Below are 123,630 nucleotides of genomic sequence, written 5' to 3' on the forward strand. Positions count from 1 at the left end.
ACACATAAGGAGAATTTTTTAAGAGGGAAGAGACACAATTTTTTTCTGTTTGAAATATATATAGCATTCAAGTGATTTTAATTACATGCATGTGGCATTGTGGCTCTCTTAACCCTTGTGCGACCTTTGGGACATTTTTGTCTTTTCTATTTTTGTTTTTCGATCATTTTGTCTGTGTTAATGCCAACGGCATACATTTTGCCAAAGTTGTGTATTTTTGGGGAATTTTGATATTTCAACCTCAGTTCCTATTATACATCTATAATACACTGTGTACACAAATTAGTTACAAAAATGTCCCCATTGAAACCCATTAAAACTGCAATATTTGATCCCAGTGCCATTAAAGCATAAAATCGTGAATTCTATGATATTATGCTTTCAATCCGGAGCCCTGGCTTCACAATTTACATTTGTAATATTTTCCACCAGATGGCGCCATTTTTCTCATGTTTAGCCTATGGAGCAAATACATGCTTTTCCCCTATTTTCTGTTTGCTGTATTATAGAGCACTGCAGGACAATTGAATAAATGATGCAGCTAAAATTGTGTGGGTGTGATGGTATGGATGTCAGAGTGTGTTTTGTATGAGTGTATTGAGAAATGTGTGTGTGTGTGTGTGTGTGTGTGTGTGTGTGTAAAAAACAACAGTGGCATTATGTAAACAAACTGGCATTCAAAGGGTTAAAATCCTGAAAATGAATGAATATTTGGTAGTTATGATCAGGACTGATGTTGGTTAAAAAAAACTAATTGAAAGTGGAAAATAATATTAATATATAATATTATTATGGCAATTTTTACGCAGACATTTTTGTCCTCTAAGGACCTTTGAGTAACTTTTTTAAATTGACGCACAAGGGTTAATAGTGGCTCTCTATGTGACTCAAAGTCATCTGAGTAATATCATCCATTAAAAGGGACTATTTCTATTGTTGTATGCGAAGGGCTTCTGTAAGTTTGGAAAATCCTCATGTGTTACTCATCTGTATTTAGAAGAGAATACAGGATACAAAAGGGAAACAGAAAGTGGATGTTAATGAAGCCACAGGCTCATGTGAGTTTATGTGAGACAGAGGTTTATAAATATACTAACATTAATAACAGTACAGGAAATGCTAGTGCCATAAACATCTATTAGATAAAATAATATTTTTCATTTGGTAAATTATACAATAACTGCTAAATGCTCACATATCTGTGTCTACCCTTTAGAGAAGGCTTAGTAATCCACAAATAATTATCACATTCAGAGTCATCAATGCTTTATTGGCATGATTGTTAATGTAAACAATACTGCATAAGCATATGAATTATAGTACAGGCAATTATAGAAAATAATAAATAATGTGAAGTAGCCTAAATAAAGAAATGAAGGAAATGAAGGGGAGAAGAAAACAAAGGGACAAGGTAAAAATTTTAATAATAATAATAATAATAATAATAATAATAGTAAAAAAAAAATCAAATAAAAAAAAATTGACAAATAAATAATAAATAAATTAAAAATACAAATAAATACACAAACTATTATGTAAAAATAAACTAGTCAACAAAGCTGAAATATCTTGTTACTTTCAATGCAACTATTTATAAGTCCTTTCGCTCATCTCATTTTATTATTCATGAGGACCGCCCGCTCTCAGCCAATGAGCGCGTCACAATTTGCATCGAAGCGCCTCACACGTTCACGCCTCTGTGCGTGCACACACAAACTGTCAGATTACCGGCTATGAATCACGGGCGTAAGCTGTCTGATACCTGAAGTTTTACAGACACCGGACACACAGTCCGATCCACGGACGACCAACATGAGCGAGAGATTTATGGTCGTGCCGGTGGCTCACGGCGATGAGAGCGCATGTGGAGACGGAGCGGACGAGGACTCTGTGTTTGACGCCGCCGGTGATTGTGAAGGAGAACACGCGGAGTGGCGGAGATCGGTGCCCATCCTCCGGTACAACAGAGAACCCAACAGATACGGTGAGACGGGTTTGCCTCAGTACGGACAGGGTAGTCACTACGGTTAACACTGCGAACAACGCGACGCGTCAAACTAGAACGCTCCCGAAGCGCAGGCTTGACTTGCAGTCCGCTATATGTGTTGATTATAACAGAAGCGCTCGCGCAACTGTGCAGCGTTTCCCGCGCAACAGTTAACTGTAATTTTGGCGCGAAGTGTCAACAAGGTGAACAGTGAGTGAAATGAAGATTCACAGTCTATTTGGCATTAATAAATGAGGTAGGTTACACACAAACTGACTTTTTTCGAAAGATATATGTATTAAAAAACAATTAAGCTAATTGAAGAGTTTCATATATGGAGTATTATTTATTTTAGGCATATGTTTTTAGGTACATTTCCCTGAGGGGGTTTAACTCCCCATGGCCGTTAGTTTCGCTGCTGTTCAATAACACACACATACATGTTCATTTAAACATGTTCTGTCATGAATAAATGACAGCTGAGAGTGTTTCAGACAAAATATCCTACGCATTTGCTCTTCATTTATAGTTTGTAATCTGGTAATTTAACATTTAGCATAAACTGTAATTGTATATTACTATTGCTCAAACATTTATCTATCTCAGCGATGTTTAAAAAAATAAAATACAAAAAAATTGGCACAAATCTGTCAAAGCAAGAAAAGTAAGAAATAAGAAAGGCTTCAAAACAGAGTGGCTCAAAGCCGCTTATGCGCATCCTGAATGCAGAATGATGCACATTTAAAAGCGCTTTTAAAACTGCTAGATTGCAACAAACAAACAAAAAATACTCTCTGAGAAGTGTTTTCTCTTACTGACATGGCACTATAGTAATAACATGATTTTTGGACATGAAAATAAATTTTTTTTTTTTGGCCATGGTACTATGGTAATGGCATTTTTATTTTATTTTTTAAATATAGTACCATGTTTAGTACCATGGTAAGTAATACCATGTTTTTTGGGTATAGTTCCTATGTTGTTACCAGGTTTTTTTGTAATACCGTGATTTTTGCCCACGGTACTACAGTAATACCATGTTTTTTTTGGACATGGAACTATAGTTATACCATATTTTTATATGTTACCATAATTTTACCATAGTAATAACAGTAATACCATGTTTTTTGGTCATGGCTCTATAAGTAAATACCATATTTTAGATGTTACTATAGTAATACCATGTTTTTTGGCCATGGTACTATAGTAATACCATATTTTTATATGTTACCATAATTTTACCATAGTAATATCAGTAATACCTTGTTTTTTGGTCATGGCATTATATGTTAATACCATATTTTAGATGTTACTATAGTAATACCATGTTTTTTTGGCCATGGTACTATAGTAATACCATATTTTTTAGATGTTATCATAATTTTACCATAGTAATATCAGTAATACCATGTTTTTTGGTCATGGCACTATGTTAATACCATATATTTAGATGTTACAGTAGTAATACCATGTTTTTTGGCCATGGTGCTATGTTAATACCATATTTTTAGATGTTATCATCATTTTACCATAGTAATAACAGTAATACCATGTTTTTTGGTCATGGCTCTATATGTAAATTCCATATTTTAGATGTTACTGTAGTAATCTAATGTTTTTTTTGCCATGGTACTATAGTAATACCATATTTTTATATGTTACCATAATTTTACCATAGTAATATCAGTAATACCATGCTTTTTGGTCATGGCATTATATGTTAATACCATATATTTAGATGTTACAGTAGTAATCCAATGTTTTTTGGCCATGGCACTAGGTTAATACCATATTTGTAGATGTTACCATAATTTTACCATAGTAATAACAGTAATACCATGTTTTTTGGCCATGGCTCTATATGTAAATACCATATTTTAGATGTTACTATAGTAATCTAATGTTTTTTGCCCATGGTACTATAGTAATACCATATTTTTATGTTACCATAATTTTACCAGAGTAATATCAGTAATACCATGTTTTTTGGTCATGGCATTATATGTTAATACCATTTTTTAGATGTTACTATAGTAATCCAATGTTTTTTGGACATGGCACTATGTTAATACCATATTTTTAGATGTTATCATAACTTTACCATTGTAATAACTACAGCCCTACCGATATGTGATTTTTGAGACCGATACCGATACTTGAATGATCAGTACTGTATGTTTAGTATCAGTCAAATGCTGACCATTAAAACAAAGAATAAATAAAAATAAAATAAATAGCTAAATAAATATCAGTACTGTTTAGTATCAGTCAAATGCTGACTATATTAATATTGCCAGTCAGTTAGGGGCAGGTTGTATCACAAGAAGCATTTACACCTGCCGAGTCAAGAGATAACAGCGGCAGCGGTGTTACACCGTATTCTGCTATACAAGTTCAGGGGAAACTTTCAACGGTGGAAAACCAGACTTTTAAATATAACATTTTATAAATGCAACGACCGGAATTGTTTGGTTGAAGGGGGTACCAAACTGTGAATCTTAAACAAAACAGTTTGGTGAATACATGTTTACTAATTAGCTTCCACTCAGCTGACAAGCAATGAAAGTAGCTACGTGGTTAGCTAGTTAGCTATAAGCTCGTTGCCACGATGAGTAAAAGATGGACCAGCATTGCGTCTCACCAACTAGGTAACAACGTAGCGTGAAATCAACACTCAACAGACAAAATCCACCACCGCATCGTTGTCTGCTGAGCTGCAGAAAGATGCTCTGATGTTTACCTTTCAATCTGCTACATTACTGACTGCACTGACAAACTATAGCTGACTAACAGCAAACAGATGTGATAAACATGAGTGACATGGTTGTCAGGGACAGGGTTAATGTTATATTGGTTATATTGAAAATGGAAAATGATGGGGTCATTGTTTATTAACTTTCCAGTATGTATTTCACAAACTAATTAGCAGCTTACCGAGAAGACACTGGTTAACTCCGCACCGCTTAACTCCGCCCTGTCTGCAGAGCCACGGTCAGCTCAGCTCTGTAAACAATGGAGTCGGAGCGTGCTCTGCTGGACAAACTACATTATGACACCAATTCTAAAGCATTGTTTTCTGCATTATATGTTCTGAAAAAAATTTTCATATCTGCACATATCGGTAAACATATACGCCGATACGATATATCGGTGAAAGGCTTATATCGGACGGGCATTAGTAATAACAGTAATACCATGTTTTTTGGTCATGGCTCTGTATGCAAATACCATATTTTTATATGTTACCATAATTTTACCATAGCAATACCAGTAATACCTTGTTTTTTTGGTCATGGCTCTATATGTAAATACCATATTTTTAGATCTTACTATAGTAATACCGTAATGTTTGGCTATGGATCTATAGTTATACCATATGTTTGGACGTTACCATCAATATCATGTTTTTGGGGCCATGGCACTATGTTAATACCATATTGTTGCCATTGTGTTACCATAGTAATACCAGTAATACCATGTTTTTTCGGGCATGAAAAAACATAAATAGTTTAATAAAATATCATTAAAACAATTTAAACAGAAATATTCACTTGTATGGTCAAATCAGGCACACCTGTGGGAGGGTTTGGTTTAGTTTAATATAAAACAAAATATACACTTTCAGAAATAATTCAGAATTCTTTATGATTCACATTCATTTTATAGCCTTTTGATTGTCCTGACTGAAATGAGAGCAAAGCCATACTAGGTGATAGGCTAGTGTTTTATGGATAAATGAAGTCAGTTTGTTGTTACATGACTGCCTAATTTCAGGGGCTTGTGTAGACGTGTCTTGGGACACTTTTCATGCTCAGCTGTCTTCATGAATTACCATGACACATCTGTTTGTTAGCTGGGCTAGAACTCTAGCAACCTACATCTGAAAATACAAAAGCAATGATTTACATGAGCCATTCTGTTTTTATGGCTTTAAAGGTGTTTATTTGTGCACTGAATCATATTTACAGTTCAGTAGTTTATGCAGTAAACGTCTGAGTTTATTTAAAGATGTCCACATCAATGTATTTGGAAGGAAGCAGTATAGCCACTTTAATGTGTTTTACGGATACTATCTCTCTCTATCTGGTGTCATATTTGATCTTTGATAGGTATGAAAGCTTCCAATAAGTTCCTCATTATATTTAACACTGTTAACGAAGGCCTCTTAAAACCAAAGTGTTGACGTCAGCTCCGGTCACAGTCTAAAGAAGTCTGAAGTAGGCTATGAATTTAATTTAAAGGAAATTTAACGGTAAAACTTTAAATGAAAGTTAATCTAATACAAAGCAAAATTGAAGCTCACCGTCTTGTTTCAAAGTTTTTCTAGGTGTTAATCATGTCAAGATTTCTTGTAATGTACTCACAAAAGCTTTTATCGCAGCTTGAAAAGCATTAACAGTTGATTTGAGAGCATAGGTTGGTCTATAGAAACATTAGTGTCATTTGTTGGCATGTAAAGCACCTTGCTGTTGGAGAAGTGCAAATGGGAGTCGTCTTCCAGATGGCTGGGCTGGGAGCGTTGGATTGGGTTACACACTCATTACGGGAGTCAAGAATATCACTATTCATATGTGGCGATGCTGTCATAGCCCTTACTACCAGATTTAGAACAATACAAAGGCGTTTAATATTAAGGCCATATAAAGCCTGTTTATACTTCTGCGTTGAACCTACGCGGTTACTGCATAACTTCTCCAAAAATGTTACTATGTGGTGTTGCAAATACGCAGACCACAGCAGCTGTAATCGGTCAAGTCATTTTTATTTTATTTTCACAACACACATCGTTTCAGTGCAACTTAACAGATAATGGAAGTGGTAATATTTGTAATGTTTTAGAGTCATTATTGTACAGTTTGATAAAACCGTGATTTTAAAATTGTCTTATAAATAAATAATGTTTATATTTGGTCCAGAACAGAATGAGAATATCTTCCAAGATGATGAAAATATATCACAAGGAGCTTCGCATTTCCTCCAACCACAACCTATTTATCATATCACTAGGGCTGGATGTCAATACAGATTTCCCAATTTGATTCCGATTTCGATTCAATTAAATTAGATTTCAAATGGGTATATTTCAGTTATAAGGTCACTTTTACGTACATATTAAATAAATACTCTCCCAGTTAATAGTGTTAATTATACAGGGGACCTTCTAACTAGGTACATTATGAAAATATTAATTGTACTAATTATATTTTATTCGTTTTTCATTGTTTTTCATAATTTTTCTTAGCTTTTTAAAATTGAACAAATCAATGTATTTAATCAATAAATATGATATTATATTGCATATACTATATTTTGTTAAATGTTTATTGTTTAATTGCATAATTTGTACTATCTACAAGTATTTACATTGTTTTTTTTTGTGGATTTTCTCCCAATTTGGAATGCCCAATTCCCAATGTGCTTTTAAGTCGTGTAGTGATTCGCCTCAATCCGGGTGGCGGAGGACGAATCCCAGTTGCCAGTCTGACTTAACAAAAGAGGAACACATAAGCAAATCATCTTAAGGAGACAGTGGTATGAAAATGTGCCATATTACAAAGTTTCACTAGCATCAGAATAGTAGTATTCAAAACAGATTAAAGTGCAACAAGAATTTTTTTTAGTGACTGGTTAAGTGCTCATGGAAAAGATGTGTTTTTAGCCGTTTTTTTGAAGACTGAAAGTGAGTCAGCTTCACGGATGGAGTTGGGAAGGTCGTTCCACCAACGTGGTACGATGAAGCCGAAAGTCCGGGAAAGTGTGTTTGTACAACAAGGCGATGTTCCTTAGCCGACCGCTGGCTTCTAGTGGGCGCATAGCTCTGCAGAAATTATTTTAGGTATGCTGGAGCAGACCCAGGTGACTGTTCTGTATGCCAGCATCGGAGCCTTGAATTTGATACGTGCATCAACCGGCAGCCAGTGAAGAGAGACAAGGAGTGGTGTAACATGCACTCTCTTTGGTTGATTAAAGACCAGACATGCTGCTGCATTCTGGATCATTTGCAGGGGTCTAATTGCACATGCAGGGAGGCCTGCATTGAGAGCGTTACAGTAGTCCAGACTAGTTATGACAAGTGACTGATCAAGAAGTTGTGTGGCATGTTCAGAGAGGAAGGGTCTTATTTTCCTGATGTTGTAGAGTGTAAATCTACATGATTGTGCTTTCTTTGAGATGTGGTCTGTGAAATTTAGATTGTTATCGATGGTTACCCCTAGATTTCTGACCGTTTTGGAAGGCGTCACTCTAGTTGAACCCAGCTGCACGGTGATGTTGTGTTCAACAGCAGGGTTGGCTGGAAAGACAAGGAGTTCGGTCTTGGCTGGGTTAAGTAGAGATTCGAGCAGTCACTGTGGTGCCGTTGGGCTGGAAAGACAAGTAGAGCTGCATGTGATCGGCGTAGCAGTGGTAAGAGAAACCATGTGCCTGAATGATGGGTCCTAGTGGTGTTGTGTATATAGAGAAGAAAAGTGGCCCAAGCACTGAACCCTGAGGTACCCCAGTAAGTAGCTAATGTGGCTTTGACACCTCACCTCTCCAGGCTACCTTGAAAGACCTTCCTGAGAGATAGGACTTAAACCAGTCAAGCACAGATCCTGTGATGCCCAGCGAAGAGAGGGTAGAGAGTAAGATCTGATGGTTGACTGTGTCAAAGGCTGCAGAAAAGTCCAGCAGAATCAGGACGGATGATCTGGATTCAGATTTCGCCTGTCTCAGCGACTCAGTGACAGACAGCAGGGCAGTCTCGGTGGAGTATCCACTTTTGAAGCCTGACTGATTGTCATCCAGCAGCTTGTTTTGTGAGAGACTGGTTGAGATTTGATTGAAAACTGCCCTTTCAAGTGTTTTCGCCATGAATGGGATGAGAGAGACTGGTCTGTATTGTTCTGCTTGTGTGGGGTTAAGTGCAAGTTTTTTCAGCAGCGGGGTTACTCGAGCCTGCTTAAATGTAGTGGGAAAAATGCCTGTAAGTTGAGATGTGTTAATTATGTGTGTGAGTGCAGGTAGGATGGATGGAGAGATGGCCTGGAGAAGGTGGGAAGGAATGGGGTCAAGGGGACAGGTTGAAGAGGAGGAGTTTAGAGACCTCAGTGTCAGTCAGAGGAGAGAAGATAGAGAAAGAAGAGTTGCATACAGGAGACAGGTGTTTGACAGGGTGTGGTGCTGAGAATGTATTGCTGATGTCTGTAACCTTATTAGTAAAAAATGTGACAAAGACATCTGATGTCAGAGAGGTGTCAGGCGATCGAGGGGGAGGGCAGAGAAGTGTGTTGAATGTTCTAAACAAGCTGCGGGTGTCTGTGGTGCTGTTGATCTTGTTCTGGTAATAGGAAGTTTTTGCAGATTTAATGTTATCTGAAAAAGTTGCAAGCAGAGACTGATACTTACCTAGATCTGCTGGATCTTTAGATTTCTGCCATCTCCTCTCAGCTGTTTTCGCGAAGGTCCTCAGAGAGCCAGGGGCTGGGTGATGGAGTACGTGCTGGCCTTGAGGAGAGAGGACAGATGCTGTCTAGACAGGTTGTTAAAATAGAGCTTAGTGTGTCTGTGGCAGTGTTTACATCCAGCTACACGACATGGCTGTGTTTTTAAAAAATTCTTGCTATTTAGAAATATTAGGTTATATATTCACACTGTGACTTTGAATGTGTCACTCAACTGATATAGATGTAATGTTAAAAATTCTGTGTCGGGGCCTGGGTAGCTCAGTATGTAAACACACTGACTATCACAACCGTAGTCACAGGTTCGAATCCAGGGCGTGCTGAGTGACTCCAGTCAGGCTTCCTAAGCAACCAATTGGCCCGGTTGCTAGGGAGGGTAGAGTCACATGGGGTAACCTCCTCGTGGTCGCTATAATGTGGTTCTTGCTCTCGGTGGGGCTTGTGGTGAGTTGTGAGAGGATGCCGTGGGGGGGGGTTTGAATAATTTTGATTATATATCAGTGCATAGCACACTATTTCAGAACAGTCTGAAGATCTGTACCACATTTGGTGGATTTAGCTTGAAAGCTCTTGGAGGTTTTAGTGTTAGAAATTTTTAGTTAGAAGTAGGGCTGCGATAATTATCATTAATGGAACTCATCAACAATGAATTTCATTATCGATTAGTTGGATATTTGCAGTAAGCACGGAGAAACTCCATCAGTGACGTCACTTCACAGCCAAGTGAAAAAAGTGTTTAATGATGAAACTCGTTTGAAAAACAGCAGAGATAAGTTGAAGCGGACAAAACACGACCCAAGTTGTCCAGCGCACAGGAGCACTTTATAAACACTTCGAAGAAGATCATAATAAACATACAGTTTAATGTGGAGCAGTTGCTGCGTCAGGTGCGTTGACAGAGTGCTTGTGCTGTTTGAAGCGCGAGAGTTGTTTCAATCAAACTGATCGCAATGGAGAAAGGGATCGCTGCGCATTTTCGCAATTTCAGTTTCAATGTAATTAATTTTGCAGCATTCATGGATATCAGACTGAAGTCTCAGCAGTCAGGGTGTGCTGGTTTTTTAAAGTGTTTTCTCCTGCTCATGTAAGCGCATGTAATACAGTGAAGCACCAGGATGAGCCTTTTCAGCTCAAGAGTGAATTTGCACTGCGTTTACAGATGATTGTACTATATTAAACTGTATATAATGTATAATAATTATAAGGGTCCTGATATTTGAAAGTTATCCTGATAATGCCACATGTGATGTCTGATTTCACCAGTAAATTTATACTATGGCAAACATTATTTTACTGGATAAGCATACACAATTTTTTAAAAAGAATAGTTTAGAGGCATGTAATCAGTGAAAATGCTATTTTAAAAACTATAATATTAAAATACTTAAATGTATGTAATCTGACAGTGTACAAGCATATGTATCTAACATAATTATGTATTTTTCAGCTGGGCAGAATTATTAATATTTCTATTCTCGTGTCACTATCGCCCTCTGTTGGGCTGATTTTTTTTTTTTTGTTCCACTCCATCCCCGATGGATCATTTTACTCTTAATGATGAGCATTTTTTTTTATTTTCTCCCCAGTTTGGAATGCCCAATTCCCAATGTTCTCTAAGTCCTCGTGGTGGCGTAATGACTCGCCTCAATCCAGGTGGCGGAGGACGAATCTCAGTTGCCTCCGCGTCTGAGACCATCAATCCGCGCATCTTATCATGTGGCTTGTTGAGTGCGTTACTGCGGAGATGTAGTGCGTGTGGCATCCACGCACAACTCACTACGTGCCCCACCGAGAGCAAACCACATTATAGCGACCACGAAGAGGTTACCCGGCAAATTTGGTTGCTTAGGAGACCTGGCTGGAGTCACTCAGCACGCCCTGGATTTGAACTTGTGACTCCAGGGGTGGTAGTCAGCGTCAGTACTCGCTGAGCTACCCATGCCTCTGATGAGCACTTTCTGTTAAGTTTTACAAGTAAAGGAACTGTTTAGCATATATGCTGAAAGTAATAATAATAATAAATTCAAACATAACTTTTCATGATTCAGGCTTTGTTCAAAGTTTTGTGAGAGTATAGAATCGTGAATTCAATAATGTAAATCAAACCAAATCCTTATGCCCTTTATCAGATCAGTTAAAAAAAAAATGTATATTTTAATACAATTCAGGAAATAAAATATTTTTTTTTTATCTGATTAATCGATTAATCACAGACATAATCAAAGATTTGTCGATTATAATCGTTAGTTGCAGCCCTAGTTACCCTAAAAACAGTGTAACCATAACTATCAGGTTTTCATTTTGGAGCCTATTGCAGTTTATTGGAAACAATCTTAATTGCAACCAGATGACAATAATTTCGGCTCGTCCCATGGATTGCAACAACAAACAAATAATATTGCATTGACAGTTCTGCACTTACAAAGAAAGTCTATGGGGCAAATGTACAAATGTACACATTTTTAAATGCACAATTTGAAAGCATTTCTGGAAATTTTCCTTTAAGCTGTAGATAAAAGTACACTGAAATGGTTTCACAGGATATATGACACCGTACACTTTTAGTAAACATCCCGTGATGTTTTAGAGGAGTGATAGTGCGAAGTTAACAGAACTCTACAGAGAAGTTGTTTTATTTTCATTTTCTCACACCACACGTCTGTTCCTTGTGAGGTAATATAAGATGAGTGCTTTACTGTATCTGCTCTGTGGGCGTCATATCTTGACCCTGAGAGGTCACCTGAAGTTCATGGTGAATCTGAAAGTCTTGGATGGACAAGAATGCGCAAACGAAGGTGGTCAATATCTGCTGTTAAAGCATCATGACCTCTGTGTTTCCACCATGCTGTAGTCTGATCCCGGTGGCTGGAGGTCATGTGTTGGAGGGTGGTCTTCAGTTAGGGTCAGGAAGGTTGAAAAAGAGGAGGAGTTTTTATTTAGGGCATTTCTCCATCAGGATACTGTGAACAGCTGACTCAAGCAAGCCGTCCTTAACACCTATATATTTGTGTTGGGTGTTTGTGTACATGTACTTAACAACAGCAGGGAGGGAATCTGTTTCCAGTTACCAAAACTGTGGCACTGCAGGGCTCCAGATAAATCTTAGGAGCCATTGGCTCCTAAAGTGAAACATTAAGGAGTCAAATGGCTGTTTTTAGTCGCCAAATCACAGAATTGCTCGATTAAATTACTGTTCAGAAACAAGATAGAAAGCCGAAGAAAAGTCAGCTGATAATCCATTAATCTGAGGTTTAATAAAGAGTATATATAGTTGAGAAGAGAAGTTTGCATCCCCTTTTGTCTCATAAATGTTCACATTGTGCAATCACGTAAATGCAATCATTATTTTTGGTAGCATTTACGACCATTTTAGTCGCAGTCTAGAGCCCTACACTATATGCATGTCATCCAGTTTGTTTGTGTGCCTTTGTGCAACAATTGTAATTGTAGCATCAATGAGCCATTTGTAATTTTACAGTTGAAAATATCTCAAAGGTCCATAGTTTGAACATTTTGTTGTACATCATACATCTCTGGAAATGTAAGTTCTGAACTAAATTTTTTTTGTTTAATTTTGTTATTACTAGCTATTAGGGATGCACCGATGTATCGGCCTGTGATATTTATTGGCCAATTATTGACAAAATTAAAACCATCGGCAAATCAGTTTTATATGAAAAACTGATGGTTAATTTATAATTCGTTAGTAACACACTAGTGTTGTCAAAAGAACCAGTACTTCGGTACCAAGTCGATAATAAAATAAAAAAGATGTAATGATACCAGTGTTTCTGCAGTACCGGTAGTACCGAGCACCGTCTCTGTTCGGTACCAGCGCGCAGTATGACTGACACACTGCAGCATTAAAATGCTCACAGGCTTAATTTGAACGCATGCTCTGTTACTTCTTTTACACTGTAATGGACAATTAATCCAAATGATATGTCCTAGTGTGATTTATTAAATTGCTGAAGGCTGCAATCTTAGTGTGGATGAGCTGCATACTTAAAAATGAATGTATAAATCTGACTGCTCATACTTTGGAAACTCCACAGACATTGAGAATCATTCACGTTGTACGAGATGACAGAGCAGAGCACTAATCTACTATGAACCACGCAGCACATGTAAACTATATATTTATATAATTAAATCACAGCATTTGCACTTTAATCTCAACTCATCTTTATTTATATAGCATTTAAAACAACAGAGTTGACCGAAGTGCTTCACAGTAATAACATTTAAAAACAAAACATTTAAAAATGACCACATACACAAACATCAGAAGTCTAAAATACAAACACTCCAAAACTGTGTCCTACATTTTGTCAGACTCAAAGGCCAGTGTAAAGAGATGAGATTTCAGACATGACTTAAAAGTCTTCAATGATCACACTGGGCCATGTTGCGAACCGTTTATCCAGAAAAGTGAAGCTTCCAGCAAAAAATACACGTCATAATAAAAGCACGATTCAAAATAAAAGCAAGATGCTTGAAATTGAATAAATTGAATAAAAAATGGAATACAAATATATTACAACTGTATAATAAAATGTAATATTCTCTGTAATAATAATAGTAATAATAATAACTATAATCAATTTATCACAAGCAAGACAGCTGTTGAATAAAAGTTTGGCAAAAAATAAATAAATGCAATGACATGTTAAAAAGTTAAATTTTCACTTATTAAAAGTTTTAAAAATTAATTGAATAGACACCATTTTGATGATTAAATTAAACTTTAAAACAAGTTCTGGAAAATAATAATTCTTAAACTATAATTCTTAAAATAATTATTAAAAATAACTAAACTTATGTGTTTAATAGCACATGATCATATTAGCATATTTTTGTTGTGGTATCGAAATTGGTATAGAGAACCTTGAAATTTCACTAGTATCGGTACCGACTACTGAAATTTTGGTACCGTGACAACACTATAAAACACTTTGAATTCAAATGCACAATCCAGAAATAATGATAGCCACAGAATGTAGAAGGGTTGGGACTTATAAGAGCATGTGATATTTAATTTATAATCATTCTTGTTCTCACTTTAATGAGGAAAAACCGTCATTACAGACGCGATAGTTGTGAAAGCGGCACTTTCCTATACATGCTGAGGTAAAACCATCCAAAACACTTTTAAACCAGCATACTTTTTCTTCTGAGATATTCACGATTAATTGAGTTAAGATTGAAATCACAATATGGTCTTGCACGATTACAAAAGCTTGAAAGGCTGCGTTTAAAAATAGACTGCAAACAGTGCTTCAATCAGCATTGTGTAAGCAAGTGGCGCCCTCTAGCGGTCTGGACAGCATTATCCATTGCAACACTATAGAACTTATTAAAAAGGCATTTTGTTCCTTTGGTAACTTTTTATTTTTCCATGATGTGGTTGACATTTCCATGGAGTTGCTCAACATACTGTATGCATAATATGAATTTGTGATGTTCTATTATATACAATACAAACATGTAAAATGTGAATTTTGTTGTTTTGAAATGCAAAAACAGAAGTGCAAACGTGTTTTATAAGTACAAAATAACTTTATTTCACACCACTCAACACATCATGCTGTGATATTTAGTTATTCTTAAATATATATATATATATATATATATATATATATATATATATATATATATATATATATATGTATATATATATTTATCTTTTTATCTTCTATTTATCTTTCATTGTGGCTCTCTTTAAAACGTTGGCCTGTCATGTACTCAACAGATCCAGTGTTCAATGGAAATTACTTATTATTAGCTTTTGAAAAAGCTTTTGTACCTCTTTGTACATTTTTAAAACATAATTCATGAGTAAAACTGTGATCGTATGACAAAATAAGGCTAGTGGCAAAATATTGGTATCGGTTAGGGTTGCCATGTGGGGGGGTAATATCACTGCCCCTTACCACATGCTCCACAGTTTTAGCAATAAATGCTAAATAATGTTAGGGTCAGGAATAATGAGTTATTAATAATAAAAATTATATATCCTTTCTTTCCTGACCCATGACTTCTAAAGTAAAATGCATCTTTTATATATAAAAACAATATTTACATTTTTCGATTATTTATCTTTATTTTGGTTGGTGTTATCTTCCTTCACTTGAACTTCATGTCTTTATGACTCAGTGATTGTATTCATACATTGTTCGATCTGTGTAATTCTGTGTATCTTACTGAACATGTATATAGAAAAAAATCCACAGTTTTAGCACAATGTGTGGACTTTTCAGACGGTCCCTTACCCAAAATTTCCAACTTATATCAATGTTAAATAGTGATCTGGAACGATTTCACCATGACGCCATCTGACCAGCTTAAATACGGATGCACCATTTCATCTTTAAATATGGGACGATCCTGTTTTTATGGGAGGGGTGGCAACCCTAGTCTTGGTATTGGTCAATAGTTTTTGGTAAAATTGGTATCGGTAAAATGTTCATATTAGTATATCCCTACTAGCTGTTGTTTGTAAACCTTGGTGAACTGTATAGTGAATATTTTTGTATCCTATATATTTTTTTTGTGATTAAGGGTATCACATCTTTAGAGTAGAACATTAAAAGTACAGCACCAAAGTAACTACAACTAGGGTACTACAAATTAGGACTGCTCGATAATGGCAAAAATCATAATCACGATTATTTTGGTCAATATTGAGATCATGATTATTTAACATGATTAGTCATTGACTTTGGAAACATCATGCACTGAACTTTAAAAAAAACAAACTTGTCTTTTTAACAGTGGATTTCCTTGAACTTGAAATGTAAACTGCACTGGGTAGGGGAGGAGGCTATTGTCATATGATAATTATTTTATGTTAAGTATGGTAGTCAAATAAAGGAAAGCCTCCATTGCCATAATTTTTTTGTTTTTTTGGTTGTTTTTGATTTTCTCCCCAATTTGGAATGCCCAATTCCCAATGTGCTCTAAGTCCTCGTGGTGGCGTAGTGACTCGCCTCAATCTGGGTGGCGGAGGACGAATCTCAGTTGCCTCCGCGTCTGAGACCTTCAATCCGAGCATCTTATCACGTGGCTTGTTGAGTGCGTTACCGTGGAGATATAGCGCGTGTGGTGGCTTCACGCTATTCTCCGCGGCATCCACGCACAACTCACCATGCGCTCCACCAAGAGCGAGAACCACATTATAGCGACCACGAGGAGGTTACCACATGTGACTCTACCCTCCCTAGCAACTGGGCCAATTTGGTTGCTTGGGAAGCCTGACTGGAGTCACTCAGCACGCCCTGGATTCGAACTCGCGACTCCAGGTGTGGTAGTCAACATCAATACTCGCTGAGCTACCCAGACCCCCCCTCCATCGCCATCATTTACAGCAGGGATGCTCATAGTTCTGTGGAAAGAGATATACGTTTTCATCATGTTATTGTAGCAAGATCTACCATGTACAATAAAGGCTATACATTATCACAATAGCAACATTTCAGTAGTCTGTAGTGAAATTTGACGATTCTCAATACCAGCTTCAAAACCACAACAAATAACAACACTAACTAATATGATAATTATGGAAGAATGATTTCAAATTCTTAAGTAATTAAATAACAATAAAAAACAGCAATAAATAGAAATAGATTAAAAATAACAGAACAAATGAAGAACATTTTTTCAACAGCTTGAAAAGTTTTTAACAGCAGTATCAAGTATTCAATAAACATTCAGAATGAAATGCAGCACAAAAGTTGGCTTACATTTATATTTTCAAGTCCGACATTTTAATACAAATCCGCTTTATTCTCCGCTGTTTACGTTCACTTTAGACATCATTCTCTGTGTTTACATCAATACCTCACCAAGACGGGCATTTTGGCAGAATTTTGAAATGTATTTGACCGTTCAGGTGCGCATTAGCGTGAGCATTTTTGGAGCACAAGCGCATGTTCAGCACACACACATACACCGCCTGTCAATCAAACAGGGTGCAGCTGTTAATAGATCGCTAGCGAATTATAAAGTTATGTGCTCTGGATTATTTTCAACAGCACAATAAGAATATGAACTTTGTAATAAGTGACACAGGCCTACCCTGTCACAAATATAGCTGGTTATTTTTTTTAATCGGTCTGCTTGTCCGGTCGGGCAAGTAAAATTCTCTTTCATTTGCCCCTTTAAAAATCTACTTGTCCTGGACAAGCGTTAATGTCGAGCCCTGATTAAATATTGTATTCAACATTCTCTGATAACAATTTTTTCTTCTTCAGGATAGCTCCTAAAGTAAATGTACATTGTTTTAAAGGAGTTTTAGATATTATTTTGGGAAACAAGCCAAAAAAGACTAATCATAAATGTATTTTGTTCCAGCGTATATTATAATGGGCTAAGACTACACTCTTTCACCTTTATGTTCACTTTGATCCATCTTTAACTCACAAAAAACAAACGTTCTCTTCTTAATAGAGCTGCGTATCTCAGATTTTCTACATGATAAGATACACACAGTGAATGTGACATATATTATGATTCACTACGTCGCGAGGCATCATGTTATAATCTAGCAGCAGCAAACGCACGTGAGTGACGAGCGTCCCCGTGCAGAGTGTCCATCAGCCGGGAGAAGATTCAATCTCTTCCCCGGTCACTTCACACATCTCATAGACTGCACAGAGAAATGCCAGTTTCGGAGTTTATTTTTATAACCCTCTTCCTTCTTATTTGAACTTTAATAAAGGATGCTTTAAAGATATAGCACCGGGGCGTTTCATTGCGAAACTGAATGCGGCACAATAATCATTTTATCTTGATTATCTTGTTTTCGTAATCGTTGGAAGCCAAAATCGTAATTGAAAATAAAATTTGATTAATCGACCAGCTCTACTACAATAACTACAAATAGGAATACAGACAATAAAGCTCATATAGTCCAGATATAATTTGATACTACAGTCGATTATGAACACACACTAGCAACCAATAACACTCATTGATCTCTAGTGATTTTATCGCTGTAGCTTTAGTAGGTAGCTGCTGTATAGACAGTAGAGAGCATGGCAACTCACTAGGTTTGCTCTTTTTACCTCTCTGAGTGTTATGCATGTTTTTCCATGACTTGTTTGGAAACATGCGTTAAACCCACCGCTATAGTCCAATCACTGCATGTGTCATCTCAACCAATCTGTGTTGATTTTCCGGTGAGTGGCTATCCAAGACTGGAATGAGGTTCCTCTTCCTGTTCATTATACCCACTGTAGGGAGTTTCCATTCTTATCATCCCTATGTTAAATAAAAATAATCCCATACTGCTAAAATAATGTCTTTTTTTTTAATTGCAGTAAATAATATTGTTCAATTGAAAACAGCTGATATGGAATATGATCATATTGAAGTCAAATATTCTTATTTATTGTATGTGGGTAATAATTTATGCAGTTATGACACATTTTATATGTCTGATGGTAGTTTTAATTTTTAAGTACTTAAATTCTTAGGCTTTAGAAGTGTTAAACATGAGGATGTATATTTATCAACCTGTTACATGTCTGTCATAATCACACAGGCTCATTGAACCAAGTTTAAACTAGTTTGCCGATATTTCAGAAAAGAACCCACATAGTTTCTTCACTGTAAACCAAAGATATTCCTTTATAATAACTTTTATTAACATTAACAGACAATATTACTTTCTATAAAGCTTAAAAGATTATAAAAACTGCAGTAATGCCTATTTCCGCTATTGAAATCTGCTACTCAAAAGAACCCAGAAGCGCGGTTCCCTGCAGTGTGACGTCAGAGTAATTTCATGTCTATGGGACTGCCGCGTTATGCTAAGCTTGTAGGCTCCACTTGGTATAAGGCTTCTGGTGCTGTGGTGTGTGCGTCAGTGTAATGACTCCGGGCGGACACTTTACAAAGGTTCCACCCTTTACACCAGTGTTTATGCTGTATTAACGGTAAATGCTTTAATCACGATTAAGAAAAATGAACGCGTTAACGTTTTAAATTAATTGCATGCGTTATTCTGTAATTCTGACAGCCCTAATTATATTATATTATATATTTAGAAATATTTTATAATCGTGACAGCAGTAGCTCTGAAATCTCATATTCAAATATTCTGCATAAATAAAAACATCGCACCAGGTTAGATGTCAAAGATACCAAGTTAGTTGTTGTATTTGTCGCAGGGACTAAAAACAAAATGTTTTTCAATTCGGTTCGTCCTGAGCAAAAATGCTATTTTTTCGTTGCGGTTCAAAAGTTCCGCAGCCTCCTTTCCAAATGGTTAATAACATTATTTTAAAGTGACAGTACTCGACACTAAGGGGTGGGTGAAATACCAATTGCAGTGTTGCCAGATCTCACAAGAGAAGCAAGCATCTGGTCTGGAAAAATAAGCTCAAAATAAGACACTTGCATCAAAATAAACAACAAATTAGCAAATTTGTATCAAGCATACACTTAATTAATAGTTATAGGTGCAATATGTCAGTTTTTCATGTAAGATTCGCCTTTTTTTTGGCCAATGTTTGAATGGCTTGTAACGCAACTTAAAAAATGAGCCCTTCCCGGACTTCCTAGGTTGCCTATTAAAGCCTGTAGAGTGATTTTCATGCGAAGGGAGCGGATCGCTTTTGCCGGGAAAATCCAAAGGATGTGACGTTTATGCGCGCTCCCGAGAACCTTGCTTCAGTGCTTCTCTTCTGCTATTCAACAGCAACAGACAGTCTGTAACACTAGGTAATGTTATCTTAGAGATGAAATCCAGCAAACATCCGGCTCCCAGCACAACACCGACTCCTACACAAACTCGGAGTAAGCCAAAAAAACATTTATCTACTGAATCCCGTCTGGCTAAGTGGGAACGTGATCCTGGTCGAGTGAAAAATAGAGTGAACATTGGCAGGGCATTTGATTACTGGAGGGACCTTCGTTCAGTTTTGGGGATCAAAACTGACCCTGAATTGGCGTTCTTCTTATTGGACAGGTAAACTTACAGAACTGCAAAGCATGTGACATATAGTGCCATGAGGATTGATCTGTGTCATTTTAGCTAAACTACAATAACACATGAAATGAATGCTAGACAATGTTCAAGATAATGCAAAAAGCTCCATTCATTAGTGTAACGTAACTTGGTTATACAGAAAATATAAACAATCTATTATTATAAAACAATAGTGCATCGAAATATCAACATGACAGTTGTGATGGAATCACATCAATACTGAATTGTGTCAACATATTTATAATGTACAGTCTATTTTATAAACAGCTACTGTCATCATCCACCAAATTTAGCTAACAGCTATTGATAAAGCTGGCTAGCTAGCTAACGCCGACATAGGCTATCGTATAAATGCAGTCCATGTATCATGTAAAGAAAAGTGATTACTTCAAACTACAGTCTCGCATAGTCAGACCTATATCCACACTTTATATGAGCCCTGTTCCAGCACTGGAGAGTCAAATATAATATACAGTCTCAAAGTTTGTATTAAAGCAATCATAACTGTGTAATTTTAATTATGCTACCTCATCTGTCAGCATGATATCGGTGAATCACGTTCAGTCTCTTTGTACATTATGTCATTGTTTTGATCGATGCTCGTGTCCCTATGGAGTGTGTGCACGAGCACGAGCAACAGGTAGCTGGCTGCAGTTCACTTAACGGTCACAGGTGTCAGTAATAACAAGGGTTTCTGAATCTTACATACTGCACCTTTAAGTAAAATTTTAATTAAAGATCTGCTTCTGAGTCAAAACCTGGCAGCATCAAATCTGTATTCATGCATCATATCAAACAATAATTCAGTGAAGACTTGGAAACATTTGAGAAAAGTACTTTTTACATCTAATAATGTTTTCCTTGTGTTTGAATTAGCTGTGCATGTACATTACTGTGCAAAAGTCTTAGGCACATAAGATGTTTCACAAAATCATTTGTCTTAAGATGGTTAGTTATATTCAGCTTTAGTGTGTCAATAGGAAATATAAATGTTAGACTCCCAAATATTACTTTTGCAAATAGAATAGAAGAACAGGGAGCCCTGCAACAGATGTAATTTCCCCCACAGAGCCCCCCACTGAACATTGTGTCAGTCTGAGATTACATGAAGAGACAGAAGCAATTGAGACAGACTAAATAGATAGAAGAACTGTGGTGAATTCTCTAAGAAGCTTGGAACATCCTATCTGCCAACAACCAAGAAAAACTGTGTCCAGGTGTATCTAGGAGAATTGCTGCTGTTTTAAATGTTTACTGTACTTTGTACTGTACAAAGTTAATTGATCAATTAAAACTATTTATGGCATTATTTTTGAAGACATCCTCACTATGCAACATTTATCACAAGTGCCTAAAACTTTTTCACAGTACTGTATATGTAATATTTATACATAGTTGTTAAAAAGGTCTTCATTCACAGAATACGACATCCACAACGGACAATTAGGCAAAGAAATGTGTGATGCAGCAGTTTCCTTCAGGTTCAAAGCATGGTTAACTTTTTTGGGCAACATGAAGTGATGTAGTTCCAAAAATATACTGTGATAAACCCTTTGGCCTTTAATTTCATTAAAAAAATATCAGAACAAAATTAACCGGTTACAACCGGTTTCCAGCATTTAAAAATAACGTTTTCACTCTGGAACAATTGAAAATCACTTTGTTCTGGTTTTCGCGTTCTGCTAAAAATGTTGCTCATTTTCGGTATTCGTTTCATTCCTTGAATCGTTTCTAGTCCCCGGTTTGTCGCAACTGATTTGGTCAAATTTGAATTTGCTGATGTCCAATATGAGATTTGAGAGCTATGGCGGAGAGGAAGATTTTCACTGAATAACTACTTAAATATCGGCCCGTTCATTATAGTTATCATGTGTCTTCAGAAGACTTGGAATATAGTGAATAAGCCATACTATTTTTGTGGTTCTTTGTTTTTGTCATTTTTGGCTTCAGTACTCATTCAGTTTCATTGTATGAAAGCAGAATGAACATTCTGCAAAACTTCTCTTTTGTTCCACAAAATATCGAGAGTCTGTTTGGAATGACATGGGGTGAGTTAAAAGATAGAATTGACATTTTAGGGGGAACTATTCCTTTAAATGTTCCCCTTTCTTTAAAATAGTCAATGACTCTGTAGCCACACTAAGAACGGATTTTTTGGCTGAATTCGTGTCAGTCTTATTAAATTTAAAGTGATAAACTCTCACAATAATGGAGATAAACTAAGCCACTGGGGCTTTTGGCCTTCAGATTTTCTCCACTTCCCTTTGTCTCATTTCAGAAAATATCTCACACTCACCAGGATCAAACGACATTCTTAGATAATGTAGAATTCTCTAGATATGTGGCTTATGCCGCAGAAGACCAAAAAAAGTGTCACTTGATCTTGTCGTGTGTGACGGACAGCTGAAGGAGAATCGGGCATTAGCTCTGACATTTGAGAAGGACAGTCTGTCAACACCTGCTTACAGCGGATCTGTTTCAGTGAATGAACCTCTGTTAATTTCCACCTGTTGACTGTGAAGTAATTTATAGTAATTATTTTATACGTGCCGTTTGGATTGCTGTAAATTCTTCCCGTGTCACAGATGTCAGTGTTACAGTTCAGACAGTTCTCTCTGGTATCTGCTTTGAGATCCTTGACACATTTCCACCCCTGTACACGTCAGGTCCTTTTTAGAAACAGAGACATACATCACATTGGGGGTGGAAATCTGTTGTAAGAGACGTGCAGTCTGTGAACTAATTTTGTTGGTGATTCAGATTAAACTAGCGATAGACTAGATCATTTATCATCTTGTCTATTAGTTCTCCTTTGGTTTCAGCAATGTTGTGTAAAAACATGGACTAAAATGGCTCAGGACTTAAAGTAGGACAAATGAGACCATTTTTGGTCCATCAAGTCCATCATGGAAATATTACGGCAGGTCTGAAGAATCTTTGTATAAAATCATGTAAACAAGTGGAAAGTTGGGTTATGTAGATGTTACAGTGCCAGGAAATGAGTTCTCACTCCACAGTGTTGTTTCGTTAGCATGTTGGGTTTAAAATAATTACTCATGAAGCACAGAATCTCATACAGATTTGCTTTTGTTTTGAAAGAGAACAAATTGCTTTACTGTAGAACATCACAAGGTGGCAGCACTTTCCTGACTGATTGATGTTTTTGTTACGTAACAGAACTTTAAATACCCAACACATTGTCTTTCAGCTGTTATATTGGACAGTAATTGTAGCAAATGCCCTTTTGGAGCTTTGTAAGGAATAATACTCTGTTTATGTGTTCACACAAAATGTGCCCTTGTATACTTTGGACTATATCTCAAACATTAGTGTTAGCAGTCTAGATCCTGAGGACCTACATTACTCCACCAGAAAAAATTAAAAAACGATTTTATTTAAAATGGCAACTGCTCTCACACCTCAAATAATTGGGATTGATGGCAGCATGTTATTGCATTTTAGTTGATCGGTTCAGATCTTGTCTGGTTTTGATTGAACCAGTGAAACGAAGAACGCATTCTGTGTGAACACCCTCAAATCCATACATCGTTGAACGCTTTGTCTGTCTAGGACTGAAAGTCACTGTGTACAGTGCTGACATAAGTTTCCGTCACCCTCAAACCAATCAATCTACAAGGTACCACCATAACAAACCACAAAATTAAAAATAAGCCACATTTTTGCACAATCGTGTATAATTGTTTGCACACTTGCGACTTATAGGCCGTTAAAAAGAAACGTTGTCCAAGATGATAAAAATTAGAAATCTTTTAAAAATCTACTTTGAAACTCATGTAGTAAGTACTTGAAAAAATGTAATATTTGTGTCCATGTTTGTTTCATACATTTTTGAAAAACAAAAATAGCATTTTCAAGACTTAAAATTTTTTATGTGGTAACCTTGATTCCACATGATTGTACAACTAAAAAAAAAAAAAATAATAATATATATATATATGTGTGTTTACTTTGTGAATATATATTATAATTATTATTTAAATTTTTTATTATATATATATATATATGTTTACTTTGTGAATATATATTATTATTATTATTTTTTTATATCAATATATATCAAGTTTTCTTAAGGTTCCTAAGAAACTCCATTTGACCAGAAAAACCTGTGCTTTGTCATAAAAGTGTCAAAATATCTAATATTATTTTTTACATTTTACATACAGGGTCTAAAGGGGTCCTGTCTGTTTGATGTTTTTTCTTCTTTTGTCGCATGACAACAGAATAAGCTACCTGTATTTTGGTTACACCACGCGACTTCAGTTTGGTTGTCAGTTTTTCAATATTAATAATTTTCTAAAACAAAATTGTTTTGTTAAATAATAATGAAAGATTATTCCAAACTACTTATGCCGGCTTGTCTTCGGACGGTTACACCCAGAAAAAATATCAAAATGACTTTGAACTCAGATATTGAAAACATGTTCATAGTAGAGGTATGTTCATGTAATTGATTTGTGTGAACTGCATTTTTAATGTATATTTGAATTACTCAATAGCTTGGTTTCCATTAAAATGTTTAGCATTTTTTAAAGGATTAATTCACACAAAAATGTAAATTCAGTCATTGTTTACTCACCCCTGTGTTGTTATAACTCTATATGACTTTCTTTCTTTTTCTGAACACAAAGGGAGAAATTGTGAAATAATATTGTTTATGTCAGTGATGTCATACAATGGCAGTTTATGGTGACCACCTCTTCAAGCTTCAAAAGAACACAAAAGTATAATTCAGAAGTCTAATAAATTATTCCATGAGACTCATGATTGTTATGAAAGTATACGATAAGATCCGGTGAGAAACAAACTGAAATATAATGTATTATTTAGTGAAAATGTTGACCGATCGTTGATCTCCTGTGTGTGTTCATGAGTCTGCACGAGCGCAGTAGTTCTGCAGCACGTGTGAGATGGGGCGTTCAAGCGAAAACTCAATTTGTTTAGCTTCAGCAGGACCACCAGCGATATTAACAACAGAAAACACAACATAGCTGCACACAAACCAGAGAACAGAACTTACAAACATGTCCTGAAGAGTTTGTAGTGGAAGAATTGATGCATTTCTATGTCCAGCCTTATTTGTTTGAACCAGAGACCTCAATCAAAAAGTGATGGAGGAGGGTGAAGGTAGCTACCAGTACCGCTGCTCCCTATTCTCATATTACGCAGTCTGCGTAGGGCACTAACTCCCTAGGGGGGCACCATCTTACCTGAGGGGGTTACCAGCAACTCCACTGGCTGTCGCACATTATATGTTATTCAAGGACACGAAAGCAGTGGCAGAGCAAAGACAGTCAGCTTTTTATTTTCTTTTTTTTTATTTGACTAAAGAAAATACAAATCGTTGTGTGTTTCCATCCACTACGTCATGCGGGTAATCTTGATGGAGCAGCTGTACCTCGGTTTATAAAATGCCACCATATTAGACGACGCAGAGTAAGTGTAATTTCGGACATAATGACGATTGAAATGGCTGCATTTCCCAAACGCTGCCAGACTCTGCATACATGGGAGCGCCTGCTCTCAAAACTGCTCTGGCAGATTGTGAGTACTCACTTTAAAGACCAGCTGTGGATTTTTTTAAATTTTTTTTTTAAATATTATATATAAATTTTCTCCCCTTTTCTCCCCAATTTGGCATGCCCAATTTCCACTGCTTACTAGGTCCTCGTGGTGGCGCGGTTACTCGCCTCAATCCGGGTGGTGGAGGACTAGTCTCAGTTGCCTCTGCTTCTGAAATAGTCAATCCACGCATCTTATCACGTGGCTCGTTGTTCATGACACCGCGGATACTCACAGCATGTGGAGGCTCATGCTACTCGCCGCGATCCACACACAACTTACCACGCCCCCATTGAGAGGGAGAACCACTAATTGCGACCACGAGGAGGTTACCCCATGTGACTCTGCCCTCCCTAGCAACCGGGCCAATTTGGTTGCTTAGGAGATCTGGCTGGAGTCACTCAGCACACCCTGGATTCAAACTCGTGACTCCAGGGCTGGTAGTCAGCGTCAATACTCGCTGAGCTACCCAGGCCCCCCAAAGACCAGCTGGATTAAACACTTCCGAATGTCAGGGGCTATGTTCGAAGAATAGTGTGTTATGGTCTGACCTTTCATTGGGCCGGTCACATCAAGCAATCGCACACTCATAACACAATCGTTTTGAGAATAATAATAATAATAATAATTCGCATATCAAGCGTTTCCATTCAGGATTTCTTATGCGCATGTTTTATGATCAATCAATGCTCACTTCCAAGTACTCTGGAACATATGCCCTTCTTTGTCCGATACCTCATCAAGTACCTGTTCAGACAGTTGTTGTGACCCACAGTTGACCTTTTTGACCCCTCTAACATCAAACCAAACTCATTCACCATTTCTCTCCTTTGTATTGTGCTTTAGTGATTGTGTTATCCTGTACAATTTATTATTAGTTTATTTATTTATTAATTGTTGCGTCATCAAGCTTTTAAGTGCTGTCCAACATTTAAAGTGCAGGATATGAGAGCAGACAAAACAATACCAGCTGAATACATGAACACTGTTGGAAGTCTAGTTTCGCTTTGAATTTTTGAAAACTGTGTCTGATTTTACCTTCCAGAATATTGACTGTATTTGGGTTTCCCAAAAGCAAGTTGGTTTCATGTGGTCAGTAAGTATGTGTCATTCATAGACAAAGATAATTGCCGCCTCTTTTCTTTGAATTGCTTAGTACATGTATATTGGCATTTTGCAGTTGTCTGTTCCCACAAATGCAATTGTCCTGTCCTAGTTGCACATAATCATGCTTGAGCTAAATACTGTATGCTTGACTTCATTAGATGATTTTTAGCGAGATGCCCACAATAGAACTAGATGTACACTGTGATTTTGTCAGTACTGTCATGCACAAAATCCTCCAGCATTTTCAGTACTCTGGATAACGTGTTATGAAATTTCTAGGAAAAGATAATAACAAAAGGTGTTCTTGTTTTTGTTTGGTATGTGTCTCGGGTTTTAGCCCCAGATATCCGTTTCAGTTTGGACTTGCTTGGGCCTGTAAGAAAAAACATAAATAGGAACACAAAGCAAAGTCCTTCATAATTGGAAATTCCTCAAGTCTTATGGAGATAACGAAAAAATACTCTTTCACCTTTTGGTTTGTGTTATGTATTTAGCCTCTTTGCTCGTTTAGCTGAAATGGAACAACTGTAGGTACACAAAACATAACCACAGGGAACATAAAGCCCACTTTAATAAAAGCTTTACTGTTAAAAATGCAATTAATGATTTTTGGTGGCTTTTAGAAGGCTGTAAGTCCTGTGACATACGCAAGTACATGAATGCAAACATTAAATACGCACGCTTGTCGTGCATTGTTGCTTACCGATATGTGTCAGACTGCAATTCGTACCACAACACAATTATACATTTCATCTTCAGTGTTTCTGAAAAAGTTAAACTAGCGACATGTTTGTAGCTAGCTTACGGAGCCCTTTAGAGGACGGCGAGGGAATTTATTTTCTGGAATAGACGATGGATAATTTATGTGACAAGTCCCACCCCTAAAAAAACTTGCCTTTAGGAAAATTAACCATGGTTGCACTATAGTGTAACTGCAGTAACCATGAGTGTAGTAACCATTTTTTTGTAAGAACCATGGATTCTAAATGTACCACAAATTAACCATGGTGTTGCTATAGTAACCATGTTTTTACTCTGTTTGTTTTTTTTAGGTGATTCTCATGAAATATGTCAAGAAAATGTCCTGGTCATATTTAACCCCAAATCAAAACAAAGTAAATTATTAAATTAAACAGTATCTTATCTTGCATAAAGAAAGGAAGCCAACATTTAGTACCATACAAATATTTTGTTGCATTGTGACATTATTTTCAGGACACTTATGTACTGTAGGGGTGGGTAAAAATATTGATTTCCCAATGCATAGCGATCTTCATTTGAATGATCTCGATATCGATATTCTTCAATTCCAGGATCGATCTTTTACTCTATTCGCAAGTCTCCACTACAATGAGAGGAAATCACTTGCATTTGCAACCAAATTCGCGCAATGTGACTAAAATGTATATATTTGGCATCTGGCTGGTAAATGTTTAGATTTCACTCAGCAGTAATTGTGTAGGATAGTGTAGGGCTGCAACTAACGATTATTTTGATAATCGACTAATCTAAAGATTATTAGAACGATTATTCGACTATTCGGGCGATTATTGCAACGATTAATCATTCGCTCTAAACCGACTATTCAGCTTGTGCCCCGACTTAAAAGGTTGTATTAAACGTGCTTGCTAACAATAAAGAGGACAAAATCATATTTTAAAAATACCTCTAAATGACATTCACTGAATTAAAGGGAAAAAATAATTTATATTAAGTTTAATTCAGTAACAAATTCACTGCAATAAATCCTATTATTATCAAGTGTTTTTGTCTTGTTTTCCATTTAAAATTGTCTAAAAATCCTTAAAACAAGATACATTTACTTGAGAAGCAACATATAAGATATATTTAGACTTGCTTTAAGAGAATGTATCTTAAATATAAGTGTATTTTGTATATAAGTGTATTTTTTTCACTTGGTTATACTTCTGCGAGTGCAGTAAAAACAAAATATACATATATTCAAGATCTATTCTCTAAAAGCAAGTCTAAATATCTTATATGCTGCTTCTCAGGTGAATGCATCTTTTTTTTAAAGTATTTATAGATATTTTAAAATATTAGCATTTTTAATATTATATTAAACATTCTCAGATAACAATTTTTTTCTTCTGCAGTATAGCTGCCAATGTAAATGTACGTTGTTTTAAAGGAGTTTTAGATATTTATATTGGAAAACAAGCCAAAACAAAAACAAATCAAAAACGTATTTTGTTGCCGTGTATAATGGGGCGAAGACTACCCCCTCTCACCTTTCTGTTCACTTCAATCCATCTTTAACTCACAAAAAAACAAACTCTCCCTTATTACTAAAGCTGCGTTTTGCCAATTTTCTTAACGATAAGAAATGCACAGTGACATATATTATGATTCAATAAGTTGCCATCGCGTTATAATCTAGCTGCATTAAGCGTGTGCGCTCGAGGGACGGGTGCCGTTTCAATCTCTCCCCCTTAGATCGGGACACTTCGCGCAACTCATAGAAGAGGCGCTGACCGCACAGAGAAATGACCGTTTCCTTATTATTTGAACTTTAATCAAGCTATAACACATTATAACTGCATTAAAGATGTAACGCCGGGGTGTTTCCTTTAAAGACGCTCGACACGCAAGTTTTGCTTAAGCTGAGCGTCAGCTCCGGCTCTGCATATTCCACAACAAGAGTGCTTCTGTATTTACTTATTTGGTGTTTTTGCATTATAATTCCCTCATACTTTGCGATCTACATCAGCTGAAGCTGTTTGGAAAGTTTAGAGTGCGTCTGGACTGTGAGATGTGTTTTCTTCCTCTCCTCAGTCAGGCGCGAGCTGCAGTGCTGCTCTTGTGTGCAGTCATTAGAGTTTCATATGATGTTACGTTAAGATCAAACGACTATTCGACTATTGTCGACGTTGTTGATAACGTCGACTAATCGTTTCAGCCCTAGTATAGTGGTGTATTCAGCAGTGAGATCCTTTCTCTGCGTGTTCAGAGTAAAAGTTGTTCCGTGTAATGTGTGTCCAAAGATGAGATCCACGCAACCATGTCATTTAATACTGTCTCTTTTAATACTCTTTCTGTTCTCTACAGTCAGTTGTTGATCATAAACAACAACAAATAAACATTTAATTCTAATCATGCATAGCACGGATGAGATAAAGCCATTTGAGTTCTCTCTCATTAACATGTGCTCATTTACAGACGCTTTTTACAGAAATGCTGATTTTCTTAAAGAGACAGTACAGGTTTTTTTGGCATTTGTTCAACAAATAAAATACTTGTAAAAAGTCAAATTGTGCAATTAAATAAAAAACATTTAACAAACAATAATATAGGAACTCTAATATCATATTTATTGATTTAATTCATGGATTTGTTGTTTTGCTGTAATGTGTTCAGATGTTTTACTTTGACTTTACCTATTGTTTTTGATGATGATTGTCATTACTGTAAAACATCATTGTTTTTTTTTTATTATGCAAGGATTTTTTAAATTAAAATCATCGAAAATGAAAGGCAGCTGCAAGATAGTGCTACTATAATGGAAATGTACTTTGCAATTTAAATAATGTACTTTTTTTTTTTTTTTTACATTGGAGTAGCTTTTTTGTGTCGGAGTAACGAGCATTGGGTGGTAAAAATGTGCTTAAATTTTATGAAAATAATGAGACCATGTAAAAAATCCTAATAGCCCTAAAACTAGGCTTCATTTTCTATATGCACAATATAATGACTTATTTGTTTCTTTTGATTTTGGAGTTAAAAATAGGACCAGGAAATTTTCTTGACAGGTTTATTACTATAGTTTTGGGTTTTTCTGTATTATTATTATTATTATTATTATTATTATTATAGTTTTACTATGAAAATCATATTTGCTGTATTTAAACCATGGTTAATTTTTGCAAGGGGTTTGATAAAGCTACTGTGTGGGATCACATGCCCCTGACTGTCACTGTAATGCAAAAACACACATTAAGTATGTACAACAGGATGGTATGCTTGCTATATCTCGGCCAAGCATTCACATCTGTGTTTGCAAACTTGCGTTAAGTATGTCTATTTTTCTGTCTGTCTGTTACCAACTGCTGTAATCATAACGAATGATGAGCTATAATTCCACAAAGCAAACCATCAATATGTCCCAGAATACTGTGTTTTTGGTACATATTTTTTTTTTTCTCTGACCTGGTCGGTTTGACCGGCGAGTCCTCCAGTGGGATTATGGGGTGGAAAGGGATGTTTTTGAGTCTCTCTGCTCTGAGCACTGCAGTGTAATTGAATCTGAAGTGCTCAACTCCCAGAACACACTGCACATAAGTGCAGATTTTGTGTGTGTTACCTCACGACTGCAGTTTCAGATAAACCTGATGCCTCCGGGTCTTCTTTGGTTGAATGAATGTTTCACATGTCATGTTGACTATGCATGAAGGTAGTGGAATAAATCATGTTACTGATATCATCACTGATATCTCTTCTAGTCTTTTATGGCTCAAAACACCATTTAACTTCAACATGTAATTTATCCTGCACATTTGCTCTACAGACATGATTGATTTCTCAAATCATGCAGCTTATGAAGAAGGGATTTAAGCCATATCTAGAGACTTTTGATTTGGACCAGTAAGCAATCACCCAAAACACCCCAGCAACCATCCAGAACATGCTATCAACCACTTAGGTTTGTTGTCATGTGATTATCTACTACCTTTGTGGTATCAGCATTGGTGCTTCCCTTTTTAACAAGCCATATTTACAAAAAACGTCAATGCATTAAGCCACATTCAGATAAGCCTGTCGTTAACACCACTGATTGTATGTTGGGTTAACCTTTAGCTGTGTATGTTAAGCCAGATTGCATTTTTATTGGTCAGATATTGCTCTTTCGTAGCTTAGCAGGTGATATAATGGATTTCTCAGTAGTGTTTCAGGGATTCGTCTCAGATAATTCACCTACGATTCTTTAGTAGAAATAAAAATGGAAACAAATGAGTCAATTCTTTACTTAGTGACATTTTAGAGCTAAAACTTGAATGTGGACAGCATAGTTTAGATTATTATTTTTGGAAGAATTTGATGAGAGTTCATACTGAGATCTCTGACTTTTGATTGCAGACTTTGGTATGAAATCTGAGCACATTGTGAGACATTTCTGATCTTTTCTGAAACTCTAAAGGAGACACGTGAGAACTGGGATTTTTATTTTTTTCCTGAGAAACATCTGAGAAGTTGGAGGCTTCAGCTAAAGTCTTCGTTTGCTCTCCATTTAATCTCATTGCTGTTTTGGAGAAACATTTGCTGTCCTCTCATTTTCTTTCCTGCAAGTAGTTTTAATATACTTAAAGCTACACCTTCAGCATTTTAAGCACATGTTTTTCTCTCTCAAGAAAATGGGCATGTCTGGTTTTCATGAAGCGTAGTAAGAATGCTACCAGTGTTCCCTGCTTCCAAGAATCATCTTTCCAAAAATGGCACCTCTGTTGCATAACAAAATTGAAGTATGTCACTGAAGAGCGGTTTTAGGAAAAAGGAAAACTCTTGTTTCTGTTTAATTAGCTGCCGCAGCTGGTCTTAGCTGGTTTAACCCTCCTATTGCATTCGGATCATTTTTGCCCTGGTAGATAATAATTTTTAATTACCACATAGTTTTTTGTACGGGAACCAAACTTGGAGACTTTGTCAAGACTATCAAAAAACCCATAATATATATATATTATTTTTATTTTTATTTTTTATTTTTTTTAGATTTTTATTGTTTTAGAGATATACAGTTGCAAGAAAAAGTATGTGAACCCTTTGTAATTATCTGGTTTTCTGTATGAATTGATCAAATGTGATCTCATCTTCATCAAAGTCACAAGTATAGACAAACACAATGTGCTTAAGCTAACAACACACAAACAATTACAATCTTTCATGACTTTATTGATCACATTAAACCCATTAAACATTCACAGTGCCACACGATTGGCTGAATCCCCTCTAAACCCCTCTTAAAACTAGCAAACAGACCAGCCTGACTAGACTTTGAGACCAGCTAACGTTATTTTAGGCTTTAAAACAAGCAGGGTTGTTACAGTGGAATAGTCTGATTTGACTACGTTTTCATCTGTGTCACACACTTATTCCCCTCTTCAACCATTTCATAATCTTTAACTCCATCTAAAGTTCACACAAGTGAATCTAGAACTTTCCATGTGTGTTTGTACTCCGCTGAACTGCATGTCAATGGTCACAGAGACAAAACAGCTCATGACTCGTGCAACACGTCAACAGTTGCAGAGATGCACTACCAAGAAAGATCCAATGTCACGTCTGGCATTGTTTGTCTGAAATGAGCACTCCTTGAAATAAATTACCCTGTCTGTAACCACAGAGCTATGCCGTTTGGCTGCTTTGATTATAGACTGCAGTATTCTTGGCCTTATATTTGCATTTTGCACATGAGCGAGTGCAAGTACAGGTGCACTTTTCCATCAGGTGTCAGGACGAGCACATCTGCGAGGGCTAAAATGCGTTAGAGCGCCACCTACATTTCAGATCGGCATTTTGTGACAGAAGGTGATTGAGGAAATATTCTTTTTTTCTATTACTTGCTGCATTCTAGTGGAATAAAATAAGACTTTTTGGAGGAAGATAGGGTGAACAGAACCAAAATAACATGTTTACATCCATATATATATATATATATATATATATATATATATATATATATATATATATATATATATATATATATATATGGATGAGGTACAGGGGGTGGATTGAGGTCCCGGGTCACTAAAGACCCAAGGTATGCATTAAAGGGTTAATATGCAGAATTAAGTGCAGCTATTCATAGGTTGACTTCCAGAAGATTGTAAACACTGACTCTGTGGCAATTTCAACATTGCTCTGTTTGTTTGTATGTCAACTTCTGATTTATCCAATGGAGTGAGTTTGGAGCGGGACTATATATTTGTTGACCAATGAAGGACTGTGGAAGTGTTTGGGAAATCTGTTGTTATTTTTGCAATTCCTTTTGGTGCTGCTGGTGGGCGTACATACTACAACTCCCCTTTAAAATCAACATTAAACGGTGTTCGCAACCCATTTTTCATCTGAAATGTGACATATATATATATATATATATATATATATATATATATATATATATATATTTGATATTCATTGAGAAAGATTGATTGGATCATGAAAAGTGACATGAATGTTGGTGTGGATGAGTTGAAAAATAAGAGTGTTTTGTTACGCAAGTCGAAAACAAAAGTTGTTTCAGAGGCGGAGCTAGTTTTTACATTTTTAATTAATGATTATGAAGACACGTGCACTGATAAATCTTTCACAGTAAACCAGGAATGTGTATTAAAGTCAATGGTCCATTTTTATTTTATGTTGACTTCAATTATTGACATTTATTTTCTTTAAAGGTATATTTCACCCAAAATTGAAAATCCTGTCTTTATTTACTCACCCTCATACCGTTTCAAACCTGTATGAGTTTATTTCTGCTGTTGAACACAAAAGGAGACAATAGGCAGAACGTTTGCCTCAGTCACTATTAACTTTCACTGTATGGGGGAAAAATTAAGCAATGAAAGTGAATGATGACTGAGGCCATTAATCCCTTGCATTCTAAACTAGTTTCCTTAATAAGACAAAATTAGAAACAGCTGTGTTCTTCTCTAACTATATAACAGAATCTGTTCCAGAACTACAGTACACGGAACTGACTGGAAAGACTCTCTTAATCAATAGCTTTCTTTATCTTGCATCTTGTTGTGTCTGTGGAGGTTCATACTGCCAGAGGCAAAGAGGAGGAGACGTTAACTCCTGTGTGCATCGAGGACGGCCTATGGGTGGAGTTGGCTGCTTCCTTATTTGGAGGAAGGCTGGTCACATGACCAACCCGGTGTCCAAGAGATAGGAGCACAGCTGAGAACTTCGTACCACAACTCAAACAAGGCACCACAGAAGGAGAGCCACACAGACAGACGGAGGTCTGTTTGAGATAAAAGGAGAAATAGACGCTCTCACTGAGAGGTGCATGGTGAGAAAATGCCCACCAACTTCACTGTAGTCCCTGTGAATGATGGCAGAAAGTCCTCTCAGGAAGATATTGATGAAAACAACGTCTTGAGGGAAGAGGATGAAGAAACTGTAGGTGAGCTGAACCCTCGGGGAATTTTCTGGAATCTGGTGTGTGTATACAAACACAGCACTGCTGGATGTGTAACATGCTGCTTCGGGTTAACCAAACGAGTCACTGTACGGAGTTGGTCTATATCTATTTTTTACTCTTTTCACACGTGTTGTGATAGTAGTGGGTTTGGTTTTGTGCTTTATATTGGTTGTTTGTTCATTTAACACTTCTGTCAGTGTCTCAACATTGGATCTCAACACTGAATCTAGTGAATAACTAGGATTGGGAATCGTAAGGAATTTTACGATTCCGGTTCCAGTAACGATTCCAGTCATTCTTTTATAATTATTTAGAAATGAGAAATGCAATTCTTATTGCATTTACTACCCTCTGCTCTCTGTTATCAAATAATGAGATCATTTCAGATTTGTACAGAGCGGATATAACCAATCAGAAATAAATGTAATACAGTTCTTGTAAAAAGTGTGTTTGCAGACTTTTTAGAGACATAAATACAATCCACTAACAGATCCTTACTTTTATTTCAAATAAAGAAATCTAAACCAACATGAAATGTGATGGCATATTTCATTAATTCAATTATTATTTTATTAAATTCCTCTTATTACAACAAAACTTGTGTATCTTCAGTTATACATTGTGATATGAACAACCAGTCAGTAACTGCACTGCTTGATTTAAGTCTCACAGCTCATCATTAAATAAACAGTAACAGTTCCAGACACAGTTTAGACTGTGTTTTGTAGCCTAATGTGGCACTTCAGGCTTGTGAGACTTCAACAATTCTTATTTAATTTCGAGTTGGACATTCATAACTTGCACATCAGTCTTGTATACCGGAAGCACCATATATTTTGCGCTGTTGATTCAAAAGAACCGGCTCCTTTGAATAATTATTTCGGGAATCGAACTGTCCCAGAAGCGCATCTGTTTCACGCTGTAAAAAGAGCCGGCTCAAGACTCGTTCGATTGGGAATTAAATACACTGGTAGACCTGTGTGTTTTAACGCTGCAGAGTCAGTCGAGGGCAGCACTGCTGTAGAGATACGCTGCTGGAAACACTGTCAGTGTATTTGAGGACGGTGTTCCAGCCACATCGGCGGAAAATTACACGCTGGAGCTGGAGTTAACGGAACCGAAAGTCACGAAGATCATACGATTCCGGTCATTTTTAAAGAATGGTTCTCAGTTCCAAACCCTATCAATAACTGCCCGTTATTATACATAAATGACAGCATGAGGCTATTTATACATCCATTGGTGCACTTTAACCCGGCATCAGTTTCCTTTCCTGTGCCAACTAGATCATATATTTAATATATTTTTAATGACTTTTCTGGCAATATAACATGCTACATTGTGAATATCACAATGATTTTAATGTGCTTTTTAGTTGGCCAGTAAGTTACCTAAAGACTTTATTATTTGTCTAATGTTGCGATCTTTTCTTGTCTCGTGACTTGTGTGAAGACAGAGATGTTTTAATAGCATCTCTGGCTGAAAGTGGTGTTTTTTATTTCAATTTGCTAAATATTGCAAGATGAGCAAGAAGTAAAGCAGACAAAGTCTATTTATTATTTATTTACTATTTATTGTCATTTTTTATATTTTCAGTTATTTTGTGTTCATTTAGTGAAAAACCGTGCGGAAAACATGCTAAGTATTGCAAGAAGAGCAAGAAGTAAAACAAAATATTTAAAATCTAGTTAAAAATAATCAAGGCATGTTTTCCACACAGTTTTCAGTGAATGCACACAAATTGTTTTATATTTAATTGTTTAATGATTAAATGATGAAATAACGAAAGTTAACTAAATAAATCTCCAGGGTTTGAGTTGGAACCACAGACAAAACTATTTTCTTGTTACTCAAAAAGGTTCGCTGAAATCTCCGTGTGGCATTTTAATAAAAATTAAAAAAGTTTCTGTAAAAACATAATTGCATATATACTGTATATAAGGAATGTCGTAAAATATCGATACATTAATTATTGATTATCAAGATGTTTTTGAGGCATCGTTATATTAACATTAGATGACATTTAAACTAGAAGCCTAATTTGTGTGCTTTCCAATTCACAGTCAGTTGGCCTTGCATTTAATGTAGTGGTAATAGCTTTGGGAGACCACAAGAGGGTGATATAACATTCCCTGTAGCCGGTTGCACTACGGACGAGAAGTGCCACGTAGCGTATAGGACAAGGCATAGGTATCACACACAGAACGTTTCGATAAGGTGCGGGTGGCAGTCCAAAGTTGTGAATCTAGTAAACATACACACAAAAAGTTACAAAGGTTATTGTACTTCAAGAATAAACAAAGTGACATTGATGAGTTTGCAGGTTAGTGAAACTGGTGTAACTGCGCATGATTAACAATTAGAAATGGTGACGTTTATTATGCTATTTCTCTGTATGTGGCCTTGAAAAGGTTTCATTCAAGCTGCCAAACCACAAAAAGACATACTTGTAACTGAAAATACATAGTGTAGGCTATATGAAAGATACATAAACACAATGTATATTATCCAGTGATGGCTAGAGTAAATAATCTATGTCTTTTGATAATGATTTCTGTCAAATTTAATGGAAAACAATGCGAGATGCACTCTGTGGCGCTGCAGAATTTTGAGCAGCCTCCTGAGCCATAGCTGGGCGTCACCGACAGACATCGAGAAGCCCTATTTATATCTGCAAAAATGCCAATATAGATTGATAATTATGGGGAAAATTTTCTGATTATCGATGCATGAAAAAGGCATCGATCCCAATCCTAAAATATATACAGTGTGTGTGTGTGTATGTGTGTGTGTATATATATATATATATATATATATATATATATATGTGAGTAGAGGTGTGCAGCGAAGCCATTATCTGTATTTGTATCTGTATTCGGATAGAACCGGGTGTGGGCGGGGCTTAAACCGGAAGTACGTCAAAACTAAATGAAATGCCCAATTTTAAATGTTACTCTTACATATATAGTTTCTATTAATAAAATATGCCTTGAATATGCCTTTTCATAATAATAGCCTAATAATAATAATTATTATTTTTATTATTTAAAAAAAAATATATAAATACAAGGTTTAGGCTATAAATAAATACATGAGAATCACGTGTGAATCGTGTGATACATTAACATAGACATTTCAAGAAGTGGAAAGTCTATATGATGTCGTATCTTAATGTTACACTTGATAAGCTTCAGACGCGCACAGTTAACAGAGACCGCAGAGTCGAGACCGCGCCCATCCGACCTGAAATCACATTGTGCGCATTTTCATTCATAAGGTTTACACATTATAAATATTGACTGCACAGATTCATAAATTCTTTGTAATTTTGGATATGTTTATTTAAAATGTCGCTTTATCCTTGTGCCTTTTGGATAATCAGTCATATGAATATTTTGTATATAATTCGAATGAATTCATTATTCGTTTTGAAGTAATTATTCGTGCCTTTCCTAATAAGGTGTTCGGCTGTTATATTTAAAAATAATGTTTTAAATATCTAAATATTTCTATATACTTAAAATATGTCTCTTTTTGGTCAACTTTAGTTTTGGTAAATTTTACGTTTACACTTGTTTTTCTTAACTCATTTTTTAAACTCATATTTTTCAAATAAAAATAAAATATAATTTTTATATATGTATATTTTGTTATATTTATATTTGTATTATATTATGCAATAGTAAAACATTTCTTTCCTAATTTCTTCACTTTCACACATTTTAATGCTCTGGTTAAACCCACGAGCCCTTATTTCTCATAAAGCAAAACCTTTGAGATTTCGTTTCATAATTTTATCACACCACAGAAATAGAGTAAGTGTGCGTCTCGTCTTTGTCACTGTGTGTCATTAACACAGCGTGTATGAACCAGGAACATTTGCCATTACACGATAGTTTAAAGTGAAACCGGAGTGCTTTGCGTTCACTATCAAAGTTTATACTTGCTCGTTTATATTTTTGCGGGAGTTCGGCGAGAGCCTCTTCTGACAGCACGCGCATCAGATCGCTTCACGCCCTCTTCCGGACAGGAGCTTGTTGACCTCGGCTGTGTGGCTCACACTAACGTGCCGTTCATGGCATTTATACAGTATATTCACAAAAAATTCCCTTATTTGGGCATTCAAATGTGATTGGAATTTGAATGCCCAGTAATCACTGTTGTCTCAGATAACCGCGGTTAGATCAAATAACCGTGATCAGACAGTTATTTAATAATGGCGACAGGCCTATATATATATATATATATATATATATATAATATATATATATATATATATATATATATATATATATATATATATATATATATATATATAGTTGTGTATAGGGATGCACGATATATATCGGTGGCGATATATTCTTGGCCGATAACGGGGAAAATCTCAATATTATTATCGCGCCGATAATGGAATTGCCGCCGATAGTTTCATGAGGCAATAAACGAAACACGACAAAAACGTATGTATGTTACATGGGGGCAATCGTATTCATTTATTACTTCATGAAACATAAACAGAATGTGGGAAATAGCACATCGCTACTTACATTGCAGCATTGTGATTAAAGCAAGTCCAAGCACAACCTAAAACGGCACATTTAATAATTTCATAAGTTATACAGTAGAACTGTCTCAGATGGGCGTTGTAGCAAGCGTCTGTAAATGAGACGTGCATAAGCACATTCATTACACACACAAACCACCGCTGCACTCACAGTCCGGCTGCCGGCACTAATAATACAATATGTATACAGAGATTAGGGTTTGTTTTGTGTGTTTTGTTGTTTAATATTTGTTACATGCAGTTTATCGCCTCATTTTGGTTACAGCTGTTAGAAGTTCAATATTCTCTCTCTGTGAGCGAGTCACCAGGATTACCGTAAACACCTATATAAATGGGCACCATAATTTATGCAAGCGCATTATTATTTATTTCTCATTTAAATCAGCATACATCTGTAATATAGGCACATGGAGGGTTCATGTTACATCCGTCAAACCTTAAATAGCAGTCCAAATTCCAAGCTTTTAAATGACACCTATTTTAAAATGAGAAGCTTTTAATGAATTAGCAAGCAGTTCCAGGTTGAAGGATGAAAATTATTATTTATTTTTTTTAATATCGGTTATCAGTATCGGCCACAATGAGCTGTGAGTTATCTGTATCACCCCAGAAATTCCATATCGGTGCATCTTTATTTGTGTATATAATAAGGTTTTTGTACTTGAGAATGAACAAAAGAACAAAGTGACGTTGATGAGTTTGCAGGTTAGTGTATGAAACTGGTGTAACTGTGCAAACGTAATGATTAGATATAGCGACGTTTATTATGCAATATCTCTTTTCTGATTATCAATGCGTGAAAGAGGCAGATATATTTACAACTCAAACCCTAATTATTTATTTAGTCAAATTTTGTTATTTCATCTTTTAATCATAAAACAATTAAATATCACTGATACTTTTAAATGTAATTTTTTGTGCGCATTTACCAAAAACTGCAAAAAAACAAAAACAAAACATGCCTTGATTATTTTTTAAACTAGATTTTGTATTGTTTTACTTCTTCTTCTTCTTCTTCTTCTTCTTCTTCTTGCAATATTTAGTTGAAATAAAAAACAAAAAACAAACATTTGAAGGCATTTCAGAGCAAACACATAAATATCGAGATTTTTCCAACCTCTCAGTGTAATAGCAACCTTATGCTGTGTGATTACAACAGGTCATTGAGTGCGTCTCTGATGTGCATCTGCTAATGAACTTCACCAAGCGAGTGCTCCAAAGACTGATTGTCTGCTGTTGTTTCACGATGCACCAGCCAATCTCTTTCCTCCTGCTAATTACTACCATGGCTTGCAATTACGACCCAAATTTTACAGACTCATTAGAGGAATAGGAGGCACGTTAAAGGTTATGTAATCTGGCAGGCTTCTGTGTTGTGCAACGGCTTTGAGATGGAGAAGGACTCCAGTTCAGTGCTATTGATTGGTCCTGTAGCGTGTTTCCTGTTGGTTCCCGCTGGTGGGAGTTTAGACACCACCCTTCATGTTCATCTAATCTCAGGAATAGAGTTGCACTTGGTATTTATTCCTTTTTGGACTGTACAGAGAAAGGTCACAGTCCACAGTGTCCAAATACGGTTGATTTTAGGCCGCTTGACAGGGAGGAAACTTCCAGCAAACTTCCAATGGGACCAGAAGATGTCTTAAATTATAAACTATAAGTTAATCTAACTGCCCAGAGTCATCATCAAGGGGAGAAGGAAGGGTCATTGAATATTGAAAATAGGAGGCCTATGAGTTAAAAAGGTTGAGAACCACACTAGTCTAGCATCTCCATTTAAACCTCAAAAGCTTCCATAGATATAAGAGGCTCTCACTTCTTGCGTTTCTGCCTGCTTGCATATAACTGGGATAAAGAACTGTGCTGAACATCTGTATCCAATTTTTTCAGAGCTCCACCCATGAAAAACACAACGTGAAATTTAATAACAGGGTAACTGTAACCCCGCTCAACATGCGCTTTAGCTGCTGCTCGAGTCTGCGAGAATAAACACACAGTTACATGGACTTTTGTTTGGATGGCTATAAAATGCATGTTCGTTAATGTGGATCAAATAACAAGGTGATTATGATGCCATAAAAAACAATGCGACCACTCGAGTAAGCGTTTTATCACACTAAAATAGGCAGTACAGCAGAACAACAGGTTTGGGTTTTGATGTCAGTCAATGTTTCCCATGTTGCTTTATGCTGATTCAGCAGTGTGTGACGTAAGTTGATGATTAAAAACATCCACGTTCAAGTGCTCCAATAGCAGCATATTTAAATGGCACAACAGCCTGTGCATATGATTACCATTGTTAGTAGATCTTTAAATATTATTTTGGATGATTTTTACACAGTAATTCATGATTCCATCTCAAACACTGCTTGATTAATGTGGCACTTGGGATGTAGTCATTGTTTGGTGTCTTTTTAAGTTGCAGTGTATAATCTCTACTCCACTTATGGCACCAAATGGATTTGCAGTATGTTTGTTGATATGGAAATATTGGCTCAACCAATTGCATGTGTTTGTGGCGAGACTACTGTATGAAATCAGTTGTTAATTTAGATTTGAAAAAAAAAAAAACACCAAACCAAAATGTTGTTGAGCGTGTAACTCCTCCTGCAACTTTTCTGCAAACAACATCAATGATACATCAAATTTTCAATGCGATTTTCGATTGCCAGATGATAAAATGGGCTAAAATATCTCACTGATTGAAGGAAGGACACTGTTTAGAGATCAGAATTTCATAGAGACCTGAGGTAGGCTGTTTTGACGTAGGCCAGTAAGTAATCACCTAGCAACCACCCAGAACACCCTAGCAGCACCATAGCAATGTGTTAAAAGCCACTCAGAACACCTAAGCAAACACCTAGCAACACCTTAGTAAACACCCTCACAGCTGCATAGCAACATGTTAAAACCCACTCAGAACACCTAAGCAACCACCTAGCAACACCTTGGCAAACACCCTCACAGGTGCAGAGCAACATGCTTAAAACCACTCAGAACACCGTAGCAACCCCATAGCAATGTGTTAAAACCAATCAGAACATCCAAGCAACACCTTGGTAAACACCCTCACAACTGCATAGCAACATGCTAAAAACCCCTCAGAAAAACTTAGCAACCCCAAAGCAACACGTTAAAACCCACTCAGAACACTTAAGCAACCACCTAGCAACACCTTAGCAAACATCCTCACAAATGCATAGCAACATGCTAAAAATCGCTCGGATCACCTTAACAACCCCATAGCAACGTGTTTAAACCCACTTAGAACACCCAGGCAACACCTTAGCAAACACCCTCACAACTGCATAGCAACATGCTAAAAACCAATCGGTACACCTTAGCAACCCTGTAACAATGTGTTTAAACTCACTCAGAACACCCAAGCAACACCTTAGAAAACACCCTAACAACTGCTAAAAACACTCTGAACATCTTAGCAACCCCATAGCAATGTGTTAAAACCCACTCAGCTCACCTAAGCAACCACCTAGACACACCTTGGCAAACACCTCACAGCTGCATAGCAACATGTTAGAAACCATTCTGAACACCTTAGCATCCCCTTAGCAATGTGTTAAACCCACTCAGAACACCCAGGCAACACCTTTGCAAACACCCCAACAACTTCATAGCAACTTGCTAAAATCCACTCAGAACACCTTAGCAACCCCATTGCAACTTGTTAAAAGCCACTCAGAACACCCAAGCAACACCTTAGAAAACACCCTAACAACTGCTTAGCAACATGCTAAAAACCACTCAGAACACCTTAGCAACCCCATAGCAACTGGGCAGTTGCCAAAACACTAGCATTGCTACATCTTTTGCATGTCTTGCGATTTCTCTGAAAATGTAAAAAAAAAAAAAAAAAAAAATTTGCAATTCTGTTTGGTGTTTGGTGCTGCTAGTATGGCAGAAATTACACAAAGTACCTTTTAAAATAATATAGTTTTTATCTTATTATTAAAATCCAGATATTTTGTTGGTAAATGTGAGGAGATATTGTTTAAGGCATAGAGAGGACCTTGAATGTCCAATAATGACCTGTCTATCTCTTCTACATGGAAGTGAAGGAGTTGAACAAACGGAGTTGATCTCAAAGGCATCTTAAGATCAGTTTCCCAAACACTCAGATGATCCTCCCTCATTAAACACCGTCTGCTCATGTGTCAATTATCAGTTACAAAACCACGATATCCAGGAAAAGAATGGTCGGTCTAGAATTCCTGCTTTCTAAAGAGTTGATTGTTTGTGTCAGACTGAAACAGATTAAAAAAGGCAGAGAATGTTGTTTGAGGAAAGATTGTTAGTGGAGCATGCTGTTAAAATGGGAGAATATCTGATGTTGTTCTTTTCCTAGTTGAGGATATGCTTGAACCTGAGCAATGTGGCATATCAGAGCCAATGTTATTAAATCAAATAAATGTCTTAGTTTAGACTCATTATTAGATACATTTATATCATTTGACTCTCATAATGTAATGCCTGAGCCATATTTCACCCCAAAATAAGACAGATTTGAAGATGAAGCCTATTTGTAAGACTTTTGCATTGTCATTTTTTATATATATATATATAACATTTTATTTTATGAATCATAAAATTTTACATAAATTTAATATGTATAACATTATTATTATTATTATTATATTTAATATTACTTAGTTTTTATCCTCATTATAGTAATTATAATTTGTCTTAACTGTCATGAAAATGTCACAATGCAAAAAATGTTGTGCATTTTTAAATTAAAATCATCCAATAAACATAATTAAATTATATGTATATAACATTATTATTAATATGTTTTATATTTAATATTACGTTGTTTTTATCATCATTATAGTAATGATAATTTGTGCTGAATTGTCATGAAAATAATGTCACAATGCAAGAAATGTTAGTGAGTGAATTTGTTTTTATTAAAATCATCTAATAAATATATAATTAAATTATATATGTATATAACATTATTATTACTATTACTGTTTTTTATAAATAATATTACTTTGTTTTTATCCTCATTATAGTAATGATAATTTGTGGTTAATTGTCATGAAAATAATGTCACAATGCAAAAAATGTTACTGAGTGATTTAAAAAAAAAAAAAAGTAAAATCATCTAATAAATATATACTTATATATATATAAAACATTATTATTACTACTAATATTTTTTATATTAAAACAATTCTAATGGTCCAATAGGCCTCATCATCATATTGGCACTCTTGGAAGTTTTTGCAAGATTTTGTTCTATTTGGATTCATTTTTCAAATTTGTGTTTTCCAGCACAGCTTCCCATGACACAATAAATTGATCCATAGACCTCCTCCTGTCATGTCACAGAGGTCTTGCTCTCTCCCCCAGACCACAGACGACTGTAAAACCACCCAGAAGTGGAAAATGTAGAAATACTCCCGTGTGTGCATTATGTGTGTCAGTGTTCACACACCACACCCCTTTTACACAATCCCACTGCCTGCAGCTGCGTTCACATGAGAGAATAAACCCAGAGCCATGCATTCCTCTGCTCTACAACTGTACAGTAAATACATTAGATAAATCACCACTCTGTTTTTGATTTCATAATTTCTGATAGTACATTGTGCAATGCTCCTTTGACATATATATGAATCCCTTAAGGGTGTAGTTCACCCAAAAATGAAAATTCTGTCATTAACTCATTCTGATGTCATTGCATATCCATTTGCTATAATTTCTTCCCGTAGAACACAAAGGAGAAGCTGAATGTTCCTCTTTTTTCATACAACCAAAGTCAGTGAGGACAGAGGCTGTCGAGATCCAAAAAAGACTCCACCATTAACCCTTTAAGCTTGAGAAAAAAATAATTGTCAAAATATTAATAACTATAGTCTTGACCAACACAAAATAGGTATCGTTTGAAAGCTTAGAAGCTCTACTTTACAATATGTATGCATTAGGACCAAAACTGAACAACTGCTTTGAAATTTGCAGACATATTAGAAGTGTTCCGTTTTGATAATTTATATAACAAATTGCACTACATATTATTGTAATCAGTAAAAACACAAACTCAACAAATAGCCATGTCTTATATGTTGCTAGAAAGCTCTCAAACAGTAGAATACAACCAGCCTATTTGTTTTACTCAGAGACAAAAATATAGCATATAATAGCTAAGTATATGTCTTTGACAATTATGTTGGTATTGCTTATATGCTGCGTTTATGCTTATAACTTCACGAAAAATAACCGGAACATAAAATATCACATACCATTACTTAGAGGGGGTGATTATCTTTCAAACGAGACCACGATAATCCACATGAAGCACAATGTTACATATGACCACCAGGAGATGGCACCAAATACATGACACAGACTCAATGATGACTCAAATGACACAGAATGAAACTCATTCTGTGAAATCACATTACTAAAATCATGTCTTCATGTTATGCAAACCTTTAGTCATTGTTGTGTTTGCATGTGTAATTCGTTCTTATGTAAAATTATTATGTTTTATATGTTTGAAGAGGCTTTTGGACACTATGATAAATTATTTTTGTAATGCTATAACTTTTGATTGCTTTGTCGTATCAACACACAGTTTTTCTCAGATACAGTTGACATGATTGGAAACAAAACAAAAGCAGTTTTTTAGAGCCACCTTATTTACACCCAGAGATCTATAATGTCAAATTAGAATTCAGAATTTATCATAATCTATATCATTGAAAAAATTAAAAAGTTTTCTTTACAGTGATACCAAACACTTCACCCTCCTTGTTTTTGTTTGTTTTTGTTTTTAGTTATAAGCCTTTAATTTTGAGTATGCCACTGAAACAGGAAATCTTTAAAAACACTTTCAGAACTTAAAGGTTTAAAGTAGTCCATATAACTTTTGCATTACATTCTTTTTGAAACCATTCAGTAGCTTTGTGTGAGGAAAGGACTGAAATATAGTTTTTTTATTAATGGAAAACCTTCCCCTCTGCTGCATATATTGATCTGTTTCTCACCCACACCTATCATATCACTTCAGAAGTCTGATTTAACCACTAGAGTCTTATTATAGTCTAATTTATGCTGCCTTTTTGTTAGTTTTTGTAGTTAGGAGCTTTACAGACTTTGCCACTATGAACTGAGTGAAGATTTTATTTAATTTTTTTTCTGTTGTTTCATGGAAAACGTAACAGCATACAGGTTTGGAACGACATGAGGGTGAGTAAATGATGACATCATGTTTTGGGTGAATTATTCTTTATATGAACTTAATATGGGCAATCAAGGAATCACAATAAGTGTGCTTTCTAGTGAGTTCTGAAATGAAACGAAAGAAGACATGGTGTGTTTGGATTTATAAAGCCAGCAAGAAGTGATTGAAATCTCTTGAAGAATTTCTATTAGGCTTGTTGAGCAAATTTGAGTTCTCGCTGGTGTGTTTTCATACAGAACACAGTACTTCCTGTTTCCTGGCAGGCCATGCCTGCTGTGCTGTCCACCATGTGCTTTGGCTGATAAGACGCTGTGTGTGTTCCCCTTTTGCTCTGACACATTGAATGGTGACCTGGCTGTCTGACATCCATCAGCGGCCACTTCTCTCTTTGCCTGCTGTAATTCCTCGGGAAAACCGCTGAATGTTTGAACAGTCAGTTTTACTGCCTGTAAGTCTGACATTAAATAAACAAACAGTCTTTGACTGTTGCGCTGTGATGCACTGTTTGTTTCTGCAGGAGCGTCACGGTTTAGATTCTGTAGGGACCGTTTACTTTTTATGCATTTTGGCTGTTCGTTTACACGACAACAGTGTTTTGGGGCCTGAAAACGCAAACTTTTGAAAACGTGTTTCAAAGTGCACGTTTTTGAAAACGATGCCGCTATCGTCTCCGTGTAAACATACAAAAACGAGAATTTGTGAAAACGATGACGTCATGCACACGTGTATTACGTGTTCAGTCTATAGGCATGCTTCAAAACAACGCACGAGACATTCAAAACTACAATGGCGGACTACAGGACTGTGTTTGTGCTGCTCAAGATTTTTTGTTTATTGACGCTTCTCCAGCAAAGTGTAGATTTACTGCATCACTACTATGACCAGCGATCGCCATCTTCATTGTTCGTATTCACCGCTCTGTGGAAGAATGCTTATGTGCGCAGGCGCGTAGTGTTTCTTTACAAAGTGACATTGCAACTACTGGCCTGGCATGCGTAATACAGCGTTTTTAGTCGTTTTCGCGGATCCGTGTGAACGGGGATTGTTTTGACAACGTTGTTGTCTGTACGCGAAACTTTTCAAAAACTCAAAGGAAAAACGTTTCCGTATTTAGTACATCGTTTTTGTGTAAACGTACCCTTATAGAAAAGAACTGCAACTTTTAAAAACGTGTCTGAGTCATCTGCAATCTGTTTTATTAATTGCGATGTGTCTTGCTTTTTTAGCGTGAAAACATGTTCAGTCTGAACGGTCCCTTAGTCTTCCTCACTTAGTGTTAGTTGAAGTATACTAATCAGTGGTGTTTTTTGACTTGGGCCAGAAAGCAATCACCCAGAACACCCTCGCAAATGAAAAACATCTAGTTTTTATAAGTAGTATGATAAAACAGTATTGGAAGGCATCAGTGGAGTCTAAAGTTTGCTCAAGCGCACAGGTTATTTATACAAAGTGCCAATTAGTCCTACTCAATTTCAAGTCTGAAATCTAATTTTAAATGGCCAGTCATGCTGAGTTTTTTAGCAATTTTGTGGACTTTTTTGTGTATCTGTAATATTAACCCTGACTTCAAGACATTAAAATAAGGTGGAGCACGTTCTTGGGTCACTATGGCGACATCACACTTTAAAAACACATTAATTGTGTATATGCCTCTCATCATCATTAGAATGGCAATTTGAAACCGCTCTCACATTATTGATGATGTTAGGAAAATGAAAATGGAGTTTTCACACAAATACTTTCTTCAAGTTGAATTAGTGTTGCTTACAAAGTATAATTTTAAAGCGCAACAGTGCCCACTTTTTCAGCCATCTTTGTTCTCGAAGTGTTTCTCCCTTTCAACTTTCCTATAGGGATTTCATAAAAGAGTTGTAAGCCATTAACCAAACCAAACAGCTCTGAGGTTAATCACAACATAACAAAGTTTTATTTGAGGCATAAAGGACTGTGTACTTAACGTCTTTAATGAGGGAATGAATGAACTGCAGTCTCATGAAGCAAAAATGATGGAAACGTAAAACTTTTGATATAAAGTTGTTAATTACAAGTATAGAAAGAATATGGGCCCTATTTTAAGAGCGCTAGCGATAAGCTGTGGTTTTGGTATTTTTGTGCAAGCATGCACTATAGGTCTAGGCGCAAGTGGATTTGGTGAAATTGCACGCGCAACGCGCTAATGGGCTGGTTCAAGTGCAATTTAATTCTGAGGTTCTTCTCCGGTATCCTCTGCATTTTATTATATAGTCCATTCACTGTCCAGCACAAGCAATACAGACAAAGACAGCACATTTATAAGAAGTTTGTAGTGTAAATGGACTGTATGCAATTAATTAAAAGAATAGAAATATAGACTCACGTTCTTTTGTGCATTAACTGAGTCCTTGTTGAATGTCAGGCATATTTCTATGACAGTGACACGGTCCTTTTATACGCACGGAAAATGTGGTTATCGTCAGGATTTACAGTAGATTTACGTTCTGTTAAATTATAGAGAATGTAAGTATTATTAATCATTGTCATCTACTGACACAAATCATGGCTAGTATTAACAGTGATTGTATCAGATCACACTTCACACACACACACACACACACACACACACACACACACACACACACAAAATCAACCAAAAATATTTCTAAATTCAAATACACTTCAAATGAAACAAAAATATAATCAAAATAACGAAATGTTAAAAAAAATATCAGACCAAATCCAAAAATTTTACTATATTCAACTTCTTCCACCGACCCCTTTTGCAGTGACTTAAAAATCACTTTACGACAACAGGTGGAAAAATACCATTACAAATTAGATTATTAATACAATTGTAAAGATAAACATATCAATAATAATTGAAAAATAAACCATGACTTAAAGATAGTTTGACACAAATTTCATAAATATTTGTTTTATAAAACAACCATATTTTTAGAGTTTGGACATGAACTGAATTTCTCATGAAAATAGCAAATTCCACTTTGCGCCACTTCATTAACGTATAATAACCTACAGTTTGCGCGCATGCGCCCACAGATAGCGCAGACACTCCCACCCACGCCCACTTGCGCTTTGCACTGGCGAGAATATTGCACTTAAAATTAATGCACTCATGAAAATTGGATGAGACGTAGTGCACGGTTGTAGCGCATAGCGCTGTGCTTTGTGCACTCATGAAAATTGAGCACTATTTTAAAATTTTACAGCAAAATGTTCAGATATATACAAATATATAAGTAGTTTGAGAGTGTAGGGCAGTGGTTTTTTTCGGTTCACGCCCCACTTTGTAACAAGAAAAACTTTTAGTTAACAAGTATCACATTTTTCATCCGTGAAACACAAGATTGAGGCATTAAAGGATCGTGAAGGCACCTTAAAAGTTGTCTATAACACTCGTGCTCCCATTACAATACCTCCGCACCCCTATGGGGTGCGTCCCACACTTTGAGAACCACTGGTGTAAGGAGAGCGACTCGATTGTGTCATTCACAGTGCATCATGGGAGTGGGTGGTCACTGCAGAGCTATTTGATGTGGTTTGTTTTCTGCAATTCTCTGATTGGTAGATCATTTCTCTTCAGGATCATGGGTTGTGTTATTCTTAACCAGTAACCACCTAGCAACACTCACTTGTTTGTCATAGGTCCATTTAAAGTTCAGGTAGTTCTGTTGGATGTTAGTTATCAGGTTGTTGTTGTATTTGATAGATGAGTGTGAACAATGATTTACACTTGTTGGTCAGTCCAAGAATATAATAACAAACTAGCACATCTTCTCTACATCTGCTATTTAATAACCGTGATAATTACAGCCTTGCAGAATGAAATACTTACTTAAGAATACTCATTGAATACTGCCCAGTATAGTGTATATTGCCTATTTTTATAAAGTGTATGTGAAACAGTTTGCATCGTGCAACGTTAAACGTTTCAGACAGTTACATCGTTGTCACCTCATCAAGTTGCATGCATGCTACAGCGAGTGCCGTGCTGCTGTCATCTTGGAAATAAAAAAAGTTATTTTACATTTTTTAAATCGCAAATTAAATGTCATGTTTCCAGTCTGATCAAATTATGATTTAAAAGAGATTTATTCTGGTTCATTCATCACATTTGGCTGTTCCATGTATACAGAATATTTGCATAATGTGCACACTATAAATACTGCAGAGATAATAATATTATGATTGCATGCTGTTTTGAACATGTCCTATATTCAAATATTGAAATTTGGGTTAATCTGCTGACACCATTGACATAGGTTTTTAAAGTCAATCTAGTATTAGTTTAGAGTTTTTATTAAAAATGGATTTCAAACATCTTATGTAGATTTTTAGCTGTTTTTAACCTTGATTTTGCCATGAAAATAGCCATAGAAGCTGGCATGGTGTTAAAACACACAAACACAGTAGGTGAGACAGGTTTACAGCACATCCATCAGTCCTCAGTGACTCGCTGACCCCCTCTGGTGGAGTCCACATTGACAATCAGGTCTTTAAAATCTAATTTAAACCTGGAAATAAAAGTTTTATTTTGAACGTCTTAAAACATATAAGCGTTATAGAAGTTTATGCACTATTTCTAGGTCACTAATTAAATGAAAGTAAATCAGTGACATTGACCTTGTTAACTCTCAAATCATGCTGGATAATATGATGAATCAATCAAGCATTCCCATCTTTCAGTTTAACGTTTCACATGAAAAAAAAAAGTATGCTAATATAATTATTGATAAAATATGGGGACATGTTTTATGAAATAACATCCCTGTCATCCTAGTTCTTCATCGTCTGTCAGGTCAGAGGAAGTATAGCGTGATGTGAAGCGTTTGTGACAGACAGAAATAATGACTGTTAGACAGAGATCGAAACGTCAGTGCTTGGCTTCAGGCACAAACCCATGTTTCATCACAAGACGATCAAAGAATAACAAGCTCTACTAGGCATTTTACTAGCATTTCTCTCTGAATTAATTTTCAATTTGTTTGATTTGTTTCACAAGCAAAGAGGTTAAACAATCATCATAGTCTTAAGTCTTAAAGGTACAGTAGCACAAACTAAGGGTCAGATAGAGGGCAGAAAATGGTCCTGAAAAGCTAAATTACAACTATTTTGGTGCAATAAACCTTGACTAACATAATTAGACAGAAAAAATATAGAAACCAGATCACACTCATAATGTAAAATTCACACGGAAGGCTTGTGGTTGAAGCGGTCAGGAGTGTCTCAGATTGCTCAACCCACTCCAGCACACCACCCTCCTCTCCGTCCCCCGCAATCCCAGCATGCTTTATGTAACCAGCGCTTCTTTTACCTGAAGGTTTAACAGCTTACAGCGTCATCAAGCACGACTGAGCTGACGTTTGACCACTGCTAGTACTGATGAGTGTCTCAAAATCAGTTTTTCCTGTTGTAGTGTGTCGTACATGTTGTAGAGAATCCAACTTTATTTTTAAAGGGATAGTTCACCCTTAAATAAAAATACTGTTCTCATTTACTCACCCTCATGTTGTTCATATAGTGTCCATTTCATCTATACACATGTACATTTGTAACAGCCCTTCTATTGGCCATTTTTAGGTCTGACAGTGTTGTAAATAAAGATTTTTCTGTCACGCGTGGGCCTTCCTTCCACTGGTCCTGCTACGACTTATAAAAAGGACAGGATTTGGTTAATCTGGTTAAGTGATTACTTCCCAGTTCACATGCTAAGGAAAAGGCACTAAACCACCAGCAATCATTATGGGAACCATTATGTGATTTTTCGGCAATTAAGCAATAAGGATGCTAGAGGCTGTGCTACTGTATATTATGAATATAGTCACAGATAAAGGGCTTTGTTAGGCACAACACACAATATAGCAAAGCCTCAAGTACCTTTATTTCATCTTAAATGGTTACTACGTAATAATATTACGGCTGCAAACTTTCTTTAAAACGAAAGCAAATTCATTAAGTGGCATCCTTCTGCTAGAAGAGTCCCTAACATGCAAACAAAGGTCATAATTTTCACACAATAAACATTTAAATGGTTTATGTTGATTTGACTCGTTTAGATGATAATAGTTTTAAACATGTAATCATTTGTATTTTTATAATGGATTTTCATAGTTTAATATTGAAAGTCTGGGTCTGGGATGAGTCTAAAACTGTTAAATCGACACATAAAAGTAACAAAAATAAATAATGAAGACCTGGTAAAAACGTTCAATGTGAGATTTGATGTGAACTTCATATAAAAAATGAAAACAGTGCGACATGCAATTGCAAAAAGTTGAAGAAACACCCATAAATAAATATAAATTTGAATAAGTAAATTTTTGTTAGTTTTGTTTGATTAAAAAATTATGTTACTGTGAGTTGGGTTTTGGTATTTGGGTGCTGAACAAAACCAATTGAGAACTATTGATCTACAGTACCGGATATGGTTTTTAAATCTAGACAGTATAATTTTTTTCCCCCCAAATTCTTTAGCTTTAGTGTAGCCACATGTAGTTCTCTCATTTGTACACGATCACATCTTTTACATCACATTGTCTCCTTCAATCCATTCAAAACACTTTCCTACCTCTCTATCTCTTTATCCCTCACTTTCCCCTCTCTCTCTCTGTCTCTCTCTGCTCCTCCCCCATGTCTGGATGAGTGGTTTAGTTCAGGGATCAAGCGTTCAGGGACTGATGTCTCTCAGTGATTTCATTGGCACTGTTACAGTGGCTGAACGCGGGGCTAGTTTAGCGTCGTCCGTACCTCAAGGCACCAGGGGAGACCCCCATTGAGCGCGTCTCTCCAGGGATCCTTGGCAGACCCCATCTCACCCTCTCTCTCCATCAGTATGGAGCAGGGGGCGAGTTCCTGTCCACAGGGTAAGTGGCCGGCGTGGAACAGGGCACCCTGGATTTGCGCTCTTTGACTTGTGATGGCTGCGACCGAGGGACGTTGTAGCTAATGCTGCTCGATATAACACTTTTTTATTTTTGCAGTACTTCAATAGATGTAAAACTACCTTAGTAGGTAGCTGATAATATTTGGCCAATTTAATGTTTTCAACAAGAATATAACCAGAACATCATTTGATGGCTGTGACTGACCAGTTGCATTGGGCTAGTCTTCAATCTTGCTTCAATCTCTGGGACTTCACAGGTAGCTGGAACGAGATATTTTGGTGTTTTAAAGATGTCAACCAGAATATAAACAGAACATAATTTCTAAATTGATTTTGATGGCTGTGACAGACCAGTTGCTTTGGGCTAGTCTTCGTCCTTGCTTCAGTCGATGTGATATTGCCTCTCTGGAACTTTACATGAAGCTGGAATGAGATATTTTATCGTTTTAGTGTCCCAACGAGATATTTTGTCGTTTTAATGTTATCAACCAGAATATAACCAGAATATCATTTCTAAACTGACTCTGACAATTTGATTGCTGTGACTGAACTGTTGCTTTGGACTAGTCTTCCTTCTCACTTCAATCAACGTGAAATTGCCTCTGGAACTTTACATGTAGCTGGAACGAGATATTTTGGCGCTTTAATGTCGGAACAAGATATTTTGCTGTTTTAATGCTGTCAACCAAAATATAACCTGAACATCTTTTATAAGCTAACTTTAAATAAAATTTTTCAAGTCTATGATCAAGATAGTTTTCATTCTTATTGCAGTTGACGACCTGCAAGTGCTTTTCTGGACCACCACAGATATCTGGAACAAGATATTTTGGCATTTTAGTGTCGGAACGAGATATTTTGGCATTTTAAAGTTTCTTCCAGAATATAACCAGAACATCATTTCTAAACTGACATTGACATTTTGATGGCTGTGACTGACCAGTTGCTTTGGGCTAGTCTTCGTTCTTCTGCCGATGTGAAATTGCCTCTCTGGAACTTCACAGGTAGCTGGAATGAGATATTTTGGCATTTTAAAGTTGTCTTCCAGAATATAACCAGAACATCATTTCTAAACTGACCTTATAACATTTTAATGTCTGTGACTGACCAGTTGCTTTGGGCTAGTCTTCGTTCTTATTTCAAATGACGTGAAATTGTCAACTAGATTATAACCAGAACGCCTTTTCTAAACTGATTTAAGGCACATTTTTGAAAGCTGAGACCAGTTGCGTTGATCTAGTCTTTGTTTTTACTTCTATAGACAGTGTGGAAGTGCTTTTCTGCAACTTTGTAGGTAGCTAGAACACGATATTTTGACGTTTTGATGTTGTCAACAAGATTATAACCAGAGCATCTTTTCTAAACTGACTTTGTGACATTTTGATGGCTATGACTGAGCAGTTGCATTGAGCTAGTCTTTAATTTAGTTCCTTTAATAGACAAAAGTGAAAGTGATTTTATGGAGCTTTATTGGTAGCTAAATTCAAATATTTTGGTGTTTTGATATTGTCAACCAGAACGCCTTCTCTAAACAGACTACACTGACTTTTGAAGGCTGGACTGTTGTGTTAATCTATTCTTTGTTTGTACTACAGTAGTTGAATGGGGTATTTCAGTGTTTTTTGTGTTGTCAGTCAGTATATATCTAGGACTCCTTGTGTTGGTCTAGTCTTCATTCTTACTTCAGAAGACTTAAAACATCCTTTCTGAAACTTTACAGGTAGCTGTAACAAGATAATTTGATGTTTTAATATTGTCAACTGGAATATCAGCAGAACTCTTTTTCTGATATGACTTTTAAAAGCCTTGACCATCTAGCATTTGAGGTTTGTACGTGGGCTTATTTACTTTGTTGGACTTTGGGCCTTCTAATTGCTTGAGATCCGTGTTGGATAAAGGGATTGATGTGACTCTTTCTGCCTCGGTCTCTTGCAAAGTCATCCATGGTAAAACATAGATACTGTAGGCAGCTTAAAGATCAGAGCGAAGGAGAGCTTAGCTGATATAAATAGAGTCTGCGGCCATTTATTACCATAGAGACCGTGAATCAGGGTACCTGTTAATGCCCTACCTGACGCTTTAATTTCAACCTTTCATGGAACAGTCCTTTGAGCGTCTTAAGATTTCTTTGTTTCAAACTGTTTCGTAGTCGAACAAGAGGTTCATAGTCATTGTTATGAACTGTAAAGCTCAACCCACGGGCGACATCCCTTTTGTAAGCCTTTAATTTATGTTTTTGAATCTATACTTATTGAGTATACATAATTTATATGCATTATTCAGTTGTGTTAATGTGTGAATCAGCAAAGAAAAGGTGTGTTTTGCATATTGAGCACCTGTATATTAGGGGCCGTTTACACGACAAAGTTTTCAATTAAAAACGGAAAACCTTTTATGCGTTTTGGCTGAACTGTCGTTTACACGACAATGCTGTTTTGGGGCCTGAAAACGCAAACTTTTGAAAATGTGTTTCAAAGTGCACGTTTTTGAAAACGATGCCGTTATCGTAAAAACGCGAATTTGTGAAAACGATGACGTCATGCACACGTGTATTACGTGTTCAGTCTATAGGCATGCTTCAAAACAACGCACGAGACATTCATAACTACAATGGCGGACTACAGGACTGTGTTTGTGCTGCTCAAGATTTTGAGTTTATTGACGCTTCTCCAGCAAAGTGTAGATTTACTGCATCACTACTATGACCAGCGATCGCCATCTTCATTGTTCGTATTCACCGCTCTGTGGAAGAATGCTTATGTGCGCAGGCGCATAGTGTTTCTTTACAAAGTGACATCGCAACTACTGGCCTGTCATGCGTAATACAGCGTTTTTAGTCGTTCTCGCGGATCCGTGTGAACGGGGATTGCTTTGACAACGTTGTCGTCTGTACGCGAAATTTTCAAAAACGTAAAGGAAAAATGTTTCCGTTTTTAGTACATCGTTGTCGTGTAAACGTACCCTTAGCCAGTTTGCATCTGTGATTTGCTTGTGGTGGAGTTACTCAGGTATATTAAGGTCTACAAAGATGGGGTGATGGAGCTGTTATTTATTCTTTTATTTAAAAAAAATACTCTTTATAGGTATTGATGAGTCTTGTTTTCCAGTAAAAATATTGAAACATTCTTCGACACAAGATGAATTTACTTAACAATGAAAGTTGTGTAAGACTATAAGACTTATTCTCAAAGAATATCTCTTGAAATAAACGTATTTATTCTTACCCCAGTTGTTTTTTTAAGCATAAACTTCACTACATTTAATTATATTTCTATTTTTAATTTATTTTTCAGGAAAAGTATCTGAACTTCTTTAAAACAAAAAAAAAAAAAAAATATTTACAATTACATTGTCACCAGTCACACCAAAACCCAGACTGACAGAGTGACAGGACCGTGGCATCATCCTCCCATTGTCTGTCTTGTGTTTCATTGTCTGTCTTTGTGTGAGCGCAGAGTTTTGGTTGTATTCCCTGCCCTGCGCTCTTTGGTCCATCTTGTTTCATGTGTCTGAATCCTGACTTCCTGTCTGGTTCAGTTTCGGTATGTGTCGGGATCCGGACACTCATGCTCCATGTCTGTCTGTTATTGACGTGGGTGCATCGCGCTTAAGTAGTTTGTCTGTCTCTCCCGAACACGGGTGCACGCTCGTGTTGCGTTGCGTGCCCGGGTCACGAGATATCTTCATGTTGTGCTGGGATTCGATCGCTTCGGTCTAAGGTGTCGGGTGTGTGTGTGTGTGTGTGTGTGGCCGAACTCTTGCACAGGTGTCTTTGTCGCCAGTTGTGTGCATCGCATGGCGTTTAACTTGCGATGTACTCTCAGGTTTCGTTTAGTGTGAGAATGTGTGACATCGCTTTGCTTGGCGTTGCTACACATTCTCTCGTCTTGTTTGTCGGTTGGCATGGACGTATATTGCCTTATTGTCTAGGTGATGTGCGCTTATGCCATTGGGGTGTTTTGTCTTGTGAGAGCACGTGGCTTTGTTTTGTTTCTGTATCGCCACATGTCTCTCTGTCTTACGTCATACCCCGCTCCTTGTATGCTTATTATTAGTTCATTTGCCTCACCTGTCCCCTGTTAAACTGTTTTATTTCTCTCCCTCTTTTAGTCTCCTTGTGTTTGCTGTCCAGTGCCAGTTCATCTTGTTTCCAGTCTTGTGTGCTAGTGTTTCCAGTCGGTCTTGCTTGTGTGTTCAGTCTTCCCTGCCGGTCCTGTTTCCCCCACCTGGTTCCTTTTTCTGTCCTGTCAGTCCCGTTTCCCCCTGCCCTAGCCTAGTTTGTTTATTTGTTTGTTTCTTTTTGTTTTATGTTGGATTTTTGTGTTTTATTTTTGTATTTAATAAACCTTTATTTTTCACTCTGTGTTTGGGTCCTGAGCCTCTCAATCCATGACATAGATAATATTAAGACTTGTTAATACTGAAACATTTTCAAAGTACCAATTTCTTTCCATAAGAGCAGAATCTGTACATTATTCCATATATATATATATATATATATTGTTTTAAGCTTACACACTCAAAAATATTTATTAGTTTTGTTAGTATTTCTATTTTTAAGATTTACACATTTCAATTGTATGACAGATTTCTGTCAAACTGAATTGAGTAAACTTTTTTGTGATTAACATTTTTAACATCTATTAAACAATGAAAAGCACAACATATACAAATAGAATCAATATTTAACCCTCACAAAAAACCAAAACAACAACAAAACAACAACAACAACAACAACAAAAATATAATAATCACATACATCCACTACACCTCTCTCTCCACTGTCCCTCCCCGAAAGCCCTCCAAAAAAGTCAGATATTTGCCCCATTTCTCCACAAACAAATCTAAATTCCCCAGTCTTCTGGATGCCACCCTGCCTGAACACCACTCCTGAAATGGGGGCGCTCCAGCTGACTTCCAACCCCTTAAAATTATCTGTCTGGCAATCATAATGCTAGTTAGGACCCAGTTTTTTTTTTTATGTGCTTATTCTCCATATTAATGACCGCCCCATCACCTAAAATACAGATTCTGGGGGGAAAAAAATTGTGAGCCCAATACCTCACACATAAAACTCTGAATCTTCAACCAAAATTCTTGGATCTTAACACATCTCCAAAAGACATGAGTTGTGTCTCCATCTTCTGATTAACATCGCCAGCAGGTGGGTGTGTCTTTAAGACCAAGCCTATACAATCTAGAGGGGGTCCAATAGACTCTATGTAAAATCTTGAATTGCATAAGGCGAACCCTTGCATCTCTAGATGCAGACTTGATGTTATTTAGAATCCTAGCCCACACTCCCTCCTCCAATACCAAGTTTAGATCTTTCTCCCATAATCTCTAAAGAGAAGTTGAAGTTCTGTCCCCCAGACTCTGAATTAACAGGGAGTAATTCACTGATGCCTCATGACCTTTTCTAAAAGCAGTAATCACCACTCCCAGAGTATCTGCCGCTTTAGGGGGGTGTAAACAACTCCCAAAAACAGTACAGAGCAGGTGGCGCAGCTGTAAATACTTATAGAACTGATATCTGGGAATCTGATACTGGGTGTATATAAAGTAACTTAATCCATCCAATAAAAGTATTCCCGAACCCGTATATATCCAAAATCTTAAAAAGATAATCCCATTCTACCATATCAAACGCCTTTCCGGCGTCAAGTGAGATGGCAGCGACCGGAGTCTGATCATTCGCCACTGACCACATGATATTGATGAAACGCCTAATGTTATCAGAAGAGCTGCGGCCCGGAATAAACCCCACCTGATCTATATGTATAAGAGATGTCATAACTTTACTCAATCGGTTAGCCAGAATCTTTGACAATATTTTAACGTCTAGCTGGATCAGGGAAATTGGACGGTAACTCTTATACTCGCTTGGATCTTTGTCCTTTTTTAAGTGTCAGACTGATCCGGGCTTGTGTCATGGTTGGCGGAAGCTTTCCATTCTTTAATGATTCCGTATAACCTTCTATGACTGAGTCCATCAAAAGATTAAAATCTCCTCCCAATATTATATCATGAGGGGTGCCAGCGGCTTGCGACATACCTTCAAGATCTATAAAAAAGCCCTGATCATCAGCGTTAGGTGCGTAAATATTAGCCAAAATCAACCTTTGCCCCTGAATTTCTGCTAAACAATAATTACTCTTCCTAATTTATCTTTAATCTGTTTGAGACTTTTGAATTGTAGATGTTTACTTATCAATGTAATGACTACCCTGCTCTTACTTGAGCCAGCACTAAAGAAAACATGTCCACCCCATATCTTCCCAAATTTTTCAGCTTCCTGGGAAGATGCGTTTCTTGAAGAAACACTATGTCATATTCTTACGTTTAAGAAGAGAAATAACTTTCCTTCGTTTTATAGAGTGCCCCAACCCATTCATATTCCACATGGAGAGAGACAATCCACTCATATTAACATTTGACATTTTGACATATTAGAAAAAATAGATTGTGTCAAAAACAAGAATATAAAGACCACATTCCAACATTAGTGCAACAATCAAACCCTGAACTACCCCCCGAACCAAACGAACAGAAAAAGAAAAACGTGCACATTAACCCCGTGCACGACAGTGCCAACTGGCGTCCATCCCTCTAAACTCAAAAAGTCCATGTACACCTACAAGAGCCCCCCTGACAACTTTGCCACTGGATTGTTCAAATCCGGTGCTTCTATACACATTTTGTGAGACAGAATTACATAACAGACGAAAATCTATAAAATAAACTCCAGCTAATAGGCAGAATAAATACAAAGAATGTGTAGATTCATCCGCATACTGTGCCGAAGGTGTGTTCCTCCCCAAAACAAGCTCCAGCCTCTAGCAGAACCAACCAACACACACACACACACACACACACACACACACACACACACAAAAGCCGTTCAGTTTCCTCAGGCAGTCAAACGAATGTTCAGTGATCCTGCTGTTTAATAAGTGCAGCAGATGACCTAATCCTTCCAATGTCCTGCCAAAAAATATTCCACAAAACAAACTCCATCCAGTAGGAGGCACAAGTACAAAGAATGAGCAGATTCATCCACAACTGTCCCGAAGGAGTGTTATTCCACAAAACAAACTCCAGCCGCTAGGCGGAACCATCACAAAAAGAAAAAATATAGATAATTGATCCGTTTCTCGACGTCCCCGATTCTTGTAACCAACTCAGAGAATTTCACCTCCATCGCCGTTATCGATCGACGTATTACAGCAAGATCCTCCAAGTCCACAGTGACCTTCGTCAGCATCACAGACACGCTGGACAGTTGACGTTGAATTTCTCCCGCCGCACCATCCAAATTGAGTCCCTGGTCTGCGGCACTGTCAGAGGTATCAGCTTGAGCACACAAGTGTCTTTTAATGTCTCCAGAGCCTGAGGATTTTGAATTCTTTGACATATTGTCTTCATAGAACAGTCATGAAACAGAGTGTATCGAATCTCACCAGTTTATGACACAAAAAGAATTAAAAACTAGTGAAGTGCGCAGAACTCGCCGTTCACACGTCCGACCCTCGCATGGCATCACGCGACTCCTGAATTGAGTAATCTTTAAAAAATCAAGATTATTATAAAGCAAAAAATCTTTTGAGTGTGCATGCTTAAAACAAGAAAAAAAATATATATATTTTCCAGTGGGGTAAGAAAAACTTAATTCAAGTCATTCTCTGAAAACGTCTCGGTATTAAAAACTCATATTATGTAATTGTAAATAGGAAAACGTTTTCTGGAATTTTCCTGGGACAAAAGACCGAAATACTGATTAAGAAAATTATTGAGATATGGCTCGGGTCCCTCCTTCAATGTAAGTCCAAAGGAATATTATCGCCCATGTATTATTTTACCAGGTGAAATCGGTAAAATTGAGCTTAATGCATATGATAATCCATCTCATCACCTTCATCCAGTTTTGGCTCAATAGTTTAGGAGCCTAAATTCTTGGCAAAGAATTTTAGCTTTATTTGATCTTTGACTTCAATGTGTACAATTAGATTGTTTGTAAACACTCAGATTTAAGAGTTTGCCGCTGTTATGCCTGGAAAATATCGTCTTACGCCAAGGACATGCAGTGTGATGGTGCTGATTGTATGAACTCTGATCTCATTGGTAATTTTGGCTGGTTCTGTACCATCATAGTCGTCTAGTCAAGGCTGAACGTAATGGAGCTATAAAACTTTCCTACAATGTTGACCAATGTAAAACTGCCATTGCTGTAGACTGCCCTGTAAAGGCAAACACAATAACTACACATTTTGCCAAGACTGGGTTATAACCGAATTAGACTATGATCTGTCCTGTGACAAGTGGGTTTGTCTCAATCTAAGATTTAGGGACAGCAGAGTGAGACTATTTTATAATCCACATTTGGCTGGTCAATCAAAGACTTTGAAGCCAACATGCATACAGAGCACAGAATCTACAGATATAAAAAGAAAACAGCTGCCTGGAGTCAAATGTTCAGCTGTGCATTCACATCGCTCCTTTTCTGCTTTTCACTTTGTTCGCTCATTCATTCTTGCATGTTTCCATCGCTGGATGAAGGCAGTGCATTGTATCACATTTGAACAGTTGAATGAAAAACTATGACGTCATCAGTGATATAAGCATACAGCTCAAATCTAGGTCATTATCCTGTCCCGCCTAAATGAAAGTGGATCAAGTCTCGTGAGAATTAGCCATACTGTATCAAGCAACTCACATTCAACTCTGAAATTCACATCGGAAGGTGAATTGGTAATATGGAGCTCATTACTGTTCATTCATATCAAATATTAAATCAGTGCAATTAAATTAGAATTTAAACTTTCATGTTGTCACTTTCATATTATTCTCCTCTTTAAACAATATGCTTAATAAATGGTTTAACTGACTATTGATATTATACAGCAGCAGCTTCAGATGTACACTAGTGATCAATTTGAGTCCTGAGGAGTTACACACCATTTTTCATATAACTCCAGACCAAATGGGGTTCCAAAGCTTAAAAAAAGGGGTGTTGTATATAGGGCTGAAACGATTAGTCAACGTTATCAACAACATTGACAATAAAAAAAATTGTAGACAAAAATTTTCATTGTCGAATAATCGTTTGATGTCATTTTACGTAACATGAGATCATACGAAACTCTAATGATGGCGCGCGAAAACAGCACTGCAGCTCGCGCCTGACTGAGGAGAGGAAGAATTACACAGCTCACAGTCCAGAAGTACTCTAAACTTCCACAGCTTCAGGTGATGTAGATCGCAAAGTATGAGGGAATTATACAAAAATATCAAAAAATACAGAAGCACTCTCGTTGTGGAATAAGTGGAGCTGCCGCTTTATTAAAGTTCATATAATAAGGAAGCAGGTCTTGTAAATAACTAAACTCTGAAACTGGCATTTCTCTGTGCAGTCAGCGCCTCTTCTATGAGTTGCACGAAGTGTCCCGATCTAAGGGGGAGAGACTGAAACTGCAACCGGCTGATGCACACTCTGCCGCGGGGACGCTCGTCCCTCGAGCGTGTACGCTTGCTGCAGCTAGATTACAACGTGATGGCTCGCAACTTATTGTATCATAATACAGTATATGTGTCACTGTGCAGTTCTTATCGTGAAGAAAATTGGCAATATGCAGCTTTATTAATAAGAGAGAGTTTTTTTTGTGAGTTAAAAATGGATTGAAGTCAAGTCATTTTTATTTGAATAGCGCTTTTCACAACACACATCGTTTCAAAGCAGCTTTACAGGAAATCGTGCATTAACAAAAAAATAAAATAAAATAAACTGTAATATCTATAAAGTCTTAGAGGTGATCATTGTGTAGTTTGATTTAAATATGATTGTGTATGAAAATTAAATAATTCAATAATAATTGTATTTAGGAACCCTGTGAGCAAGCTGAAGGCGACTGTGGTAAGGAACACAAAACTCCATAAGATGTTGGTTAATGGAGAAAAATAACCTTGGGAGAAACCAGACTCACTGGGGGGGGCCAGTTCCCCTCTGGTTAACCAGCATGAATATAATACCAATATTAGTTATTTATGTGCAGTGCAAGTCATGGTTTAAGATAATTAAACTAAGTAAGTGTTAAGGTCTGTGTTTAAACAAAGATTTAGTATGAACTGTAAGATTAATGACTAATGTCTTTGAAGTTCATCCTGGATTAACTGCAGAAGTTCACATAGATGCATTGTCCTTTGTCAGTTGGCTGATGAAGGCTTTTATTGGCAATTAATTGATAGTCTATGTATTCCATTTCAAGAGTGTAATCCATCAATAGACAAAGGTGATGCAGGCAGAGATCAGTGAGGTGCATCACAGTTCATCCGGCAGGTCATTTCGGTGAGGTTCGGTGGGGTCCATTCTAAGTCCAAGGTTCAGGCAGTGGCATATGAAGTATTCAAAGTCCTACAGTTGGAGTTGGCATCAGTTCATCCTCTGAAGTCAAAAAACTGATGTGATGTCTGGCCAGCACCGGCTGTAGTCTGTCGTCATCACTCAGCGACATGTAGCAGAATTTTGTGATCGTAATGAACGTGACAGAAGGTCACTGTGGAGTTAGACTATTCAAAGCTTTGTATGTAGTTAACAGAATTTTAAAATTAATAAGAAATCTAACAGGTAGCCAATGTAACGATGATAAAATGGGGCTAATATGATCATATTTCTTGGTTGTAGTCGGCACTCTGGCAGCTGCATTTTGAACCAATTGAAGTTTATTTATTGAACTTGCAGGACATCCTCCCAGTAATGCATTACAATAATCTAGTCTTGAGGTCATAAACGAATGAATTTGTTTTTTAGCATCAGCAACAGAGAGCATGTGTCGTAACTTAGCAATATTTCTGAGGCAGAAGAATGCTGTTCTACAAACATTGGTAATTTGATTTTCAAAGGACAGATTGCTATCACATATAACACCTAAATTCTCCGCTGTAGAAGACGACATAACAGTACATCCATCGCGAGTCAAATTATATTTTAGCATCTTATTTTTAGAGGTTTTTGGTCCAATAATTAGTACCTCTGTTTTTTTAGAATTAAGTAGAAGGAAATTTCTGGCCATATAATCTTTGATTTCATTGATACACTCTGCTAATTTGGAGAATTATGAATTTTCGTTGGGTTTTGAAGAAATATAAAGTTGTTTATCGTCGGCATAACAGTGGAAACTTATTCCATGATTCCTGATAATATCTCCCAGGGGAAGCATGTGTAAGGAGAAAAGTAGAGGCCCTAAAACTGATCCCTGCATACTTCTGTTTGATTTGACAATTCCTCGTTTACACAGACAAAGTCGTAGCGGTCTGCTAAATAGGACCTAAACCATCCTTACGCAAGTCCACTAATACCAACATAATTCTCCAGCCTATTCAAGAGAATATCATGATCTATCGCGTCGAATGCAGCACTAAGATCTAAAAGCGCTAGCAGAGAAGTGCAGCTGTGATCAGTTGATAAGAGCAAGTCATTTGTAACTCTGATATGTGTAGTCTCTGTACTGTGATGGGGCCTAAATCCTGACTGAAATTGTTCATATATACTATTTCTCTGTAGAAATGAACATAGTTGGGAGGACACTACCTTTCTAGCATTTTCGACATAAATGGTAGATTTGAAATCGGTCTGTAGATAGCCAATTCTCCAGGATCAAGCTGTGGCTTCTTAATAAGTGGTTTGATAACTGCCATTTTAAAGTTTCTTGGGACATGTCCCAAGGATAGCGAGGAGTTAATAATATCAAGAAGAGGTTCTGAGATTACAGGGTATACCTCTTTTAAGAGCTTAGTTGGTATTGGATCTAACATGCATGTTGTGGCTTTTGATAAGTTTTGTTACCTCTTCATGACCTATGACACTGAAGGATTGAAGTTGCTCGTGAGGAAAATTACAAGACACTGTTTTCTGAGGTACTGTGACAGATGATTGCATAATTCCAATTTTATTTCTGATTATTTCAATTATATCAGTAAAGAAATTCATGAAGTCATTACTATTGTGCTGCGACGGAATATCTGGTTCAGTTGAGGCTTTATTCCTAACCAATTTAGCCACAGCACTGAATTAACACCTAGGATTGTTATGGTTATTTTCTATGAGTTTGCTAAAATATGCTGACCTGGCAGCTTTTAGTACCTGTCTGTAGCTACAGACACTATCCTTCCATGCACCGCGAAATACCTCTAATTTTGTATTCTTCCACTTGTGCTTCATTTTCCGAGCTGCTCTCTTGAGAGCATGCGTGTGATCATTGTACCATGGTGCTGGGCTTTTTTCTTTCATTTTATTTAATTGAAGGGGGGGCGACACTATCAAGAGTGCTAGAGAAGACTGTATCTATATTTTATTTTATTACGTCAAGTTCTTCTAGACTTTTTGGCTTACTGAGTATGTGAGACAATTCTGGAAGATTATTAGTGAAGCTATCTTTAGTGGTCGAAAGAATAGTTTTACCTGAATGATAGCATGCTAGCGTAGATAGAGTGACATTAGCTGATCGCATCAAATAAGAGATGAGGTAATGATCTGAGATATCATCGCACTGTGTTACAATTTCTATAGTATCAACATCAACTCCATATGACAGAATTAAATCAAGCGTAAGATTATGGCGATGAGTTGGTCCTGTCACATTTTGTCTGACTCCAAGAGAGTTGAGAATATCAATAAATGCTAATCCCAATGTGTCATTTTCATTATCTATGTGAATGTTGAAGTCACCAACAATTAAAGCTTTATCTACAGTAACTACTAGATCTGATAGAAAAGTTGCAAAATCAACAAGGAAATCAGAATAAGGCACGGGTGATCTATATACTGTAGCAAGGGCAAAAGATGACAAAGATTTTTTTATTTATATCTGATGGTGTCACATTAAGCATTATTAGTTAAAAAGACTTGAACTTATATCCTGTCCTCTGAGTAACACCAAAAACTTCACTGTAAATTGTAGCAACATCTCCTCCTCGACGCTTCAGATGAGGCTCATGTTTATAACAATAACCTGGGGGAGTAGATTCATTTAAACTAAGATATTCATCCGGTTTAAGCCAGGATTCAGTCAAACAGAGCACATCCAAACTATGATCTGTAATAATTTCATTTACAATTAGTGCTTTGGTAGAAATAGATCTAATGTTTAGTTGCCATTCCTTTATATGATGTTTAACTTCAAGTTTGACCTTAATTAAAAAAATTCTAAATGATTTGGTGAGAGTTTTGTGTTTGGTAGTTCGGGGAACAGACACAGTCTCTATATGATATCTAGGTGATACAGTCTCTATGTGTTGTAGTTTATGTGACCTGTGTGACATCTCAAGGCAGCTAGCAGATGTTCGGATTAACCAGTTTGTCTGCTTCCTGACCTGGGCCCCAGTTAGTCAAAATACTACCGCTATTAAGACTATGAGCCAAATTACTAGAGAGGAGAGCGGAGTCCGTCTCTCTTTAGCAGGTCACGTCTACCCCAAAAACTCCTCCAATTGTCTATGAATCCTATGCTATTTTCCGGACACCACTCAGACATCCAGCCATTCAATGACACTAATCTACTGTAAACCTCATCACCACGACGAGCAGGGAGGGGGCCAGAGCATATTACAGTGTCTGACATCGTTTTTGCAAGTTCACACACCTCTTTAACATTATCTTTAGTGATCTCTGACTGGCGAAGCTGGACATCGTTAGTACCGACATGAATAACAATTTAGAAAATTACGTTTAGCGTTAGCCAGCACTTGTAAATTTGATCTGATGTCAGATGCTCGAGCCCGGGAAATGCATTTAACAATGGTGGCTGGAGTCTCTATTTCCAGGTTCCTTACAATAGAATCACCTATTATTAAGGCTCTTTCAGCATGATTCTCAGTGGGTGCATCACTGAGTGGGGAGAATTGATTGGAAACCATAGCAGGAACGGGAGAGTCCTGTTGCTTTGCTGAGCGAGTATGAAACATCACCCAAACGCCCTGCTGCAGGGGCTCTACAGCCGGAACCAAAGTGTGTGTTTTGCTCGCTGTACTACCTGTGTCTGAAACAGTGTCTAATGGCTTTTCTTTCTCAATGACCTCAACTAACGTTCAGATGCGTGTCTCGGTGAACAAAAAGGTGAGGGGGGTAGTCTTCGCCCCATTATACACTGCAACAAAATATGTTTTTGATTTGTTTTTGTTTTGGCTTGTTTTCCAATATAAATATCTAAAAGTCCTTTAGAACAACGTACATTTACTTTGGCAGCTATACTGCAGAAGAAAAAATTGTTATCTGAGAATGTTGAATATAATATAAAAAATGCAAATATTTTAAAATATCTATGAATACTTTAAAAAAAGATGCATTCACCTGAGAAGCAGCATATAAGATGTTTAGATATTTATATGTTGCTTCTCAAGTAAATGTATTTTGTTTTAAGGATTTATAGACTATTTTAAATGGAAAACAAGACAAAAACACTTGATAACAATAGGATTTATTGCTGAATGCAACTTAAAGTATTTTCTTTTCTCCCTTTAATTCAGTGAATGTCATTTAGAGGTATTTTTAAAATATGATTTTGTTCTTTTTATTGTTAGTGCTAATGATTAATCATTGCAATAATCGCCCGAATAGTCGAATAATCGTTCTAATAATCCTTAGATTAGTCGATTATCAAAATAATCATTAGTTGCAGCTCTAGTTGTATAATAGAAAACCCTCTAAATGAACTTGCCAAACGTACACATGAACAAGAGTTGTTAGGGCTAGAGTCAATGTGCAATGGAGTGTTTGCTTGTCTTTCAGATTTTGAAAACCATTGATTTTGCTCTTGAAATGTTTGAATCTTCCTTGTTTTTTGAGGGATCGTGTTTTTTTAAGATTTCACATGTGTTCCATGAGTAATTTGTGTCTATTCTTGTGGTATATTTGTACCGATTAATCGGCGCCGATAGTTGCTTTTTGGAACTATCTATTATCGGCAATAATCTATGCCAGTAGTTGCGATTTAGTTTATTTTTTCTTTATTCCTCTGTGTTGCTCTGTGGCCGATGCTAGAAAATTCTACAGTTACAACGGTTTGGTTCTGCAGCCTTTAGAGGTGACATAAAACAATCACTGACTACTCGTGGGATTTGCAGTTTGTAAATATTTTATCATTGACAATATTCATCCATATTTTTATCCTCATATATAGATATATACAGTATGTATGTATATACACATAACCCTTAATCTAGTGAATATATAGGTTATAAAAAGCCTGAAAATACTTAAATATAGAGCATTGTAACAGAGCCAAGTCTCCATAATTTCAAAATAAGAGTCCCTGGTGTGTTTTAGGCTTGTTTATAGTTAAAATTCCCAGGTTATGCACCAAATCTTAATTTTTTTCTGGTTATTATTGTGATTTTGGTTAAACAAATTTTTATTCATTTTGTACTCTTGTAGCCTTTGTGTCTGTACCCATCCCCATCATAATATGGGAAAAAAATATTTTGTTTTTTAAACATTCATAAATTGATTCCAAAATCTATCAGCCGATTAATCGGTTATGGTCTTTTTCCACCATCTTAGTTATTGGTATCGGCAAAATCCAATAGCAGTCGACTTCCCTTCAATTTCTCTGTTTTCTCAGAGCTTTGTATGTTGACTCTTGGTTTGAGTCTACATTGTGCTCATGATATGGGTTGCAGGGTGCTTAAACCCTTCTAATTGTTCACCATAGTGTTTCAACCAAAAGTTAAAGGAATATCCTGAAAAAACCAGGTCGTACCAGCCAAAGGTGGTCAGACTGGCCAACAAGTTCAAGCTATGTCTTGGTCCATAGTTAATCAGCTCAGCCTGGTCCCCACCAGCTTAGCTAAGGTGGTCGACCCACCGCCTGGTATTCCAGCTGTTCAGCCACTCAACCAATCTGGACAATAATGACCATAAATGACCGTGTAGACCTTGGAAAACATTTATCCATCTAAAGCTGTATTGAACTGGATTTTACAGTAGGGCTCTCAATTGTTACAACTTCTGAAGCCAATGCTCATGACATAAGCAAACTTTAGCTACAAAAAGCTAGTCAGTGTTAGGCTGACCTGTAGTAACTTATACATATCCAAAATTACTCATTCTTCAGAGGCTGGAAAAGTTGTAGGTCATTCTGCTAAATCAACAGTATCCATCACTAGCACTAGTGGTTCAAAACATTTGCTTTGCGCAATACTGTGCAAAAAGCAATTAAAAGACTCTTTGCATGTCAAAGTTCAATTCCAGAATGGTTTTTTTATTTTTTATTTTAGCGTCTGGTAGAGCGTGGCACAAGCAACACCCGGGTCATGCTCCCGATTCCCAAGGAATATGCATTAGAGGTCGACCGATAGTGGATTTTGCCAATACTTATTTTCCATAAGGTGGTGGAAAAGGCCGATAACCGATTAATCGGCCAATAGTTTTTTAAATGGATGCATAGGCATTTTTAAAATTTTCTTAGTTGGCAAATTCATAGAGGCCAGAGTAGAAATGTTTACGTTTTGACGTCAAAAGGAGACAGTAACTCGATAAACGCGGTTTTATTGTATAATCGTGCAATGACTTTGGTGGATGTCCAACCTGGTGAACGGTCACTTTCATAGTTGCCGGCAGGTTTCCAAAAGCTTTTTTTTATTTTCCATTTAACGTACACACACAGTTTATTATTGAACTCAGTTAACACCGTTCAAAGATGTTTCATTCTCTATCTTGTAGAACTGCTGACACAAGAAAAGTTTGTCTAATCTAAGAAATTTGGACCACGACTGCACATCACTAAATCTGAATTATACTCTACGTCATAATGACGGGCTGAAGAAATATCTGAAAATAAATCCAGACTGCAATTTAAAATCTTGATATAACAGTGTTTCCCACAGGATTTTGTGAGACTGGTGGGTGGACTTCGGACCCTCTAGGGGGCATGGTCCGGGGCATGGTCCCCCATAAGAAAGTGTTGTATATTTTAAAGTTAAATGCATCAGTCTGGTGCACTTTGAGAGCAAAATGAAGAGGCTAGATCTATGAAGAACGTTATGCTCTGGTAGTAATGTAATCATAAACACATTGGTTGTATAGATATGAATGGTGATGACAGTTCAAAAACTGAACTGAAATTACTCTGACCTACTGCCCCTTTCTCTGCTGTCAAAATCACCTGCTGTCCCTCCCTCAGTGGAGGCTGTCTTCCCTTCTGCCCCTATGGGAAGTCCCTGCCCTGCTGTCCCGCTCTGAATGTCTGTCCCGCTATGAGAGTCAGCTGAGGCTGTCTCTCCTGCATCCCCTGCTGTCTCTTCTGCTACAAAGAAACAAGGAATGTTAAAATTCCACTATTCCTACTCCAGTTTATTTTTTTACAAAAGCCAATGAATAATCTGTTTGGCTGTTGACTTGCCATCTAACTATGCTAGCTATCCTAGCTAGCTACCTCTGTAGCTGTTTCATCCTCATCTGGTGGTGGATTTCGCTCTCTCTTCTTGAAATATTTAAAAATGCTCATGATCTGAAAATCAAGGGTACAAACATTAAGCTTAAAACAGTAGCGTTACTTCAACTTGATTAGTTAACATTACAAATAGTCTAATGTTACATCAGGGCTCGACATTAAGCATTGTCATGTGCTTGTCCTCCGCACAAGTAAATTGGTCATTCACTTGTCCGGAGAGGAAAAAAAGGACATTTAAGTTAGATGCTCAAGTAACAAGTCAAAGTTTATGTTGTATATTTTTCTAAAATTAGCAGTGAGTGTTTTCATGTTTTCTTGTTTGATTATTATAATGACACACTATTAGCTTACATTTATATTTACAAGTGCGACATTTTAATACGAATCCGCTTTATTCTCCGCTGTTTACGTTCACTTTAGACATCATTCTCTGTGTTTACATTAGCGTGAGCATTTTTGGAGCACAAGTGCATGTTCAGCACACACATACACCGCCTGTCAATCAAACGGGGCAGCTGTTAATAGATCATTAGGGAATTATAAAATTACTTTCAACAGCAGAATAAGAATATTAACTTTCTAATAGGTGACACAGGCCTAGCCTACCACAAATATAGCCGGTTGATTTTTCATCTGCTTGTCTGCTTGTCCGGTCGGGCAAGTAAAATTATTTTTCGCTTACCTCTTTAAAAATCCACTTGTCCTGGACAAGCGTTAATGTCGAGCCCTGGTTACATGATGAGCCAACTTGCTCCTCAGATGCTGAAAATAGTTACGTTGTCAGAGCCGCTGGTTATAATGTTAACGTTAGATAATTAGCTAATGTTAGCTAGCTAGATATAACATTACATACGTTATACATTGTTTTTCACGACAAGCAGCCGGATATGTCAGTCGACATAAGCGAGGAGACTGACAGCTAACGTCGTTAGCCGTAACATCTCGGATGCAGCCAGGTGGTTCCTGTGTGTGTGTGTGTGTGTGTGTGTGTGTGTGTGTGTGTGTGTGTGTGTGTGTGTGTGTGTGTGTGTGTGTTTGTTTGTGTATGCGTGTGTGTGTGTGAGTGTGTGTGTGTGTGTTTGTTTGTGTGTGTGTGCGAGCATGCACGCGTACAGCGGGGGATACTTTGCCGAAGCAACGGTGCAAAACACAATGTTAGAGATCTTTTATGTTATTATGTGAAGTGTAAAAATATTTTCGGTTCATTATGAAACTGTGGCGGGCCACCACAGTCTAGGTAATTAATGGGAAACACTGTATAACCACAAACCCAATGGGTTCAATGGATGAGCTGTGTCCACCTCAACGTAATGCAAGCTTTAAGCTTAACGATTTAGGTTTTATAACTCTTTTAAAGAGGACTAAAACTGTTCATGACAGGAAACCATATGCCACAGTTGTTCTGAACATCTCTAGAGTTTGACCAATGAACCATAGTGCCCCGGAGAACACATCGATCACCATGTATGTTCTAATTATAGGACAATCATTAAAACAAGCCTACAGCAACTAATGACAGTTTTAGTGCAGGTTCATTTGAACTGGGATTCATTTTCCACCTTTCTGCACGCCTTTTCATTAATTACCCAGAAGATAACACATCATCATACATAACATACCATAATCAACTCTATTGGCCTCTGTAGGCAAACATCATTTTTGTGGTACATTTCCTGGAGTCACCTTGATGTCACTAATGTCCTCTATGAAATCCCTTTCTCTCTCTCTGTCTATCTATCTGCCTTGCATAGGTGATGGAAACCCAAGGGAACACAGTCCGTTCATCAATAACACAGATGATATTAAAGGAAACCTCTACGATGGGAAAAACATGGCACTTTTTGAGGTACTATCTTTTAATTTCTGCTGTAATGTCCTTTTTAATTGCATAAATAAAAATAAAAAAGTCAAATGTTTGCAGATATTTGAATTTTACGATTCCTTAATGTTTCTGGTGAAGCTAACGAATACAAGTCCATGTCATATTTCACCCCCCAAAAAATATTTAGGGCCATTAAGCCATTATATGACAATTACAGACGCATACACACACACACATTCTCGTTACCGTAATGTAGCAATAAAAAAAAACTGCATTATTTTCAGTGGTGATTTTAGTTAGATTCCCATTGTTTAAAGGCAGTACAATAAATATTACAATGATGTTTACAATGGTTATTTATTTATATATACAGTATATATATACATGATTTATTTTCCTTTTGATTTTGGGTGAAATGTGACCGAATGGTTTATTCACAATATCACTGAATAGACTTTTTTATGGATTTTGTAGCTAACGTTTGACAGCACGGCTTTTCTCTGCTCTGTTTCCCACATTCTTATTTTGTTTCATGTTTATGACCACAAATAAAGTATTTTCTGGGTCATGACGTTTATTTTTATATAATTTTAAGATTTTGGATGGGCGAAGCTGTTATTATGTTCTTTGATTTTGCATGTTGGTTTTACTTTTTGAGGTTTTGAAAAGAATTAATGGTTTGGAATACTTCAGTTTTTATGAAGCAGATGACCTTTAACCTTTCAGGAAGAGATGGACAGCAACCCCATGGTGTCTTCACTCCTCAACAAGTTGGCAAACTACACAAACCTCACGCAGGGCGTCAGAGAGCATGAGGAGGCTGATGAAGACGAGGGTGCCAAGAAAAAAACCGTTAAGGTAACACAGAAAACCATCTAGTTAAAGAAATAGTTCACCCTCACATTATAACAGTCATTCATTCACCTTCATGTTGTTCCAAACCCATTGTTATTAGTGAGAACTCATAGTGCTCTGGAATAATCCTGAACAAAATTCATTTTATCTTTAAACATAAAGTTGATTTAAAGATATATGCATGTCTTTAGATGTTTGAACTTTGTACACAATGTGTGCACTTTAATCAAAAACAATTCAGACACACATTCTTGACATTCTTACCGTCTTTGTTGACTGTCTGTGGAAAATATGACAGGAAATGAATACAGGTCAGATTGTTTGGAAAGTTCTATTACAGACAGTTGTTCCATTTCACCAGTCAGGGAGGGCAATAGACCTTAGTCACTGCAGATGCCATTTTTAATTTGAGTAAAATGAAACGAGGCTATGTGGGGGTAGACAGTTTAATATGTTGCGCTGTTAATGAAACTTCTATTGAAAAGTCTTGAAAAAACTACAGAGAACACGGAATGGGAAAATAGACCCAGTACTTTAAAGCCACCAATTTGAGAATGGGGCCAAACAAGGTGCAGTAAAAGAGCTCTGCAGCGACTGCCCACTTCTATGATGCACTATGAATGACGCAGTCAAGTCAAACTACTTGTGTATTTGTATATACATTGGCATGCAAAGTTTGGGCACCCCTGGTCAAAATCTCTGTTACTGTGAATAGTTAAGTGAGTAGAAGATGAACTGATCTCCAAAAGGCATAATGTTAAAGATGAAACATTCTTTACAACATTTTAAGCAATATTAGTGTATTATTTTAGAGTGAAAAAAAGGAAAGGAGCACCATGCAAAAGTTTGGGCACCCCAAGAGATTTGAGCTCTCGGATAACTTTTACCAAGGTCTCAGACCTTAATTAGCTTGTTAGGGCTATAGCTTGTTCACAGTCATCGTTTGGAAAGGCCAGGTGATGCAAATTTCAAAGCTTACATACTCTGACTCCTCAAATCATGTCCCAAAAATCAGCAGCCATGGGCTTCTCAAAGCAAAATAAAATAATTGATGCCCATAAAGCAGGAGAAGGCTATAAGAAGATAGCAAAGCGTTTCAGGAAGCCGTTTTCTCAGTTCGTAATGTAATTAAGAAATGGCAGTAAACAGGAACAGTGGAGTTCAAGTTGAGGTCTGGAAGACAGAGAAAACTTTCAGAGAGATCTCCTCGTAGGATTGCTAGAAAGGCAAATTAAAACCCCTGTTTGACTGCAAGAGACCTTCAGGAAGATTTAGCAGACTCTGGAGTAGTGGTGCACTGTTCTACTGTGCAGCGACACCTGCACAGATATGACCTTCATGGAAGAGTCATGAGAAGAAACCTTTCATGCATCCTCACCACAAATTTCAGCATCAGAAGTTTGCAAATGAACATCTAAACAAGCCTGATGCATTTTGGAAACAAGTCCTGCGGACTGATGAAGTTAAAATCTAACTTTTTGGCAGCAATGAGCAAAGGTATGTTTGGAGAAAAAAGGGTGCAGAATTTTATGAAAAGAACACCTCTCCAACTGTTAAGCACGGGGGTGGATCGATCATGCTTTGGGCTTGTAATGATGCCAGTGGCACAGGGGAACATTTCACTGGTAGAGGAAAGAATGGATTAAATCAAATACCAGCAAATTCTGGAAGCAAACATCACACCATCTGTAAAAAAGCTGAAGATGAAAAGAGGATTGCTTCTACAACAGGATAATGATCCTAAACACACCTCAAAATCCACAATGGACGACCTCAAGAGGTGCAAGCTGAAGGTTTTGCCATGGCCCTCACAGTACCCCGATCTAAACATCATCGAAAATCTGTGGATAGACCTCAAAAGAGCAGTGCATGCAAGACAGCCCAAGAATCTCACAGAACTAGAAGACTTTTGCAAGGAAGAATGGGCGAAAATCCCCCAAACAAGAATTGAAAGACACTTAGCTGGCTACAAAAAGCTTTTACAAGCTGTGATACTTGCCAAAGGGGGTGTTACTAAGTACTGACCATGCAGGGTGCCAAACTTTTGCTCTGGGCCCTTTTCCTTTTTTGTTATTTTGAAACGGTAAAAGATGAATATAAAAAAGTAGAATTGCTTAAAATATTAAAGAAATGTGTCATCTTTAACTTTAAGCCTTTTGGAAATCAGGCTATCATTTGCTCGCTTAGATATTCACAGCAACAGAAATTTTGATCAGGGGTGCCCAAACTTTTGCATGCCACTGTATCTGAATATATTGCAAATATATTTATTCTATACTTATAATCAACTAATTGTAATATATAGTTTTGTATTTTTCCATCATTTATAATTCAGTTAAGTCATTCACAATGCTTCATGAGATTGTAGTTCATTACCTCATTAAAGACAGTAAGTACGCAGTCTTGTACCTTTTTCTTTTTGTCTGATTTTCAAATACTTTTATGTTTCAAATAAAAGTTTGTAATGTTGTGATTCATGGTTTGATTCATGGCTTACAATTTTTTATGAAACATTTAATTAAATCCCTACGGAAAAATTGAATGGGGAAAAATACTTCCAGTACCAAGAAATTTACGGAATATTAAATATACTAATTTGTGTCAAATTAAATATGCCGTCTGTTTGATCTACGGAAATTAGGCAATGACTTATTAGCACATGGACAAATACAAGCCTTAAAACAATTCCTTTTTTATTTTCCCTTTTGTTTTCCATTTCAAGACCAGAGGGCATCAGCTTTTTAAGTTGCAGTTTTCGTGGTTATTGCTGACAGTTGAAAAACCATTGCCAAGCAATACCACTAAAACCACAGTCCCCAGCCCGTCTCCTCATCATTCAGCGGCGATCTGTGATTGGTCAGCTGTGAAACAGGCCAAGGGTTGAAAGTAATGCTCTGTCATTAGTCCCGAGACCTGGGACGTTGGGACAGGCTTATATTCAGATGCTCAAATCGTGTGAAACGCCGATAGTCGTCTTGTGAAGGAGCGAAATTCTGGCCGCTATGTAAGTTGAAGTGTTCCCTATTGGATAGAATCATCTTGGGACCTCTTGGGGTTTTTACTTGATTGAGGACTTAATTACTGAAGTTCATCCTAATATCTTTTGCTCCAACGAGAATCGTTTCTTGAGCTCTTCAGCTTGCAGCGGTATGCATTTCTGAGTTTTCTGTTTTGGAAAAGCTTTAAAAACATTCTGTGCTTTGTTTGTACTTATTTTGTATGATGTATATGATGGCAAAGTTTGTGGATTATGTCTTTAGTAAGGATAAAAGTTGCCAATGAAAATGTATTGTTTTACATAAAGAGTCATTCTGTGTTAACTCAAAGTTTTTTACTGGAGAATACATAATTGATGATCAAAGTCAAAATATTAAATGTCATGGATCTATATTTTCTGAGAAATCCATTATTTTGTAGAGGGGGGTCTAAATGACAATTTTCGCCTATGATTTTGGAGCAAAACTACGGGTAAAACAAATAACCTTAGAAAGGTGGCAGCTTCATAATTTTATTTTTGCACAGAGATCGGTAGATTTATTACTAAAATCAATTGACCTCAGTGCCCATTATAGCATTATATGCCAATGGTATGAGTCCAAAAATGTGAAAAAGCACTTTTTTGTGTTGTTTTTCCCAAAGTTGTAATTGGATAACTCCAGAAGTATTAAAGATATTTTAATATCCTTTTGGATTCTGGTTCAGAACGAACTTTTCTTTTAGCATCTTAATTTTTAAGGCCATATATGGTTAAATCCCAGAGATATGGGGCTCTCAACATGACTCCACCATGCATAAATGCTTACATTTTACCCATTTTCAATGGTCGAAAACCAAATGTGGTTCATGTGGTATCAAGCTAGTTTTTCCTGTCCAAAAAAACAAAGGTCTCAAGTACAAATAATGTTGAAACTAGAAATCTACCTTTTATTTATTTACATAAAAACAGTAATGGCATAACCTTAATTTTCAAGAGTGCAGAAATACACTATTTTTAAGACTAAGTGACAGATGTGGCTCTTCAGATGACGAAAAGGTCCCTGTCTTGCCATTGTTCGGATGAGTCCGTTATAGTTTTTATGATATTTTTACGATGCTTTTCTCATTGTTTGAGCAACAACATTCTGTAAACTCCATTTGTGTCCATGGCAAACAAAACAATGAGCAAATTAGTTGAATATGGCATCAGAGTCACCTTCAAAATATGGACAAAATGTGATATTTTGGTGGTGCAGGCAAAAAATTGCACTGAGCCAAATAATCGCAAACGCACATTTTTTTTTTTCTAGTTTCTTAAAATGTTGTCCATTTTCCAATGTCCCTTTTTCCAGAGTCCGCAGATGGGGACGTTTATCGGCGTGTACCTGCCCTGCCTGCAAAATATCCTGGGAGTGATTCTCTTCCTGCGAATGACATGGATCGTGGGGACCTCAGGAATCTTAGAGGCCTTTATCATTGTGTCCATGTGCTGTTCGTGTGTAAGTGTGACCTCTTTCATTATGCCTGACAAAACATTTTATGCTTTAAACACTGGCATTGGATGAATAATTTATATTAAATGAATTTATATTAAAAGAGGAGACAAATTTGTCCACGCAGATGAGCTAAATCTAAGAAAACCTTCCTTTGGGGACATTCTGGGACATTACGACTCATAAATAAAGCAAATATTTTTTTATTATTATTATAAAAATACAAACAAACCAAAAATAATTTATGGTTTGGATTAGTCTAATTTGAATTAGCTTTTTATATAGCCAAGTAAATGTGTGTGAGCACATCTCTTCAGTCCATTGATCCTGCATGTTAAGTTTAGTCTCTTCCTCTTTCGACCAAAGTCACACGTGTGTAATCTCTTGCGCTCAGAAGTCTTATTTATAAACCACATCAGACAATGAGATCAGCCGTCTAATTCACCTCAACCTGTACTTACAAGAGTCATTAGACGTTTCCTGTGATTGTGATCCGTCCAAATGGAAGAGTTCTGCTCTTTCACTCTCACAGGAAACATCTCAGAGCTGCCACATTATATAATGTTTAATAGACATAAATGACTCTTAGAGTTTGGTCAGACCTCACAGCATAGGCATATGTTAACTTCACTTTAAAGTCATAAAGAAATGACATTCCCAACCCATTTTACTTCCATAATGTGTATTCTGAGTGAAACTGGAAAAATCTATAGCCAGACTTGATTTTATTAAATAAGAATTGATTGGATCATGAAATAATAGAGAAAAGGAAAGTCATTTCAGAGGCAGAGCAAGTTCAAGTTATTAAAAATAAATAAATAAAATATGAAGACACATGGAATAATATGCACAGATGCATTGGAACATGTACATATTTATCAACAAAGTAGCAGTCAAATGTGATTTCGTTTCTTAAAAAGACTTTTTTTTTTATTTTTATGTTTATATATTAAATATATTAAGACACAATAAGACCATTAAAATTAGTAACAGTCAAATTTCATGTTAACTATAAGAGCAAAACAGTTTTACTTTTCTTTAAAAAACTTTTATATATATATTTGTATATATTGTATTATATATATTAAGAACAATAAGACTATGGACATTAGTAAGTCAAATTTTCATGTTAACTTTAAGGGCAAAATGTCAACAACAGTTTTCAGTGTACAATTGTTCAAAATAAAATTGTATAATTTATAAACATAATTTTTATATATTTTATGTATTTATATTAATTAATGAATATAAAATTTAAAGGTACACACACAAAAAAAAAAAAACATTTAAACATTATAATAAATTTCCATCAAAAAGAGTAATCTTTAAAAATGTAAAATAATAATAATAATAATAATAAAACCTAAAATAAAGTAGTGATTTAATTTTGTTAATGATTACATAATTCAATCTGATTGCATGCATCTTTAAATATTTTTTGAGGATAGCAAAGTTGTTATGCTATTTTAAGAAAAAAATGATTTTAATCTGTTTTTAAACAGTGAAAAGTGTGTGTATGTCTAAAACATGAGCTATAGCTCTTTTATTAAGTATAAATTAAATAGAATCAACAATCAAAAACAGCATTTAAATGTACAATGATTAAAATGGAAGAGGAAATAAAAACTGTATTTGGCTTGGAAAGATCACTCAATCACCTTCATTCAAAGCTTTATTTCAAACGTTAAGCCTGTTGCAGGTAAAGGAGCTGTAATTGGCTTTAGTCCAGTAGCTTTTCAGAGTACAGACCGCGAGACGCAGGGATTTACTGTGGACGGTTAGCTCAAGGACACTCAAACACAGTGGCCGAATTACATAACGCCAGATGTAGATGATCTTTAAAAGTATCAAACGTTTCTGGAAACAAAAAGGAGGACATTATTACAGTAGATCTGTATTTGATATTGGCATCTGGTTAATGTTAACCAATAGTCAAATGGCTAGGCATTGTTTTATACTACTGTTGTAGCTTATGCAGCATAAAATCTTGCCAGAAGTTAACACAGTAATTGTGATTTGTCAATCACACCATCCAACGTTCTGATATTTCTGAATAACGACCGTACATCCATGCAAAAAGTGATATTTCACCGGTCACTGGGATTGCGAGTCATCTTTCCTACTTCTCATATCACTTTGTGATCTTTTAGCTAATAAAATAATTTAAACTCAAATCAATATTTAATGTTCATTTATTTGCCTAGTAGTCGTGTAATAAGTGGATTTTGGAGACTCCACTGTCTTTTTCTTGTTATATAATAATGCTATTTCAACTCAAATCATTATTTAATGTCCATTTAGTAATTTATTTGGTAAGTAGTCGTGTAATAAGCAGGATAATGAGCAGTCAAATTGTGGTTTTCGCAATATAAACACCAACAGTGGTTGAATTCAGTGTTTTTTTTTTAGACTTCGCTGTCTTTTTCTTGTTATATAATAACGCTATTTCAACTCAAATCATTATTTCATGTCCATTTAGTTTATTTATTTATTTGCTAAGTAGTCGTGTAATAAGCAGGATAATGAGCAGTCAGACGGTGATTTTCGCAATATAAACACCAACAGAGGTTAAATTCAACGGTTTCTGGAGACTCTGCTGTCTTGTCATATAAGAATGCTATTTCAACTCAAATCATTATTTAATGTCCATTTAGTAATTTATTTGGTAAGTAGTCATGTAATAAGCAGGATAATGAGCAGTCAAATTGTGATTTTCGCAATATAAACACAGTGGTTGAATTCAGTGTTTTTTTTTAGACTTCGCTGTCTTTTTCTTGTTATATAATAATGCTGTTTCAACTCAAATCATTATTTCATGTCCATTTAATAAATTATTTGCTAAGTAGTCATGTAATAAGTGGGATAATGAGCAGTCAGACGGTAACTTTTGCAATAGAAACACCAACAGAGGTTAAATTCAATGGTTTATGGAGACTCTGTTGTCTTCTTGTAATTTATTTGCTAAGTAGTCGTGTAATAAGCAGGATAATGAGCAGTCAGATGGTGATTTTTGCAATATAAACACCAAAAGAGGTTGAATTCAGTGGGGTTTTTTTTAGACTTCGCTGTCTTTTTCTTGTCATATAATAATGCTGTTTCAACTCAAATCATTATTTCATATCCATTTAGTAATTTATTTGGTAAGCAGCAGTGTAATAAGCCGCACACTCGCATTCAGATTTGACTCAGAATTTGGAACACCCTCTTTTCACGATCGAATCAATTACCGATGTATAAAATCAGTTTTTGTGCTACATTTCAATATTTATGTTTCACTTAGAAATACATCACATTATAGAATTAAAATGGGTAGTGAATAGTGTTTCATGTTGACTTTAAAATTATGATTTTAACTGTGATTTTTGATGATTTAAGATTTTCTTTTACGCTTGATAATTATATTGTCAATCTTTTTTTTTCTAATGATAAACCTGTTTTTATTTTCAGACAATGTTGACAGCCATATCTATGAGTGCCATTGCTACAAACGGTGTTGTTCCAGGTAGGACATTTTCATATTAAGTTAATTGCACTCAATGTGTATATAAACAGGAATCCCATTATGCTCTTCAGACATTTCTTGTTTACAGTGTGATGAGGTTTTTGTGTTCTGTCCTCAGCTGGAGGTTCTTACTACATGATTTCCAGGTCTCTGGGCCCAGAGTTTGGAGGTGCTGTGGGTCTGTGTTTCTATCTGGGCACCACTTTTGCTGGGGCCATGTACATCCTTGGTACTATCGAGATTCTCTTGGTGAGTGTTGTGTGTAGAGTTATACATCAGAGTCAGATTGGGTCCAGAAAATCTAAAGAGAAGAGATTTTTTGATACTTATAATTGGCCACTAGCTTGAAGTTATTATCTTACAATAACCTAAAACATTAAATTAAAAAATGATTTCATACATGTACCAGGGCTGGGTGATACATAGAATATTCACATTATTTTCACAATGATTTTGTGTGTTAAATAACATAAAGCAACATTGGGAATACTGCTATAATTTAAATGTGCCTTTATCATTTCCTAAAGAGTGTGACTTTATATATTTATTTTTTTGGGGGATTTTTCCCCTTTTTCTCCAAAATTGGAATGCCCAATTCCCAGTGCGCTCTAAGTCCTCGTGGTCGCATAGTGATTCGCCTCAGTCCGGGTGGCGGAGGACGAATCCCAGTTGCCTCCGCGTCTGAGACAGTCAACCCGCGCATCTTATCACGTGGCTTGTTGAGCGCGTTGCCACGGAGACATAGCGCGTGTGGAGGCTTCACGCCATCCACCGTGGCATCCACGCTCAATTCACCATGCGCCCCACCAAGAACAAACCACATTATAGCGACCACGAGGAGGTTACCCCATGTGACTCTACCCTCCCTAGCAACCGGGCCAATTTGGTTGCTTAGGAGACCTGGCTGGAGTCACTCAGCACACCCTGGATTCGAACTAGCGAACTCCAGGGGTGGTAGAGTGTGACTTTATATTAGTTACTCGATCCCTTTTATGTTTTGTAGTGTTTTTAAAGTGTCTCTGACAATATTTAAGTGGATCAGCAATTCAGGTTACAAATTCTTTTGCTTCATCATTCAAAAACAGAAGTCCCTGCATGGCATTTTTCATATATTAAACCGTTTTTGTTAAAAAAAAAAAAAGTAGGAAAATACTGTTATTTATTATGTATTGTTATATTGATGCATATAAATTAAATTAATTAAATGCCATTCTTCCTTGTGTTCATGTAGTGAAAAACATTGTGGAAAACATGCCTCAATTTAGTTTTTTACTAGAGTTTTTTTTAGAGCATGTTGCATGTCATCAAAATATAATTAAAAGGCTGACATTTTTTTAGATAAAATAATTTTCATTATATAGCCCAGCTCTAGTTAGTATGCTAATATAAACCCAAAAAATGTTGTCAATATTTTTATGTTGCATGTTTTATAAACAAGCTTTTTAAATTTGTAAAACATTCCAGTAAACTGCTTTCAAACTACTCTCTGACTCTTATAGCTCTTTATATTGTTCTTTGAAATAAAACTGGCAAGAAATCACATCTTGATTCTGTTTGTTCCACAGACATACATCGTTCCCAGCGCTGCCATCTTTAAAGCAGAAGAGAAGGAGTATGAAGCGGATGCCATGCTCAATAACATGCGTGTGTACGGCACATGTTGTCTCGCGCTCATGGCTCTGGTGGTGTTTGTGGGTGTGAAATACGTGAACAAGCTCGCGCTGGTCTTCCTCGCCTGTGTGGTGCTGTCCATCCTGTCCATCTACGCTGGTGTCATCAAAACCATCTTTGAACCACCGGTTTTTCCGTAAGTGAGAGAGTTTGACAAACAGGCATGTGTAAGCTAAATTTAGTTTATTTACATGTTTCATTTTTGACTGGTACACAATGAGTCAAAAGTTTAGGGACACCTGCTCATTCTTTAGTATTACTATTTTCCACATTTTACAATAATAGTAAAGTCTTCAAAACTATTAAATAATGCAAATGGAAGGATGGGAATTATGTAGTGATGAAAAAAATTAAATCAAAACTATTATATTGTAGATTATTCAAAAGTAGTAATATGAAGAAATTCATAATGCACGTTAAATGTGTCTACAAAGCAAGAATCTAAGCTGAAACCTTTAGATAAAAAGATTTTTAAGATTATGAGAAATTGTGTGTCCAAACTTTTGACTAGTAATGTAGTTTGAACCAGGAAACTGAAACAGTAACATGAGGATTGTTCCAAAATGTTCTTTTATTTCACACAAAAACATATTTGATCGATTTATAATCTTATTTTTGTCCCCATTTTATTCCACATTTCACAACATCACTTGTTTAAACTAAACTAGTCTCTAGTCTCAAGTCTCTGCATAGAATTTAGAAGCAATCGGTGCATTTTTTTGAACCACAAACATTGCACCAGTGTTTGCTTCACAAATGAATAAAGTCTTTCAACATCACCACAAGTCTCCTGACAGTAAACTCAGATTTAAATTATAGCTCTCTCATGTTTTATATTCATTTAAAACACTCTCTTTTGTCCTCTTTAGGGTCTGTTTGTTGGGCAACCGCACCCTCCAGAACCACGACTTTGACAAGTGCTTGAAGACAGAAATAATAGACAATGTGACGATGACAACAAAGCTCTGGTCACTCTTCTGTAAAGGTCCGGAGCTCAATGCCAGCTGTAACGAGTACTTCACCATCAATAACGTCACAGAGATACAGGGCATTCCTGGCCTCACCAGTGGAGTTATTTCAGGTGAGATGATCAACGCTACTTGAGCCCTCATGTTGTTCCAAACCTGTATAATTTTCTTGCTTATAGTGCCTGAATTTAAAGCTTAAAAAAGCACCCAAATATATCATAAAATTGTCATGCAGCTCATGCGTCATATTACAAGTCTTCTGAAGGCATAAGTATGGCAAATTAGTGGCTAAAAGATTTGCATGTGTAGAGTAAGATTTGTGAAAGTGTAAATGAAGTTACAAGCATTATAGTAAGATTTGTTTTTTTATCACGCTTATCACTTAATTTACGCTTTTGTAAATCTCACTCTGCACATGCAAATATTTTTATCACGCTTGTAACTTAATTTACGCTTTTGCAAATCTCATTCTGCGCATGCAGATCTTTTTTATCACGCTTGTAACTTAATTTACGCTTTCGCAAATCTCACTCTGCGCATGCAGATCTTTTTATCACGCTTGTAACTTAATTTACGCTTTCGCAAATCTCACTCTGCGCATGCAGATCTTTTTATCACGCTTGTAACTTAATTTACGCTTTCGCAAATCTCACTCTGCGCATGCAGATCTTTTTATCAAGGTTGTAACTTAATTTACGCTTTCACAAATCTCACTCTGCGCATGCAGATCTTTTTATCACGCTTGTAACTTAATTTACGCTTTCACAAATCTCACTCTGCGCATGCAGATCTTTTTATCACGCTTGTAACTTAATTTACGCTTTCGCAAATCTCACTCTGCGCATGCAGATTTTTTTATCAAGGTTGTAACTTAATTTACGCTTTCACAAATCTCACTCTGCGCATGCAGATCTTTTTATCACGCTTGTAACTTAATTTACGCTTTCACAAATCTCACTCTGTGCATGCAGATCTTTTTATCACACTTGTAACTTAATATACGCTTTCGCAAATCTCACTCTGCGCATGCAGATCTTTTTATCAAGGTTGTAACTTAATTTACGCTTTCACAAATCTCACTCTGCGCATGCAGATCTTTTTATCAAGGTTTTAACTTAATTTACGCTTTCGCAAATCTCACTCTGCGCATGCAGATCTTTTTATCACGCTTGTAACTTAATTTACGCTTTCGCAAATCTCACTGCGCATGCAGATCTTTTTATCAAGGTTGTAACTTAATTTACGCTTTCACAAATCTCACTCTGCGCATGCAGATCTTTTTATCAAGGTTGTAACTTAATTTACGCTTTCGCAAATCTCACTCTGCGCATGCAAATCTTTTTATCAAGCTTGTAACTTAATTTACGCTTTCACAAATCTCACTCTGCGCATGCAGATCTTTTTATCAAGGTTGTAACTTAATTTACACTTTCACAAATCTCACTCTGCGCATGCAAATCTTTTTATCAAGCTTGTAACTTAATTTACGCTTTCGCAAATCTCACTCTGCGCATGCAGATCTTTTTATCACACTTGTAACTTAATTTACGCTTTCGCAAATCTCACTCTGCGCATGCAGATCTTTTTATCAAGGTTGTAACTTAATTTACGCTTTCACAAATCTCACTCTGCGCATGCAGATCTTTTTTATCAAGCTTGTAACTTAATTTACGCTTTCAAAAATCTCACTCTGCGCATGCAGATCTTTTTATCACGCTTGTAACTTAATTTACGCTTTCACAAATCTCACTCTGCGCATGCAGATCTTTTTATCACGCTTGTAACTTAATTTACGCTTTTGCAAATCTCACTCTGTGCATGCAGATCATTTTATCACGCTTGTAACTTAATTTACGCTTTCGCAAATCTCACTGCGCATGCAGATCTTTTTATCAAGGTTGTAACTTAATTTACGCTTTCACAAATCTCACTCTGCGCATGCAGATCTTTTTATTATGCTTGTGTGAAGGTAAATTAGTTCCTAATTGATTTTCACATGCAGAGTAAGATTTGTAAAAGCTTAAATTAAGTAACAAGCATAGAAATGAATTGCATACGCACAAAACGTTTTGTAAAGGTGTAAATCAAATTGCAAGCGTAAGAAAAAATATAAGCAATACTTAAATGCTTTGCATAAGTGAAATTCATGTGTTGTGAATCTGAAATTTCATATTAACACAAAGTAAATGTGGTCTGTAGTCTTCTTTTTTCGCGCTTACACTTTTGGCACTGTTTTTACACCTAAACATGGCCAGAAACATTGCAAACCTGCAAACAGCGATATGCAAGCGAAGAAAGGGTGTCATGAACAGCAAACCGGATTGACCGCGTAGAATCAGTCTGTTTGTGTAAAATAAACTATTGCAGAAGTGTAAATGACTTGTGTTTGTGGCATAAATTTTTTCCAGAAATAATCCAAAATACATTTCTGTCTTCCCTTTTGTTGCGCTCACATTTTTGGTACGAATTTCTCACTGAAAAGTGTTTTGAAAGTGCGAGGGGGAAGGCGGGTCTACCTGCTTCTAGTAACCAATCAAATGAGGTTTTCGTTGGCCAGTTTACTCTGTCCTGATTGGTTTAATAACGTGACAGACAGCTTCTTCTTCATATGACTCAGCGCCATTTCTCTGGGTATCTCTCCTCTCTTAAATATTAAACTTAAAAATTAATACAATCACGTTCCTTTATTGTGAGAGTAAAGTTGAGCTGACACCATTTATTAATGTAAATATGAATCTAAAATCTGATGTTCAAATGTTTCTTGTAGTAGCTGATCATTTTAATTATATTTACTATTAATTATCATTGGCATAATGCAAATCATTTAGGCACTATTTTACCTTCATACGCTTGTAACTTAATTTACGCTTTCACAAATCTCTCTCTGCACATGCAAATCATTTAGGCACTATTTTACCTTCATACGCTTGTAACTTAATTTATGCTTACTTAAGTGTACTGTAACTGACCTCTTACCCTAATGATCTTCACTGTAGGGTGACAGAACATGATCCCAATAGTTCCAGGACATGTCATCAGTGTGTATTTGCAATAACTCTTCTGACAATTCGTGTAAGTTTGTGTAAACAGCTAAAACACTCAGGGACACTCAGAATAAAGGAGTGCTGTTTAATGTAATTATTTTTTGGCACCTTTGAATGTCATTCATAATATATGTTGTTCTAGTCTAGTTGCCACTTGGTCCGACAGGCCGGACCTGACTCTAAAATCTCATCAGTGATGTCAAAGTGAAAAGAAATAATTGTTTTCATGCAGCATTACAGTGTCTGGTCTGGCGTTTTTGAAAGTAGGTCAATAAAGTGTTTTTCACTGCTTGTTCCATGTGTTGTGACTAATTTTGTCCACTTAACTTGATCTTAACTAGTTCAGTGCACATGTTCTATAATGATTAAAATGTTTCTTATTTTCTGAATTTCATTTTCTTGCCTGTGCAAGTCTCTATGATATTCTGGTCTCTAGATAAGTCACGGGTCCCTGTATCTTACTCTCTGTCATGATCTTTAGTGTTGATGTTGTTTTATTTTCACAGAAAACATGTGGGGAAGCTACGGGCCTGCTGGGATGCTGGTGGAGAAGCCTGTGCCATCAGTAGCGGCTGTCGACAGCTCACAGGACATGTACATGCCATATGTCGTCAATGACATCACCACATTCTTCACACTACTGGTGGGAATCTACTTCCCCTCTGTCACAGGTGCGAGAACATTCATAACTTTTTTAATGCTTTTTTTAGGTTAAAATTGAATGCACAGGTATGTTCTTTTGCAACCAACAATACAACACTATGATCTTTGGTTTATATTTATTCGTTGCGCCCTCTTGTGGACTCAGGAAACAGTGTTGATTTAAAAATCAAGTGATCGTTAATGTCTTGTTGCTTTTTTCTCCAAACTGAAATAATGTCTTTAAAATTTGAATGTAATTTGAATTTTGGTAATATTTCACACTTGTGTTGTGTTTGACTTTGTGCTAACACCTTTTGTGTTCCCGGTCAAAAATGACCGGCCCCCTAAAGTTGTTAATACATTTCTCATATTGCATATATTATCCCAAGATATTGCATTAGGTCTTTTTGTCAACTTTTTATATATATATATAGATAGAAGGATTCATTGAGCTGAGCTTATACTAGTAATAATTAGTAAAATTAATAATATTAGTAAAAATAATAACTGTTATGTAATATATTAATTACAATCTGGACTTTACAGTGCATATAGCTGATCCTACCAATTCTTAAATAATGCTTTTTAATTTGCTGACAAATTAGAAATGTTTTGGTCTGATAATTTGCTAATTTGTTATCACAACAATTAGAGTTACCAATCAGAGTTGGTAAAACCATAAAAAAGTTGAGATAACCATGCGTTATATATCGTTGGAAAAGTCTCAATTAGTAAAATGCATTGAGTAAATTTGTTTCACTCAGAGGCCAAACTGCAGTGAGGATTAGTGTATGAAATTCCCACAGATACAATAAACAGGAGTGTCTTTTTGTCACGTTTTTCTTTATTACTTCCTGAAACATACATATAACATAGACAATGACATATTGTAACTTACAGCAGACCATCCCGATTCAAACGAGCCCAAACACAACATAATATGATGAGTAAATCTTGAAATATTCCTCAAAGAGTTTACATGGAAAGACAATGCACAAAAGGTCGCTCAACACACATGGTGTGTGCGTGTTAGTGTGTGTGTGTGCACATGTCCAAGGACGTTGTGTGTGCAAACACACATCCACATATGTGCTCATCTAAAGGATTGGGATGCTCCTGATCACTTCATATTCTGTATTTTTTTGCCTAATCCATTCATTTCCAATGGCCGGTCATTTTTGACCAGGATCACAACAAGTGTTACAAAGTGAAATAAAACTAGAGCTGTCAGAATTAACACGTTAACGCATGCGATTAATTAAAAAGTTGAATGCATTAATTTTATATTAATCATGATTAACGCATTTACTGTTAATACAGCATAAACACTGGTGTGAAGGGCGGAACCTTTGTAATGTGTCCGCCCGGAGTCATTACACTGACGCACACACCACAGCACCAGAGGCCTCATACCAAGTGGAGCCTACAAGCTTAGCATAAAACAGCATAACGGGCGGTCCCATAGATATTCTATGGGCGGTACTCTCGTAACACACTAGTTGACTGTTACGCTCTCTCCTATGATAGAGCCACGGAGGTTATCTCAATAAATAAAAGAATCTCTGACAGTGCTTCCCTGTCAGTGATCAAATGATGGAGAAAGGACCACTTAACACTATTTGATGTACAAAACAAGCCCATATGGGACTTGTGATTGAAATCAAGTATTTTTCAGCCTATGTAAGGCATGTTTTAATTACCACAAAAGCACACCAAATCTAAACTATCACCAAAACGCAGAATGAGATGTTTTTTTTGCAAGTGCTTTTCATGGTGAGTTCGAAGCGGTGATCGACTCTGGCGTTGACACTCTGATGCAAATCATGAACGCAGCTTCACGATTACTGTTGGAAAGTGGATAGCCACAGTTTAAGTTTAAGAGAGTTTAAGAGATTTAATGCACATTGCACTGAATATTCAGGGGCAGTGGTGGCTCAGTGGTTAAGGCTCTGGGTTACTGATCAGAAGGTCAGGGGTTCAAGCCCCAGCACCACCAAGATGCCACTGTTGGGCCCTTGACCCTATCTGCTCCAGGGGTGCTGTATCATGGCTGACCCTGTACTCTGACCCCAGCTTAGCTGGGATATGTGAAAAAGAATATCACTGTATCACGTGTAAATATGTGCAAATGTATAATGGAAATAAATTAATTTTAACAAGAAAAGAAGTATATACAGTGTCAGATTTCAGCAGTTTAAAAATCAGCGATTAATTGTGATTAACTACAAAAAAATGATTCTTACAGCACTAAATTAATATATATATATATATATATATATATATATATACTGTATATACTCTATATACTGTGTATATACTATATATATATATATATATATATATATATATACACTATATTGCCAAAAGTATTCGCTCATCTGCTTTTAGACGCATATGAACTTAAGTGACATCCCATTCTTAATCCATAGGGTTTAATATGACGTCGGTCCACCCTTTGCAGCTATAACAGCTTCAACTCTTCTGGGAAGGCTTTCCACAAGGTTTAGGAGTGTGTTTATGGGAATTTTTGACCATTCTTCCAGAAGCGCATTTGTGAGGTCAGACACTGATGTTGGACGAGAAGGCCTGGCTCACAGTCTTCGCTCTAATTCATCCCAAAGGTGCTCTATCGGGTTGAGGTCAGGACTCTGTGCAGGCCAGTCAAGTTCTTCCAAACCAAACTCGCTCATCCATGTATTTATGGACCTTGCTTTGTGCACTGGTGCGCAGTCATGTTGGAACAGGAAGGGGCCATCCCCAAACTGTTCCCACAATGTTGGGAGCATGGAATTGTCCAAAATCTCTTGGTATGCTGAAGCATTCAGAGTTCCTTTCACTGGAACTAAGGGGCCAAGCCCAGCTCCTGAAAAACAACCCCACACCATAATCCCCCCTCCACCAAACTTCACAGTTGGCACAATGCAGTCAGACAAGTACCGTTCTCCTGACAACCGCCAAACTCAGACTCGTCCATCAGATTGCCAGATGGAGAAGCGTGATTCGTCACTCCAGAGAACGCGTCTCCACTGCTCTAGAGTCCAGTGGCGGCGTGCTTTACACCACTGCATCCGACGCTTTGCATTGCACTTGGTGATGTATGGCTTTGATGCAGCTGCTCGGCCATGGAAACCCATTCCATGAAGCTCTCTTCGCACTATTCTTGAGCTAAAAATTATATATATATAATTTTTTTTTTTTTTTTTTTTTTTTAAATATATATATATATATATATATATACAGTATATATATATATATATATATATATATATATAAACAATTGTGTTCAGATGCCCTTTGTGAACAAAGTCATGCAATTTTATTCCAACTGGATGAAATAAACTACAGTTTTTGAAATAAAAAATGTTAATCGGTCAGTTTTGACCGAAACACAATATTAGGGTTAAGAGAAAAATTTTAATGGATTTTTGCAGCCTTAGTTCTTTCCTTTTTTTCTAAGCATATGCAGCTTAGCTGCATACTAAAAAAAAAAAAAAAAGTATGCTTTAATTACATGAAATGTAACTAAGAAAAGACAAAACAATGTTTGAAATACAGGTCAAACAATCTTCTGTTATTGTCTCACTCTCACCTCTGACCCTCTGCTGTTCTGCTTAAACTAAACTAGTTTGATCTGGTCATGAGCTTGAGTCTTATCTTTCTCTCTCAGATGGGGGTTATATATTGAGCTCTGCAGGGCCCCATGTGAACACTATAGTGTTTCATAGTACACTGCACTATCAGGACACAACCTTTGTGTAATAACATGGTTTGAACTCCTGGAAAAGCCCCTCATATCTTCTACACATTCTTTACAGGCAAATATTTGCCTTTGGCAAACACCAGGAGTCCAAAATTGTCTTGCGTTATTGTCCTAATTCAGATAAAAGTGATTCCTTTTGAGTTTTTATGATCTCAGTGATCTTCATAGAGATTAAATGATTATTTTCTCCACAGATGAACAGTTTTCCTCCTCTGTTCTGCAGGTATTATGGCTGGATCCAACAGATCTGGAGATCTGAGAGACGCTCAGCGGTCCATTCCCATCGGAACCATTCTCGCCATAGCCACCACCACCATCATCTGTATCCTTCCTAAAGATACTTTAAATCCATTACGCCTTTAACCCTTAAATATATGGGAATTTCACCAAACACTCTTACATATTCGGGTCTTTAGAGACCCGGCACTTATATCTATCACAAATGGATCTACAAAATGCCCAGAGAGTGCCAAAAAGAGCCACAGTGTCTCGCCCCCACTGTGAAATTTGGTGGAGGATCGGTGATGATCTGGGGGTGATCAACATTTTGAGCAGAATTATCTGTTATTTTGGATTACCTGTATTAAAGGAGCTTTAGGTGTTTGTGCTTGTCAACTGTGTTGATATCAGACACACTAAAGAAGATCCGTGAAGCTCTCGTGATTGTGTATGTATCCGCTTTATTACATTTTCCAATCGGATGGTTATTTCCTTTTAAAACGGCACAGTTTAAGCTCTTGTTTTAGCGCAGTGATTGACTGACAGGTGAGGGGTGGCGCTTCACTGCGGCCGGGACGCATTCAGGGCGGATTACTGTTTACACCTCAGATGCGAGGCGGACACATGCGTTTTTGACCACATCCGTATGTGGTTTCTGCGATCCGATCACAAAACGTTTTAGATCCTTTTTAGACCTGTATTTAGGGCTGACCCCATGTGATAGGATCACCCGAAACACATCTTAATACCAGGTGGAAACAGGGCCTAAAGACCGAGGTATGCATTACGGCAAAATTTCAAGGCAATGAAACGTTTTCTAAAAAGTATACAAGGCCAATGCAAAATTACCTAAACTATTTGTCTTTGTGAGAGAGAGAGTGTTACGAGAGATTGTGTTTGTTTGTCTTTCTTCTTCCTCAGGTTACAAATATTTTCTTTAATGTGTAACCCAGATCTTTCCTGCGTCGTGTTGTTTGGAGCCTGTATCGAGGGTGTGGTGCTCCGAGACAAGTGAGCACTCTTTAATGTGTTTATTTCTCATTTTCCACTCATAATCCTCGTTCTGGATGAACATAAGGAACATCTATTTTAAATAACGCCCAGTTTCTGTGGAAAGACTGTTTACGGGTTTTGCACAGCTGTGAAAGGACTCATTGTATGAAATATATCTTAATATCGTCTTCTTGTGTTAAAGTTGTGAATACATCTGTGATAAATCTAAGCAAACCTAAACATGTTGGGCTTTGAAATATCTTCTTTTATGCCAAAACCTAAGGCAGCAATGCATGCTGATGATGTATAACTTATATTTTATTCAATCCCGAGAAGTATTGATGTATAATAGCTGAATTTACCCAATATTTGTGTATGCTATGGATTTTTATGCTTTTAATTTATGTATCGTTGCAAAGTGTTTCAAATCGCTCACTTATAAGGTTTGATTTCAGTTAGGATGCTTCCTTAAAAGGTAGCTGCCTATGTAGACATTAGACAGCAAGATAGCTCACTAGGTTTTGGAACGAAGCCAGTATGTTTGTTTGCGCTTATGCATGTACAGTAAATAATCTTGTTCGTTAGGTTTGGTGACTCTGTGAAAGGGAATTTGGTGATCGGCACGCTGTCCTGGCCTTCCCCGTGGGTGATTGTGATTGGCTCTTTCTTCTCCTGCTGTGGGGCGGGGCTTCAGAGTCTCACCGGCGCCCCCCGACTGCTGCAGGCCATTGCCCGAGACGGCATAGTGCCCTTCCTTGAGGTACGATCTACATTTCTAACTTAACAGATCACTTTTATAGATATCGACACATGGGTTTTGTTCCTTTGCCAGACTAGAGATATTATAAGGGGATGAGACAGGTCACTCATGCAGTTAAAAGAGCCAATAGTCTGTTTGTTTACATGTGAATTACCTAAACCAGCCTGAAAAATACCATGTGATAGCATTCCTTTAACACATGCTTACATGCACGTATGATTACAGCAGTCTGACTGTAACTTTTGTTCATCTCTCAGGTGTTTGGTCATGGTAAAGCCAACGGTGAGCCGACCTGGGCTCTTCTGCTGACCGCTCTGATCTGTGAGAGTGGAATTCTTATCGCCTCGCTTGATGCTGTCGCTCCAATCCTTTCAATGTAAATATCTACTTCCTTCTCCTAACCTCACTTTCTTTCCTGTGTCCACATACGTGCTCTTGACCATAGGACTGATTTTCACCACACTTGTGATATTTAAAAATACCCTTTCCACTTTGTTCATTTGTTCTCATTAGTTTTGCATTATTTTTTATGTTTAAGATTTGTTTCTGCTGTGCTTTAAATGTTTTTTTTCTCTCTCATCAGGTTCTTTCTGATGTGTTATTTGTTTGTGAATCTGGCGTGTGCACTACAGACACTTCTGAGAACACCAAACTGGAGACCACGCTTCAAATACTACCACTGGTGGGATAAACAACTTAACCCTATAAAGCCTGACATATCAATTAATAGTCAGAAAATGTGTTGTTGTTGTTGTTGTTGTTTTTAATGGAGCTGTTTTCTGAGCCTATAAACAAAATAAAATAAAAATGTTTTTTTTTTAGTGATAATACAGGAAAACGCAAGCTATGTTTATAAAAATCATAATTTTGGGGGTATCATGGTTTTACTATGCAAATACCATAGTTTAACTATGGTTTTACTATAGTAATATTGTGGTGACACTAAAATACGGTTACATTTGTCAGCATCAGTTAAGAACATTAGTTAACGTGAACTAACAATGAATAATACTTTTACAGCATATATTAATCTTTGTTAATGTTAGTTAATAAAAATAAAATGTTTCATTGTTCATGTTAGTTCATAGTGCATTAACTAATGTTAACATACAACTTTTGATTTTAAAAATGTGTTGATATATGTTGAAATTAATGTAGACAAACCTTATTTTAAAGTGTTACCACAATTTTACTATAGTAAAGCCATAGTTAAACTATGTTATTTGCATAGTAAAACCATGATACCCTTAAAATTATGATTTTTTTTTACCATAGTTTTTGTTTTCCTGTATTATCACTATAGTTTCAGTATGAAGATCATGATTAAAATATAGTTAATGTAGTAAAACCATGGTACATTTTTTGCGAGGGAGCACAAAACGTATTTTCAGGGAACGCAAAACTATTGCGAGGGCATGCAAAACTATTTCAGAAAAAAAAGTCCCACTCTATCCTCATAGTGGCTCCATACATTATCCTCCTGAGACCCAGCAATTCATATTTGCAAAGGACTTTTGTTATGTACGTTTTTCTTAGCCCATACATGCCACAGTGGTAAATCATGGGGTATTGTCAGAGGACTCCCTGGGCTTTACAGAGATACCAAATATTTGAGAGTTTTGCCATGACAGCCTCCTGCCATTGGTCTATAAAAATGTATATTTATGACATTACAATTCAGCACATAAAATACAATATGAAAAAATAAATTATAAAAAAATATACAGTTATTATCATATGTATTTTATGCACCAAACACTATACTGACATTTAAAAAAGGGACATTTTAAAACTTTTTTTTCACTGAGTCTCAGGAAATTATGGTAAGATGACATAATAATAGCTTTTATTGTGAAACAGTGAGATCTTTAAATTGACAGAGCAGACTGCATATATAAAAATTCACATTAATATGAATTCACACTTAATATATATCTTATAAAAAGTTTATGAGGTTTAAAACTTTCTAGAGTTTTTATTATTTTTGTTTTGTTTTTTTGTGGTGGGCACGAATAGAATAGATGTACCTTAAAAGCCGGTTGTATCATATTTGATATGCACATTTCAACGTGATTTTTATATAAAATAATGTACAAAATTTTAACCAAGCACAAGTTGCTTATATTCAGCAAGTACTCTTTTTAAATTATCAGCAATAATATAATCATTTTGTCATTTTTACTTTATCAAATCAGCAAATATTTCACATCAAATAGACGAGTGCTTCACAATACGAAGGCGGACGTTAGGAAATTATTTTAAAACGTCCGGAAGAGCATGGAAACATCCACCAAGTGGAAGTACACATCATGTACATTGCAACCGAAAGGATTTCCTGCAAAGTTTTGATCATGCTGATGATGTAGAGGCTTAAAAATATAATGTATCAAATTTGATATGCACGACGTTATACGGTAAAACTCAACATGAAATCAAAATTTACTTGTTCCAAAAAGACGTTCTTAGTCTTATTGTGCACAATTCATAACGTAATATTTCATTAATATGTAATAACTGGCTCTGCCTCTGAAATTACGTTCCTTTTTGCCTGACATCACCTATTGTGAACTGTTATAGCTATTTATGTGTTGTTTTTGCAAGCTTGCATTTAGGTCCAATTCTGGTATGAAACAATTCAGTCAATACAGAATGGATAATATAAATCAGATTTTCCATCATTGGATATCCTGTTTCACTCAGAAATACATCACAATTTGGAAGTGTAATGTGTTGCGTATGTCATTTAAAGCTGACTTTAAACAGTCACGCTGATTTTACAGTAATAATGAAGTCCATTTATAGAGCAAATTTTATACAGAAAGTCAAAAGTCAATTTATTTTATAGAGAAACATGAGGAAAGCTTAAAATGGAAAGCTGTTACAATAAAAAAAACCAAAAGCTCTTTTGAAGAGGTGTGTTGTTAAGTGTTTTCGACGGTCTAATAACACAAATGGCTTGTGATCTCATACAAGTATCTTAACCTCTCACCTGTTACGGCCCATTTAATCTGATTTGGTTGTCATAGTAACTCTCCAGAGCATCTGCGTGGGTTTTAATTAATGGACTCGTTATGGAGTCACGAATCTCTCCGAGTACATAAATGCACGTAGGCTGATTCTTTTTCGAGGCAGATGAGGACAAGAGGTGACACAGCATCTGTTGCTTCTCTAGGGATTGATGACTTTTCTCTGCAGCAGGAAACCCCTCTCATGTCTTTTCATCTCCCGCTGTGTTAATCTCTTTAACTACCCCCCTCTCACTTAGGACGTTCCTCTTAAAGTCAACACGCAATGAAAACGAACCCTACTTACTTTTTTAATGGTCTTACTTTCTTTTAGTCATTAAGCCCTTGTTATATTTATTTTTATTTTCTCCCCAATTTGGAATGCCCAATTCCCAATGCGCTCTAAGTCCTCGTGGTGGCGTAGTGACTCGCCTCAATCCGGGTGGCGGAGGATGAATCTCAGTTGCCTCCGCGTCTGAAACCGTCAGTCCGTGCATCTTATCACGTGGCTTGTTACCGCGGAGACGTAGCGCATTTGGAGGCTTCAAGCAGTATGTCTGACCAATGGAATTAATTGAGAGTGTTTGGGGAAACCTGTTTGAAAACAATGATTATTTTTGCAATTTTGTGTGTTGACACCTAGTTGCACAAAAACTACACACTTCAGCTTTAACTCTCCTATGGTATTGAAAAATGGCACCTCCCTTTGGTATTTGCGGTCATTTTTGACCAGAAGGGTCAGATGTGTAACCCCTATTTTTATGATGATACCATTTCTTCTTCCTTAAAGTGAGAATTAAATTATTTATTTCTTTTTAAATTTTATGCTATTTTGATCTTATTTACATGTACATTTCTAAATGTTACCATTAATATGCATATACAAATAAGTAAATAATTTTTTTTTTTTTTAAATAAAAATCTACACTTCTATAAGTTGAAACTTAATATGAGAATGTGACATAAATTGGAGGCAGACTGATGCCATCTGCTGAAAAAAATATAAATAACATGACTTGAAAACCATGTCATGCCAGTAACAGCCAGTAGATGACTGTAGTCACTGACTGTGTAGTCTGATGGCTTGTTGTAGATATGCATTTGGATATATATTTAGACATTATCAAACTATTATTTGTCAAAGTTTAGCATTTTTAAAATTGATTTGAAGTGTCAGTTTTTGCCGTTAATGTCATTATAATTGCAATCAGACCTGACCATGGTGTTACAAACAGAAGACACAGATTAAGCATTTTTCTACCAATAATTTATTTTAAACATAAAAATGTATTAACTCAAAGTAAATGCATAATACTGTCAAGAAAATGAACATCAAGAAACAGAAATGAACTGCAAAATTCTGAAAATTGAATTAGAGAATAAAACAGAAGAATCAGAGTAAACATTCTGCAATTTCAAACTTTCTATAGTAAAAATTTAATTTGCACACATGGCCTCTGTTCTGTGTGTGTGTTCTGCATTGTGAGTGTGTTATCGTCTCATCCCTTCAAGTGAGGGTTAAGGAAAAGTCTCCAATTGCTCTCCATTTAATCTTACCGCTGTTTACGAGAAACAGTCAAGATATTAAAGTGATCTAATTTTGTGCTTTCCTACTATTTCAATGAAATGTTTTAAGTTGACTTTTAACGGAATTGTAACTGCTGTTCTCCTCCACCACAGGGCTCTTTCGTTTCTTGGCATGAGTTTGTGTCTCGCTCTGATGTTCATCTCATCCTGGTATTATGCTCTGGTGGCCATGCTGATCGCTGGATGCATCTACAAATACATTGAATACCGTGGGTAAGACCTGTAGCTCAGATCAGTGCTGTTGCCTGTGTAGACGTTAAGCTGATTATAGGTGATGTAATTTAATTTTACAGAGTGAATATCTGTGACGAGACCGAGTGTGTGTGGGGGCTAACGTTGGTATACAGAGTCATTGTTAGTTAAAACTCACATAGATTTTTCTTTGTGTGTTCAGGGCGGAGAAGGAATGGGGTGACGGGATCCGTGGTGTGTCCCTCAACGCCGCACGCTTTGCTCTTATTCGATTGGAGGAGGCACCGCCGCACACAAAAAACTGGAGGTGAGGGTGATTTTTAGTGTCTGTTTGTAATACACAAGCACTTTTCATTAACTCTTATAAACACAGTGAGCAATTCAAGCTTGCAGTACCACCTGTTTTATCCAGGGGGCAGTAAGCGAAACTCTAGCTGTATAGGCAACATGCAGCTTATACAGAGAACAAACCACACTTACCGAGGGTTGTGTCTAGAAGGGATCCCTCTTTCGTCAATCTCGCAAAATTATACAATTCTACAGATTATACACAGCGGTTTAAAGTCGCATAGCAACAATGAGCGCTAGTAAAAGATTATTTTAAATTGTCTGTTTTGATAAATAGTCATTCTTGATGATCAATTCCAGCTCTAAAATAAATATTTCACATAATGAATTTGATAACTTCATCTCTATTTGTGCTGCTATCGGTCATGAGATATTGTAAGTCAGTGGAGAAGTGCATCAATCAGCGCCGGTAGTTGGAGTCCAACTGGGTGGTCAAGTGGTAACTAATTCGCCCCGTGCATAAGAGGCTTAGGGCTTTCTAATCCGCCCATATGTAACTTAATATTTTAATTAACAAAGATTGCATCCGCACCTTAGTGGATGTATATCTTGAGTGGGGACACATTTGTTTGCATTTTTCTCATGTACATCACTGTGGCACATATGTTGCTATCTTCTTAATACTGTATAATTAATGCTTATGTTGTTTAAAATTAAAAGCAGTTCATGAGCATGCCGTTGTTATTTTACTAGTCATCTCGAACTGATCTTTAACTTGATATGTCGTTCTTTTGATAAACATAGTTAACTGATGAACGTAGTTACACATACTTAGAATATACATAACAGACTGCGCAAATGAGAGAAGTTGACGAAAGAGGGATCCCTTCTAGACATGAGAGCAGACAACACAAGATGAGAACACGTTCTTGCATTCAAACACAGCTTGATGGAGCACAAATCCGAACGCAGGGATCTCAAGTGTTTGTCTAAGTTTTAAACTTTTACTTGACACAGCTACCTAAAAACGGTACATTTATGATGCAATGCAAACGAGACGCTCCAAAAGCGTCCCTCTGACGCAGGTGTACATTGACGGGTGCTTAAACAAGCCCTTATAATAAATCTCGGACTGATTGATGAATTTAGCTGCAAATTGGATTGCTGTGAACTGTAGTCCAATGACAATCTTATGTTCAATAATATGGAAATAAACAATATATTGCATTTTAAAGTCACTTTTTGTATTTTAAAGTCTTTTTTAATGCTTGTCTGCCTAAATAATGTAATGCATTTTATTTTTCTGTATTATTTTTTACAATATATATATTTTATTTTTAATTTAAATAGAACTATTTATAATTATTTAAGCATTATAGATTGAATTATTGTTATTTGAGGGGCTTTTTAAGCAAATATTTATGTATGCGATTAATTCAATTAAAAATTAATCGATTGACAGCCCTAATATACTGTATGTATGTGTGTGTGTATATATATATATATATATATATATATATATATATATATATATATATATATATAAATATAAATAATTATATTAAGGAAATTACAAAATATAACTGTTAGTTCAGTTTTAAAATGTTATGGATAAGCTGGGGCTAATGTAAAATAACTAATAATAATAATAATTTTATATATATATAATTTATTAACTATCATTTATTATATATATATATATATATATATATATATATATATATATATATAAAATAAATTAGTTAATAAATTATATATATATATATATATATATATATATATATATATATATATATATATATATATATATATATAAATGACAGAAAATTATTACAAAATATAACTGATGTACAATAAATAATAATAAAAGTAAAATTGTTGATATATATATATTATATATCAATTATTATAATTCATAATAACAAAGAAAATTAAAAATAGTTAATAAATTATATATATATATATATATATATATATATATATATATATATATATATATAGCAATTATTATAATTAATAAATAATTACATTAAGAAAATTATTACAAAATTATTACAAAATATATTATAACTGATAGATAAACGGCTAATGTAAAATAGCCATTAAACACACACCTGTGACCGCTCAGCGTTACATGAAAGTTATACTGTATAAAAGTGTACATGTTAAGTACTACCACTGGTTTCCAGTTCTCTTAAATGTTTCACCATTTAATGATCTTTTTGCCTTCACTAGTTCATTTTAAACATTCCTCAATTTTTAGAGGTATTCCATGTAGTTTCCTCCAGTTTATGAGTTAATAAAAACTGCATTTTGGACGTAAAAGAATAAGCATAGTGCTGTTTAAAATAGTTTTAGAGTCTAGCTCAAGTCACCAGTATTGTAATGCCTTTTATCTCTCTCTAGACTGTGTCCTTCACTTTTGTCACCAGCGTAATCAAGCGAGATAATCAGTATTTGATTTTTCCCAGAGCTCTCATTAATCTGTCATGGATTAAATAAGATGCAACAAAACTTCGGTCTGCTTTGAGGAGGAATCTGGCCGAGCCTGCTAATTCCTCGGCACAGCGGTTTAATCTATGACATGAGAATCATCTATTTAATTCTGTGACATCTGTGCGAGTGGGCAGAGAATCCTCTGTCGAAAGGTCATCCATATTTTCCCGCGTCTAAGCCTCTTTGACTCGTGTTCCAATCGACATCTTATAGCCTTTCAGTCGTGTCTCACCTCTGGTTTCCCCTCGATCACTTCCAGAAGTACTGAACTGCTATAACCCCAATCTGAGCTGAATTAATTTTAGAGGATTTTATTTGCAGGATTCAGTAAACAGTAAAGCATTATTAATGATAATGGTAGATATCCTGTGCTGAACTTTTAACTCAGGTCAACTTCATTTACCTGAAAGCATCGCATCTCTTATTTATGTGTATAATCTTTTAATCCCAGAAAAAAACACGACTGTTTCATTTCAGAAAGGAGAATCTTTTCCACAGCTTTAAATAAAGTCAACATGAAATCAAAATTGACCCCATTTATAATCAGTTATCAAAATGTAAAGACTTGCTCTGCCTCTGCAACGACTTTTCCATTCTGGTATGGAACGCCCACTTTTCACGTCCACCATTGTTTTTCTCATTGTATAGCCTGTTTTAATCTGATATACATTACTTTATGGATATAAAATGGGTTGACAAAATATGGCATGATCTCTCTGTTCTTTGGTTCTGTCTCTGTTTCCAGACCTCAGCTGCTGGTTCTGCTCAATCTGGACTCTGAGCTGTCGGTCAGACACCCTCGTCTGCTGTCGTTCACCACACAACTGAAAGCAGGAAAAGGTCTGACCATCGTGGGTTCAGTTCTGGAGGGCACGTACCTGACTAAAGAGGCAGAGGCCAAGAGAGCAGAACAGGTACAGACCTTAAATAAACTTTAAAGTGTGCGTAGAGCATAAAGCAAACATTGACAAACGTGAATATGTGACTTTAAACAAACTATTTATGGGTGATTCATCAGTTAGTGCCACTTTGACTAGCTGAAATGAAAATGAAAAATAAAACTTAGTCTGGAATAAATATCTGATCATGGCTTGAATGAACCTTCAAGTAAAATTTGGTATAATGTGTGATGATGGTAATGACATTTCTCTCATTTTAAGGAAAAAAGTTGGATAAGCCTTGGACTTGGACAGCAGTATTTGGGAGTATTTTATATTAAGTGATTCTCTGTTTTAAAAATAAAAAAATAAAAAAAATGTACGCATAAATACTAAATTTGTTATGATTTTTTAACGTAGAATTTTCCTGATTTTAATACTAATTATCAAATTATTATAGAGGTTAAGTTAAAAAGTCTGGGTGAGGGCCAAGCCCAAAATACAGTGTTTATTGCAAATTTAACATTACACAAAAAAATTGTAAAATGTAATTAAAGAGTAACAATTAAAAGTTAAAAAACCAAAAATTCTTCTTTTTTTCTTTTTCTTTTTTTAAGTATTTTTTTCTTTAAAATCATCCTAGGGCACTGGTTTTCAAATGGGGTCTGGGGACCGCAATATATATTATGAAAAAACTTCTTTTTTTTTTTTGTTTGTTAGAAATAAGGATTGGATTTCACTATTTTATTTTAAGCTGCTTTGAAACAATGTTTATTGTTAAATTGTTACAATACTCTTGTGCTGAGATATGGGTGTTGCAACAGGGTTGCTAGGGTGCTCTGTTTGCTAGGCAGTTGTCAGGGTATTCTGGGTGGTCGCTAGGGTGTTGTTAGGTGGTTGCAAGTGTGTTCTGTGTGGTCACTAGGGTGTTAAGTGTGTTGCTAGGGTGTGCTGGGTGGTCACTAGGGCATTACAAGGCGTGTGCTAGGTTGTTTTGGGTGGTCGTTAGGGCATTTCTAGGTGGTTGCTAGGCTGTTGCAAGGGTGTTCTGGGTGGCTGAATGTGCATTTTTAGGTGGTTGCCAGGCAGTTGTGAGGGTGTTCTGGGTGGTCTCTAAGGCATTGCTTGGTGGTTGCTAGGGTGTTCTGTGTGGTCACTAGGGCATTACAAGGCATGTGCTAGGGGGTTCTGGGTGGTTGCTGGGGCAATGCTAGGTGGTTGCCTAGTAGTTTATTTGGTGTTCTGTGTGTTGTTAGGTGGTTGTTAGGATGTGCTGGGTGGTCACTAGGGTGTTGTTAGGTAGTTGCAAGGGTGTTCTGTGTGTTTGCTATGGTGTTGTTAGGTGGTTGCTAGGGTGTGCTGGGTGGTCACAAGGGCATTGCAAGGCGTGTGTTATAGTGTTCTGGGTGGTTGCTGGGGCATTGTTAGGTGGTTACTAAATGGTTTATAGTGTGTTCTGTGTGGATGCTAGGGTGTTCTGGGTGGTTGCCAGGCAGTTGTGAGGGTGTTCTGGTTGGTCGCTAAGGCATTGCTTGGTAGTTGCTAGGGTGTTCTGGGTGATTGCTGGGGCATTGTTAGGTGGTTGCAAGGGTGATCTGGGTGGTCGCTAGGGTGTTGCTGCTAGGGTGTTCTGGGTGGTTGCTGGGGCATTGTTAGGTGGTTGCTAAGCGGTTTATAGGGTGTTTTGTGTGGTTGCTAGGGTGTTGCTAGGTAGTAGGGTTATGCGGTTTACTGGTACTAATGAAGTATAGAGATACCGAAAAAATTAAAACGGTACGATATCATCTTGTTGCTAATTTCTGTACCACATTACAGTATGCTGTCATTAGCAAAATGATATGAGATGTGACAGTTTTGAGATTAAATCATTTTTGAAAACAATTTGAAAATAAAATAACCTATGGCCAAGTGTGATCTTTAAACAGCAAAAGGTTGTATGTAATTTATTGATCATTAATGGGAAGCTTGATATAACTAACCCATCAAAAACAGGAAGTACTCAAAGGTCTTTCAAAATAAAAGTCCTGCTTAAATGAAAGCTCTGTTCAACTGGATGCGTAAAATTGAAGACAGTCAATAACTACTGTATAAAAATGTAGTATTCAAAAAGTAGCAATAATACTCATAATAACAATTATATAATATTAAATGGTTGTTTTAATATTATTATTATTATTATTATTATTATTATTATTATCTGTAAGCAATATCACAAATGCAAGTGTTTTATCAGCACGTTGTGATTTATTGCCATAATCAGATTTATTTTTTCATTAATGTTCTCATTTATACTGTGAAGCTGTGTTGTGCAGCATTTTACTTTACCAAAAATAAAATAGCAATTTTGTTTTTATAATTGTTTTTTTATATATATATGATTAAAGCTGTATCAATTTGATTAAACACCATTTGATCATAACATTTAATTAAAATATTAACATGGAATCCAGAAAAATTTAAACGGAAAACACATAATTTGAATCTGTGAGACTGAGACAGTTCTTTTAATTGTCATGTTCTGTGTAATTTCATCAAAAATCTGAGGCTTTTTATTTGTTGATTATAGTATTGATTTAGTGTCAATACCGAGGTACCAGGGCTGGTATCGTACCGAAGCCAAAATTTTAGCATCGGAGCAACCCTACTAAGTAGTTGTTAGTGTGTTCTTGGTGAATAAAAAGTGTATATTTTCCATATAAAATTTGAATAATTAATGTAGCTTTAGTACAATGGCACTTTAAAAGCCAGTTATTGAAATTTAGCAAACAATACGTCTTTATAATATAATGTTAACTATTTTTCTCACATATTTGAGGGTCCTTGGCATCAAGACGTTTAAAAACCCATGTTCACTCTTATGTAAAATTATTGTCACTTTATACACAGTACAAACAAACATACACAAAATGTGAAGGCAGTGTGTGTAACTGAATGAACAGGCTGTTGAGTTGCATGGCAAAATCAAATTATTTAAGTCATACTGACACCTAGTGTCAACAAAGAGGAATTATATTTCCTTGCTCAGTCATGCATTATATTGTATGTTTTTCTGTTATTTATTAAAATCCATGTCAGTGACTTTAGATGACGAGCATTTGGAATCACACTAATATTTGATGAAACAAATTTACCTCCATAGAACATCAAAGCAGCGATGACTGCAGAGAAGACAAAAGGCTTCTGTCACGTTGTGGTGTCATCAAACCTGCGTGACGGCATCTCTCACCTTGTCCAATCAGCTGGTCTTGGAGGAATGAAGCACAACAGTGTTCTGATGGCTTGGCCGGGAAACTGGAAACAGTCGAACGACCCGCAGTCCTGGAAAAGCTTCATAGGTTCGTGTCTCACCTATTTAAAAATCCTTCCACGAATTTCCACCTGATAATTTGCCTTTATTTAATGGGATTCTCACTCTTTCATCCATAGAAACCATTCGAGAGACCACTGCGGCCCATCAGGCTCTGCTGGTAGCGAAGAACGTGGACAGTTTCCCTCATCAAGAGCGTCTTAGTGAAGGAACAATTGACGTGTGGTGGATCGTTCATGATGGTGGGATGTTGATGCTGCTGCCGTTCTTATTGCGACAGCACAAGGTACATGTCATCATCACACTGAAACTTCAAAGGGTTTACATGTTAAACTTTTGCCCACTTATAATATTAGTCGAGGTTTTTGCATCAAAAACAGTCATAATTTAGTTTATTTATAATAAGGGATGCACCGATATGAACATTTTTGGCCGATATCGATTTTAACAAATAACTATTGGCCGATACCAATGCCAATACCGTTATTTTGCCACCTTATTTTGTCATCAGATCCAAGTTTTACTCAGGAATTGTGTTTTTAAAATGTAGCTTTTGTTCTAACAATAAGTAATTTCCATTGAACATGAAATGGATCTGTTGAACACAAGACAGGCCAAAAATGTAAAGAGAGCCACAATGAAAGATAAATAGAAGGTAAAAAGCTAAAAACAAATTTTTTAAATAACTAAATATCATAACATGATGCTTGATGTAAAAACATATTATTTTAGACTTTAAAAATTTTTTTGCACTTCTGTTTTTGCAGTTCAAAAACACAGAACTCACATTTTACATGTTTGTACTGTATATAATAGAACATCACAAATTCATATTATGTTGGGCAATTCAACGGAAATGTCCACCACATCAATTAAAAATAAAAAGTAACCAAAGGAACAAAACGACCTTTTAACAAGTTCTATCGTGGTGTAATGAATAATGGAAAATGCCGTCCAGACCGCTAGAGGGCGCCACTTTCCTACACAATGCTGATTGAAGCACTGTTTGCAGTCTATTTTTAAACGCAGCCTTTCAAGCTTTTGTAATTGCGCAAGACCATATTGTGATTTCAATCTTAACTCAATCAATAGTGCAGACATAATGGATACCATACCAATGTCTCAGAAGTCAAAGTTTGCTGTTTTCAAAGCGTTTGGATGCTTTTACCTCATCATGTATAGGTAAGTGCTGCTTTCACAAGTGTCACTTTACAACGTTCTTTCCTCATTAATGTGAGAACGAATAAAAATTAAATATTACATGTTCTTAGGAGTGTCAACCCTTCTACATATTGTGGCTATTATTATTTCTAGATTGTACATTTGAATTGTGATGATAAGTAATTATAAATTAACCATCATTTTTTCACATCAGCATTTTCATGCTTAAACCGTTTTGAAGATGGTTTTAATTTGGTCATTAATTGGCCGAAACATTGGTGCATCCCTATTTATTTAACAGTCATTTTACCAAATACTTATTGATGATATGTAATGACATGTAAATGTGGGCAGGCATATGTTAATGAGCTCATGGGTGTGATGACATAAATGCAACGATTTCCGAACAAACCATTTTGGCAGTTTAGTTCTAGATTGATTGGGTGGACTGGTGAGGAATTATTTATTTATTGACAAAAAATATCAGAAAAAAAAATTAAAATACATTTCATCAGAGCCCTTGGTACACATGCTCCTGACACGTATGGGCTGTTGCTCTAATGGTAGGTTTGAGTCTGACCTACCCAAAAGAAATGAGCTTTAATGAGCTTCTCTCTCTCGCAGGTGTGGAGGAAATGCAAGATGCGCATTTTCACCGTGGCTCAGATGGATGACAACAGTATCCAGATGAAGAAAGATCTGCAGATGTTCCTTTATCACCTGCGTTTGGATGCTGAGGTGGAGGTCGTGGAGATGGTGAGGAGATGATGCTTCTGACTTTATTTTATGGTGAGGTTTTAGTTGTTCTTGGTTGTTGTCAGATGTCATTGTTTTCTCTGTGTGTTTTTGTCTCCAGCATGATAGTGACATCTCGGCGTTCACGTATGAGAAGACGTCTGGTGATGGAGCAGCGCTCACAGATGCTCAAACAGATGCAGCTCTCGCGGACGGAGAGGGAAAGAGAGGTGATGTTTCATCATCAAGTTCTGTTTTCAAGAGCGTTGTGCTGTAATAAACTGCTCTCCACACTAATCCGTTTTCAGTTTCTTACGTCATTTTACAAAGTATGTAGTAATGGAGAGCGTTTTCGAAAATCTTTTTCTGTGTATGAAAGAGGCATAAACGTCAATGCATTTTTAAAAGAAAATGTATTAGTGTGGATGTGGCCTAAACCTTAATGCTGTTGAAATGTATTTGCAGTGAAATGTACCTACAGTATCTTCATTTTTAATAAATGGGTGACTTTCACGAAAACTGTCAAGAACATGTCCAGGTCATATTTCACCCTGAAATTAAAAGAAAACAATGAATTATATTGTACATAAAGAAATTGAGATTAAAATTATAAATAGTTAAGATTATATATATATATTTTTTTTTTTCACTTTAACACTATTATCCATATTTAAACCTCACAATTTGTAAATAATATTATTCAGAAAAAAATTTAAATACTTGAATATGAAAAAAATAATGAGAATTATTATTTAATACACTAATGCTTTTTAGATTGTAAAGTACATTTGTAAAGTATATCATGATAGTATTTGTTGTATTGAATCTTATGAGAACATGCCCAGGTCAAATTTTACTTAAAAATAAATAAAAATTAATAATTAAAATAAATATATATATATATATATATATATATATATATATATATATATATATATATATATATATATATATATATATAAAAATGAGTTTTTTTTGCATAAACTCTGATTAAAATTATGATTAAGATTTTTTTTTTTTTTACATTATCCACATTTACACCTCCAAATTTTTAACAAATATTTTTCTGAGAAAAATGTAATTACTTTAATGTAAAAATTATAAATATTAGTATTTAATACATTAATGTTATTTAGATTGTAAAGTACATTTTTAAAGTATATCATCGTAGTATTTGTTGAATCTCATGTCCAGGTCAAATTTTACCCCCCCCCCAAAATAAATAAATAAATAAACATATTGTGCATAAAAAAATTAAGATTTTAATTATGATTGTTTGTTTTTTTCTTTTTTTGCACTGAAACATTATCCATGTTTAAACCTCCAAATTTTTTATTTATATTTTTCTGAAAAAATAAAAATAAAATTAAAATACTTTATTTAATGTGAAAAACATATATATATATATATATATATATATATTATTTAAAACACTAATGTTAAGTACATTTGTAAAGTATATCATGATAGTATTTGTTGAATTGTATCTCATGAGAATATGCTCCGGTCAAATTTTACTCCAAAAAAATTAAAAAACTTATATTTTGCCTAAAGAAATTAAGATTACAATTATGATTAACTGTAACACTATTATCCACATTTAATCCTCACAATTTTACATGATTATTTTTCTGGGGAAAAAAATACTTTAATGTGAAAGAAATTGTGAATATTAATATTTCATGTATTATTTAATACACTAATGTTATTTAGATTGTAAATAAATATAAAAATACATTTAAATGTAAAACAAATAATTTACTTATTTTTCTAATATATTTATTTTGATCTAGTGGTGAAATATGACCTGGACATTTCTTGATCCTGGAACAAACTTAAATATCACATTATTCTAACAGAAATATTTTTTATTTATTTATTTATTTTATTTATTTTTTAATCTGTATTCAGCTGAAGTGTTTCAGATTGCTACTTTGATAACCTTAAAATAAATAAATCATTCTGGTTTTGATTCTCCTGCATGTGTGGATAATATAAACAAATCCAGAACCGTACCCTGTGGCACACCATTTTATAGTTTTTTGACTTGTGGTCCCTCTTTTATTTCTACTACTGTTGGGGACAAACATCCCAGATTCAAAGCATCACTGACGAATCGCGTAGCTCCATTCGGAGGAAGCACCAGAGTGGGGCACACAGCTCGGGCGTCAATAACCAGAGCTCCCAACTAGATGATGTTAATCAAGATGAGGTAGTGAACTCAAAGGCTGAACCCTACGACCACCATCCTGGAGTAAACACCTACAAGTGCAGAGCCAAAAATGTTGAGAACAATCATACAAAGCAGAAATTACATGATTAGTTTGCACCAAATGACATTGGTGTGTGTGTAGCTTCAGCATTAGCTCTGTACCTGTAACGGTGTTATATCTCCCTTCAGAAACCTCATTCCATTATGCATGATCAGCGATGTCATGCACGGTTAGATCTGCACCCTTGTGACCCCTCGTGACCTCTCGTGTTTCCTTTCATTCCCATAAACGTCTCAGTATATAGTTAACAGATTTTCCATTCTTACATGTATGTTGCATGTTAGCAGTCAGAATATTATTGCCATTTCAACAATTTAGACTAACATAGTTGCATGAATGTTGTTTGCATTTGTAGACAAACTAAACAATTAATCTGACATGTTCTCTTTCTATATTGATATCAAAATGTTTTGTTGGATGATTGTATTTAAAAGGACAAGAAAAGGGGGCCTGGGTAGCTCAGTGGTAAAGACGCTGACTACCACCCCTGGAGTCGCAAGTTCGAATCCAGGGCGTGCTGAGTGACTCCAGCCAGGTCTCCTAAGCAACCAAATTGGCCCGGTTGCTAGGCAGGGTAGAGTCACATGGGGTCACCTCCTCGTGGTCGCTATAATGTGGTTCTCGCTCTCGGTGGGGCGCGTGGTGAGTTGTGCGTGGATGCCACGGAGAATAGCGTGGGCCTCCACACGCGCTATGTCTCAGCGGTAACGCGCTCAACAAGCCACGTGATAAGATGTGCGGATTGACGGTCTCGGACGCGGAGGCAACTGAGATTCATCCTCCGCCACCCATATTGAGACGAGTCACTACGCCACCACGAGGACTTAGAGCACATTTGGGAATTGGGCATTCCAAACTGGGGAGAAAAAAAAAAAGGACAAGAAAAAACTTTATATTTGCGTAATTTAAAAGGCGAACACATGAAAGATGGTATATTTTATGATGTTCATTTGTGATTTTATTGGTGATTGTGATGATACCACAGGCCCAGCTGATCCACGACAGAAATACGGCTTCTCACGCCACGTTAAACGACAAGGCCGATGCGACGCCAGCGCGAGTCCACATGACCTGGACCAAAGAGAAGTTCTTCACTGAACGCAATCGTAACCGGGAGCCCTTTGCAAACATGGCCATACGGGACCTTTTCAACATGAAACCGTAAGTTTGCACATTTCTCTACATGGCTATTTTATGAAAAAACATCTGTAGTAGACTTGAGTTTGAACGAGTGTGCATGGAGTGTGCTGGGTGAGACGTGTGACATCACTTCCTGCACTGCAATATTTCACGTGAAACGGCATGACCAGAGTGTTCCTCTGTGTTTTTGTGTTTCTTCAAAGATTGACATCTGGTCAGTGTATTTAATGACACGTCTTTTGATCTTTATCCATTATTAAAAATAATATTCAGGTGTCCTCTTAATGGTTCTTAATGATTTAATAGGTGAATCTCATGAAAACATGTCTAGGTCACATCTATTTTAGACTTAATTATATTTACCATTATGATTTTTTGCATTACAACATTATTGTCATGAAGATTAAGCACATTTTAAACTTAAAAAAACACAGTTGTGATTTTCATGAATGAAAAGTGATTTTCAATGTTCTCAGTGCCCTTAAAAATTGAAATAATAAATTTGTGTAATTTTTTGTAATTTTTATTATTTAAAATGCATTATTTTATTATTTTTTTTTATTTTATTTAAAGCTATTTAAATGAATTGTATTTTTATTATTTTATTTAAATATTTGTAAATTTATTGACATGTATTTAATTTTTATTTTGCGTTTAAATTTTATTAATTCAAGTCAGTATAACCATGATAAAGTTTATTTATATTTATTTATAAAAAAAAAAAATATTTATATTCATTTTTTACACATTACAGGAATCAGAATTTAAGAGGTTTTTTTTCTGCATTATAATAATGAGAATTTGTAGGTAAAATGTGTTTAATTATCAGGAAAATAATAATGCAAAAAATGCTTCACTTTCTTTGTGCAAAATACAATTTCTCTCTTTTGATTTTGGGCTGAAATATGACCAGCACACGTTCTTGACGGTTTTGTGAGATTCGCCCCGATGTTTAATGTAATTCAATCTAGAATATCTTGTTCAAGAAACTTCCTTTTTCTATTTTAAAAGATGAATCTCACAAAAAATACCAAAATAATAATAAATAATGCTGTATCAAACCTAGACACTTTTTGTTAAAAAAAAACAAATTTCAGACAGCATTCATGATTTTCTCTTGAAGCGAGTGTGGCGTGTTCAGCTTGAGAAAGCATCTAAGCATTTGTGTCTGTTGTTTTGTCTTGTTTTTCTCCTTCTAGAGAATGGGAGAGTCTGTAAGTCATATTTCTCTGTCCCGTTCTGTGTATATGTGTCTGTGTATGTGTGCCTGTGTTTGTTTACTTGCTGTCCTGCCCCATAACCCTGCAAGAAAGCTGGATTTATTCAAGTGTGCGTGCTTCTGATGTATGTGCAAGCATGCATGTGTGTTTACGTCCTACATACCATTATATCTGTCATGGCTTGAGTTAAAAGCATCTGTTAGTTTTTAGGAAATGTGCAGGAAAACTTGTGTTTTTGCCTCACATTTTGTGCCACTGGAAAACATGATAACTCTGTTATAGATTAATGAATATTTCATAACAATTATATTAAAATTACATACATTTTTCTTTAATATTTTGTTGTATTTTATTTATACATTTTTGTTTAGTAAAACAGTTAAGGTTGCATATTTAATGCAGTTTATAGGGTGGCACCAGGTGGCGCTGGAGAGCACAAGTTTCAAATTGACCTGTTCGTATTCGTGATGCAGTTTATGCCAAGACGATGTGCATATCATGCCATGCATGTGTTATATTAATGCTGTGCACGCTAACATCAAATGGCTTTATTATATAATGTATGATGCATATCATGCTTTAATTTAGGTGCAAACATAGTATACTTCAATTATGTGTAGGACACTTTACAGTCAAATTACAAGCAAAGTACATTTTAGATTCATGTATATTATTAATAAAACGTTTGCTTTAAATTGCAATGCTTGATAGCCTAATTCTGGAGTTTTAAAATAGTATCATCATTACTTTAGTCATGTTTTTTCCTGTTTATTTCGAATCAAGGTTGAATATACTTTATCTCGAAACACAGCAAAAAACTAAACAATAAACAAAACAAAATGGACAGTACAGAGCCAAATATTTGTTAGTGGACAGGAATTTTAAACTGCAATCTTACATTTAGGCCTTAAGATCTCTTTGTTTTGTCACATTTTGACTTTCTGACACAGAAACCAGTCTAACGTGCGTTGCATGCACACGGCGGTGAAACTGAATGAAGTGGTGGTCAACAAGTCACAGGGGGCGCACCTCGTCCTCCTCAACATGCCTGGACCTCCAAGGAACAGGGGTGGCGATGAAAACTGTATCCTTACAAAAACTGCACTTGACCATTGCCAAACTCACATTTATAATTTATTTAGTTCCGGCTGTAAGATTGATACCCACTGATTGAAGTGGGTATTGGGCACCAAACTTCATGTTATGCCTAACAACACCCATTAACCACGGTTAAATCTCTGTAAAGGATGGTATTGAAAATTTTAGCATTTATTTATCACGCTTACTAAAAATCACAATCACTAGAGTTTCATGTTTTCCAAGAAGCAATATCTGAAACAGTAGAGCTGAAATTAAAGGTAAAGTATTTTTTTTTGTGTGTTTTGTTGGAATTTTCTCCCCTTTTCTCCCCAATTTGGAATGCCCAATTCCCAATGCGCTCTAAGTCCTCGTGGTGGTGTAGTGACTCGCCTCAATCCGGGTGGCGGAGGATGAATCTCAGTTGCCTCCACGTCTGAGACCGTCAATCCGTGCATCTTATCACGTGACTTGTTGAGCGTGTTATCGCGGAGACCTAGCACGTGTGGGGGCGTCACGCTATTCTCCACGGCATCCACGCACAACTCACCACACACCCCACCAAGAGCGAACCACATTATAGCGACCACAAGGAGGTTACCCCATGTGAATACCCTCCCTAGCAACCGGCCAATTTGGTTGCTTATGAAGCCGGACTGGAGTCACTCAGCACTCCCTGGATTCAAACTCATGACTCCAGGGGTGATAGTCAGCGTCTTTACTTGCTGAGGTACCCAGGCTCCCCAGGTACTGTTGTTTAACTATTATCAGGGTTCCCACGTGTCCTGGAAAACCTTACATTTTGCAATGCAGTTTTCCAGTCTGGAAAAGTAATAGAAAATGAGAAAAATACCTAAATGTCCTGGAAAATATTTTAGTATAATAAAACTGTTTGACTGTCGCTAACAATTTGTTTTTACATGTAAAAAAACATGGTAGCAATCGGGACTCGGGATCAGTATCAAATACACATTTGTATCGTTTTGTCACTGTCGCTGGCTGTGCATTGTGAAACAACATCAAAGTTAACTTTAATGAACGATGCTCTGTCAGGTGCATTCCTTGCTCATCTGGGTAGGGTTACAGCAGCTGTGGGTAAGGTCTCACTTAAGTTGGGACGTAAACTTTAAACTAAGTGCTTAGTTAAGGACTTGTTAGTTTGTTACTTATTCAGTGCTTAATTTAGTTGCATCACCAGTTCCTAACAGGATATGAATTAATATTCAATAATTCATAGATCGGAGTCCGCTTATACCGCAGTTATCACATGAAGGGCCCTATGATTTATGCGATGCAGCAAGCAGGGACGGAATCACAGTATCCAGTCATAAAAATCGCATTAGCTATAAAATGCGGAATTTCACGGAACTTGACATATTTGGGATGAAAATTAATGTTTGAATGCACAATTAATCAAATTAAAATTGCAATCTATATTAGTGTGATTATTAAACCTCAAAAAAGCTGTGATTTGATTCAGTAAATATACACCAATCAGCCACAACATTAAAACAGACTGCCTAACATTGTGTAGATCCCCCTCGTGCCACCAAAACAGCTATTCTGAGATGATATTCTTCTCACCACAATTGTAAAGAGCGGTTATCTGAGTTACCGTAGACTTTGCCAGTTCGAACCAGTCTGGCCATTCTCTGTTGACCTCTCTCATCAACAAGACATTTCCATCCACAGAACTGCCGCTCACTGGATGTTTTTTGTTTTTGGCACCATTCAATCAACAATCATGCCACGCTCCAAATCACTGAGATCACATTTTTCCCCATTCTGATGGTTGATGTGAACATTAACAGAAGCTCCTGACCCGTATCTGCATGATTTTATGCACTGCACTGCTGCCACATGATTGGCTGATTAGATAATCGCATGGATGATTGTTGGTTTTTCTGGGATTTTCACACACAACAGTCTCTAGAATTTACTCAGAATGGTGCCAAAAACATCCAGTGAGCGGCAGTTCTGTGGACGGAAACGCCTTGTTGATGAGAGAGGTGAACAGAGAATGAACAGACTGGTTTGAACTGACAAAGTCTACGGTAACTCAGATAACCGCTCTGTACAATTGTGGTGAGAAGAATATCATCTCTGAATGCTGTTCTGAGATGCGGGTTGGTACTGTTTTGGTGCCACAAGGGGGACCTACACAATATTAGGCAGGCGGTTTTAATGTTTTGGCTGATCGGTGTATAATCTGGATGTGCTGCGTGCTTCAAAATGAATGTGTGAAGCAGAGCACTCTGAAGTGCGCCGCACATACAGACTATATATTTATTTAATCAAACCACATTAAATATTGGGGTTTAATAATTACATGTGGGAAACTACCATCAAAAGCACATAGAAACGCCAAAATAAAAGCTCAATTTAAATGGTGAAATGGGAAAAAGATATATTACTACTGTTTAGTAATGTAATATTTACTGTAATTAAATAGTGATCATAATAATGTATTAAAGCAATTTCTCACATTTGTGATGATCTGTAGTGCAGCATTTAATTTAAAAACATATCTCCTGTGTTTTTTTATTTTTTTTATTGTGCTGTGAGGATTTTGTATAAAAGCACTTCATTTGATAAAAAAAAAGAATGCAATGTAATGTTAAAAAAAATTATATAATTAAAATAATTATATTTTCATTTGATTAAAGTTTTAATGAATTAATTTGTTTAGACATCATTTAGATGTTAAAATGTAATTAAACTGTTGAATGCGAAATTCTGAAAAAAATAAATAAATAAAAAAATAACCATCCAATAACCACAATATACATTATGACCTCTCATGTATTTCTTTTTTATGAATATTACACCCTTTAGGCACATAAAATGTCCTGGAAAATTGTGCCTTGAAAAGAGTGGGAACCCTGATTATATGTTTTACGACATATATTATCCTTTATTTTAAGTGCAAATATAATAATAATAATAATACAATTACAAGCAAAGTTTGTTCATTCATTACATTTAACTTACATTAAAAAATATATATTACATAATTGAATATAATTACAACTATAAATATATAACTGGTTTGGTAAAGTTTGTCAAGACAATGATGTTGGCTTGAAAAAGCCTGGCCTGAAAGCTTGAAATCTTTTAAAAGTTTGAAGTTGAAAGGTTTCACAACCCCTACAATCAAACAGACAGAACAATTTTTGATAAACAAACAAACAGATAGATAGATAGGTAGGTAGTTAGTTAGTTAGTTAGTTAGGTAGGTAGGTCAAGTCAATGGAAGTCTGTGGGATTTTTAAACCACTTCAAAGGTCCGCTATGGAAAAAAACATAAGTCCAATCAGTTAGAAAAGATACAGCACATCAAATCCGAATAAAATGAAAGTCTGTGCAAGTTTTGGTGGATGTAGCTTCAAAGCTCTTGGAGCAGTTAGAGGTAGAAATTATGGTCTTTAGGGGGCCTGGTTAGCTCAGCGAGTAGAGACGACGACTACCACACCTGGAGTCACGAGTTCGAATCCAGGGTGTGCTGAGTGACTCCAGTCAGGCTTCATAAGCAACCAAATTGGCCCGGTTGCTAGGGAGGGTAGAGTCGCATTGGGGTAACCTCCTCTATAATGTGGTTCTCACTCTCAGTGGGGCACGTGGTGAGTTGTGCGTGGACGCCGTGGAGAATAGCGTGAAGCCTCCACACGCACTACGTCTCAACAAGCCACGTGATAAGATGCGCAGATTGATTGTCTCAGACACGGAGGCAACTGAGATTTGTCCTCCGCCACCCGGATTGCGGTGAGTCACTACGCCACCACGAGGACTTTGGGAGCACATTGGGAATTGGGCATCCCAAATTGGGGAGAAAAAAAGTGGTTTAGTGGTTTTGGAAAACCAATGTAACATAATTATCAAGCTGTATTCAAAAGCATTGCAAAGAATTCATATATTAATTAAAGCTATGGAGTCTTTAAATAGTCATCATATCCATGACATTTATGTTGTTTTTATGTTGTTGATCCTTGACTGACGCCTCTCAGACATGGAGTTTCTAGAGGTTATGATGGAAGGCCTCAATCGGGTCTTGTTAGTGCGCGGAGGTGGCCGTGAGGTCATCACCATATATTCATAAAATCGAGTGTGGCCCAACGCCCCACCGGCAAGAATTTCGGTTGTTTTTTCAGAGCATAGCTGGGTGTCTTTGGAAAACCTAGTGGTCGGGTTTTTATTGTGGCATTACACCCGGCTGTGAGTTTGTTAGCGGACAATGTCGTTTTTGGCCCTCGTGAAGAAAGCTCGCATGAAGCACCAATGAAAACTGAGATGGAACAGATGAGCTGCTAGAAGACCACCGGCTTGATTTATAACGCAGACACTTTAATTTATCCTCATTGACTGTTTTATTGTTTTATTGTTCATACAAACTATGCTAGGTTTTTATGTCTGTTTGTTGTCTAACATCTGCCTGTGGCAGTGTGTATACAAACATGATCTGTTGTTGCTTTTTGTTTAGTTGGTTTTCGCTTCGTTTTGATTTTACGAAGGCACGTACAATCCGACTTCAGTGTTCAGAACCAAAGTCTGTTTTAGTGTGCTGAACAATCTGCAGCACACAATGTTTTTAATAACTGCTTTCAAGTTTTTAAAATGCACACGTTTGAACGTTGCTTACAAAGCTAATGCTTAATGTGTTTCGACAGCGCAACCTGTTTAATATCGATTCATCCATAAACCGTCCATCCACATGTCTCCATTGTGACTCTGCAATATTTTTTTTTTTTTTTTTTGCATACGTTAGCTACGATTCAAATTGTCGCTTGAAACCCAAACTAATATCCACCCTCAATGAGTCAGTCGTAAATGCGCTTTTTCCCACCATATAACCAATCCATATCCGAGATGTGAAAAGACGTGGTTCTTATTCCAATATCAAGGGAACGTTTGAGTTGGTCGCGTTTTTTCAAATTTGCTTGCCATTGGAAGCGGTGCAGCGTGTGGATGTTGGTTGTGGTCAAAATTGTTACGTTACTGAATAGACTTTATTATATGGTATGTGCAATAACTTTTGTTTATCATTAAGGCATCTCTGGCCTAACATAACATCAAGTTACCAAGGGTTTTGTATTATAATAGTTGAATCAAATACTAACAACGTTTAAGGATAATAGCCATAACATTCGTCAGGCACTGGTACCGTTTTACGTTGCAGATTTGTTGCTCCAACTTGGCATAAACCATTGAAATCAGCTACTTACTGTTAGGGTTAGGTTGATTTCAGCTGTATTGCACTTTTGTCTGAAAATTGTATCATGAAAGCAAATCACAAAGCTAACATGTCTACAGATACTCTGGTTTGATGTTTTAAATTGGAACCAGCACTTAACATCGCACTTTCTCAGCAATAAATGAGTTTTCCTCATAAACGGGAACTAAATTCAATGTCTGTTTTGAGGTGCATATGAAATGCGATGACATCTGGTGGCGTCAACGAGAACAACCCTTTGTGAAGTTGTCGGGTTGCCCAATACTTGTTGAGCGTTGACAATCCTGAGGGCCTTGGTGCAACTAACTATCATTACTACTAGACATTAACTAAAGCACTCAGTAATCTTTAGACACTATATACACTCTGCAATCATTCAGCATGGAATCATGTTTGTAGACATTGCTTATAGGAAATATCAAATTTGAGTCCCTTCAATTTTCTTACACTGCATGCATTTTAACCAGGCACAACGTGATAAAGCAGTACGTGTTAAAAATCTCTTCCACGTTAAGGAGATTTCACACTGCCGTAAATCAATGAGCAGTGTTGGGTTACCCAAAAAATTACTGATTACTTCTCTAAAATTGTAATCAGTTACACTACTCATCACTTCATGAAAAAGTAACCACAATACTATTACTTTTAAAGATACTTTCAAAAAGATCTTCACAGAAACGTTTGTTTTTCCTCAACTAATTCAAAATAATGTCTATATTCCCCCTTGTTAGTAGAAACGCAAACAGACGTACGTTTGAATGTAATCCATGTTTTAAATGTAATCATAAATATTATTTTAGAAATATGTATAACCGAAGTAATGTACTTAAAAGTAACTGTATCTTTAATCTGATTACACTAATATTTTTTAATTTATTACACTACTTTTTGACTGAAAAGTAATTAGATTACAGTAACTACTGTATATAATTGCTTTGTAATCAGATTACACTACTCATCACTTAATGGAAAAGTAACCACATTACTAATTACTTTAAAGTTACTTTCTAAAAACCTTTTATAGAAAAGTTTGCTTTTCACCTCAACTAATTCAAAATAATGTATTTTTTCCACCTCGTTCATAGAAACGCAAACAAACGTATGTATGAACGTAATCCATGTTTTAAATATAATCATAAATATTATTTTTAATAATATTATTATTTTTAATAATATAAATGTTATTACTTCGTGTAACCGAAGTCATGTATTTAAAAGTAACTGTAATCTGATTACACTAATTTAAAATGTAATTTATTACACTACTTTTTGACTGAAAATAGTTGGATTACAGTATACTTTGTAATCATATTACACCCAAAACTGTCAGTGAGAGTTGGCGATATCTGGCGACTTGAGCATCTGTTGACGATGCAAGAGTTCTTTATGCAACGTCGAGCGACAAGACTAAAGTCCTAAATTTCGCTCCATATAACTGTATATAAAACATCAGATTTGTTCAGATTGACTGTGACTTTTGTGCGTTTTCGCTTTCAATGTGGACAGACAAATTACGCAAAGTCGCGCCGTGCCTGGTTAGAACACAGTGTATAGTATTTAACATGTACATTATGTAGATTTAATGTCCTCTTAATCTGATCATTCAGAATTATAGGAAGATGTGTGCCAAAAATACAGGAAAAGAAACTGCAAATGTTCATTCACCGTCTATGTTTTTGCTGTCTGTTGTAATACAAATGTCACACTAGAATCTTCCTACGTGGGCCAAAAAAAAGCAATATATATGATATTTGAATAATGGTCATTAGAATGGCTCCAACTGGCTGATATTTCATTGTTTTCAACAAGTGTGTGCAATATATTTGAAGGCATAAAGAGACAACAGTTCTTCTGTGGTGTGAAGAAGTCTGAAGAATGCAATACCTTCTCACGTTACCTAAAACCCAGAGCCCACCTCGGTGGATTTACTTTGACAGTTTCTTTGAAACCCCCGTTAGCGGTGCAGTATTTTGTTACCAGAACCATGTATTTTTTCTACATTGTGTTGTCATAGAGAAGGCTGTTGTTATTGATATGGTTACTTTAGCTCATCTTATTTTGTGTTGTTTCAGTAATTTCTTCACTGCACTGTGTTGAATGTTGTGTTTCCCTTTAGAAGATGTGGTGAATTTTAGGACAAGGAAAAGATGGGGATATTGTGTGAAATTGTCTATTTTTTTTATTTTCATTTAATTTTATGTGGTCATTTCTTTTTCTCACTGAACATGTTAGGGATGCACCGACATTTCGGCTGCAGAAAATTTTTGGCCGAAAATGCTGTTTTCGGTTTTCAAAACATTATATATATATATATATATATATATATATATATATATATATATATATATATATATATATATATATATATATATATGTTTTTCCGTGCGTATTCAGAGGCTGTGAGGCCGTTTAGCTTGAGCTAACGTCACATATCATGGTAAAATATCCCCACCTAGTGTTCGAGCCAAGCCGCACTCTAAATTATCGGTGTCAAACGTGTCCAATTCAACCCGTACAAATGGGCAAATTCGCGCTTTTCTTCTGAAACTGGATCAATGAGTGACACTGTCACAGATTTTTCCCCACTCACAAAAATATTGACAATATGGATGATGGACAGATACAAGAAAAACTTAGAATAGGAAGGTATGCTTTTGTCCTTTGTTTTGTATTCCTAAGTAGGCTACATTCATTAGCACTTTGTAGGGTAAATATTTGCTTATGTTAGCCACAAGTCAGTTTATATATATATATATATATATATATATATATATATATATATATATATATATATATATATATATATATATATGCTTGTATACAGTATATACTGTATATATTAGTATATACATACATATACGATAGATAATTATTTCAAATTCAAATATACTGTGTATATGTATGTGTGTATATATATATATATATATATATATATATACATACATTGAACATTCGACCAGGTGTCTCAAGAAGTTTTTGGCCAAAAATTTTCATTTCGGTGCATCACTAGAACATGTAATTCATTCAATAGTTTTCAGGCTAAGGTCTTTGTAAATTAGGGGCTGAGCGAGCTTTTTAATCAAAAGGACCTGTAAAGGTTTGTGAACTGATTCAACAAAAACATGCTGTTCAGCTTTTTATTTTATTTTTTGAAATTTTTAATCACTAAAGACACAATAAGATCTTTTTTGTAATCTGTGGTTAAACTAGTTGTTTAGAATAAAATGTAAATATCAGAATAAAACATGAGCTGGAAAGCAGATGATGATGATGATGATGATGATGATTCAGCCTGATCTCATGAAAATTACGTGACTGTGGCGACATTGCAAAATGATATTACGTGGTTTATTAAACGTATCGCGGCAGTTCAGAGGTAAAATGTCCACTGTGTGGCGCTAAATGCGAGTTAAATGTTCTCTTAAACAGATGAGGTTTTTAAGATTAATCGAGTTTTAAATCAACAAAACCAACCTCCCTACCCTAAACCTAAACCTAACCGATAGTGTCAGAAAAAGCAAATGTAACCACGTCATTTTGTGGTGCTTCTATGACACTTTCAGCTCACGTGTGGACTCGCGTGCTCTTCAGGACTCGTACCCCGCTCCTTTACATCACAAGTGCAATGCTCTATCAGTCGAGCTACCGCGCTATTTGATCGCACTCGAACAAGCTTGTAAATGTAGTTGATTATGTGATGCAAACATTAAACTGAGTCACGCGCTATAGTAAAAGTGTTTAGATGTCATAAGATGGTATTGTGTGAGGAACAGGGTGAAAAGTAAATGTTTATAAAGTGATTCTCTGCCGTTTTACTCATGATTTATGTGAAAGGGAATACAAATCGTTGTAGTTGTAGCGCTTCTAGAGTTCATTTCACCTGGAAACTGACGCAATACAATGAGCCACGTAAAAATCATTTCGGGAAAATAACATGTATTATTGTATAGTAACCTGTGAGTCTATGAGACTAGCAACGTTTAATAATATTCGGGCCCACACGGAATCTGCGCACACAAAACTCTGAGGAAAGCTTCGCAAATTTTCATATAATTGTTATACTTGTAATGCACGAAGTTCTATGCAGATTATTAAATTTTGGCTCAATTTATTACACCATTTACAGAGAACATCTTCCAAGCTTCAACTTTTTAAAACATGGATAATGTTCAAATGTGCATCTGTTAATATCGTTTATATTGAAATATTGTTTCTGATGAACAAGGAGGAAATATAAGCACAATACTTTACTATGAGAACTGATTTAGAAAGTAACTTAAAAGTAATGCAATAAGTAATGTGATTAGTATTCCCATGAAGTAATCAGTAAATACTCTGATTACTATTTTTAGAAAAGTAGTTTGTAATTTGTAGTGGATTACTATTTCAAGTAATTTACTGTAATATTTAATTACAATATTTTATGGTGTTCTGTTATCAACCCGATCTTATGAAAAGTTGTACATATTTTATGAGTTGGCTATTTCGTACGATTTCGTTCGTAATAATTCGTACGATTTCATCACGTGTAAATTCCGCGGAAGTAAGCACAAGTTTCGCGCACGAGGCGTTAAGGACATACTTATTAATATTATGCACTTACCCAAACCCCTTATCTAAACTTAACCGATCAGTAGAGTGTGTAAACATGAGAGGAAGCTGCTGTGTGTGACAGAAGCAAGTAATCGTCACGTATTAGATATAAACGATGTCCAGTGACGTCATTGGCTGTAGTGAAGGTCGGACGAGTTTATACAAGTGCAGTCGTACGATATCATACGAATTAGCCAACTTTAGAAAAGTCGTTCGAATCCTGACGATTTCGCCGTGAGAGTGTGTTGTCTGTTATCAATAACAGTGCAGCACTTTCAGCTCTGTTTAACATGTTCAACTTAAATCCATACCGCAGAATTTGGCATTTTCCGTCTGGGTCTGATCATAGGTCACACAGTGTCATCTACCTCACAGTGGCTGGTGTGA

At 36.2% G+C, this 123,630-nt stretch overlaps 1 protein-coding gene across 1 annotated transcript; it reads left to right on the plus strand.

Moving 5' to 3' along the window:
* The first annotated feature begins 1,692 nt into the window (after positions 1-1,692).
* LOC127431506 (solute carrier family 12 member 7-like) lies at positions 1,693-121,018 on the plus strand. Its single transcript, XM_051681946.1, is given in 27 exon segments — positions 1,693-1,984; positions 73,111-73,205; positions 73,908-74,039; positions 78,365-78,511; positions 81,953-82,007; positions 82,126-82,256; positions 83,573-83,814; positions 84,548-84,759; positions 88,197-88,361; positions 92,316-92,414; positions 93,265-93,322; positions 93,890-94,064; positions 94,322-94,440; positions 94,648-94,746; positions 98,750-98,869; positions 99,051-99,155; positions 102,378-102,546; positions 105,650-105,845; positions 105,937-106,103; positions 107,603-107,734; positions 107,835-107,873; positions 107,875-107,943; positions 109,809-109,925; positions 110,972-111,147; positions 112,326-112,340; positions 113,297-113,430; positions 117,428-121,018. Coding segments are annotated over 27 exon segments (3,432 nt in total). The 5' UTR covers positions 1,693-1,812; the 3' UTR covers positions 117,520-121,018.
* The last annotated feature ends 2,612 nt before the right edge of the window (positions 121,019-123,630 follow it).

Source organism: Myxocyprinus asiaticus, chromosome 41, assembly GCF_019703515.2.
Source record: "Myxocyprinus asiaticus isolate MX2 ecotype Aquarium Trade chromosome 41, UBuf_Myxa_2, whole genome shotgun sequence".
In the NCBI taxonomy this organism is placed as follows: domain Eukaryota; kingdom Metazoa; phylum Chordata; class Actinopteri; order Cypriniformes; family Catostomidae; genus Myxocyprinus; species Myxocyprinus asiaticus.